At 31.7% G+C, this 102,012-nt stretch overlaps 13 protein-coding genes across 24 annotated transcripts; 9 read left to right on the forward strand and 4 right to left on the reverse strand.

The window, feature by feature from the left end:
• Positions 1-8,090: 8,090 nt before the first annotated feature.
• LOC106778094 (ribonuclease III domain-containing protein RNC1, chloroplastic) lies at positions 8,091-11,681 on the forward strand. 2 transcript variants are annotated; one of them, XM_014666006.2, is made up of 5 exons: positions 8,091-9,104; positions 9,966-10,167; positions 10,343-10,543; positions 11,054-11,140; positions 11,308-11,681. In XM_014666006.2, exons 1-5 carry the CDS (start codon positions 8,326-8,328, stop codon positions 11,626-11,628), a joined length of 1,590 nt encoding a protein of 529 aa, XP_014521492.1. In that variant the 5' UTR covers positions 8,091-8,325; the 3' UTR covers positions 11,629-11,681. The 2 variants fall into 2 exon arrangements, with proteins under 2 accessions (XP_014521492.1, XP_014521493.1); XM_014666007.2 differs by lacking the exon at positions 8,091-9,104 and having other exon boundaries at positions 10,056-10,167; positions 10,353-10,543.
• Positions 11,682-13,530: 1,849 nt separating this feature from the next.
• On the forward strand, positions 13,531-18,812 carry LOC106777936 (casein kinase II subunit alpha-2). The gene is made up of 10 exons (XM_014665765.2): positions 13,531-13,850; positions 14,393-14,522; positions 15,329-15,523; positions 15,794-15,951; positions 16,455-16,545; positions 16,687-16,752; positions 17,045-17,127; positions 17,325-17,388; positions 17,475-17,543; positions 18,526-18,812. Exons 1-10 carry the CDS (start codon positions 13,765-13,767, stop codon positions 18,580-18,582), a joined length of 999 nt encoding a protein of 332 aa, XP_014521251.1. The 5' UTR covers positions 13,531-13,764; the 3' UTR covers positions 18,583-18,812.
• Positions 18,813-20,143: 1,331 nt separating this feature from the next.
• LOC106776443 (uncharacterized protein At2g23090) lies at positions 20,144-22,182 on the reverse strand. Its single transcript, XM_014663900.2, has 3 exons — positions 21,971-22,182; positions 21,737-21,777; positions 20,144-20,567 (listed from the first exon to the last, which is right to left on the reverse strand). The coding sequence occupies exons 1-3, from the start codon at positions 22,044-22,046 to the stop codon at positions 20,448-20,450; spliced, it is 237 nt and encodes a 78-aa protein (XP_014519386.1). The 5' UTR covers positions 22,047-22,182; the 3' UTR covers positions 20,144-20,447.
• A 2,864-nt stretch (positions 22,183-25,046) lies between these two features.
• Positions 25,047-27,029, forward strand: LOC106777276 (acyl-CoA-binding domain-containing protein 3). The gene is made up of 3 exons (XM_014664845.2): positions 25,047-26,113; positions 26,246-26,351; positions 26,545-27,029. Exons 1-3 carry the CDS (start codon positions 25,386-25,388, stop codon positions 26,599-26,601), a joined length of 891 nt encoding a protein of 296 aa, XP_014520331.1. The 5' UTR covers positions 25,047-25,385; the 3' UTR covers positions 26,602-27,029.
• Positions 27,030-29,070: 2,041 nt separating this feature from the next.
• Positions 29,071-35,143, forward strand: LOC106778083 (molybdate-anion transporter). Its single transcript, XM_014665981.2, has 10 exons — positions 29,071-29,495; positions 29,832-29,976; positions 30,617-30,785; positions 31,056-31,311; positions 32,232-32,320; positions 32,672-32,854; positions 32,942-33,027; positions 33,105-33,189; positions 34,242-34,525; positions 34,679-35,143. Exons 1-9 carry the CDS (start codon positions 29,294-29,296, stop codon positions 34,374-34,376), a joined length of 1,350 nt encoding a protein of 449 aa, XP_014521467.1. The 5' UTR covers positions 29,071-29,293; the 3' UTR covers positions 34,377-34,525; positions 34,679-35,143.
• LOC106776947 (probable prolyl 4-hydroxylase 9) lies at positions 34,661-42,480 on the reverse strand. Of its 5 annotated transcripts, none has more exons than XR_002666050.1 (9): positions 42,102-42,479; positions 41,847-41,984; positions 41,386-41,543; positions 40,583-40,685; positions 38,513-38,608; positions 36,903-36,968; positions 36,696-36,815; positions 35,736-35,894; positions 34,661-34,795 (listed from the first exon to the last, which is right to left on the reverse strand). XR_002666050.1 is itself a non-coding variant. In XM_022775992.1 (9 exons), the coding sequence occupies exons 1-8, from the start codon at positions 42,237-42,239 to the stop codon at positions 35,773-35,775; spliced, it is 906 nt and encodes a 301-aa protein (XP_022631713.1). In that variant the 5' UTR covers positions 42,240-42,476; the 3' UTR covers positions 34,661-34,795; positions 35,736-35,772. The 5 variants fall into 5 exon arrangements, 4 of the variants coding, with proteins under 4 accessions (XP_022631713.1, XP_022631712.1, XP_022631714.1 ...); XM_022775992.1 differs by having other exon boundaries at positions 35,736-35,859; positions 42,102-42,476; XM_022775991.1 differs by lacking the exon at positions 35,736-35,894 and having other exon boundaries at positions 34,667-34,795; positions 42,102-42,480.
• Positions 42,481-47,065: 4,585 nt separating this feature from the next.
• On the forward strand, positions 47,066-49,545 carry LOC106777676 (uncharacterized protein ycf36). Its single transcript, XM_014665366.2, has 7 exons — positions 47,066-47,449; positions 47,688-47,840; positions 48,008-48,085; positions 48,377-48,472; positions 48,915-48,950; positions 49,063-49,238; positions 49,320-49,545. The coding sequence occupies exons 1-7, from the start codon at positions 47,219-47,221 to the stop codon at positions 49,480-49,482; spliced, it is 933 nt and encodes a 310-aa protein (XP_014520852.1). The 5' UTR covers positions 47,066-47,218; the 3' UTR covers positions 49,483-49,545.
• A 123-nt stretch (positions 49,546-49,668) lies between these two features.
• LOC106777675 lies at positions 49,669-54,879 on the reverse strand. 3 transcript variants are annotated; one of them, XM_014665364.2, is made up of 6 exons: positions 54,393-54,875; positions 52,723-53,652; positions 52,153-52,238; positions 51,435-51,575; positions 50,462-50,609; positions 50,106-50,171 (listed from the first exon to the last, which is right to left on the reverse strand). In XM_014665364.2, exons 1-5 carry the CDS (start codon positions 54,741-54,743, stop codon positions 50,462-50,464), a joined length of 1,656 nt encoding a protein of 551 aa, XP_014520850.1. In that variant the 5' UTR covers positions 54,744-54,875; the 3' UTR covers positions 50,106-50,171. The 3 variants fall into 3 exon arrangements, with proteins under 3 accessions (XP_022643132.1, XP_014520850.1, XP_022643133.1); XM_022787411.1 differs by having other exon boundaries at positions 49,669-50,609; positions 52,723-53,622; positions 54,393-54,873; XM_022787412.1 differs by lacking the exon at positions 50,106-50,171 and having other exon boundaries at positions 50,492-50,764; positions 54,393-54,879.
• A 1,856-nt stretch (positions 54,880-56,735) lies between these two features.
• LOC106776628 (subtilisin-like protease SBT1.7) lies at positions 56,736-59,267 on the reverse strand. Its single transcript, XM_014664111.1, has 2 exons — positions 59,258-59,267; positions 56,736-59,059 (listed from the first exon to the last, which is right to left on the reverse strand). The coding sequence occupies exons 1-2, from the start codon at positions 59,265-59,267 to the stop codon at positions 56,736-56,738; spliced, it is 2,334 nt and encodes a 777-aa protein (XP_014519597.1).
• Positions 59,268-63,298: 4,031 nt separating this feature from the next.
• Positions 63,299-64,994, forward strand: LOC106777250 (pinin). Its single transcript, XM_014664813.2, has one exon. The coding sequence runs from the start codon at positions 63,759-63,761 to the stop codon at positions 64,761-64,763; it is 1,005 nt and encodes a 334-aa protein (XP_014520299.1). The 5' UTR covers positions 63,299-63,758; the 3' UTR covers positions 64,764-64,994.
• Positions 64,995-70,029: 5,035 nt separating this feature from the next.
• Positions 70,030-72,639, forward strand: LOC106776960 (probable protein phosphatase 2C 78). The gene is made up of 4 exons (XM_014664444.2): positions 70,030-70,558; positions 70,924-71,303; positions 71,736-71,972; positions 72,108-72,639. Exons 1-4 carry the CDS (start codon positions 70,300-70,302, stop codon positions 72,357-72,359), a joined length of 1,128 nt encoding a protein of 375 aa, XP_014519930.1. The 5' UTR covers positions 70,030-70,299; the 3' UTR covers positions 72,360-72,639.
• Positions 72,640-77,678: 5,039 nt separating this feature from the next.
• On the forward strand, positions 77,679-80,466 carry LOC106776353 (probable esterase KAI2). 2 transcript variants are annotated; one of them, XM_022775671.1, is made up of 3 exons: positions 77,679-78,341; positions 78,439-78,885; positions 80,406-80,466. In XM_022775671.1, the coding sequence occupies exons 1-3, from the start codon at positions 77,974-77,976 to the stop codon at positions 80,449-80,451; spliced, it is 861 nt and encodes a 286-aa protein (XP_022631392.1). In that variant the 5' UTR covers positions 77,679-77,973; the 3' UTR covers positions 80,452-80,466. The 2 variants fall into 2 exon arrangements, with proteins under 2 accessions (XP_022631392.1, XP_014519270.1); XM_014663784.2 differs by lacking the exon at positions 80,406-80,466 and adding an exon at positions 79,007-79,206 and having other exon boundaries at positions 77,681-78,341.
• Positions 80,467-85,809: 5,343 nt separating this feature from the next.
• LOC106777671 (suppressor of RPS4-RLD 1) lies at positions 85,810-100,981 on the forward strand. Of its 4 annotated transcripts, XM_014665360.2 has the most exons (24): positions 85,810-86,279; positions 86,405-86,514; positions 86,796-87,460; positions 87,533-87,577; positions 87,735-87,836; positions 87,925-88,005; positions 88,517-88,583; positions 88,900-89,000; positions 89,122-89,229; positions 89,779-89,849; positions 89,980-90,036; positions 90,444-90,552; positions 90,630-90,710; positions 91,844-91,930; positions 92,217-92,423; positions 94,870-95,207; positions 95,297-95,383; positions 95,453-95,552; positions 98,258-98,349; positions 98,427-98,465; positions 98,577-98,667; positions 99,959-100,056; positions 100,175-100,484; positions 100,637-100,981. In XM_014665360.2, the coding sequence occupies exons 1-23, from the start codon at positions 86,158-86,160 to the stop codon at positions 100,461-100,463; spliced, it is 3,147 nt and encodes a 1,048-aa protein (XP_014520846.1). In that variant the 5' UTR covers positions 85,810-86,157; the 3' UTR covers positions 100,464-100,484; positions 100,637-100,981. The 4 variants fall into 4 exon arrangements, 2 of the variants coding, with proteins under 2 accessions (XP_014520846.1, XP_014520847.1); XM_014665361.2 differs by lacking the exon at positions 91,844-91,930; XR_002670026.1 differs by lacking the exons at positions 98,577-98,667; positions 99,959-100,056; positions 100,175-100,484; positions 100,637-100,981 and adding exons at positions 97,602-97,653; positions 97,808-97,896 and having other exon boundaries at positions 98,427-98,450.
• The last annotated feature ends 1,031 nt before the right edge of the window (positions 100,982-102,012 follow it).

Consider the following 102,012-nt stretch of genomic DNA (forward strand, 5'->3'; position numbering starts at 1 on the left):
TTTTTTTTTTTATTAAAGGCTAACCAATGACACACTGACACGTAGTGGGTGTCAAAAATTTATCAAATCTCGTTTGTCAAAATATCATTTTCCAAAAAATAATTAAAAAAGAGTTGTCAAAATATCATTATCCTTTATTATAAAATGTCATGTGTACCCTCGTCTCTTTATTAAATTCCATGACTGTACAGGAATTAAATATATATAATCGGTTCCACCACACAGTTTAACACAGAATCGATTCCATGCCAAATAAAAGCTGTGAAGAACAGTTTCATGGTCAGCCTTTTTCTACTGTAGATTCACGAGAGTGCACTGGCTTGGCGTGGTTACAGAAAGATTCGGGGCTTCGTAGGCATTACACTGGAAAGATTCCTGCACATAGTGATAGTGTATTGAAAGCGCTTTTGACCAAGAGAAGGAGTTTATATCTGGTAGGTAATGGGTAGCTTTGTATTTATTCAGGGTTCAGAAGGACAATATATTGGTGGCCTCAGGTGTGCGAAGAGAGTGTTGAAAGCTGTGTGCAAGTGTGCGACGAGAGTGTTGAAAGTTGTGTGCGAGAGTTGTTTGTTGTTCGCTGTTTTGCATTGAGGACGAAGCGAAGCTCGTGAGGTTGGTAAGACAGTGTGTTGTTTGTACAATGTTATTGTTGTTTTTCACTTGCAGGGTTGTAGATGGGGAGGAAGAAGGAGGTTGTGGAGGTTCATGGCATGAAGAAGAAGCTGGTTTCATAACGAAAGAAGACGATGAACAGTGATTGGATTGAAGTATGAGGGTGGCGTATTCGGTTCCACTCCTGCGACGTTTTTTGAGAAGCGCTGTATTCTGTTCGCACGAACGTATCCGGTTCCAGCGCAGCGAAAATGATGGCGAAGCACATGTATTCGGTTCCGAAACCGAACTTCGAACAGCTGCTGCAAGTCTTCGGCCGGCGATACTTGGACGCCATCAACGTTGTCGCCCTCTCCGGAGTCGAGACGTAGGGTAGGGGTGACTGCTCCTCTCTGGTGAACATAATAACCATTGGCGACAGGTGCTTGGTACCCAAATGTAGAAGGTTTCGTTGGAGGCTGTGGCGGAGGAAGTAGTGGAGCTGGCGGAGGCGATGTGAGAGAAGTTTTTATTGTCCAGTTTTGCTGACGAAGGTGGAGGATGCAGCTCCATCCCATGCTCCTTCAAGCAGCTTCGCACCAGAATGAAGAGAGGAGTGAAACATCTCCAGGGCATCCATTGGAGTCCATGGCAGTGGGTGAAAGATGAACACCTCTAACAGTTTGTTTGTGATGCAGGTGATCAGTGGTTGGAGTTATTGTGATCGTGGAGAGCTACGTACGTGTAGGTGGTGGAGATTGGCAATCTCGTGGAGCGGTGTGTGAGCTACGCAAGGCGGTGCGTGTTGGTTCTGTAAATCCTTCTTCTCCCAATTTCATTTGTTTTATAATAAAAACCTTGGGTTTTAGTCAACGTGAATGCCTCCTTTTCTATATCTAGTTCGTAAGTTGTGACTATATCCAACTTTATTTGTTTAGATTGATTCATTGAAAGCTGAATTGGAATCACGTCATAGCATTAACCAAACGGAGGAAGAATTACATTCTGGTAATTACTGATTTTTTTGACTTTAGATGTTTTCTATGTTCATCTTGTTTTTTATTTACTTTGTTATGCAAATAAGGATGCTTACATGCCTTTTGCACAATCGCAGTACAGAAGTTGTAAAAAAAGAGTTCTTGAAAGAAACTTTTTCTTATCTAATATAGTTATATGGTTTACTGTTTAACAACTTCTTAGCAGTTTGAATATTTGTATTCATTTTATCGTTTTTTATCATTTTTTTTTATATTTGGAGTGAAGATATTTGGAGAAAAATATATCGATGTCAATTAAAAATTCAAAATTGAAATTTAATTTTTTAAATCAAATATATATTTATACAATAAATTTTGAATTAATGATAATTTAATTATAATCCAATTTGTACTAATCATGCTTGTCTTAGATTGATTAATATTAAAAATAATTAATTTATAAATTGATTATTCAATTTCTTGGTCATAGTATAATGTGTAATTATATTTATGGTTTGATTAACTATTTGCACAGTTTAATGCAAAATTAATTACACGATCATACGGTATAATAATGATTTTTCAAAATAAAATAGGAAAGGAGTTGGTATTATTTGATGTTAGTGTTAATAAAAAATTGTTGAAATGTGACGTGTATAATTCAAATTGTATTAGTTTTTGCAGTTCAATAGTTTAGACAAGTAATATATTACATTCCTCGCTTGAGCACGATATGATCAATGTGGAATCTATCTAACAACAATGTGTGACACATGAAGGCCTTCCAACTCCATTTCACAGAATAGTAAAAACTATCAGGCTTACCACCTTCCTCTATCATGTCTTTTATATCAAATGCCAAACACGTCTTCAATACTCCTTAATAAATTGGTGTGGGAACAACAAGCGTGACCTCACTTTTCAGTTTTTGTTAGTTAATGATTATAATCACTATAATGTTTTTAGATATATTTTTTATTTCTTAAAAAGGTATTTTCCTGAGAACAAGAACAAAAAGAGCCCTATTTATCTTATTGTTCATTTGTTTAACTGCATTTATGCCAGGTCGATACATTCTTTGTCGTTGGATTTGCTCTTGGTGTGTTTCTTGCACTTCGTAATATTCGCATAGGCATTGGTAAGCAAGTCTTTCGTGTGAGTGTTCATATAAATCACAATATTTACTATATTTCACAACACTCTGAGAGGATGGAATATAGAGACCCAACTCCACCATCATCTCTTTCATCTATGGATGAATATAGTTCAGGGCAGTCTCAATCTGTGCTTTCCGTCCCATCCGGTGGAACTTCATTCTCACAAGATTCCAAAAGAAAGGCAACTATGATCGATGTCATTGATTCTCAATTTGATAAGTTGACGACTAGTCTGGATAGTTTCACAAATGTCCTTAACTCTATAAATGTTCATTTTGGTGTAATTTCTGATGCAATCGTGCGTCAAGTCTCGACAATGAAAGATAGAAATCAAATATTACGTTCCCAAACGGAGATTCTTCGTCGCACCTCGAATTATACATATACAGAGGCCGACATTTATGAAATGTTGAGTGCTATGAACATTGCTGATGAAAACTTGCTTGAGCAATGTTATGACTTCTTATGTGGAAACCCCACATGTACAAAGAGGTTGATGGGACTTCCACCATACAAACGGTGGAATAAATTATGTAAAATGATCTCGGGTGGTGACTGTTACCATGTGAAATAAATTATGTAAAATGATCTCGGGTGGTGACTGTTACGATGTGTTATCTGACTAGTTGTATTATTACTATATTAATTATAGATATATTTGTATGTTATTATGTTGACACTTTATGTTAGGTCATGTAATATTATAACTTCGTTTAATTATATGTTTGTTTAAAATTAATCAATCTCACTTCTGTAAAAAATAAATTAATACTATTTGATAGTAAATTATATTACAAACAAATGCTACATTTAAAAATAAATTCATTTTATTACATTATAATTTTTTTAATTTTTAAAAATTAATTTTAATAATTATTTATAATTTTGGTCTCTTTATAAACATTTTTACAATTAAATATAACATTAATAAATAACATTTTTTATTACTTTAATAACTAGGATCATTTTGATAATCTTTAATTTCTACCAATTAAACTAATTTTTTAAATCTGTCGCATCAATGAAACACGACATCAATTCTCACAAACTTTACTTCAAAATTCACTCTCAATTACCCACAAATCCACTAAAAAAACAATACAAAAATTACTCTCAAATCCATTCAAATCATCTCCCCAAATTACTACAAAAGAACAAAGTCTTAGACTTTTTTGTCATTTCATGTTTGTTTAGTTAATTACCATTATACCCATATGTTTGGTTTGGTTTGAATATCTCGCCTCTGCCCTGATTCCTTTTCTAAAACCAGTCACTCTTCCTTTCTTTTCTATTCATTTTGAACAAATTTCTTCTTTTCATTGTTAATTGCTTTTAAATCTGTTTTCTTTTTCTCCCGCAAGTCCAGTTAGAGTTTTTTTACCCATATTTCTGTTTCCCGCTAAAAGGTAGTTTTGGGTTTCCCTATATTTGGATTGTTTAAGTTTTTCATTTTTGCAGTTGGCATGGAATTTATAATCTGGGCCAGTACAATGTTGAACAGTAGAAGTTTTTCTTTTTCAAATATGATTTGCTGATATGTTTTATGTGCTTCATTTCGTGATGTTTTTATCATAGCATTCTTTCAGTCGATGGGCCAAAGCACACAAAAATCAATAACTCTAAAGATGGAACTTTCAACTCCCATTCCTTACTCCTATGGTGTTATTTTTTCAATCCTTTCTATTGTTTGTGGTTTTGGTTGAGTCGCTGAGCAAGTTGAGCATGTTTTATTTTTTCGTTGTGGTTGTGAAATTGGTATTGGTGTTTTTTATAATTTTGGTTTCTGTTGTTCTGATTCTGCTTTTTTGAATTAATGTTGTCTTTCTTTTGTTTGAACAGGTTAAGGGCACTATTAATTGTGGTAGATGTTTATTTATGGTTATAACTTGATATCTACATTATGATTCAACCTACGAAGTCCTATTTTAGTGTTAAATGAATATATATGGTAATTTTGTTGTCATATATGACTGCTGTAATTTAGAAACGAGAAATGTTTATGTGAGTATTCATTGAAGGAAAATGATATTTTGACATCAAAAATTGATCAATTTTTGATACTCTTTGGTGTCATCTTGTTAGTGGTCCGTCCGTTAAATAATAAGAAAAAACAAAATGACATGTAAATGAATTGAGACAGGGGTTGAAAGTTTCATTTTGGCATTCAAAATCAGATTTCACATTTGGGATTCAAAAAACCCTAGAGAGAGAAGAAGCTCAGGCCGTGGAGAAGAGATTTTTCACTTTGACGGAGTTTCCATTGTCACTTTTAAACCTGCGTCGTTTACCGTTCACCGGAGGACATTCTGGCGCTATACTGCCAATTGGAACGTGCCCAGGCCACCAAAAACTTAGTCGTTCTGTAGTCGTGCCCTACTTTTTGCGAGTCCAAAGCTTATGTTCGGTGTATATGAATTTTTTTTCTACATTTTTTCTATTTAGTTAATTTTGGTGTTCTATGGTTGTTTTTCTCATGTATTTGGGTTGAATGAACTGTTATAGGATATGAGAATTTTGTTCATTATTTCATTCCAAAAAAACTCTTTTTGGGTGGTTTTATTTTTTGAATATTGATTAAGATTTTTTTCTTGGGTCGTTTGAGTTCTGTGATTTTGGGATAGTTTACTTGATTGTGCGGTCTATTGGTATAAAAGTTATTTTAGGATAGTATAATGTTTTAACTATTCATTTCCCGAACTGTGAAGCCAACTAGTGTTGATATATTTCTTTAAATTTTAAAAAAGTTTGTTGAACTTTTTGTTGATGTTTTAAAAAGTTATTTTAAAAACTTTTTAAAATTTAAAGAAATATATCAACACTAATTGACTTCACAATTCGGGAAATCAATTATTAAAACATTGAACTATCCTAAAATAACTTTTATACCAACACACCTACACAAGTGAACTATCTTAAAATCAAGGAACCCATATGGCAAACGATCCCAAAAAAAAATCTTACTCAATATTCAAAAAATAAAGTCACCCAAAAAAAGTCTATGTAATGAAACAATGAACAAAGTTCTCATATCCTACAATGGTTCATTCAACCAAAATACATGAGAAAAACAATCATAGAACACAAAAAATAACCAAATCGAAAACAATGTAGGAAAAAAATTCATACTCATCGAACAAAAGCTTTGGACTCGCGAAATGCAGGGCATGACGGCGGAACGACTGAGTTTTCAATGGCCTAGGCACGTTCCAATAGGTGGTACAATACCGGAATGTCAAAAATCTCTTCTCCATGGCCCAGACTCTTTCTCTCTCTAGAGTTTTTTGAATCCCAAACGTGAAATCTGATTTTGAATGTCAAAATGAAACCGTCACTTTCAACCTTTGTCTCAATTTATTTACACGTCATTTTATTTTCTCTTATCATTTGAGAGATGGACCAATAACTAGATGATACATGACGGTGTAAAAAATTTGTCACTTTTTGAGCGTCAAAGTATCATTATCCTTTATTGAATTGTCTGTTGTAAGGATTGCTATGTATTTATGTTTTCAAATTCCTACAAATCATTGTTATGCAAAATAGAAAACGGGTGATGATACGTTATATTGTGAATTTCAATATATTTTGGAGGCGTACTAAAGGGCCAGCAAAGGTGACTGAGAACACAACTCTAACATGTCAGGAACATGTTAAGTTGAAGAAACCATAACATACAAAGCAAAATATTTACTACTTAAGTTACCTACATACCTGCGACATATTTGATTAATTTTGTTGACAGTGTGCTTATGGCGATGATACTTCTGTTATTTGTGCTTGGCCCTTACCTTGAACCGTCTGAGGTGATGGAGATGATAATCCCAAATATTCAAGCATGTATGTAAAAGAAAACATAAAATGTGAAATATATTTATGTAGATCAGTGTAACACTGTAATGCTTCTATCGAAGTTCCTTTTTGTACCTTCGGACAATTAGCTACTTTGACTTCCAGACATTGAGAAGAGCCACTAAGAATTTCCACCCTCGAAATTTGCTTGGAAGTGGTGGATTTATTTATTTATTTATCTTAGAAAAATAAGTGCACACTGATCTATATGTCATGCTCAAAAACCTAATTCATCTATTTCCATTAGAAATTCATCTACAATAGAATACTTTATTTTTAAATGATGAAATGATGTTGACTGTTCTTCATTCAGCCTCCTGCAGATACTCTCTTTGAACATCCAAGGCTATTTAGAGCTTGTGTTCCCCAGGATTGATGCAACTGCAGTTATGAATAGTAAAACCATGATAGTCAAATGAAATATTGAAGTATGTATGAGATAGATATGTAGGGATTATCGTTTCTTGAACCAGAAATCGTAGTTGTCTTCTTTGTGAATGATGCTCAAGAAGGGTCCGATTAATTTTAGTTCCACTTGCAAACAATAGGTAGATTTATGTTGTAATGCCTATGCAGTTCTTATTATTAGTTTAGTAATGTTGTAGAAATATCTTTTTACTTTGGATTTTCAGCATATTGGTAGTATGAGATTTGGTATGATGTTTTTACTCACAAATCTCGTTAAACTATAAACTAAATATTGCTGGTTTAGTATAACCTAAAGCAGTTTTGATTTATATGTCCCCAATACTATGCTTTATAATCAAGTAATAGAAAAAACATCCAAAGACTTCGATTTTTCAAAACCAAATAAAAATCCTTAAACAACTTTTTACTGTCAGCAAATATGCCTTCTAAAATATTTAAAAGTTTTCACTATAGATTTAAAATATTTAAGTTTTTATAAGTGACCATCTAACATTATTTACATCAAATGAAAAAAAATATTAAAATTCACTTTTGTACTACGTGATTTAAAATTAATAATGTAATTCCTTCTTGCACCAAATAATAGTTTGGAATTTAAAATACAAAATATTAAAAACAGAAAAAAGTTTAGTTTGTGTGGATATTTGCGAGTTTAAGTTTAAGAAACAGCACTCAATGTATGGTAAATATGAGTTTAAATTAGGTTTAAATTTATTTTAATTGTAATGTAATCTCAGAAAAAAAAAATATCCTATCAATTTTTGTAAAGTACAGCTTCATATCATTATATATTAATAACAAAAATAACTCAGAAAAAAATGTTATGGTCTTATATTTATATTGATATTATTTATTATATATAAAATAGTTTTAGATCTTGCAGCACGTTTTTTATTTATATACTTTAGTTACATATAATGTAAACAGATCAAATTAAGGTGATATAATCTATTTGTAGGTAGGTCTGTCTTAAATTTACAAAATCACCTTATCAAAATTCAATCGATGCACACAAACTCTGATAATAAACGACGTGTCGTTTAGAAATTAAAAGGCCATGCCCATATACCATACGGCAGCGTTTGGCTATCTAAACAAAATTGAAATCTGAGATATCCAAGAAAGTATCCGGCTAAACGAAGGGTGTGGGACGCGACGCTGCTGCTTCACCTTATCCAACACTGTAAGACTCCAACCCAACCCCTAAACCCTCTCATCTATGGTGTCAAAGGTTGTACACAAACCCAGAAACTAACCACCTTAATGTTCGCAACCTTCCTTTTCCAAACAACATTTCCCACTACCGTCACTCTCCGATAATGGAACTTTCTTCTTCTTTTCTACTCTCCCCAAAACCATGCAATTACTCTTTCTCCTCCTCCCTCTCTCCGTTCCCGATTCACCTTTTCATCAGAAACTCCAAATCCCGAACCTCCCCTTTCCGAATTCTGGCGGTGGCCGTAGAGCCACAACAGGGCTCCCCCGAGAGCAGTCCCCAGCGACTTCTCAAGGAGCTCGCGGCACGAAAAAAAGCAACTTCCACAAAGAAGGGACCCCCAAGAAGGTTCATTCTAAGGCCTCCAATAGACGATAACAAATTAGCTGAAAGGTTTCTCAACAGCCCGCAACTCTCTCTCAAGTCGTTCCCTTTGTTGAGTTCGTGCTTGCCCTCGTCGCGGCTCAACAATGCGGATTGGTTGTGGATTGACGAGTACTTGCTCGAAGCGAAGCAGGCTCTGGGGTATACTCTCGAGCCCTCGGAAACGCTCGGGGACGATAACCCCGCGAAACAGTTCGACACGTTGCTGTACTTGGCGTTTCAGCACCCTTCATGTGAGAGAACGAAGGCGCGGCACGTTCGGTCGGGGCATTCGAGGTTGTCTTTTCTGGGACAGTACGTGCTTGAGTTGGCGCTGGCTGAGTTTTTCTTGCAAAGGTATCCAAGGGAGTCGCCGGGTCCAATGAGGGAGAGAGTGTTTGGGTTGATAGGGAAAAGAAACTTGGATCAGTGGATTAAAGCCGCTAGCTTGCAGAATTTGATATTTACGTATGATGACATGGATAAGATAAGGAAGAGGGAAAGGGACGGTCCTGTGAAGTAAGTTATAACTTGTAGTCTCTTGTGATATGGTTTTGACTCACTGGATAACTTGGTTCTCATTAAGTTCGGGTTTTCTTTCAAATTATGGTAGTGCAATGGTGCTAGTAATAGTAAATACGGAAGAGTTTAAATCTGCACGAATCTCCAATTTTTATCTGTTAAGATAGTTATTAGACACTGTGGCTTGTCTGATCAGTTAAGGTAGTTATCAGAAAAGACATCGAACTTAGTATAACATGATTTGTGATTGGATCGCAATGTAAAAACTATTTATGCTGTCACTACGTATATGTTTACTTACTATATGTCCAAATTTGGCAATGAGATAAAAATTAAAAATGACCGAATGGTTGGTCTATGAGCATTTTCATGTGGCTGGTCAAACTGAATTGCTTTATTATGCTAAAGTTTGAGATGCGTGTTTCTTCTCAGATTTTATGGTTATACTGTTATCTGCTTTTACTTGGTTAATACAGCTCTCTGTTTTCTTCTCATGATATTCTTGAGTGATGTGTAAAAATCCAATGTTTGGTATCGTATATGTACTTGGGATGCTGAAGAATGGAGAATTTGAATGTGAAAAATTGATGTTGTATTGGCTTCAAATAGAATGACTGACTCAAATCTGGAGTGATGTAAATCCTGGTACACTTAGGTGCCATCTGGAATTTAAAAAACAACTTTTAAAACAATAAAAGTTGGAAAGGAATCAAATAGATCCTCACCTTTCTGGATGATTTAATTTTTACTGTTTTTCATGTATGACAGAACCATTTTAATCAATGAAGTTGGTATCTGTCCAATTTGTTTCTGAAGTGGATTGTTTATTGCATTTTCACATTTGTTATTCTATGGCAGGTCAGTATTTTGGGCTTTGTTTGGGGCTATCTATCTTTGTTTTGGTATGCCAGAAGTGTATCGTGTTCTTTTTGAAGTCTTTGGAATGGACCCAGATGCTGAGGACTGCCAGCCCAGATTGCGGAGACAACTTGCAGATGTGGATTATGTATCTGCTGAGTTTGAAGGCAAGCTAAGCTGGCAAGACATCGTTGCATATAAGGCAAGCAGCTCATATCTTCTGCTAAGTATTTATTTATTTTTCTTAGAAAAGTTAGTACACACTGATCTATATGTCATGCTCAAAAACCTAATTCATCTATTTCCATTAGAAACTCATCTACAATAGAATACTTTGTTTTTAAATGATGAAATGATGTTGACTGTTCTTCATTCAGCCTCCTGCAGATGCTCTGTTTGAACATCCAAGGCTATTTAGAGCTTGTGTTCCTCCAGGGATGCATCGTTTTAGGGGCAATATATGGGATTATGATACCAGACCCCATGTTATGAAAATACTTGGATATCCATTAGAAGTAACAGACAGAATCCCAGAAATTACTGAAGCCAGGAATATAGAGCTTGGACTTGGCTTGCAGGTAGGTCTTCTGTTGTCTCATTCTATTTTTCCTTTTGTTGTATCAACATATAAAAGCACATATCTGGCTTGACTTTCAAGGGTAGGGCATTAGGGCTTGCATGTGTCTATGCACAAGTCTGACCTTGAATATTTAGTGATACTTTCTAGTTTTTTATATGGAAATTAGGAAGGTAAAGTTAGAAGAAGCTGAAATGTTTTGACTGGCTGCACTTCTGATAGTTGATTATTCTTGCTCTAGACCATTTTTTTACCTGCTTTATGCATTGCTTTACTTTACTGTATTCTCATCACTGCATTGTTCACTTCATAGCAACAATGTGTTTCCTTAGAACCCCCCAAACACTACGAACATTAATAGTGGAGATAGGAAACTGTCGATGTATTTGGTTATTCAGTCAATTTGGTTCTTAGACTCTGGTGTGCAAAATGCAAAGTTGGTGGTCAGAGATTTGAAAGTTCCCTGGCTTTTGTTATAAGTTCTGATGATGATTGTCTTATTTAATTGCAGCTTTGCTACATGCATCCATCGAAGTACAAGTTTGAGCATCCTCGATTTTGCTACGAGAGATTAGAATACATTGGCCAAAAGATACAGGTACTACTATTCTGTCTGCTATCCAGATGATGATTTGACCGAAGTTGTGCAAAAACTAGTTTAATTTATACCATATTCTATTACAATTTCTATTTACAATCTAACAATTACTGATCATTGATTGGATAATGTATAATTTTGAAATTATTATTTCTGGTTTTCTTAAGGATTTGGTGATGGCTGAAAGATTATTGACGAAGCATTTAGATGCTCCGGGGTTGTGGCTGCAACAGAGACACCGTGGCCTTCTTATGAATAAGTATTGTGGAAGATATTTGAGAGCCAAACTTCTCCACCGGTATATTATATATGATGAAAAGATTCAAGACACTTATGAGAATAACCGGAGAAAAAGAAACCCAGCCACAACTGCTGTTCAACAAGCTCTTCATGGGCTTTCATATCTTGTTTATGGGAAACGTGACGTGAGACGTCTCATGTTTGAGTTTTTTGACTTTGAGCAGATTCAGCCTAAAGAAGTAGCCTAAATATGGAGACAATGTTGACAACAATTAAAAAACTCTTACCTTTTTCTTTTCTATCCCCGTTCTTCAAGTTTGTTTTTTTTTTTTTTTTTTTCATTTTATGATTTTATCCACCAGGTTGTTAGTCAATAGCAGATGCAGATTCTTTTTGGGGAAGATGAGCTTGTATATATAATCGCTGTATTTAGTTTTTGGGATCCTGCACATTCTTGACAAATGAGGATAAATGCAAGATGTTCCAACACTATAAATATCTAAGGAAAAAAGTTGTTCTAGTTTAGTTTTAAATGATGAAACTTAGAACTATGCATACTAACTAAAAAGTGTTATGACAGGGAGAACTGCATGTCTTCTATTTAAATTTGAAAAATCTTATCTTCAAATAAATAGGGAATGTTACACCCAATAATGTCTATATCTCTTTCATTAAAATTGTGATATGTATCTTCATGTTTTTTGGAATTATAAGTGTAAGCTGTTTATCATCAGTCCCAGATCTTTATCAGATTCAACTATCACACTAGGGTAGCACTCGCTCTAGAGGGCCCTATACCTATTATCTGGATAGAGCCCATTCATAATCGGAATTTGCAAACTGAGCTACTTAAAGGAAGAATTTTTTAAAAGTGGGGCTATTTGAATGAAGCTGATTAAAGGGGGCAGTGAGAAAGAACTGAAAAGTATGATTATTTATGTATGATTTTTGATGATTTGATATTGGTAAGCAGAGTCTTTGGTTACATAATTAAAATATGTTTAGTTTACTATAAACATTTTTAAAATATCTATATAGGTTTATTAGAAATGAAAAAAATAACACGAGATTTTCACCACAGATCTTTATTACTTATTATATTAAATAACTTAATAAAAGTAACAAGTTATTGTAGTAAAAAGCCTTTTTGAAGAAAAAAAAAGTCAGAATATAGCATTTTGCGCAAGAGCTATTTTATAGGAAATGTAACTAAAAAACACACACACACACACACATATATATATATATATATATATATATATATATATATATATATATATATATATATATTTTAAAAAAATGAGTAAAGGAAATATTCTGAACTTCAGATTACCTGAAAATTTAAAACTTTTCTTGTACTAAAGTTATGAAAAAATATACATAGTGAACATAAATATAAACATATATTAATTATTTTTATTTCATTCAATAATGTAATTCCAAAAATATATGCAAATTCACTGAGATGTTATACCAGATAATATTTTGTTATTCTTAATAGGTTTAAACCCTTTTTGGTCCCTAAGTTAAGTTTTGATGTTCAGTTTAATCACGGATTTTAAAAATGTCAACCTTTAGTCCCTATAATATGAAAAATTATCAAAACAGTCTTATTCGTTAACAAATCATAAGTTTTTCATCAAGTGATTTGTTGTTCATAACACCTCCCGTTAATAAATCACAAAATATTGGATACCTAGGTATGAAAACTTGTGATTTATTGTTCATTAAGTGTTGTCATGAGGATTGATTTAATACATTTTTCATATTATAGGGACTAAATGTGACATTTTTAAAAATGGAAACTAAACTGAACATCAGAACTTCAAAAAAGGGTTTAAACCTTCTTAATATTAAATAAATTCCATTGAAGTTGAACACGGGTATAGTTAGAGGGCCAGTTGACAAAAAACCGCAAGCATAAGCACGTTGAAGGATTTTGAAAAAAAATTCATCCTAAAAAGAGTAAAGAATCTTTGAGAGTGATTCTAATTGGGTTGCTAACAGATATTTTTTGGGACAAGTCAGTAATTGCCACGTGGATAGATTCTTATGCAGACCCACAAAGCAAGAATCCTTGGTTGGGGATATATTTTAAAAAGAGCATAGGACCAAACGCAGCTTTATTACCTTCGCTGCGAAGCGTTGATAGACAGACAGAGGATGAGATGGGCCCATGAGATGAGAGATATGCTCACGAATAATCAATCACGCTATTAAAACTACTGCTCCGCTACTTGCTGCCTAGGCTAAGCTACTGCGCACCCCTGTCTTCAATCTCTTACCCTGCGCATCTTCCAATCCTTTAAAACTAACACCATCGCCACTCTCGCACCAAAACCTTTCGCCAAAAACTCGGGATCTCAGATTCCACGCGCCAAACCATGTCCAAGGCGCGCGTCTACGCCGATGTCAATGCTCTTCGTCCCAAAGAGTATTGGGACTATGAGTCCCTCACCCTTCAGTGGGGGTAATGTTCCGAACCCTAATTTTTATGTTAATGCTTCTGATCTCAGAGGGAACATTCCACTATCAAGGGAATTTTATCGTATGATTGTAGACTGTGTAGGTGGTTTCTCAGCTGTTTTTTTTTTTTTTGTTTCATTGTTCCTCATACCAATGGCTTCGGCAATTGTGTCTGGTATTTTGTATTAACTGACTGATGGATGCGGAATTGAGCCGTTTGTGTTGCACTGATATGATTTTGATTGGATCTGATGCTCTTGCTTAGCTTTTGTATGGTAGGACCAGACACTTGAGCTGGTCCAGAATCACCTTGTACTTAAGAGTTGATTGATCAAGTTTGTTCTCTGTATCCAATATATCGTACATTTTTTTCTTTTTTTAATTTAACCGAGCGAGTGTTCCTTGCTTCCTTTTTAGTTTATTTCCCATTTAAATGGAATCGGTGATATTGGAACCCTTTGATGATTTCTTGCCCATCCTGGACCAATTTCTTTAATTTTTAGTTTCAAAAATATTTTTATTTATGTGCCATATTTTTTATTTCAGTGATCAAGATGATTATGAAGTTGTGCGAAAAGTGGGCAGAGGGAAATATAGTGAGGTTTTTGAAGGCATAAATGTTAATAGCAATGAGCGCTGTATAATCAAGATTCTGAAACCTGTCAAGAAAAAAAAGGTACTCCTTTATTAGTTTGTCATGCTTTTCTCCTTACTTGGGTACCTGCATACTATGAATTAAGCCAGCCAGTGGTGCTTTATGTGAACTATTCTCCTAATCTGCTGCATAGTGCACCTGTTTTTACTCTAAAAAAATTCACGCACACTCAAGCATTTTTATGAGGTCAGTGTTGTATTATAACCTTAAAATTCATGAGATGTTAAACATGACATAATATGATTAGTTTTTAACATAGTGACTATAATTGTAGAAACACTTCTATGCGCTATCAACAAATAAATAGAAGGCATAATGACATTATATGCAACATTGATATGATAATGGTTAGTTATATTGCAAGTCAGTGGACCCTCCGTATAGGGTTATAGGTGAATATTTGAGCTAAGCTTGATGAATTTTCTTGAAAACGGCTAGTGCCATTGTCAAATATCCAGAGGAGGGATTAAGGCAGGTCTCAAGTTATTCTATGGACAGTCACACACCCGACAATTGATTCCTCCTATATATATGAATGACGTGTCTGCTGCACCTGCAATGCGGTTTTGCAAATTCCATTTTTGTGAATCAGTAGGATTACGTTGTCCAAATCAGTAGTCCTTCTTATGATGCGTTGGAATTAATAATATATTTGTAAGCTCTTTTTCTTTGGATTGACAAATGTCAGTTGTTAATATTATTAGATTTTGTTAATATAATAGTAATTCATATTTTCTTAACTTTATTGTGTTTGATAATATGCCATTTCAAATTCTTTTGATTTTTTTTTTCTTACTTTGTGAGTTTTTCAACACCATTTTTCACAGATTAAAAGAGAGATAAAAATACTTCAGAATATTTGTGGAGGACCAAATATTGTCAAGCTTCTTGATATTGTCAGAGATCAGCATTCCAAAACTCCTAGTTTGATATTTGAGTATGTCAACAGCACGGATTTTAAAGTTCTGTACCCAACCTTGACTGATTATGACATACGCTATTACATATATGAGCTCCTTAAGGTGAGACATGTTCCTTCAATCTCCTGTATTATCATTGGTAGTTGATACTGCCATTCTTTATGTCCTCTCCATAAACAACATATTGTTTTTCCTTAAACAGTGTTTGAGTATCATATCATAAAGAAGGCTCCGTACATGAATACAATATGTTGATGTGTATAAGCCCTATAATAATTTTTTACGTACCCAATTTATTATTTTTAAATAATTGAGCAAATGTGTATTGAGAACCTTTTCTTGTTTTCTGAATGCTTTAGTGTTGAATTGCAGGCCCTTGATTACTGCCACTCTCAAGGCGTTATGCACAGGGATGTCAAGCCTCATAATGTTATGATTGATCATGAGTTACGAAAACTTCGTTTGATTGATTGGGGTCTTGCTGAATTTTATCATCCTGGAAAGGACTATAACGTTCGTGTAGCTTCAAGGTACTATCCTCTGAGCAATAAACCACAGTTTCAAAGAACAGATGCGACATAGGAATGAATAAAATGGAGTGTATTGGTATTTGACAAAAATTGAAACCAATATGGCCTGAGACAACATTTCTTTTTCAGAATGGACAAATTTATTGCTTTATGGTCTTTTTTTGCTTGGCTTTAATTCTGAAGTTTTCGGGTGTACATATTCTACCATGTTTTCTAAGTTAAATCTGCAAAGGGTTTAATGTTAGTCTACTGGTATTCTAGTTTACTCCTATAAGTACATTTCCAATGCTCTTCATATAAACACATCACGGCTCCCTTTATTCTTTTCACTTATAAGTTATTTTTGTATAATCAAACATTGTTATCATTAAAACTTGACAAGAAAAATGATTATCTAAATTTTCCTAGGCTTATATTTTATGAGTGCAGTGCAAGTATAACATGTGATTTCTTTTTAAGTGTCATTGACCAAACTTGTCATGTGTTATGTTTTTGCTTCTTAGATACTTCAAGGGTCCTGAACTTCTAGTTGATCTGCAAGAATATGACTACTCATTAGACATGTGGAGCCTTGGCTGTATGTTTGCTGGAATGGTAAGTATTATTTTTAACTACAAATAACTTGTCATATATGGGATACTCCTGACATCATTTATGCAGATAGTCTAAATTTGAACATACAAGATTAAAATTTTGTAATTCTAGTAATGATTTTTTTCGTTGTACTTTGTGCAGATATTTCGCAAAGAACCTTTCTTTTATGGCCATGACAACCAGGATCAGCTTGTAAAAATAGCTAAGGTTACATTTCTCGTGCTTTACAATTATTTATAAACTTTTGGTTACCTTGATGTCGTTGTTGTACACAGCAATTTCATTTTCCGTTCCAAGCTATGATATATTGTCCTCCATTTAATGTGGTTCACAAAGTATAAAATGATTGACCATTGTTTAGCATTATTAAAATATTAATATTAATTTTTAACTAAGTTTCCCGATTCTAACAAGCCATTGTGGATATATTTTTCTTTCTGTATTCAAGTTATCGTTATTATTTTTATTGTTACTGTTATTAATTATTAGTGATATGTAGGTGCTTGGGACTGATGAACTGAATGCGTATCTTAATAAGTATCATCTGGAACTTGATCCTCAACTTGATGCGCTTGTTGGAAGGTATCCCCAACTACATTTATTATTAACTGTTTATCATAAATAATTTCCACGGGACTTTGGCATTTTATCATTTTCCTCTTCAAGCTTTCCTTGGAAGCGTGCTGATTTTATTTTGACTTTATTTTCTCTAGGTAGATAAATGAAGCGGTATTACTGACTTGACACATTTTATCATGTAATGCAATTTTGTATTGCAGGCACAGTCGAAAGCCCTGGTCTAAATTTATCAATGCAGATAATCAGCATCTTGTGTCTCCTGAGGTGCGTCTTCAATTTTCCTATTTGACATTGTTAACCTTCTGATTTAGTATGTACTGCATTTTAATAAATTCTTGTATGGCATGTAGGCAATTGATTTTCTTGATAAGCTTCTTCGATATGATCACCAGGACAGGCTAACAGCTAAGGAAGCGATGGTAATGATAAACAGCTCCTTAGTTTATAATTTTTTTTTTTCAATTTGCAGTAGCATGTTCTTTCGTTGCATTAACTTTAAAATCATTCATTTGCTTTAACAAATATTTATATTTTTTGGAAATTTTTACAAGTTTTGTCATTTAAGTTCAATCTACGTTTTAGTTAGTCCTCTTTTGTTTTATTCAATTTCATCCTGTTTTTTTCCTTGCCAAAGTTTTTCTCCAAGTTTACGATTTGATGAGGCCATGCAAGTTATTTTTCACTGTCAACATTTTGGACAAAGATTTCATCATTTGTACTTAAATGTCAAATCGACATCCAAAGCTGTCAAATAAACACCAGAAACCTTTAAACTGTCCCCGTCGCTTCTTTGTTCACCATATAGACATCCAACCGCTACTGTGAAATTAATCATAATTGACCAAATATTTTACCAGTATCTCTCTCTATCGCATTCACCGTTATCATGAACCATATCCAAGCACCAAAACATCCTCTGAAAAGTTGGAAGACAAAGTGAGGTTCAAGCAAAACGTTGGCACGAAAACAAGTAGTGACAAAAAATAACTCAATACTGAATTGATTAAAAGATTCAGATCAAATTGAAAAACCCTCATTAAAGTAAGAGGACAAAAATTATGATTCCATTGTTTTTGGCATATTTCTGCTGAGAAAATATACTGACACAATTTTACACTCATTTCACGTATGTAGGTGTCATTCTACCATTGCCCATTTCTTATTAATGACACCCATTATTTCTTAATATTTCACCAACTTCTACCAATTTTCTCTTATCTCTGTCTGTCACACATCATAAACCTTGTACAAAAGTTCTTCTCTTTCTTTCTCCAGGTGTCATTTGAGTGTTATTTATTATTTTTAATGTCAATCTATCATTTTTCCTTATTAATTAGTTTATTTAATTTTAAGCTGCTTGCACTAACTTTTTTTCTGTCATTTTGTTGTTTGTCCCTGCAGGCACATCCATATTTCTCTCAGGTAAGGGCAGCAGAAAGTAGCAGAATGAGGACATAGTAACTATAGATCACTTATGGATCCATAAACTTGAGTTAATATATTTGGAATTGTTTTATGATATCCGAACGCCCATCTTCGTTACCTTCTTTTTATCACAGTAGTTTTCCCGTGGAGTGTATCCATAATATGTTCACATGAGGAATAATGTTATTGACAGTTGTTGAAAGTGAAAGGATCTTGAAAGTTATACAATGTTAAATAATCTTGGGTTGTTAGATTTGAAAAAACGTCTGCTTTTATTTTAATTATCTAAGCGTGTAATGTCATTAATTTTACTTTATTCTTTATTTTTTTTATATAAGGTGAAATAAATAATAAAAATATTTCTCAAGTCACTTTATTCTGGTAAGACTGTTGTTAGACTATGATAATATAAGATTGTTAACATTGAATAAAGGTGTGTATTTGGTTAAGAGTTCGATACGAGTTTTTAATTCATTAAACGATATCACAAGTTATGCATAAGTTCATATTGGACCATTTTGTTTTTATTTTTTATTTTTTGAGAGAAAATATCATTACAGCAAACTAATTTATATTATCACTTAATCATAAAGTTTAGTATATATATACTGTTAATTATGTAAAATATATATACTGTTAATTAGTCGAAACTACCATATATAAAAATCTATACATAATTATTTTGGCAATTATAGTGGTTTTTAATTAATTGTATAAAACATTACGCATATAATAGCTGTTAAATTCCCTTTTAAGAAAATGGTTGCTGTGAAAATTGATCTGTAGCTTCTGTTTTAAGTGACCAATTAAAACCGTTATATAGAATTCAGATCCACGATTTTTTTTTTTCAAATAACTTTTACAGGTCTTCTAATATAAGTTCTGTTGAAGTAAATGATTATAGATATTAGAATGTACTCGAGAGTACAAAACATAATCGTGGCCTGTATTTCCCTCCCGGCTGTAATGTTTAAAATTCTAGTGGTTAAATTAAAATATGTAAATGGAGGATAATTTTTACCTTAAATATTAATTTACAAATTTGTGTTATGGTTGAATTCAAATTCTAACTAGACTACTAATACAACAGTTAGGCAGTTAATTTATTTATCAGTTTTACTATATTATAATTTAATTCATCCTTTTTTCTTTATTGTACTTAAGATAACACAAGCAGCAAAATGTTGTTTCATGTGAACGTCAATGGAATGACTGCATAATTGAACCAAACACGCTATAAAGCTTCAGCTTGACACTCCTCCTATATAAGATTCCCACACTTTCAATCTTTGATTTTGAGTTAAGCTTGCAGAATATTAAGAAAAAGGCCAATTACAAGTCGAAAATTATTTGCACTGTTAGCTTGTAGAAATAAAGATAGATTAGATCTACTTGGCAGATAGGAAAAGACCAAGATATTATTGAGCTCAGGACAGACAACGATCCTCTAGAAATATAAAAACTGTAGTCCATATATTAAAATTATTATATACTAAAGGATGGGATAAGATTTCATCCAGTTGCGAAAAATAGTGAGGATCTATTTGGCCAAGAGATTCCATTTTGTTGTTCAAGACTCCGTATGCCAAAATGATTGATAGTCAAGTAGTTCTCTGATAATATTAGAACTTAAGTTTATGTAACAATTTAATATTAACACGAACGATCATTAAGAAGTTACAGATAGACAGAAAGTGAAAGCATCACAGTTTGTTGCCCTGTCATAAAGAGAAATTATAATAAAAACACCCTGCTCTCCCTATCTCTCATAATTCTCAAGGCACAAACACATAAAAGACATTTAATATAAAGAGAAAATGGAGGAAGATCTCGGTGAATAGGTTTAAGGAAGAGGCCATGATGATATAAGTTTTCTCCACTTCCAGTCTCCAATAAGTTCACTTTTTCAAATGAGGAAAACAGGCATAAACATCAGATTTAGGGTGTTTGGCTTCGGCGTGCTCCCTACACTTCACTTCCGAAGTGGTGCACATAAATGTTTGCATGCACACCTTGCACTGCATTATTCAATCAATATACATTATTGATGATCAGTAAAGAGTTCCGCTTTTGCAGCTATCACTAAAATTATGAGTATACTTCAATAGTATTACTAGATAATATAACAGAACACATCGCATGCATTTATAAAATGTGCATTATGACATACCAAATTTTTAAAATAAGTCAGCATGACAACTGACTAGATAATTTAGGGCAAGGTAATACTGATGACATCCCCCCCTGCCCAAAATAGCCCATTTCATACACATAAAATATGGCTCTTTACAAAAATTCCAATATAATGTTTCCTATAATTGTCTTTTCTTTGTTGCAATTTCAGTTTTGTTCCAATTATTTCAAATATACTCTGATAAAAGTAGTAATGCAAGTATACTATATTTTCCATGATCAGGGAACATAAATTCAGAAGATACCCGGGAACAAAGAATGAACGGCAAACAATAAGTAGAGAACTTTTCCAACCATAACAGAAATATGACGATATAAGCAAATTTATACTGCAATCTCCATCTGAAATAATTGAATAATCCATCAATTTAGTCCCTCATACAATACTCTATCTCCTTCGCATCTATATTAATAAAACTGTAAGTAATTCTTCAAGAACTTTTAGGTATTACTAGGCCTCGTATGGAACCTGAATTCCATTTTCAATATACCATCTTTTCCAAGAACAGGGAACGTAAATGCAGAAGATATCCCAGAACAAAGGGTGAATGGCAAACACCAAATAAAAAACTCTTTCGGCCGTAACAGAAATGCTGCTATTATTAGCAAATATATACAGAAATCCCCATCCAAAATAATGGAATAAACCATCACTTTGGTCCCCAAAATATTACTCTATCTCCTACGTTAGTCCCTACAGTAGTAAAACTCTATAAGTAACTCTCCGCATTGTATATAAATCGGTTAAGTATTTAAGTTGATATATTTCACTATTTGGCATAATTTTTAATAATTGATATTATACTTTACACATATAGTTGACTTTAGAGATCAATAAGGGAAAGAGGGCAATATTGCAAGGATGAAATTGATGGTATATTCACAATATTAACATCGAATTTCATTATTCTATACAACAAACCGTGCGAGAAATCAACTTATGCAGAGAAAAGACGAAAGGAATTGTTCGTGGAGATTAAAAACACGATACTACCTGAATGTTCATTGCTTTCTTGTTGGAATCCAGCTGGCTTCCTGCACAATTAAAAGAAAGTCAAGAACGAAGCCAGATCTAAAACGTATCGTCTCGATTTTCATAATTCATTTTCAAAAAAACGAATTTTTACAGATCATAGTATTGACTGGAATATGGATGATCCCTATTGAATTGAAGAGAGGACGAATGAGAAAATATGATTAGGTTGGAAAAAGGGGCAAGAAAAATTACCCTTTCCGGCGGCCTTCTGCTTCTCGAGATTCTTTTCACGAGCCATCTTCGACTTCTGCCCATTGCCTCCTCCCATGTCTGATACCGCAGGAAGGATGAAACCCTAAAGAACCTAATTTTTCTCTCAAGTTACAGAAGGAGGAACTCAAGGTTTACGCCAAAGGGGATATAAATGATCAAGGACCCGGATTCGACCCAACTTATTTTGTCCCACCAAACACGCTTATGCTTCTTTTTCTTTTTCTTTTTTTCTTAATGGGTACATATACATGTCTATTTCTTTGTATATTCTAATTTTAAATTTCATAAAGAATAATAATACACATAGAAGTCCATCTTATTTATTTAACATGTTAACTATGGAATAAAAAAATATTGTTTGTATGGCGATTCAATCAAAATCATAATTTCACCTCTGCATAAAATCAAAATCATAAAATTTAATTTATATTTTATTAAGTTTAATTTAGTTAAAATTAAAATTTAACATATAATTTTTTAGGTTAAATTTAATTTAATTTAATTTTAATTTATATTATATTTTTTATTTTTCATAATTTTATTTGTATTATTTTAAATTTTGTAACATATTTTTTTTAATATTCATGAATATCATTATATCTGTCAAAATTTAAAATCCGTGAATATATTTAAAATGAATATTCAACTGTACTAAAACAGTTAAGCTAGCAATAAGATTTTTTATGTGAATCAGATAATAATATAAATAATATAAATATTAAAATATTCTGTAATTGTATAATTTTTATTTTGTTTTTAGTTAATATAAATATTTTATATTATATTTTAGTCTTTGATGAATCATGAAGTCATCATTTTTAATAATTTTGTAAAGGAGATCAAACAAAGAAAACTAAACTAATATTTTTAAATTGTCAATAAAAAATCTTAAGAAAAAATTTTGGGAAAAAAAATCATATTTGAATTTTCTTTTACCGGTTAAATCTGTCTTTTCATAGGAAGAAACAGCATGCTGAAACGAGTGTCGGTTTGTTTCCAAATGCTTACAAAAAGTGAAAAATTGAGGAAAAGAAATTTCATATAAAAATTTAGAAAAAAAAATAAAATAAAGTGTCAAAACTCTGCAGTTGTGTTGCAAAGATTATTTGAAAAAAAAAATACACAATCTATTATAGGTGATAATAATAATAATAATAATAATAATAGTTAAACAACAACAATGTTAATAGATATGTAACAATAAAAAATTATTAACAATAAAATTTTATTGCTCTTTGTTTTTTTCTAATAATCTTCATTTAATTCTAAAGATCTCACTTTCTATTTTATTTTTCTTTTCATTTCTCATCTTATGACAAAAAAAAAATACTATCAAATACAAATTTTAAGAAAAAATAACTATGGATAATGTAAAAATAGTTTTACATTCTATTAACTAAATAAAATATACAGTTATAAAATAGAAGATTAGTAATTAGAAAATATCTGTCTTTTAGATAAAGAAAAGCTTGCAAGAAATTTCATAAGAGTGTTACATTTTCTGTTTTCCATTATTACGATAAATTGAAGAACTGAAGTTCTTTTAACATTGTTGTTCTTAATGTCTTCTATCAAACAAATTCAAGATTTAGTTTATAACTACAAGCTAACTTTAGTGTCCTTAATATTTTTCCGTTAGAATATAGTGTTTCAAAACAATATTTTATTGTTCAACTTAGGTAAAATCTAGGTTAAATCAAGGTATGTTTGATTAAATCAAGTTAGACTCATTAAGTAGAGACACTAAATTAGGATAATATTAAATAAAATTAGATATATCTCACACAAGCTTAGGTTAGATTAAATCGACCTATAAATTCAAACTATACAGACTAATATATAAAATTGAAAATGTGAAGAATTTTAAATTTTTTGATAATATCTTATGGTTATCGCTCGGTATCTTTATACAGCTATCGTCCGGTATATATACTTTATGGTTACCGCTCGGTATCTTTATAAAGCTACCGTCCGGTACACGTCCGGTACACCTTTTTATAACCACTCGGTTGGGCTACATGACCCACCTTTGTGGTTATCCTTTCCTTTATATATCTCACTCCCTTTCTGTACTTTTTGCTATCGATCAATCAATCTATAATACCTTCTTTTTCTCTGGCTTATCTTGCCTCTCTCTTCTCTTTCTTTATACTTTTCTCTTTACTGAGCTATGAATCTATGATTTATACTTTGTGAAAATTAAATCTTTGAACGTTGTTCAATTACTTCCAGTAAAATTTTACAATTTCAATTTTTTTTTTTCAAATTTTATTAGTCAAACAACATATTTTGTCATCTTACATTTCAGATTATTCTAAAAAATAACTATCCTCTTAAAAAGTCTTAAATAATATTAAAACATCAGACTAATAAAATAATATATATATATATATATATATATATATATATATATATATATATATATATTAATTTCAAAAAATTACATTTTTATATATTTTTAAGATGTCACTCGTCACGATTATATCGAATATAGTTACTTTTATGAAAAAAATACAATCGTTCTTTAAATGAAGAATAAAATCAATATATTTAAATTCTATACAAATTGTAAAAAATAAACAAGAAAAAAAAATTAAAATTAGTCAAATCAACCTGAATAATTTAGTTCACCATCAGTTGTTGACCGAAAAATAAACCCGAAAATTTTGAACACGGTTTTACTAACTACAAATTAATGAATCAGATAAAAATTTAAAATAGAAAAGCATAAAAATAAACAATATTTTCAAATTAATACTTTACTTATATAATATTGAAATATTCAAATAACGAATTAACATCAAAGGATTTAATTTCTTATATTCATATTTTATTTTTTATATATAACGGGTTAATCTATCTATAATTAACTCGATCCCACTTAAAATTAAATAAATTGGATTGGTTTTTCCCTACAGTAAACATATTCCTTCAACTTTTTTTAATCTAATAAAGGTAAATCAATTATGTATAATTTACGATGGAATGATAATACAGAAAAACTTAAGAACAGATTTGGATTAAATTCAAAAACAGAAGAAATTATTCAACTCAAACTGGAGACTGTTACATTGAAATAGAATCCCTTCAGCCAGGGATTCAGTTTTTCCTTTGAAACAATCTACCCACATACCACATTTTCCCTCAAAGCTCCTCACCAGTGGATATTCGAAGTGGTGGAAGTGTCATTTTCCAACACCGACATGTATTTTGATCGAGTAGAAACATGTTCATCTTCTATGCATTTAGTATCATATGCAGAGTAAAATATACCTTGCTCTTCTATGCTAAATCCACTTTCTTCGTATTGGTAACGTTATCATCAGAAAATAGTATCAGACTTGGCCCTTTCACACTAAGACAAACTCATAAATTTTCTTTCCATTAGCAAGCCATGGAATTTCTTATGTGGGAGATTGCCTTTGCCATAGTTCTTTCTCTTCTGCTTCCATCGGTTTTCCTCAAACTTCTCTCCGTTACCCCAAACTTCGAAGCTCATGAGAAAGTGGGTGTTATTGGGTGTGGTCATGATCGTGGAGTTAAATCTGATTCTAAGATCTGGGAAACGGATGAAGTTGTTCAAATTGTGGGGAAAGTTGATGAATTCGGAGACAAGTCCATACTGGGAAAAATAAGAGTCCCAGAAATTGTGGATGTGAATCGTGGATCGCCCAAGATACGCAATTCAAAGACGATTGATGAGGAGAGTAGTGTTTACAATGAAATTGAACTTGTGAATTTGGCTGACGATCATGTTGTGGATGAGAGCAATAAAGGGGTTGTGAATATGAACGAAATTGAGGTGGAACTGGTGGAGTGTGATTCTTCTAGAGTGCTCAACGCTGAAGAGGTTGAGATCTCGCAGTTCGAAAAAAATTATAATGAGATTGATGAAAACAAGGACTTGTTGGAGGATGAGGATGATTGGGAGGAAATAGAAAGAACTGAGTTGGAGAAGCGTTTTGGTGCGGCTGTTGTATTTGTCGGATCCAGGAGCAACGATAATAGTCTCGGTAATGAAGTGAAGATGAAGCTTCATGGTTATTACCGAATTGCTACACAGGGTCATTGCCACGAATCCCAGCCATTGACACTGAAGTTCTCTTCTGCTCGAGCAAAATGGTAGTTCTCTAATATATATGTTTATTTTTAAAAAATCATAATCTTTTCCCTCTAGCTCTGATTTTGAGTTGCTTACAGTTACGGGTACTCCATTAGTTTCTTTGTTACGTTTAACCGAGTTATTTCTGCAAGGATTGCATGGCGACAACTTGAGATTATGAGTCCAGAGCAGGCAATGGAGCATTATATCAGCCTTTTATCAGAAAGCATTCCCTATTGGATTGCAGAATATCCTTCTGTAAGTGTATTCTATTTGGTTTCTTTTTGTTCAGTTGGACTTAACGTGATGAACCAGAGTACTTCCATTTAACCCGTCAAATTGTGGTGGAAGAATGATATATTTATTTTTTAGATCTATCACAAATCACGAGACGAAATTCTGTGCTGCGGAGCCTACCGTGGTTGAACTTTTGTATTTCCTTTTGTAACAGGATAATGCTGAGCCGGCTTTGGAAGAGATCCATGCATCTGCAAAACTACCCTCATGAATTATGATTTGAAGGCATAGATACCACGAGAAATATATAAATAAGCGTGGATTCCATTTTGAATTCCGACGCATAGCAATTGAAAATATTTCCGAATGCAGAATTGATTGGTTTTCAAGAATGTCCCAAGCCATTGGATACTGATCGCATGATAATGGAGTTGGGATCCGAAGGTTTACCATATTTTGCCGTGCCATTCTTTTGTTACCTGCACATTGAACTTCATTCGCGTAGGTAAGATTTTTGTGCCTTGTGCGCTGCTGCGTAAGGAAGATTGTTTATAGAAGGAAATTATTTGGCAGAATATTTAGCTATAAGTAAACGTCAAGCACATAACCGTGACTATAATTTGGATGAAATTACTTGAGCCTTCACAACACTGTTTTTTTTTTTTCCGTCACGGAATCAGAAATTAATCTTTTTAGCCACACTTGCTGTCAACACTTGCGAGTTTTGCCAACGATTTCCGAAGACATAAATGGTCTCACAATGTATAAGTCAGGGTGTCTAATCACTTCACCTACCTGTTGATTGCGTGTCACTGGAAACAAGGTTAGATCGTACGTCATGTTCATTCATCAGTCTCTTTCCACAATTTCATATACATGAAAAAGAAAAAACAAAACTTACTGGTTGATGTGCATTTTCTCTTGCAACTGAAAACTACAGATATCGCATTACTGATCGTATAATTTCCTCAACGGGTTCATTTGTTGTTTGAACAGAAATTAGGAATTCAAAGTTTCGTAAATCAATAAATATAGTTATGTTAAGTTTTAAAAGGAAAATGTTAACTAACTTTTTAAAGCAATGCTTTAAGAAATAAGAATAAATTCAATATTAGAAATTGAATAGTTTTTTAATAGATTTGTAAGAAATAGTTGAATTTTCAAATAAGTAAACATTCTCATTGTTTAATTAAAAAAAAAAATACACTGATGACATTCTTTTTTATATTATCATGTACCATAAGTTTGATAGTTTAATAAGTTTGCTAGTTTTATAATAATTATTTAAAAAATCATTTTGAAATGTTTCTAATAACTATACTTTTTCTCATAATTATGCGGTAAACTCGTTACAATAATGAAACTGAAAGAGAAAATCATTTAGTTCATAAAACTTTTGAAATTAATCAGAAATTTAGAAAATTATGCATAGAAAGTCTTACCTGAAGACTTACTTAAATGATTAAAATTACAAATATTCGAAAGTTAAATGTCCAATTATGTAGGTTTAGGAAAGTTAAATTCTCTATTACTTAGGTCCAGTCTTTAGAGAATATATATAAGGTAGTAAAAGAGGCTAGTTCGGCTTCGGCCAGCTTCTGTTTTGTAAAAAAGAGTTCCCACAAAAAAAACTATAAATTGTAATTCGTCCGTTACTTTTTCTTTAATTTTATTTATTTTTCATAAATTTATTTTTAATATTTGTTAGTTTATACTTATCAATAAGTATTTAAAACATATTTAATTATATAAATATTTTGTTAAATTTTTAATGGATTAATTAATATTTTTAATTAAATAAATTAAAACAATTATTGTATTTATATGTTAAAAATTAAAAAACATGACCAGTAAGTCAGAAACAAACTAACCTACCTTTAACCCATCACATTTTGACGGATTAGCTCGTAAGTAACAGTCTTTCTTGACACTCCTACTATAGATCAAACTTTTTCTATTTACTAATATTTTGAACGTAAATTTTATTTTTTACTGCTATTTTAGTTTTTTTTTTAATAACAAACAAATCTCAGCCAATAGCATATGTTTAGATTTAATAATTAATACAAAGATAAGTGATTGAATTAAGGACTACAATAACAATAAGTAATTCAATTTAAAACCTATATAATAGCATGGAACAAAATTTTAGATTTAATTAATAAAGTTTAAAATTAAAAATATCAGCGAGTGTGATAGGTGGGAGAATTTTTTCAGTTATGATGTTTTCTTAAAGTAAAGTGCATTTTATTAAAAACAAGTGTTGTTTTTCTACAATTTTGTTGTTGTCCATATTTTGAAGTTAGAATTAGGAATAATAATAAGCATATTATATGCTAATATGAGATTAGAAATCTTATCCTTTTAATACTTATAATTTATTTATTTTTTAAATAAAAATAAATTTAAGTAAAATTTACTTATTTCCCAATCATATACTAATAGAACGTTGACAATAAAATGGTATTACAATTTATTTTATAACATTTGGAAGAGATTCATTGTATCATAATTATTGCAAAATTTATATCGAAATATTCTAAATGTTTAAACATTTTTTTTTTACAAATTTATATTATAAATACACGATTATTAATATTATAAGATTTTGGTCTTAAACACCAATTTTTATATTTTGAATATCTGGTCGTTAATACTATGTTTTTTTTTTGTCTTTCATGACCTATGTACTGAAGACGTTATTATTAGGCTTCCACCACATAGACAAAATGTAATCAGACGTAAGGAATGCGCTTCGATTTCTGTTAACTCCATCCGCGGTATAAGTTTCACTAATCGAATAACCACCCGTCGTCGATCAAATCCATCGTCTCCCTCAGTCTCACTCTCCATCTCTTCCCGTTCTCGAACCGCGACCTAGGGTTTGCCTCAGATTCCAAGGGAACGTGATTTTTCTTGCATTCTCCTTTCTTGCGTCTTCATACCGAGATTATAGAAAGCCGATGGGAGTGGTCATTGAGAGCTCCGTTTGGGAACTGAATCCATCCGTATACATCTTCATCTTCGTTTGTTGCTGCTTCTCGATCTTTCTTTTCCCTCACGTCTCTAACCTTAACAGAACCTCCACAATCTTCGACCATGGAACCTCTCACTCGTTTCTCCGTTTCCAGCGGAATTTCCTCTTCGTCTATTCTCTCGCATCAGGTTACTTTCACTACATTTTCTTATTCATTGTAGGATTGCTCGGTTTCTTTGACAATGTGCGGGATCAGCTTTCGAGACTTTAGAGTTCTTTTTGTTTATGGAGTAAGAATTGAAACCTAAAGAAAAACAAAATATCTTATTAGCTGTAGCTAAGCCGAACATCCATTTCTATGTTATTTTTGTTTCGAAAATTGATTTATATTTTTCTTATTTTTTTAATCATCTGTTCTGTTTCTGAATCAAAATTCCGAAACTCACCTGTATTAATTAGTTACTCAATTGAGATTTAGATCTGTAATGTGCAAGTGCGTTTGACGGTTTCGTTTCTCTTCTCAGTAATGGAAGGTCTATGGTCAGTGTTCGGGGAGTATGAATTTGCTTCGTATGGAATCGGCAGGGAAACTATGGTTAAGTCTCTGTGTTACGGATATACAACAGCTCTCTTCGCTGCTCCTTTCCTTGGCGTGTTTTCGGATATGATGTGAGGCTCTAGTTTTTAGTCGTTGACGTTACTGATCAATTAATATTAATAATTATGTTTAAGTAATTAAAAGTTGAGTTTAGTGTTTAAAGTCAGCCTTTGCAATTGTGTTGCTTAAGTACCGTCATATCATGGTGTCTGTTTCAGTAAAGATGATTTGGTTGTTTAATTATTTTAATTATGACAATGGACTTCATCCAAAATATAACATGGAATTCCTTCCGTGTGGAAGACTTACTGTCACTGTGAGTGATTGTTGATGTCTAATTTACTTAAGTGTTTTCTGTTGATTAGTGGCTCTTGAGATGATATTAGGAGTATTTTTTTAAACGCGTTTTTTCTAGACATTTACATTTCCAATTGTTGAGGAAGAATATGATCAATATTCCGATGTCAATCTCGTGTTCATGTGAATTGTTAGCACTTTTTCAATGTTTGTCATTTTTTTCATGACATCGTTCTATGTATGATTTCAACCCAGGGTTTGCTATGTTAGATGTCAATATATGAAGGCATCTTGGTTAATTCAGAAGCATTAATGCTAAATCGTGCATATTCAAGAAATTTATACATTTCTTTGTACAAATTTATGACGATTTGTCAGAAGATTATTCTAACCCACTCTTTAATTTTGATGTAGAGGTCACAAGAAAGCTAGTTTAATCTTTTGCATTCTACACTTCATTTTTGGCGTATGGAAGAGGATTTCAGAGCAGCCAAGTGTATTCATGAGTAGCATATGTCTCTCTCTGGCCAATACAATATTTTCACTCAGTTTTGAGAATTGGATGGTCACTCAACATGAAAAGGTAATCGGTTAATGTTATCCTTTTTATCTCGATTTCCAGATAGGCACAGATTTCAGTCTAAGCATCCATAACTTTGTCACTGGAAAAATGGCAAAGTAGGAGCTTACTTCTTCCTGGTTAAATAACTCGATCCATTCTATTTTTCTTTTCATCTTTACATGGAAAATCACTTTACGTGGAAAGTACACAGCTTCTAAGGAAAAGGACATAGGGTTGCTTAAAATATATAGAGTTTAACATCAGTTTGGAATATTGTGTTTTTGTTTGCAGCAAGGGCACAGACTTGATTCGCTTAATGATACATATTGGTTAATGTCTTTCTTTGAGTCTTCAAGTTTCATTGCCAGCCAAATGTTTGCAAATTGGCTTATTGGTAATAATACGGAAAAAAACACTGCTCCTTCATTTGTTGTTATTTTTTTTGCTGCCACATGCTTCACTTTTATCACCAGAGGATGGACAGAAACTTCTGGAACAGCATCTCTTAAGGAGTACAGTCGCTCCTTCTATGCCTACATTTTAGGTGGTAAGTTGCTTTTTTTGTTGTTTTTTTTTTTCTTTATTATTTTATGAACAAATATTTTGCTTTTCTTTTTATATAAAACAGTTCAATGCTCTTAAGAATGCCGTACTCAACATTTTGTTTAGCAATCTGATAACTTAGTAAAGTTTCTGGAAATTACCAAGGAAGCTCATCCCTTTTATTTATGTTCCTATAAAATAATAGCTGCTATTTTGTCTTCAGAATATGTGCATACTACGAGTTAGTGTTTAAGAGGAGCTATTTATAAGATTTTCTTTCTTTCCTTTAATTTTCTGCGCATATATCAAAATTTTGCTTTTCATGCTTGTTTTCCTTGCTTTCATGGCTGCTCCCTTCCCTTGCTTTGATCAATACTTATTTAATTTCTTTTCTAGGATTGTTTTTGCATTCTGAAATTTTTATTCAAAATAAATAATCCACTTTTATTCAATTATTGTTGCAACTTGTAAGAGAAGCTGCAATAGGAATCTTGCTAAAAATACGAGGAAATACGCATGCAGGGGCTCAATTCCACTAAACTTGGATCTCATGCTTTGAGATTTGACTTCTCTGCAACATGGAGATCTATAATGAAAGTCATGGATGCTTATATTAAGGGGCTATTTTTATTTTTAAAAGTTGCTAAGTTTCTGATGACTAACCGATCTCCTTGTAATATTTTTGTATATAATTTGCCATGCCAATGGTTTAATCTTGTTTTTATTTTAGTTTCACTCTCAAGCTGTATTCTGCCTGAGCTATGCATTACAGAGTGAATCTGTACGCTACGATGTATAATGATACTTTAGCTGGTTAGATGCAGAAAAGAGATGGCACTAGGAAACACTATCGTATACAACAATTTAATGAATAGATTAAGTCGTCTACTGATTATATACTGATTGTACTTTTATAATCCACAGATAAAAGGATATGGTTGTTGGCGTGGGCACAAGCTTGCCTTCACTTCTCTATAGGAATTTTTTGGATCATTTGGGCGCCTACAGTGGTGGTATGATATCAAATTTTAGAGCATATTTTGTGATATACTGAGGCATGAATATATGTAGAGTATATTTAAAATGCTAAGACAGTATTGCATTTATGGATGTTTTATGGGCTTTCTTTTCTTCTTATGGCTTCTTTGTATTAATGAATCTAGAACTGGGCTTAACTGAACAGATTTACAAGTAATTTTGCTTCTCTTCCCATTATTGTGGGAAAATCTCTTCTGTTGATTGGCTCATTATGACAAGAGGCTTAAGAAATTGAACCTGCTATTTTATCAGTCTAAGTCATAGGATGCTTTTGGTTTATGTGTGTGTGTGTGTGTGTATGTAAGACTTTATGACATTGGTTTTAGGCTGATGGGCGAGAAGTGCAACTAGGCTTGATATATCCATGCTTTCTGGGCTCAAGAATGATAGGAAGCACTGCATTTCCGTGTCTCACTAGTGGACCTTCATCGCTTAGAACTGAGGACTGCCTAGTTTTCGCTTACATTATACTGGCTCTTCTCCTGTCTATTGTGGCTTATGACTATCAGGTGCAGTTACTTATATATTTAGAAAGTATCAAATGCATTTTTGTCAGATTTCTGAGCTAGAAATCCTGAGCCCACTCTCATGTGCAGGAAATTGGGGTTCTGGTGACGCTATTTTGCTTGTTTCATGCATGTGTTGGGTTTGTTTTACCATCACTTGCTAGATTGAGGACCATGTAATCTCTTTAACTATATTTGTACTTTTTCATTTGCTCAGAATTGGATTTTTTAGTTTTATCTACTTTTTTTGCAGGTATGTTCCTAATGAATTGCGTGGAGGGATGATGGGCTTCTCTTTTGCCCCTGCAAATGGAGCGATTCTGCTTTCTGTGGTGCAGGTATGTATTTGTGCATAGTGTTATCTAAAGTTTTAGGAAGCATGTAATTTTAACCAATTGAGCATTATTAACACGAGTTCAATAAACCATGAGGCTACTTCGTTTGGAAAAATGTTCTGTTTTTATTTTCTATTCCTCTATTATTTTAAAAAATATCTCATTGATTTTACTTCCTTTTCTATTTTTATAGATTTGTGTAGAAAATAGTGAAAACAGTAAACAAGACATATTCACTGTTTTCTTTAGAAATATTTGAAAACAGAAAACAAAATGGAAATATGATGACATTTTTGTAACTTAAAGTGGACAGGAGTTATGAAAATAGTAGACATTTTTTTATAAACATTTACTGAAAAGACACGCTAATTTTTTATGAGGTTTTGAATATACAATCATACAATCGTGGAGGGTGGCATAGTATTCCTACACAGTCATTTCTACAGTAGTAGACACAAGTTAGCTTAAATTCCTAATTGTGCCTACATTTTTTTTCTGAAGCTTTGAAAATATACATTTTTGTTTTCTTTTGAGTTTGGGTCGAACTTCTTGATTGCCACAACTTGTTGATTAGCCAAGTAAGTGGACTGTGTGTGTTTGATTTGAATCACTCGTGAAGGAGGGTTAACTTATTGAAATACAATACTTTAGGTGTAATATTTTGAGGGAGTGACTATGGTAATCGTAAGGAGGTATTATGCCTTAGTTGAGTTTTTATTTTAGTTATAAATATTCTGTAATTTCATTAAATATAATCAACAAGCAATAAATGATTGACGATGCATGTTTGGTATTTGGTATCCTTGAAAAGAAGATGGTGATGAGGTAATTCACTACATTTAAATGTTTGATCAATGCATTAGCTTATTTTGAATGATTTGTGTATTTATTATACGTTTAAACTGGGTTATGTGTGTATTTGCTGTCATATATGTTGACTTTCTCGTTACGTTTGTAGCATGGCAAATGATTTGGTGAAAGACATCGGGTGTTTCAACTGGTTCATGTGTGTATGTGCTGTTGTATATATGTTGACTTCCTCTTTATGTTTGCAGGGTGGATATTATCGGAATGTAGGAAATGCGGCATTAATGGCATTTGGTGTGTGTGGGTTATTGCTAGCAGCTGGTTGCATGCATGCCCTAAAGCAATGGGGTAAGCAACCGTATAACAACTGGCATAAGCAGTGAATATATGCCCCTTTGGCAGGCTTTGGTAGTGGTGGATGACAGACTCTTTTATTGAATGCAATGAGGAAGGAGTAAAGAGATGAAGAACTTAGACGATGCCAATTCAGGCGGGTAATAAATTTCAAAAAGGATACAAACATCGACTACTAGTGAGTACTGAACTGAACTGACATTGGGATTCTTTCTGTAAGGATAGGGAGAGACTAAACAATGAAACTTTGTAGTTTAATTCTCCTTGAGTATGTCAGCATTTTAAGTTACTCTGGACCAACGGATTTCTAATTCTCAGTGATATATTGTAGCTTGCATACTTTGCTGCTTGGGTTTGCTTACGGAGGATATATTGAATTGCACAAGCTTTGGAAATTGCTTTCAGAATCTGTATCTCTTGATGAATGCGAGCTTCTCCAGAAGAGCACCTTAAAGATCACAAGGTGAAAATTGAATTATGGTTTGGTTATGTTATCATATCAAAGTAGTCATGTTATGAGCTGGGTTAGTTTATTCAACGTTTCTTAGCATAAACCATGACACTGACTAGCACGTTAAGAAAGAAGGTTTATATCAAGTCACAGTCAAAACATTTGAAGCTGTGATGTGATTTCATCAATTTGATCAAAGACAATTAAGCCGGTAACAATTTAGTTTACTTGTTTTTCTGCTATATATAGGACCTCTCTGTTTTTCTGTCATTTTGCCTTAGAAAAAACTAATTAATCATAAACTATGTGTGGAAAAGTTACGTAAACAAAGGTACTAATGGCTAAGTGTTGTTTAAGTTAGAAATAGTAGTTTCTTTAAAATAACAACTTTTAATTTTTTTTCGCTCTGAATCATAACAAAGTAGGCCTGTTATCATAGCCGAATAATTACTTCATTTCAGATGATAGAAATGCTTACATTTTTTTTTTTCGAATATGGGTCTTATTTTTATATATTAAGTCTTGTTATTTAGTGAAATAATGCTCATTTCTACGTAATTTATTCCTCTTCAGAGAAAATCATTGGTTTAATTGAAAATCTGTTTATCTTTGATTTTGCATTTTATTTAATAAATTTCAGTCATAATCAAAAGTGTTAAAAAAGATAGTATTGTTGAAAGAAAGCTTTCCTCACATATTTTCATTTGTGATATGCAAAGGTGTAAAGTTATAGCTTTTAATTTCGGGATATTTTTTAGCAATTGACTTCTGGATTACGTCCTTTATGTTTATTGACTATGAATCACGCATGCTATATCATGTGCATTGTCCAAATCTTCACAATTCTCATTAAATTTTGTCCTGGATTAGTCGTCATCAAAGCTATAAACATATTTTAGAACAAAATCTAAATTGCTGTTGACGTAAATATTGCTACCGGTGGAGTTTGAGAATCAATTGCAGGTAGCATTCATTTAATCGTCTTGTATTTGATCCCTTATCCACTTTGTTGCCACCCACTTCTCTCCTTTTATGACGGGACAGCTTCCGTGGAGTGATGTCTGCCAAAGTATACACAGAAAGCCCATGATAAAGCCTGTAAAATCTAATTCATTCATGTAAAGTCTAGTTTTATCCTCGTTATGCACATGATTAATGTCATTTTATTAATTAACAACAAAAACCAGTGATCTTAATTTAATAGGTTCTATTATTGAGTCCTTCCTTACACAATCCTCCTAAAAAAGGGTCTTTGCAAGTCAAGTGTTGACTTTCTTCCCTTCAAATTTCGAAGCTCCGTAGACTTTAGTTTGTTATACCTCGTCTTACCCTTGTGCTTCTTTCTCCTTCTCGAGAGGTACACACTTCCAACAGTACTTTGGACCTTTGTTCCCCTTTTCGACATCACAAGAACTTTGAAATTTAAGGTTTGTATTATCTATTTACGAGTTTGTGAAACTTCCAAGAACATTCATTTAGGAGCCTCTTTTTTTCTATACGACGGACACATTAAAGTATAAAGTATGTATTCTCTATCTGTTTCTGTACGAGAAAGAAATAATACATTTTAGAGCTGTTTTCTTTTCCACACAACTCTTTGAAGTATAAGGTGTGTATTCTCTATTTGTTTCTGTGCAAATAAGAAGTTCATCTTCAAAAATACCGAATAAATTATCAAAAGACCATAAATTTCAATTTGAAGAATAAAAGTTTAAATATTTGCTTCATTTAGAAGCTTTAAAAAAAAAAAAAAAACAGGCACCTTAAAAAACTATTATCCATTAGGGTTTAGGGTTTGTGATTTTAACACCCATTTCGTAACCCCACACCCCCTTTTCAGCCTTGCTAAACATGTTTAAAATGATGACAACGTTATCAGGAAAAAGAAAACACTAACCTGATCGATTGTACCATTAGGTAATAGTGAATAAAATAGAAGCCCATCTCCTTTGCGTGGCTTTACTTTTAAACCAATACAGTCCTCGAAATTATAGTTACCGTCCATGTTGAATCCGTTCTGCAGAATAATAATACGCTAATTACCTCCTAAGTAGATTAGTAAATGGGATGTGTGTGATTAAAGTAACGACAAACTTGATTTCACCTCAAACGGAAACATGGTCTCCCCGCCTTCTGGAACATCAGTCAAATACAGCAAAAAAGAAGCTACCTGCGTGGAACTTAGTTAAAGTCGAACTTATTAAACAAAAATCTGTAAGTTTAAGAGATAAAAAAACAATTTGATGTCAAAATGAGATGGCGATAAGTATATGCAATTTGAGTTGATCAGGTATCCTGAAAATAGAATTGGGGACAGCCCCAAGGGGTTTGAATAGGATACATCATTAATTGTTTCCACACCTTTTTAAAAAGAAAAATTGTTGTACATATAGTAACTCCAATATCGATTTCTTTTACTCGATTGATACTTTCATATTTTAATTATAAAAAATATAATATTGAATTGAACTCAAACATACTAAAATAATTAATTACAACAGCATATTTATCAAGACAGCCTCGCGTTATTTTTGTAAAAGGTATGCAAGCTCTGGAACTACGGTAGATATAAATGTTATGTAAGAAATCTCAACACGGCTAGAGGATAATGTTGAGAGAGGCCATGGAACTAAACAGATCCAAATACAACAATAAGAAATCTCAATGTAGATCCATATACTAGATCCGTCCAACTTCGCACCAATAAGATCATCTATATCAATTCAATCTTTTTATTCTATTTGAACTAAATAATTTTAGTATTTCATAATATACATAACAATATAATGTCACATCGTATAAATCATCAACTAAAAAATAATCTTATAATTTATCAACTTTTATCTTTATAATTTTTTTAAGATTATATTATTTTAATATGAATGCAGGTATACATACCCGAGAGGGGATGTTTTTCCGAGTAACCTAAAGTATTAGACTCCTCTATTTAAGAAATTAATATTCATTTTAAGGTGAAAAAGCTTTCCATCTATCACTTTCTTTTCCTCAACATAGGTGGAGTTCTAAAAATACTTGATGTTTTTTTTTTAAAAAAAAAAACATGCTATATTTTAGTGAACTGTTATTATTGGTGTATTTTTATTAAGAAACAGCTCTAAAAATTACCTATCAAACAACATGAGTCTTGTCCAATTTTAAAACTTGTCATAGTTTAAAAGAAATAACGAAAATTTCAAAAAAAAGAACATTACTGGGTGTATATGTATAAGATTTCATTTTGTTTTCCAAATCCCCAAAATGATGTTGAAAAATAGGTGTCACGACATAGACATGTTCTAAGAAAGGAAAAGGGATAAAGACCTCTCATGCTAAAAAAGAATAAGATAATATTGTATTTGAAAAATAGAGGGAAAAAAAACAAAATAAGGCTTACATTATAAGACACTCATCCTTTCACTTCTATAAATATTATTTATATGAATGACATGACATCCACAAATTTTTCTCTCCGCTATAAGTTCTCGGTTCACTTTACATACTTTCATCCTCTCTATTCTCTGTACATCTTTATTTTTTATTGCCATTGTTTATAAATTTTAAATTTAACACAAGCATTAATATTAATACTAAACTTTGATAAAATGACAAACCATGTGCCATGGTTGTCGGTGCTAGTACTGGTAGGCCAACAACCATCCTAAAAATTCACAGCAGCTTAAAAATGAGAATGTACGAGTTTTACTTTAGACGTACCCGTCGGCTCTTTTGTGGGCCATATTCAGCATAATCAAATGCATCATAATGAGAATTGTATTTCTGTCCAACCTCATAGCGTAGGATATTAAATGCCTGAAACATCATTATTGCTCAGATAATTTAGAATCACCCAAAAAATGAAACATTTACAAATTCAACAAAATCAAAGGCGAGGAAAGTCAATATTTATTGGCTAAATGTACATGAACATTGATTTTAAAGGTGTTTAATTTTTTCCCCTTTCTTTTAGTTACTATTTATTATGGCTGATTAAAGGCCAAGGCAACATGCCAACACCTCTAAACTATACTTTAAGCCTAGTTAAAAACTTCGATTTTACCCAATCAGATGAAAAATTGAATATTACAAATTTAAAAGAAAAAACCATAGTTGGTGGCATTATTTCTCAGCATCGTGACCCTATTATTTTATTTCACAGAAGACAACATAGAAAATTCAGTTCAAATTCACTAGCAACATGAGGACTATTACTTTGACAGAGAAGGAAAGAATAAAAAACTCTGCAGCTCGGCTTTTCAGTGGCAACAACACAAATGTGTCGTTGAACTACGGGAGATTCCTTTTGTACCAATGTACGAAATCAAACCTCAGGCATCAAACAAAAAAGTTTGCAGCCAACCGTGAGGAACAAATTTATAAAATGATTCTTTGAATTTCACTTCGCCCATCCCAGAAATATTTTAAGTTTAATATATGATCATCAGATTGGAGCTATGATAACAAAATGATCTTGATATTAGGATGATGGATATTAAAATTATCACAGGAAAAATGTGAATATTTGACCTTATGTTGAACGTTGATCATTGTTTACCGCTATTATAGTTAGTATACATCAACGTAGTCCTGCCTCTGCGATCCCTGCCTCCCCCGGCCCTCTCTCAATTCCCCTCTACTTGGCAGTTAAGAAGGCAGAAAAGGTGCTAACAGATTCCACGACACCAAAAATAAAAAACAATAAATTTTCTTAATTTTAATAAAATATTTTTAAATCTTTTTATTTCGCCCTTACTTATTTTTACATCAAAATAATAACACACATAAACTAATTAAAAATTAAGTAAGAAAAAGAGTATAAATAAAATAATAATAAGTAATATTATCATACATTCTCAGAAGAACACTTAGAAACAATTTTTTTTGCAAAGATTGGATTATCAAAAGAAAAAAAAGTATATAGAAAAGCATTATCTCTCCTCTACAACTTCAACACGACGAACCATCTATTAGAAGTGTGTTTGTTATTTAATTCCATTCAGTTGAACCTACTTCCAATTCAATTCAATCCAATCTAACACTTACTTTTCTTGGAAAGTGCAAAACTTCCATTCAACACCATTCTAACTAACACCCTAAAAACTGAAACGGGAAAGTATCAATCCAACTAAGCACCATAAATTCCCTCAGTAGTCTCAACTCTGCTTCATTTCCCACATTAAGTCTTAACATTTCTTTACTTCAATTAACTGAATTTTGAGCCAACAGAAGTACCCGATGTCAATTCATTTTGTGTTGGGGAGATGATAAAGCAGAAGTATGGCAAGCAATGTAGCATTCACGAAACATTATTCTAGAGCATTCAAAGATTAAATAAGGTTACGTCAAAGCACCAGCGTACACCTATTAAAGAAACAATTTGGTAACGTACCTGATGTATTTTCTTTGACTAAAGCCATTAAAGAGAAAGTTGAAACAAAGAACAGGTTTTGCAGAAAATATAGAAATTGATACCAAAAGGGAAAAAGTGGCTTATTTAAGAAGGAAAATCCAGATACCAAGTAATAAGGTTCGATTGGTTACTTGTGCAAAAAGCCTTTTTCTCTTCCCTAATAATTAGTGCTCTGGAGAAGTAATAGATTTGATGGATGGTACTAGTTTTACTAGAAATGAAAAGCTTCTGTAAATTAACAGTTTTTACTTCGTATTACAGATACAAGTTCAAACAATCGATTAACTGAAGTAAAAACCATAAGAGAATTCATTTAGTAAATCAGGTAAACGAGCATTTTCAAAATAGCGAGACAGCAAATTGAGTAGGGATGTTACCTCTCCGTGAGATCTAGGAAGTTTTGTTGCTCGGGCAATTTTCTCCTCAACGGCATATAAAGTCCCCGTTTCATCCTCGGAAGCACTCATAAAAACACCATAGCTGTTAAAAGAAGAATGTAGACATAACATAAGCTCACAATATGACTTCATATTGCATAATGTGCATCTTTGAATTTTAGGAGAAGAGGTCCTCGTAACCAAAATCGCCAATTCTCCCATGGACCAGATCATTTATCTTGAGTAGACTATATTTATACCACGGAGAGGCGTATAAAATATCAGCATGTTACCAAAAGTCTCACTAATTGAAACTCCTATGGATTACTTGAGGATACTTTTAAAGGAATTTAGTTTAAAGCACAATAAATTTATAAAACTTATCATCTAAGAACCACAATGAGGTTTTAAGTTATTCTGTCTTCAAGCAGATAAAAGGTCAAGATTCAGGAAACCAAAACAAGTTGCGTTGATATCTTGAACTTGGTTAGAGGCAAGGAATAGGAAGGAGAGCAAATATAAAGGAAACGAACAGATTCCGTCTAATTTCTCAGAACTTGAAAATCTGTCTGGTTCACCATAATCACAATTGGAACCAATCATGCATCTTAGTTTTGTTATCTTAGCAATTCCAGGACTAAATTCTTTCTTTTGATTTTTGGTATAAGCATTGCAAGGCTTGTTAACCTTGTGGAAGAATTTGTGATAAAATCGTAATCCTAGGTTTAAGATTCTACTTTATGCAGTTTATAATGAAGGCAGACAGTTAAGTATTCCACAGACACATACTAACTACACATTACCTTGTTCTGATTCCCTTTGTATTCTCCTCCGTTTCTCCCTTACGTAACGCCAATGTTGATGGCTTGAGTCCTACCCTTGCCTTTTTAACTATGCTTTCACATTGTTGTGCACTCGCAAAATTAGGAAAATACAGGGCGCGAGGGTACCAGCTCAAAACCTAAGGACCACAAATCAAGGACACGTTTATTTGAAACTCGAAGCTCAATTGCTCAAGTAAATCCTCCAACAGAATCGTATGTCCAACATTATCACATTCATACAACAATTGAAATTATAAATTTCAGAGATGCGATCATCTCATAAACGTTTATGAAATCAAAATATTAACGTAAATTCACCGTAATAAACTAATCAAAAGATATTGCTCTATTTCAAACAGATGAAAAGCAGATTTTATCTACCCTAGCAGAAGAACATTTCAGCAAAAAATTGCGAAGCATGAAGAAGCAAAATCGCGCACCTGAAAAGGAATCAATGTAATGGAATCATCTCCGGACTCTCCAGCTTTCAACAAATTATACTCCGTCTCCTCCTCCGTCGATTTTCCAGTTAACCTCGCTCTCGCTCTCGGCATCAGCCTCGCGTCATCTTCACGTTCCTAAATTCCAGTGATCTCTTATTTCGAATACTTTCCAGAAAAATAAAACAAAAATCGAAGAAAAAAGAGCTTAAAATACAGGAAAACAACGTGATTAGGATTGTTGTGAAGGAAAACCTGATAGTGAGAGAAAATACTGGAAGCAAAGAATCCAGCGAGAAAGAAGAATATGCATATAAGGAAGACGAAAGGCAAGCCGAGCCTGTTCGTCCTCCAATTCCATCTCCAATTTCCCTTAACCGTTTTGGTTTTCATGTGGATTGTGCGTAGCGTTACTACGGTTTACTTTGTTCGAAGTGCAAAACGAATGCTAACTTACTACCAGGAGCAGAGCAACTCTGAACAATATAGCGCTTGACAGATTCGAGTCCCAAGTTGACCATGCGCTTCTTGCAGCTGCTAACTACCCTTTTCCTAACGGATTTACAGCTGCTGCACCTTGTTTATGTCTACTGTTGATTGATTTGAATTTGCATTAAATCCAATCTTCAGTACCAAATATGAATTAATAATGCATTCAATAAATAGGTAATTAAAGTTTAATGTATAGCCGGACATGTGAGCCTAAAAAAACAAAACCTAAAACTCTTTAAGACGTGCACTAAAAATTCCGAATATTTATTTTCTAGAATTATTTTGTTTTTTATACTGATGAATTTAATATTAAATTATTTAATTTTAGTTAATTGATTAATAGAAGCACTTATTCGATTAAAAAAAATTATGGACAGATTTTTACCCATTCTTCCTTCCTTGATTAGTATAAATAATACCAAATCTGATTATGTGTATAAAAGGCAAAAAGTTAACACACTGAACAATAAAGGTATTTAAATAAGTTTTTTTTATTAGTACTGATAATGACAGGTTTGAATTCTATTTCAAATATGTATTTACTATTAACTGTACAGTGGTGAATCTGATAATAAATAAATATTTAATTAATAAACCTCACAGTAAATTCAACATATAACAACAATAAAAGTATAGCATCAATTATAAATAAAATAACAATATACGTTATTCTTTCTAAGAATAACAAAATAAATATTTTTCAAATAAGACAAAATAATCTAGAAATTATTTTTTATTCAAGTTAAACATGAATGTAAAAATGTTGCCAAATATATTTATAAAGCTTAATCATTTTATTAGTTAACAAAACTGATTTTATTTTAACTATATACAAATATTATTTAGCAACCTCTTTAGTAAGGCTTATATTTTCTTACAAATAAAGAAAGAGTTTAATGATTGTGTAAATATGTTTTACTAATTTCTTTAATGACGAAGTTTATACTTAAAGGAAATAAATAAAGAGTTTATAACATCTTCTAAGACATCGGTTTACAACGCTCTTTTAATAATTATTTCTTGTTTTATACATTAACGGTTTATTCTTTTTAAATGGATAATTTATCCTTCCACTCCACAGTTTTTGCTTTATGAGATTTTTTTTTTTAAAAGAAACATAATAAAGATTTGATATGGTAAACAAATTGATGTAAGAGATTAGGAAATTATTGTCAACCTAAACTTTTAAAATAGTAAATATATACTTTTTTTATTTGTACATTTATATCTATTATTTTTATTCAATATTAAACTTTCATATTAAATTTCTAAATTTCTAAAACATTTTTAGGATTTTTTTCATCCCTCATTCGGAATACCAACTGCAAGAAATCCCTCACCTATGCATTGATTCCTTTGTCGTCTTGTTATAAAAATGTTACAATATTGACTCTTACAAATTGTGTCATGTGGAGTTATTGGCGTGTTTGTCCCTGGCATTGATTCGCTTCACATACTGCACAAATATTATTGAGTTTATTTTACTGTTGGAACGTGAATTGCCTTAAAAACCATTTAGCATTTTAACCGAATCTAAATGTCAATCACTTTAGTAATAAATATGGAAAAATCAATGGTACTATATCTTACTTTTTATATTCATTTAACATATAATATAAAAATAAAATATATAAAAATATAAACTTTTATATTAAAAAAATAATAATATTACATGAATGTAAAAAAATTTATGTATGTCAGAAAAAATCTTCCTAAACAAAATTACTGTAACATTAATAACAAGTCTTCTCCATCAGATTTCAAATTATAAGTTGCGGTTCTACTGTGTGTTGTTTTTTCTTCGACTATCGTTAGAAGATAAGTAAGGTAGTAAGGATGATTACATTTATTTTTAATTGATTTTATATTTATATTACGGTGTTCGCATTAAATTAAGACAGAATTTGGTACTACTTAAATTAAAGATATTTTTATATAGTAAATTTCCATCTTATCTTATGTTTTCGACATGTAAATAAAATAATTAATAAACTAAATTGAATTCGACTTATCTACTACTTTACACCGAATAACAAAAATTCACATTTTATTTTCTTGGCGAAGAAACCGAAACATGGTTAAAGATATGGTTTTGTACAAGTTGATTTTTCATTAATGGAGAGGTTGTCGCTAATAGTAAAAGTAGTGCCTTGGTGGTTTTTTTTTTTAATTTTAATTAGAACTTTATCCACCTTAAATATAATAAAAAAATAGCTATCAAAGTTGAATATATATATATATATATATATATATATATATATATATATATATTTATGACAATTTTTTTTACGATGTGAGTAATGATGTCATAACTCAACATCAACATATTCACATTAAGACATTTTTATGATTATATGATTTTATTATTACATATAATTACATGGTTTGGTTTTTACGTAATTACATATGTATATTATAAAAGTTTTCAATAATTCTACAGTAACTTTAACTTTTGATTTTTAAAGAATTCGTTGTCTTTCTTAATACTCATTCTAAGATGAACAAGATTATAACACTTTGATATTTAAGATAGTCTTTCATAAAGTATTAAATATATAATTGATAAGAACATAAATAAAAATATCTCAATTGTGGTGCTATTAATAATATTACTTATGATGTTTGTGGGTTTTACCTAGATGGTTCTGGGCATAGGTCTAATGGCCCATTTATCTTATTAAAACAAATATTTGATCATTTTTTATAACAACTACAAGATACTTGATATGTCATTAGTTCTAGTAGATCAATAAGTAATCAATTATGTTGCTTGGTGGTAGTTACATACCATACAGACTATATATGTTTAGGTATAGGTACTTAGGACATATTCAATTGTAATTTGCACAAAATGGTCTAAGGCCAAAACCAATATTAATGTGGTTTAAGGGTACTCAACCATATACATTACACCAACTCCCTAGTCTTTTTATGACATGTTTAAGACATTTAAAGAACTCCTGAAAAATAATAGTAGTTGCCCTCAACTTCTAACTTATCAGCCATAATATCCATATTTGATAGTCGTCCTGCAGAGTTTTGCAAGAAAAATTGTATATTTGATTGTAACCTTATAGGTATAGTAGTCCATCGACCTTGAGAAGCATAACGACGAAGAAGTTGTAATGGTTAAGTATCAAGATTAACGTGGTGAAGGAGGTGTAGGGGCATGATTGACATGTTGTACATGAGATGATGCGTTGCTTGGAAAGAAAATAATCGCGACCTTTAACCCTTAAATTTGGAAAGATTTGCTAGTTGAAGGGAAAGGGTAGGGAGGAGAAGTGTTACAAAAATTGTTATAAAATAGATGTTTTACTTGACCTAATTCATCATCAAGTTCCAAAAAATTGCTCTAAAGTCACCATCTCTGTGAGGAGTTCATTCCTTCAAAAGTCACTTATAAGTCTAAGGATATGTCTTGTAGCAGTTTAAACACGAGTTCTAGAGAAGTGTTAGATAGTAACATTAGTGTTGGTAGTAAGGTGTCAAACTATCCCAAATCGATTGTCTGTGTTAGGAGAAAATCAATCAATGTTGATAAGATTAAAGATATGATTATTAAGACTTTTATATGATATATTTATTACAACATTAATTACTTAATCGATCGAATCTGAACTAACTTAATGATCAAAGTACTAAATATATCCCATCAGTTGAAGTATTCTAACAAGAAGAAAAATGAATTTCAAAGAATAAAAAAAATTATATAAACAAAAAAATAAGGTTAAATTTTTTATATTTTTAATTTTTCCTATGACAATTAATTAAGACGTGTGATGAAATTTAAATGTAATTAATCTAACATTAATATATATATATATATATATATATATATATATAATTCAAAACAAGATGTAATTCATTAATAAAATAGTAATAATAAAAACAAAGATATTAAGAATAAAATAATAATAATAATAATAGTAACAAATTAAAAAATTATAGAAATTATTCATATGATACTAAAAATAATAATAAAATTTATTATATCAATTAAATTACTCACAAATTTTTCTCTTCATTTATTTTCACTTGCCACACTCTTTTCTTTTATGAAAAGAATTTTACTTTCCAATTTCTTTCCTTAATTAAAATAACTGTTTTTCATTTTTAATTTTTTTTTATTTCTTTTGTTTTTCACTCTCTCAAATAATCCGAACATTAATGTATTGAGAATCTTAATCATCCAAGGATGTTCTATCTAATTAGTATTTCATTGTCTTCTAAGTGGTCAACATTAAGATCTCCTCATTCAACCCCTTTCAAATTCCTTGATACCCATACTCTCTTAATTTTGACCACTAAAAATAAAGACAGAAAACAAAATCCTTTCATGATAAATAAATAATTATAAGCCCACATAGACAGTGAAAAATATACAAATTTTTAAAACTCCCGCTTGATTTGGCCAGGCTGATGATACTGATGGTGGATGTGCCGTCGTTTTGCCAAATTGGTCATGCTTGTTCTCACTGCGTGCAGGCAACAGAAACAAATACGAATTTGCGTGCAAGGGAGCCGCAGCCACGTTGCTCCCTTGGCGTTTCTAGAGACCACAAAAATATAAATGCATTTGGTTCGGATAATCCAAGTCCCATGGGTGTTAACCGCATGAGATGGACGGTACCCAAGAAGCCCACGTGGACAAGAAGCTTGTCCACATAACAAAGAGGTTGGCTAGGGCCACATAGGGTCTTTCACTCATCTTTGAAAATCTGGAAAATACAGACTTTTATTTCTTGTTCTCCTCCTCCACGTAAATCAGTGACCATAATAGCTTATTCTTCTTCCTCCTCCTCCAAGTAGAAAATTAACTGGGATTTAAAACCAAACACTGTTCTGCAGCGCTGGTGATAGCTTACACTCAGCCAATAATGATTAGACTAAATCTCTACTGTTCATTAATTCCAAGTACAAGACAAGCCAGACCGGGCAGCAGCTATGGCTCGTTGATCATCCATAATCACAAAGCTTCAAAATTTCCTCATCGGATTTCAATCAAGGCTAAGGCCATCAAAGATGAGATGGATGGAGAAACAAGCGGTTCTTCAGGACGTAGCTGGGATCCTGGGTTGGAAATTGAGGTCCCTTTTGAGCAGAGACCGGTAGGTGTAAACTGCCCAATGATAGCAATGAGTGTTTTATTTAGATGATCTTCAAAATCAACAGATGTAGCAGGGTATAATGTTAGTTCATGAATTTTATGGCCGAATCTAGCTAGTGAGTTGGATAAGGTCATGGGATGGGATTAAAATTAATTATTAGTTAGCATTATTGTTTCAGTAAAGCTCATTTCATTTCTTCTGAGCTAAGTTTGCTAACCTTGACTTTGCTGTGTGATAGGTGAATGAGTACTCATCTCTGAAGGATGGAGTATTGTACTCTTGGGGGGAACTGGGTCCGGGGTCGTTCTTCCTTCGCCTGGGAGGTCTTTGGTTGGCAGTGTTTACAGTTCTTGGAGGGCCAATTGCGGCTGCAAGCTTTAATCCTTCTAGAGTAAGGAAGATAAAATATGTGCATGTAATAGGGTATCAAATCAAGTAAACACAAAAGATATTTTGATGTATGGACAAGGATACCTGCCAGCTGCACACAAACAAAAACATTTATAAAGTGGATAATAAAAGTTCCTCTGACTTGCATCAACTGTCAAAATCTTGCAGGAGCCTCTAAGATTTATACTAGCTGCTGGAACAGGAACGCTCTTCATTGTGTCTTTGATCGTCTTGAGGATTTATTTGGTGCGTTCTACTACTCTTTTTGTTTTTCATGTCACAATCACTTCAGTACTGGTGAACGGGGGATGATGGTGAGGCAGACAGAGATTTCAAAACGAATTTACTATTCTGTGTAGACTTCATGCATGGTGTTTGTATAGTTACCAAGTGCACAACATAATGAGGTTTTCAACTGAATGTAATCTGTTTGTCATTCACACTAACTATACCTTATGATTAAATGACTGGGATATGGCTGCAGCACCTTCACCGTTAAATAACTGTTGCAATTACGATAATTGAATAACAATGCAGGGTTGGAGTTATGTTGGTGATAGACTTCTATCAGCGGTCATCCCTTATGAAGAAAGTGGATGGTATGACGGACAGATGTGGGTCAAGCCGCCCGAGGTTAGCCTCTTTTACACATTCTTACTGTACCTAAGAACGGAACAAAAGTATCCTCGAAGACATCACTTGTGAAAATCGTATCAAAGGCTATAGAGTCAGTGCGCTATATACATTGAAACCGACAAATTGATGATTTTACTTACAGCAGGATTTGTCAGGTAGGCACAAGGATAAAATTTTATCAACTACTGGCCTTTTAAGAGAAAAAAAAGGTTGGGGGCATTGGTAAATTCGAATGACTAATAGGTTAGCAACTGTAATTGCCTCTCAAAATTGTAAGAGACACTTCCTGATGAAGCATTAAACAGAAAAAGGTTTGTTCACTAATAGTGAATATGAAGGATATAGAATAAAGCGTAGCTGAAATGTGCTAATAAGTATTACTACTACTCAGTGACATACTTATTTCAGGCTATAATCTGAAAACTGAGTTTATTTGCAGATCCTAGCTCGTGATAGATTGTTGGGCTCTTACAAGGTACAGAACATAGCATTGCTTGAATTCAGAACAATTTTGGATACAGACTAGAAGAGCAGTATGTTAGTTTCGATTTCTTGCAGCATAATTGACGTATATTTCATGTTTCCAGGTTAAACCAGTCGTTAAATTGCTGAAGCAAACTCTAGTTGGGACAGGAGCATTGCTTGTCACAGGAGTTATGCTATTTATATTTGCTACACCGGTGGAGAATTTTCTTCGAACTACCTTTTCCATGGAAGAAATTAAAGCAACCGTTCCCAAGGTTAACACAAAGCTCAACCTAAGGTAAGAGAAGACACAAAGATCCTTTACTATCTTCCAGAGTTTGTCCACAATGTGATTGCAATATTTTAATGCATATTGTAGAAAAGAGGAGTTGCTTAAGTTGCCAGTGGAGGTGATAACTGATGATGATCTAGCAGCAGCAGCTGCTGAGGCTGCTGATGGAAGACCTGTCTATTGTAGGGATAGGTATTATCGAGCATTAGCAGGAGGACAATATTGCAAATGGGATGATCTGCTCAAATAAAGGATAAAGAAAAGTGTATGTAGTCAATTTCATTTAGTAAAAGCAGTTTGCAATTTGTGGTGACTCAATGGTCCAAGGCGTATTCTATTAGTAGAGAAAACCGCTTAAGTCATTCAAAGCAAAGCCAAAGCCGGAAATAGAGAGTAAAGAAACGTACGATCAAACCTAACAATAACAAGACAATATAAACTACACGTCATGGCAGTCATTTTTTGCATATAAATCCAGAGGGAAGAGCAACAAATTTAAGAGGGCAGGAATATAAAGAAGAAAAACATTCTTAAAATATATAGATATATACAAGTAGACAGAGTAAGTTCCACATGCCTAGAGGGACAATTCTATGTAAGCAGAAATTGTATTTTATATTCCAGGAGAAATGATGGCGAAGTAAATTCCAGAAAACCGTCCGGCTTCATGACCTTTCCAATAAGGGGATGAAACTCATTGTGCAGTGAAACAACTAGCTTCCATAACACTGAGCAAGATAAAGAATCTTTGTCTAACAACGCATAAAGGCAACTACATATTTGTGTTGTACGCATAGAAATACACGAAGTATATCCGTGAACATTCGGATTGCATAACATTTCTGAGACAAGTAGCGCAAGAGAATATTTTTGCCAAAATCAATGTTGGTTTAAATAGCCTCAGACATGATAAAAAGTTGAAGTGACTCCATCCAATCCCTGACCAAGTGAATTGACTTCAGTATTTACCCAATATATCCATCACTATGCAAATGAAAAGTTGAATCTCCTCTAACCAAGTAATAGAACTACTTGAGGCTTGTAATGAGTTTTCCGTTCACTACTTACAGAGCATTTCACCCAAAAATCTTGTAAATATAAATTGACAGCAATATCTTCTTCCAAAATCACTAAATAGAGATTATTAAGTGCTTGCTGATCATTCAAAATTGTTCTAGCAAGGTCACAATCAATTTGTTAACATTGGCAAAAGCCCAACGGATACATACCTATTGAACAAGTTTCTTGCACCAATGAATAACTCGAAACATTTGTGCTCCAACAACATTCCTAAATGATTTCTTGCTTGCTTTAGCGTATTCAAGATCAAGTGTCCGATATGCAAGAGCAAACAAATACATTGCTGGATGAAGTCTTCTGCAGGTTGTAGTACTGGGACAGTCAGTAGTATACTTGACAGGCAAATACTTGGGTTGGTCTTGGGGAGATAGTTTCTAAAATGTTAATTACCTTCTACCACTTCTAAATGTCCAAAATGGAAGACACTAGTTTAAAAAGGAGATATTTGATTCCTACAGGCAGAAAAAGTTAACTAAAAGTTTTCAGAATTGATTAAGGGGAGCATAGCTGAAGTTGTTATATAACAGGTTTATACTTCTTAACAACTAGTCTTTTATATAAATGGTGACAAGATAATTCTTGAAGAAAAACATATATGAAATGTGATCGTGGTGTTGACCACTTTACCAAGCCAAAATGCATGTCAAACAGACTTCAATAAGTTCAAAATTAGTTTAAACAAAACACATGAAGTGCACATTCTAAAAAGCAAATGTCAACTTTTTGTCTGTGACCATTACAAATTTTCCCCAAGAACCATAGAATTATGTATCTGTATCCTATTCTATAATAATGATCTGGGATTTGTTTTGTAAACTTCTTCATAAACATTTCTAAAAAAATAAAAATGAGAAAAAAAGTGAAATGATTTTTTTCCATATGTTAAATATTATTTTATGCGTAAACTAATTGTTAAGAATTATTTTTAACTCTTATTTACTTATGGAAATGTTTGCTTTAGTTTTCCTTCTTATTTTCCTCTCCTAAAAGTGTTTATAAGGAAGTTTACTCAAATATATCCTTGATACCCTACGTTTTGTAAAGAAAAACTTCTGTTGCTAACATTAAATAAATTTTCATAAAGTTAAAATAGAAGAAATAACACCTAAATAGTTGACTTACCTGTCAGCTTGCATGTTATAGTCCAAGCCATCCCAAAACCTTTGTGATGGCTTTGTACGACCGTGCTTATCTTTGCCATATGTCTCAACGTACCAACCGCCTATGTCATGGAAACCACAGCGAGGCTCAAATAGCCAAAATCTGTATAATGATGGAATTACAATTATTAAAACGTATTATAAACAGTGATGAGAGAGCAGTAAACAATCTCCATCTTCACAAATAACAAGTTGAGGCATCACGGAAAGTTTACATAATTTTGGGACAGCAATTAATTTAACTTTGCAGTTAGAAGCAGTTCCGGTTATACAGAAAGACTTCTGAGTAATAAATCCACAAACCACTATTATTCCATCAATTCTGGTTTTTTTTTCCCGAGGAGGTGTACAAATACTATTTTTCTAGATAATTGGAAGTTAACTAACCCAATGGCCAGATGGCTTAGCTTAACACTTGGAGAACTGTGGGGGTGGGTGGGGGCGAGAGACATGGGAAGGGAAGACTGCTGAACATAAAAGACCATAAGTTCTGACAAAGAAATCAACACGGAATTTGTTTCCTTATTTACAAGGAAACAATCCAATGTTCACCAAACAAAAGACAAACAAATTATAAAATGATAAAAGAGCGCATCGGGGTATACGCATTAATGAGCCCCAAAGAGATTGTTGTGCCAAATTCAAACATCAATACAATTAGAGAGATGTCAGAGCTTTACTTGCTTGGTGGTAAATGTGCTCTAGTGCATCTACACTCGCAAACTGAGACTTTCTCACCCACCTGATACCAGTGCATATGCTTCACCTGAACAATTTATCATAACATGACATAATTGTAAGCATCTAGCTATGTAAAGTTATATGAATAAGTTTCTAGCAAGATCACGAAACACGAACCATGTTTCTTCTGATATTCGAAAATATTAGAAATAAAAACAAACAAGACTTAGTACTAATGCAAAAGTAAAATTTCCATCTAGATTGTAAGAATCAATCTATTATTATAATAGTCAGTAAATATTATGGATTTCATCATTGTAAGTATTCTGATTGATTAGATTAGACAGTAAATATTTTATAAATTGAGTAATCAACCTTTATTGTGTTTATATTGTGATGGGAACCTCTCCTGATTCCTTTTTGTAGTTCTAATCTGCCATAATGGCATACTATTTCTCTCTTTATATAAGACAAACTGTACTGTTTGACTGAAGTAAGATAGAAAGAAATATCTCCCCAAAGAAGCTAATGTTAAAGCATCAAGTCCATGGGTAAGCAACATTACATACCATCAATGTTCTATGCTTCATAATCGCATGGGTCTTTGTGCCCTTGTCATTGTAAACATAACAACAACCTTCATCTGGACTGCTCCCAAGTCCAGATATAGTTCCCAAATGAATTCTTCTTCCAACTGCACCATTTGCTAGGTAGCCTTTCCAAAAATCACTCATGATATGTTTGGGATCTTCATATAAGTTAAGGAACACTTGAATGTGATCTTCAGTATCTTCTGTCTGCATTACATCAGAACAGCATCTAGGTAGGGTCCTAGATGCTGTAGCAACAACTCTTCCTGAGATGTGCAATTCAAGATGTCTATATGCATCTGATACAATAGTTGAAGTTTTAGAGCCGAGACCTTGATAGGTTTCAAAATCATCTGATCTTTCTGCTTTCCTGTAGTCATTCACATTTGTTACAGATTGACATGGGCCTGAATGGAAGGATCTAAAAGATGTTAACATTTCATTGTTAATAGTTGATATCTCTGGAACCTTGTTGGCTAGGCAAACCATTCCGAAAAGATCACGACCTGAAACTAAGTGCAAAACCTCAGGAGTTTCATAAGAGGACCTCTCCTCAGCCTCAAAGCAGTCAGGAAGAAATTCCATGGGCATAGAATCAATTTCAGGACCATAGTATGCTGCATGAATAGCTGAATAAAAATCTCTCTCAAGTACATCAAAATAACCTGTTCCATCTACCACCCTCTTTTCTGACAAAATATTATTAATAGTTAATCTGTACCATTTTAACCATTCAACAACTTCCATCTCCTTGAACGTAGTAGCTTGAGATTTGTAAATATACAATTTTGAACCCTGTTCAGAATGCTTTTGCATAAGCTTTTTCTGAGACAACAGGTACATGTCATAATGGGCTCTCTTTTGCGAATCTGAAAGAATCTGCAATGCATCATGGACAATCAGTATTCCCTGTAATGTAACCAAGGAAAAACCTAATTCTAGACTCTAGTTACCCATAAACACAATATATATTCTGTAAAATTCCAGAACTTAAAATCATGAAGTACGTGGTCATCTTGCCAATAGGATGAACACATTGTAGGCAACAAATCAGCAAAAAGCACCAACAGAATATGCATTAGACCGTACAACATTTCCGAAATTAAAGAAAAGAATACACACAATCAGTTTGTCTCACTATTAACTTGGCCCGTGTTCCGGTCAAGCAGTCAATGCGTACAAGAACAACATAGTAAATTGAACACCAGAATGGCAGGAGCAGATCTATCAAATTGATGCTATTTATTCAAACATTGACCAACAAGACAGCCATTAAGCAACTTCCCGTCTGATTTTTCATTTGATTGAACTATTGGATGCAGAAAATCCTTCAAGAGCAAGCGACAGTTGTTCACATTATTCATAACTGTCAAAACGTTATTACGAGTATGTTATTTCTCAATTTCACATGTATTTAATTATCAACTTCGTACTCAGGATATTCAAACAACCAATTATTCAGTCCACTAAGCATCACCTTCAAGGAAATATCCCCTCAACATAATTATAGGGCCTTCTTCTATAAGCCAAGCATGGTTGATTCGTTTGTATTCAAGCTCTAATAAAATCACCTCTACACCTTTGATTGAGGCTATAGTCATGAAAGACGCTAATCATAATTCATATGCCTGAGCATGATTTGCACAAACCTCATAAGCAGCCAGAATTTGCACAAATCGTCGAGAGGCACTGGAATCACTGCTTGACTCAGCGAGGTCTGGGTGAGTTTCTTTGGCCAATTTTCGAAACGACGCTTTAATTTCGGTAAAAGAACTGGTCTCAGAAACTCCTAACAGCTCGTAGGCGTTCTCTACGGGGAAATCTGTCCAAGCTGATTCAGAAGTGCTACTGAAGTCATGTTCTCTGCAACACCGACACAGAAAAGCGACGTCGTATAGCGTTGAAATTATGCTGTTCGGTATAATTGACGTAAAGAATTTTGGCCTCCGATTATTCATTCCGACGACTGCGTTGTATCCGGCACCGGCGAGATAAACCATGATTGTCCCTGTTTTTTCTTTTATTATATTGTTATAATTATTATTGTAATTAAAAGAAAAGAAAACGAAAGTGTAATTCCAGAACTCCGCATGGCAACAGCTTCAGAAGCGAGTGGTGTGAAACCACCTAATTTATTGTAGTATTTTAACTCAAAAGTAAATTTCAAGATTTCTTATTTTCTTTTAAGAGGATACCACTGTATCATATATGTTAATTTAGGATGATGCGTTATATTTATAGTAGTTTTAACGTATAAATATCTTGAGGTCTTATATACCAAGGTGATCGTATTCATATTTGGTAAAGGTTCAGTCAATTTAAATTTGTTTAAGAAATTGCTCTTTATAATATTATTACTTATTTTTTTTAATGATTATTTCTCATATGAACTTAATAAGAAAACAATTAATTATTACGTATAATAGTTAATAAAAGTTAACTTTAAAATAATGAATAAGGTTTATTTGATTAAAAAATATATTAATTAATCAAATTAATCATTTTTTTTAGAAAAGATATTTAAAATTCCTCTTAGATTCTTGTAAGGAAAGTTTTTTAATGACATTTCAAAGGAGTTTTTTTTTTTTTTTATATAGTAAATATATTTTTTTATCATTTTTAATCTTTGGAATTCTATTACAATTGCTTTTATATATGAATGTTTAAAAAAAAAACTTGATGATGATTTGTTATTAAAACCGATTTAAATTAGTACGATGATATGGATGAAAAATCTTATATATAAAATTTCTTATATAAAAAACCTTTTAACACACGATTTTAGACAAGTTTATCTTGTAATAAAATATAGTATAAGAAAGTCATTGTTAAAATGCTCGTTGTTGAAAACGATTTCATTTAAAAGAGAATGTAGTAAGGGATTCACCTTAAGTTAAGATGAGAGGAATCTAAATCTGAATTTAAGCATATAGAAATAGAAAAGTTAACTAAAAAAACACTTATAAACTTTTTTGTTTTAAGATTTTTGATACATCATTCACTTATATAAATTGAACTCGTGACTTATTATACTTTTTGTCTTTCAATTAATTCCATTGAAGACACATAAAAGAGAGACTAGAAATTAAAATAAAAATCTAAATTTGAAATATCTATGTGGTAGCATACAAAAAATTATAACTAAATATTTTTTTATAGATTTAAAAAAATATATATATTTTTAAGCGCACTAGGCAATGTTTGTTAAGAAGATATAAATTATTTTCAAAAGTAGTAAAACAATTTATCGTAAATTAATTACATTAAATTATATATAAATTTAACGACAATAAAAATTGTATAAAAACTTTCGGATCATTATATATATATATAGAGGGTTTGTTAACACGCGTACACCTGTTTTTGAGTTGGTACATTTTGAGAATAAAAATTATTTAAATATTCTTGACCTTAAAACTTAGAAGGCGTGTTAACAAACCCCTCTATATATATATATATATATATATATATATATATATATATATATATATATATATATATATATATATATATATATATATATCTATCTTTTTAATTTATATTTCTTATTCAGATCCTAAAAATTGGTTCTAAAATACTATAATTGAATTATTTAAGAGAAACTAACAAAACGGAAATTGTTTTTGCCGACGTAACAAAACTAACAATTTACTTGTTTCTTTATAATTTCAATAACATAGTCTTATTATCTCTTATTATATACCCTTAGTCCTTACCATAAGATTAAAAGAGAAATGAGTAAAATACAAAACCGCATTGTTGTTTCATTAGAACTAAAAAATTCTTTTATTGATTTCTGAAAAGATAAGTTCAAAGAACATATCAAAAGAATGAAAGAGTAATATATATATATATATATATATAATGTGATTGCAGCATTCATATTTATAATGTAATATATAACGTTTTATGCTAATCAAGTCTAGACTATAGTTTTTATCAAAGTCAAGAAACTTTAATAAATATCTCTATAATTTTTATTTAGGTCATCTTTATTCCCAGATAATTGAAATAGGACTTCCGACTATAGTTTTTCCATTTGACCATTCTAAACGTCCAAAACCAACTTGCCTTCGTGTTGGCGGATTCGGAGTTGTAAATGTCATCTTGTATGATTTTTTCTCATTTTTGTTGAAACTCAACACGTTTGGCTCAACAGTGATATTCACAGATGGGATATCCAACGTAACCGATGCTTTGTATGTTCCTGCAACCCCCACATTGGTAAGAGTTCGCTCGTGAATAATGGTTGCAACGGAGCTTCCTGCTACTGGTTTAAACACCACTCCAAACGAAGGGTAATTTAAGCTTGTTACACTGTAGTGCGTCTGTGCATCACAGCTGAACTTTCTCCTTGCCACAGCTTCAATCCTATCTGGTGTGTAGTTTAATGCACAGAGAAAGTTCAGGTAATCATCCGCTGTTAAATCATAAACAAGTCCTGGATTAAGCGCGAGAATTGGGTTCACATGCCCGGCACCGACGGCAAACGGTGTTGAAGGAGCATTTGTGGCACTGTCTAATAGTTTTTCACCATTGTTGTAAGACGCATAAGCTGTGGTTACAAGCGCAGACCGAATTGCAGCAGGGCTCCAATTTGGATAAACCGATTTAATCAAAGCTCCTATACCACTGGCGTGAGGACATGACATGGATGTTCCTGTGATTATGTTAAAATCCACACGCCTATCATCCTGGTCGAGGTTTGTGGGACCTGCATATTGCGTAAATGCGGCTAATATGTTTGTACCAGGAGCAATGAAATCAGGTTTCAATATTTCTGGTGTGATTGGGTTTGGACCTCGAGCACTATATGCAGAAACAATTGGCGACGGCTGAATTCCAACCTCAGTTCCCTGGAACACAAGTGTAGCTGTTGGATTTTGTGTCTGTTGCAGGTACATCTTAATGGCTTTGGAGGTTTTGAAACCCACTGCAGCTGTTGGCAAAAGATGGACATCCGCCACTAATTCCTCTCCATCAATTTCTGCATTGGCTAACACCATGCCCACACCACCAGCAGATTTCACCACAAGCCCTTTCTCCACCCTTGAAATATTTCCACGATCACAGAACACAATTTTTCCCTTAACCTTTTCTGGATCCAAGCTATCTGTCAGACACAACTCTGCACCTACTTTTACGCTTGCATTTCCAGCGTATATGAGTGGCACCAATGTACGAGGTAGAAAACTGCCATCACTGATTGAAACTCCAGAGTAGTTCTGTCCATTCCCGAGTTTGACATATACCGGAAAATCACGATCTATTGTGCCAGCTCCCACAGTGATCATCCAAGGTGCTACATTTTGGAGAGTAGAGTTGGTAGGACCATCGTTTCCTGCAGCACATACAACTACAATCCCTTTCTCTATTGCTGCAAAGGCTCCAATGGCAAGGTTTTCTTCATCGTAATCAATTGCTTGTCCTCCGAGTGACGCTGAAATGACATTGACATTATCAGAGATGGCTGCGTCCATTGCCGCCAGTATATCAGAAGCAACACAATTATCTTGCCAACAAACCTTATAGATAGCAATTCTAGCGCGTGGGACCATTCCACGCGCGACCCCAGAAGCATAACCAAATAAGTTCGCATCTTTCACTGTAGAACCTGCAGCTGTGCTTGCAGTGTGGGTGCCATGGCCGTCAGAATCTCGTGGTGATCTAAACTGCGTTGCATTAAGGGGACCCACTGAGGCCTCGAAGCCTTTCAAGAAGAACCTAGCTCCTATTAGTTTTCTATTGCAATTGGCGGCACTGAAATTCTGACCTGATTCACATTTGCCTTTCCAACTCATAGGAACGGGTCCTAGTTCGACATCGTCAAAACTCTTGCTTTCAGGCCAAACACCAGTGTCGAGGAGTCCAATAATGATGTCACTCGTCGCGTTTGATTCAGGAAACATGTCTTTGATTTTATCAAGCCCAAGAAACTGCGGTGTTCGAGTTGTGAGTGGCTTGTATATTTTCTCCGGCAGCACCTTCAGAATCCCGATTTCACTCTTCAACAATCGGGCTTCTTCGGGAGTTAATCTCGTTGAAAATCCATGAATCGCATTGTCATAGTGGTAGAGCATTTCTGCTGAGTCAGATATCGATTTCAATATGGAGCGATACCAAATTGAATGATGATTTAATATTGTCGGCATTTCAGATTTGGCCACATGAACAATGTAAGTACTCTTTTCATTATCATTTTTTCTCTCAATTGTCGCTAGAGATACATCACAAAGGATCAAAAAGAAAACAAAAGTAGCTGCAGAAACTGGTTTATCAAACGTCTTCATGCTAAACTTACTTGTTTGTGGTGACGCTTTGAGGGGAATGTAAAAGAGAAATTGGCTTAAAAGATGACTCTGGAGTAAGAAAAGAGGAGATAATTGATTTTGGTTATTAGATCATTAAATTTATAAATTTGATGAGAAAATATAATAACAAGCATCTCAAGATAGAATGGGATACAAACTATTAATGCACGTAACACCTATTTTGTTTTCATTCAGTAACCTACGAACAAACATTTTCGTTACCTAATAAATGTGACGCGTTAACTTGGCCTCCTTATATAATGAATTTATTTTATAATTAAGAAAATAAAATAAACATGATAGTAATAATTCACATTTCAAGAGGAACTGATTATGTCTTAAAGGGATTAAAAAAGATGTGTAATATCTTTAAATTTATTTAATATTTAAGAGTTTTAATATTGTCCACGATAGATACTTATTGAGGAAACGAAATTAAAACTATTATATCAAAAGAATTATTGCACTAAAATAAGAGTTGCTGCCAGCTTTCTTTTTAAAGAGATGCATGTTTAAAATTTACATTATTAAAGATTAAATTTTATATTACTAAAAAATTAATTAAAACATAAATAAATATCATAAAAAGTTAATAATTTTAATTGAGTAAAGTAAGATTTTCATAAAAATGATTTTGTGTGTGGAATGTATCTCTTATTAAAGAAAATGTTCATTTCTTGTATTGAATAATTATTAAATACATATTAATGAACATGGAAGAGAGAGAAATTGCAAACGAAATAGTGCTGATTTCTGATAAAGAACTAAATATATTTATCATCCAATTAATTTCAATAATCAATTTAAAATAAAATAGAAAATTAATATAAAAAGTAATTAATCTTACTCTTGAAATAAAAAGATAAAAATATTTTATTCTTATGAAATAAAAAATATATATTTAATGGCTTTTTAAGCATTTTAATATTAAAAACCCAGATATTAATTATTCAAGACTTACATAATATTAAATAATACTCGCTGAGAAAACAGAATATTAAATAAAAAAGTTACCAGTTCTATTTCCAAAAAAGATGACCAACAATCATATTTGAGTTTAAATTTCCCGTCACAAAAATTTCCAAGATAAATATTTAGGACTTTTAAATCCAAATATTACTGTTGTTAACAAAAATATTAATTATCCAATAATTAAAAATATTAAATAAAAAAAAACCTCGTTTATTTTTTGAAAGTTGACCAATAATCCTAGTTGAACTTAAATTAAATGGAACCATTATTTTACATAAAACATTTAAGATTTTTAAATTCAAATATTCATGTTGTTAATATAATATATAATGACTAAGGAATTAGAAAATATTAAATAAAAAAGTTACCAGTTTACTATTCAAAGTAGACCAACAATTCTATTTAATTTAAATTGAGTGGAACTACAATTTTCATATTAAACGAAATTATTTTCAGGAGTTATGAATGACGGTATCAATCCTAAACCAAAATTTCGTTAGAATATTTTTTTATAAAATTTATCTTTTAAATACTGATTTAGTTTATATTTTCGTCCATTTTATTTAATATAAGATTTTTTTTTTAAATATATATGTAATTTTTATTTTGATAAATTATATTTATTTTAATTTTTTTTATACCATCGTCTAATTATCAACTGAATAATGTACAGGGTGATAATGTTTGAATAAATTGTGTGATTTTTGCTTACATAATTTATTATATAGTGGATGAGTTGAAATTAATTGAATTAATTAAAAATTATTTGAATAAAATCATTTGTTTATGTGATAATGAAAAACTTATGTTGATTTTGATATGTATAATTATTTTTCTTAATAATCTTTTGACAATAAATAATATATAATATGTTACTATTTTATTGGTTTACTAAAACTTATAAACATTGCATTTTAAGGTTTTCTTTTTTTATTAGATTGCACCACATGGAATGGAATGGAGTGGCACGTCACATCCCATTCAAAGATATATCAAAAGCTATAACAAATCTTGTTTTTACTGCATTAAGTTCAAACTTGCTCATAAAAACAGTACAAAAACTAAATGTATCATCACGAATTTAGACTAGTAGAGATTTATCTTTATTTATCAAACCTCACACGCAAACACATGCTCTTAGACATGAATCCAATTAGAAACCATCTCCAGAAAAATAGGTAAAGAGAAACTTTTACTAAATAGGAATTTGATGGACAAATTGTTTTTCTTCTATGTTAGCATCCTTGGGATTAGGACATTATAATTTTGAAAAGAATGAACAGAAACCACTAAAATCCATATAGTTTTTGGGAAATAAAGTTTTAATGTAAAGAAAGGAAAATTAATACAAAATCATTTAAAACTAATCATTATTTTAAAAAAACTTTGAAACTGAACAAAGCAACAAACACGCAGCCATGGATTTCCGACATCCCGAACAAAACGTTGACGATCACGCGTTTTTTCGACTTGAATCCGTCAATTTCCGACCTCGTTCTTCAATCCCATCCTAGAATTGATTCAATCCCATCCTAGAATTGATTCCTAAGTTACAGAATCGGTTTCTAGTCGCATAATCTATGGATATCACTCAGAACCAATTCTCATGAGCACAGTAACATTAAAAATAGGCCTTAATATCGTTTTTGATTCCTAGTTTGGGAAGATTTGTTCAATATGGTCCTACTTTTTTTTTTCATAACAATTGATCCCACCTTTTGAAAAAATGTGTTCAATTGAGTCCTTTTTGTTCATAGTGGTCTCATATTCAAGTTTAAATAGTTTATTATAATCCTTATTGTATATGATGATGACATGATTTTTAACATAACATTATCTCAGAATTGTTAAAATAACATTTGGATAGGTGAATACATGAAAGAACTTATTCACGTCGTAACAAAAAAGGAGTCAATTGAACAGTTTTTTTAAAAGTGGGATCAATTGTTACTAAAAAAAGGTAAGACCATATTGAACAAAATCTCCCAAACTAGGAACAAAAAACAGTATTAAGCTTTCAAAATAATAGTAGACATTTAAAAAAAAAAATCATTTATTTCTCCTAAAATCTTACGATCTTTGTACGGATCCATCTTTTATCTTATCTCATAAATCTTCTTTTTCAAATATGTGCAAATCACGTGAAACAAACAAACACAATTCTTTCATCATGCCATTCGCGTGAACAGTAGTAAACCAACAAAAACAACATAACCTAAAAACATCCACGAATCTCCCTAAATAAATACCAATGTTGCTCCAACGACAAAATACTAACGTTGGGTTTGATTTTTAGAATAAAAATTACCCAAATAGAAAAAAAAATGTGAAGAAAAAAGGAAACAAAATATATAAAAGATAAAATTAATTATTAATTTATCTTTAAAGTGAAAATTAACGAGAAACTGAATTTTCAAAGTTATGTAATTTAATTAATAAATAAATAAAAATAAAAAAGGGGTATAATTGTTTTCACTACTTTAAAATTATTTTTTCTTTCATTTATATCTTATATTCATCTTATTTTTCATTTTCACCATACTTTATTTTTAACGTACTTTATGGTTATGCAATCAATCATAGATATTTATGTGATAGACTGTATGATCATCAGTCGACGGGTCAAGTTATCACGAGATTAACATTAACATTAATTAGTTAACATAAAGATGATTACCAATGATCCTGATTAAACTCTTGTAATCCAAAATTTAATTTGAAAATTATAACTACTATAACTACCAAACAAACGCAAACTTTAATATTAAAGTAATAAATAACCTCTCAGTTTGATCAAATGGTAACAAGTTAGAGACCTAACAATCCTAAAACTTATAACATCCATCCACCAAAATATCATTAATCTTAAGTTTACATTTAATAAGTTTATATTTAATCTTATAAGAGAATTATACATAGACTTCAAGTCTAATTCAATGTAAATTTATACTTTTATATATATATATATATATATATATTCTTAAAAAGGCTTCCAACAGTAAATTTGAAAAGATTATTAAAAATTCAAAAAAGAATTAAATATCATATTAATTAAAAATAGAAAATTTAAATATTAAGAATAAAAAATTATTAACGATATAAATGTGAGTATAAATCTCACATTAAATAAAAAATAAATAAATAAAAAAATTATATTAAAGATTACGTGAGTTTCTTCCATATATACATGACATATGTATCATTAACGACTTAATCTAACACATTACATGTGAAAAAAAAAATGGCATACAAAGACAATCTTTTTAATAAAAAAAAACATAATGGATGAAAAAGTAGTGTATGAGAGAACAAGTATTTGAATATGATTTTGATTTTAAATAGCAGAAGGAGCCCACTCTGGAGGCATTTCCGGCTGGCGTTCATCCAGATGAATAACATCAAAAGCGACTGTAGAGAGGTACTGTCTCTGATAGTGGCTGGGCCAAATGATCAAACAGTTCCTTTCTTCACCCTCAAACAAGGAAAAGACATTATCTTAGGTCGCCTGCACTGCACTGCACCCATAACTTCGCTTATCCAATCTATTCTAATTCCTACTTTAGTCTTTGTCAATACTTCACTTTATTGCTCTTTATATTCCAAACTCTCTCTGTCACTCCATTCTGCCACACATCCACATTACCCTCGTAAAATAATTTCACTTACATTTTCCCTATAAATCCCATTCCTGTTACTCATAACTATTTAACCAAACCTTCTACCTTTCCTCAGATGGCTCAGCAGAAAAAACTGGAACAATTGAAAGAAGAGGAGGATCATGATGATGAAGAAGAAATTGAAGCATTGTCACTTTGCGATCTCCCCGTCAATCTCATCAACGATGAGACTCAACCAAAACCAGAACCAGATTCTCAGATCATAGAAACTCGAGAAGATTTTGATTTCCGCTTATGGGGTACCCCTTTTTCCTCAGAATCAGAAATGTGTGCTGCTGATGAAGTTTTCTTTCAAGGTCGGATTCTCCCCTTGCGTCTCTCATTAAAGCGATGTCAATCAAGGTCCGAGTCCTTGGGTCACGGTTCTCTGAGAGAGTTTCGTAGCAATAGCAGTAGAAGCAGCAGCATAAGAAGCCAGAACTCAACTAGTAGCAGCTCCTCCACCTCCACCACAACCCCAGGAATTTCCAAACCCAGACCTCAAAATCAAAATCATTTCCATGCTCATCCAAGTCCCCAACCTCAGTTGAAGGTAACCATTCCAAGACAAACAAGCTTCGGTAATCAAGGTAGAAAATCATCTGCATGGGACTTTTTCCGTTTGGGTGTGGTACCTGCACCCGAGATAGCATTGCAAGATCTCAAAGTTCGCAGCACCAACGGTATTAACAAAAATCAGATAGCTCGCAACAATAGCAACAGAAGCAACAATAGTAACCTCAACGCTAATGGCGCTGTAAAAAGGAGTTACAGCGCTAAGGGAAATCACGTTTTGAAACAATTTGTTGGTATAGGTGGTGGCTTTTGGAGTGGTTGCAGATGTTCAGTTGAAACAGTGCAATCGAACATTACCATGATTAAGGGTAGTACTAAAAGCGCCAACAAGACCGAAAGCGTAACGCACGCGATGAAAGAAAAAGCGGTCGAAAGGAAGAAACAGAAACAGAGACAAAAGCAAGGAAAGAGGACCATGTCGCGTCGTCGAACGTTTGAATGGATAAAGGAGCTTTCGCATGATGCAAGCTATGCCGATGATGAGACTTTGTTATCTAAATCTTAAACGCTTTAGCTCAGAGCATGCTTTTAAAATTTATATTATTATTGGGTTAGATTGCCTTTATAGCCGTTGGCTTTTGTTTTTGTTCTTAAATTTCATCATTGCGATCGAGAGTGGAGACTCTGTAATCAAAATTTCTTACCGTCGTGAGAATGATAGTTTTTCTTTTTCATTTCTCTTTTTGACTGATGTTGATTGAGTGCATGTTAAAGATTGAATGTGTTTCGTAAGATATTGTTGGTGAGATCTGTGTCCGAGGCGAGTGGCAATGGTGGATTATAGAATGATAAGGTCCTCTGTAAGTGGGAATAATTTGGTGCTTATGCTTGTCGTGACAGAAGGAACTTTCGATCCTTAATGATTGGATAATTGATTCCTTGGAGTATGTGAAATAATAATGATGCATGGACATCTAAGAAAATTATCCCCTTTTATATATATTTTAATAATAAAATATGATTCCTAAAAAAGGTTAAATATACGTTTCTTTTTAAAAAAAATCACAGAAATATATACATTCTTTTTAATTTACAATATTACAAGTATAATAGAAATATTTTAATGCGTTAATATAGTTTTCTCTATAAATTTTCACATGTATTTTTTATTTTACTTACACTCTCGGGGTAAATCTTTTTATATCTATAAATTAAATGATACTTACAAGACAGTGCTTCCAAAACTATTTTCTAAATAGAAATAAGTTTGATTTTTTATTGTTGGTTATATATTAACTCTTATTCATCTTTAACTTAGAGTATATATAACAAAAATGTTACTTATTTATTTTAAACAACTTTAGAAAATATAGATAATTACAAATAATAATAATTAAACTAGTTTAAATTACATTTTAAAAATTGTGGATAATTTAAAACACATTTAAAAATATGCATAGTTTATACCATATATTTAAAATTGTAGGTAATTTAACTTTAAATATTGCAATGATTAAGTGGGTCAGGTGACAATCAAATCATAATACTTAAATTAATTAGTAAGTAAAAAGTGTTATTCTTGATCTATAAGTTATATCTTTTGATCTAATAATGAATATTAAATATATAAATTGTCATCATATCTATATCACTATTGTCTTTGAATAACAACCACATCTATGTATTCCAGAAGTGCACTCAAACTAATGGCTAAACTTAAGCTATTAATTCATAATATTTATGTCTCATTAAATGGAAATATTGTGAAATAATTAAAGGTGTTCAGATAAAAAAAATGTAGGATATTATATGAAAGTTAAATCATAAATAGAAAAAATCTATAAATATGTAAATTAAGAGCTTAAAATATTAAATAAATAAATTTATAAAAGTGTACGCGAACTGTCACAAAAATCCATTTTAAAGGCAATGGTAATCGTTAGGATAGGTATTCCTAACATTCATAATAAACTTGTGATACCCCATCAGTTTTTATTTTATTTTGTTTGTTTGATTGTCAAATCTTGTTTTATTCATTTCACCCAACGGATATAAGACTAAGAAGTTATCAAGCCCAGGTATGAATTGTTAGGGATACTTTATTGGTGGCTGCTATTTACACCTTAACTTTAACTCTTCGCAGCACTTTTCTTTACGTTATTTTTGTCAAAAAAAAAATTAATACAAACTAATTATTTTCAGTAAGATTTGTGGAATAAAAAATCAATCTGGTCTGAGATAACTTTTAAAAGGAGAAATATTTTTTAAACTGAAATCGAGAAAAAATTATGTTAGTTAAAAATATTTATCAGGTTAATTGAGAGTAAAAAGAAATGTTCTAAATTAGTAATTATCAAGTTATGTTATTAAATAAAAATTTGATCAAGTTAACAATTAAATTAATTGATATATATATATATATATATATATATATGAGAAATTTATTTTATGGGATAATCATTTTTGTAATTATAATTTTAGATTTAAAATTGATTTTGAACTTTCATTGTAATTTTTAAAATATGAAATGTGTAATTAAAAAACAACAAAGTATACTGTCAATGGTATTTTTTTTTTCTTGGATATTTGTATGGTAAATAATAGAAAACTAAAAGCTAACATGGTTCTAGTCAAGTCAACGTCAATTTTAAGTCTTAAAAAAAGTGTGTGTGTTTTTATATATATATATATATATATATATATATATATATATATATATNTATATATATATATATATATATTGTTTAAAAAAAAAATACGCAATTCAAATTTGATATATTTCTAAATTCTTCAGATAAAGTAATTAACATTAATCACATGGAACTTTTATTTTATGTTATCTGAAATTCCTCAGTGTATTATTTGAAACTCCTTCATATTGGTTGAAAACAAATTTCGTATAAAATTTTCATCATTTAAAAAAAATTATATCTAATATCGAAATATATTATCTCTATATATTTTAAATTCTCTTTTCTCAAAATTTCCCGTCCAAAATTTCTATATATTCTTAAATCCAAGTCCTAAAGTTTGATGTTGCCTGGTCCAAGTCGTGGTCTTCTACTTTTACTTTACTTATTTTTTTTCTAATGTGTGGTCCCTGTATGTTAAGTATATCAAATGCATTTTCAGCCATTTCTTTCACTTCCTTTGTATACTTTAACTGAATTTGGAATTAGTAACTCAAGCTATGATATATTTTTTTTTACCTAAATTTTTAAAAGGAAAAAATATTTTGATATAATTTCTTTTATAATATTTTGATATATTATTTTTTATTGATTTATTATGACATTAATATATTTTAAATCTAATATAAAAATAATACGTGCGTTGTTGTATGAAAATGTTGTAAATTAATTTTGTTAATATATATTTTTTATATTCTTAACCAAAATGTAGGTGTGTATACAAATCCGAACTTGAAAAAATGGGCTAAGTGGTTATGTTGTATTCATGGAAAATCTTGAAGGGCACAGAATATACACGTAATTGACAAAGAGTGAATACCAAACCTTCTACTACACATATTAGATAATGATTTAGTGTTGAGGAATTTGATCCTCAAAGACGTGTATGTAAAGAGTGGAGACAGAACAAGACGTGTGTGACAAAGGAGTTCAATCATAAAAATTAAAAATCTTCTAATAATTATACAAAATATTCATAATCATTAAGTATTTTTAAATAGTTTAAGAACATATAGTAAAAACATATATGCACAAAAGATAAATTAAACATCTTTTATCCACTTAATATATTAGAAATACCAATGATTAAATTTACATGTTGCTAATCATTTTTGGTTTTATATTTAAAATAATATTCACGTTTGCCATATATTTTTACAAAATATATTGCTAATTGTATTTCAAAATTATGTGAATGTTGCGGCTGGTGTCAGTGCCTTTGTAATCCTATATTCAGTTTGTTCAAGTTTAGTTTTAAATGTGTGTGCCAAAACTACACTATAGGCTTGTGACAAATATTTGGATCAAAGGAAAAAATAAATTATATAGATATATAATATAATATAATTTGATGAGTTTTCATTTATTATTTAAAATAATGAATTTATAATATGATGTTTAAGTTTCTTATTTATATTCAATTACTTGTTAATAAAAAAATATTAATAAAAAAATTATTTTCAAATTAATATGAGAAAGACTGGTAGAATAATTTATAGCAACTAAAATTATTTATAACATTTATAAAAGAGATAAGAAAATATATATATATATATATATATATATATATATATATATATATATATATATATAATTATCAAATTCTAGAGTCTACGTAAATTCGAAAGAGTCGAATAAATTCGACTTATAAACTCAACTCTTAAACTCATAAGAGTTTACTTAAGATGAAAAAAAATTATACAAAAATATCTTAATTCAAACAAATTTACAAAACTATATAATTTTAAATAAATAAAATTAACACTTATATTGTTCATAAAAATAAATACTGTAAAACATAAATATTTGGATTATTATCATTAATTTTAATGTATTTCATTAAATATATAACTTTCAAAATCATAGAATCGTTTCAAACTCGCGATTTTACACGATCTTATCAATTTCAGAGTCCATTTTACCAAGTTTAACAACAAAAAAATTTATTTCCGAATTAATCGGAAACCATGTTCTCATATATATATATATATATGGGGTTTGCTAATTTACGTAAAGTGATTTTTCAGTTGGTATATTTTAAGAAAGTGTACCAAATTTTAGGTTACAAAAATATTCTTATTTAAAAAAAACATACTTTAAATATAAAGATACTTTAGTAATTTTAAAATTTAATTTAAATAAAAAAATATATAGTTATTCATTAATTGTTTTTTAAAATAAAAAATAAAAAGAAAGGTAGTTATTTTCCACTACTTAAGGAATATTTTTAATTATAATATTTTTAAATAGATATAATTTTTATAGTTAAGTTGTTTTTTAAAAATGGGTGATCACAACATATTTTCAATGACATAAAAGGAATAGCAATTTTTATTTCCATGACTTTATAGAACCTCTGGGTTTAAAGAATCCGGGTTAAAAAAACAACTACCTTTTATTTTACTTTTTTATTTTAAAAAATAACTACCTTTTAAAAAATATATAATAAAAACTAATAACTACCAATCAGGATTTTTAATAACTACCTTTTATTTTTTTTATTTTAAATTAAATTTTTAAATTATTTAAATACTCTTGGATTTAAAGTTGATTTTCTTTTTTAACAAAGACATTTTTGTAACATAAAACTTAATAGACTTTTCTAAAATATACTGACCGAAAAACCTTCATCTTTGTTAAAGTAAGTTTAGCGGAAGGATAATTGTTGGAAAAATAAAAAATAAACTCGCGATCTTCAATAATTAGTATTTCATTTTTGGAAAAGGTTGTCTAGATTACTAAACCATGTCTAGCATAAACTTAACAAATGCAAAATGTACTCAAATTATTTTAATAAATTCAAATCGTTTATTAGTGTCCGTCTTTTCTTTATTTGATATATTGAGAGAGAAACCAGCAGTATTTACATAACATAACATCAAACTAAGCTGACTTAATCATTAAGATTAGTAAATGCTTTTTCATTCTCTCTCTCTATATTATATTTTAAAAATATTATATGATAAAACTAAATTTTTACATTTTTTTGATATAAATATTCTTTATTTTTTTATTTTTTTGAAAAATATAAAATTTATATTTCTGTGATTATTTTATCTTTATACTATGCTTGAAAGTGCGTTCTGTAATCTGCCTCTGTTTTTTTATTTTATTATTTTTTAATCACCCCGTCCAATACTCTGCGAGGCTAATGAATCCGTGAGATTCTCATTCACTCCACAGTTTAATTTACTAGTTTATTGTTTTTTCTACGTTTAACGCGGAATCCACACGTTCCTCCTCATTCCCATTTTCTCCAGTGGTCAAGACCATATTAGTTACTTCAACAACCCAAAACACACTCACTCCCTCTTTTTTCCACTAACCGCGTATCAAACAGAACCAACCAACAGAACAGAACAGAGCAGAGCCGAGAAACAGAGCAGAGCCGAGAAACAGAGCGCGTTAAGGATGTTGGAGCGATGCCTGAGGCCACTGGAGATGTGTTTTGGTGGTGGAGGTGGCGACCAAAGCCTTCTCTGGGACACTGACCTTAAGCCACACGCTTCAGGGAACTACTCAATTGCAGTAGTACAAGCCAACTCCTCCTTGGAAGACCAAGCACAAGTCTTCACCTCTCCCTCCGCAACCTTTGTTGGCGTCTACGACGGCCACGGTGGACCCCAAGCTTCCCGTTTCATCACCAATCATCTCTTCTCCTTCCTCCTCAGTAAGAAGCCTAAATTCTTTTATTTCCTTTTCTATCATTACAATCCATAATCATCATTCTAATTTTTCAACTTGTAATAAATGACAATACTCCGTCCAAAAGTATGGAGATTATTTTCAATAATAATGGTGCAGCCCACATAATAATATATTTCTCCGCCGAGCTCTTTTAATTCTGCAAGCAGAAACATAGGAAAAAAAAAAAAACAAAACAGAGCTTGATACACTGGTAAGGTAAATACATCAGTTATATGATACACGTATTTCTGAAATTAGCAGTACTTTCTCCGTTGCAACTAAATATACGATATTGATTTATAATTAATGATGTAGAAAGTTGATGAAACTGAGTGTTCTGCGTTGCAGAATTCACAGAAGAGGAAGGTGGGTTGTCGGAGGAGGTGATAAAGAAGGCGTTCGCAGCGACAGAGGAGGAGTTTTTGCGTTTTGTGAAACAAACATGGATTGCGCGGCCACAGATGGCTTCAGTGGGTTCGTGCTGTATTCTGGGAGCGATTTCAAAGGACGTTCTTTATGTTGCTAATCTGGGGGATTCAAGGGCGGTTCTGGGTCGGAGAGCGTTGGAAGGAGAGGTGAATTGCGGTGGTGTGGTGGCGGAGCGTTTGTCCACTGACCATAATGTTGGAGTGGAGGAGGTCAGAAAGGAGGTGGAAGCTCTTCACCCTGATGACGCACACATTGTGGTCTGCACTCGTGGAGTTTGGCGAATCAAGGGCATTATTCAGGTATATTTGTAAATTGTATGACCTTCGTGTATTTGAGAATCTAAGTATGAGTTAAAATTCAGAAAATGAAACACTGTGAAAACCCATTAATTCATTATCTGATTAAGAGTAAATTCAATTCCTTATATTCCCTGGTTGGGCTGAACTGATGTCAGATACTTTGTGAATGAATTTACTTCCAATGTATTAGAGGTTATTAAAGTAGAGAGATGCAAATTCATCCTTAGTTGAACATTGTATGCATGGAAGAATAAGCATAAACATGCATCCATGAATATATTGTAGATTTGATAAGATTTGATAAAAAATAAGTAGGTACAAAATTTATTTTGCAAGTCAGGATTTGAGATTGAGTTAAACTTATTTAACAGTCTTATAAAACGAAAAGAAAATAAAAACTGGTAGTTTTTTTAACTATTTTTTGTCTTTCAGGTATCAAGATCAATTGGAGATGCTTACTTAAAGAAAGCAAATTTTGACGCAAACCCTTTGTTCCAACAATTTGCATGTCCATTGTACTTGAAGAGACCTGTAATGACAGCCGAACCATCAATACTGATGCGGAAATTGAAGGCGAATGATCTGTTTATAGTGTTTGCATCAGATGGACTTTGGGAGCATTTAACTGATGAAGAGGTTGTTCAAATTGTCTCCGGAAATCCCAGAACAGTAAGTCCACACCAGAAAAACATCCTAAAATAAACTACAAACACAAGTTGAACCATAAAAACATAATACTAAAACCAAACTTTAACTCAACTAAAAAATATTGAAATTACATAGGTAACTGGTTTTGTATTGCAGGGAATAGCAAAACGAGTGGTGACAGTTGCATTAGAAGAGGCAGCAAAGAAGAGAGATATGAGGTACGATGACTTAAAGAAAGTTGAGAAAGGTCAAAGGCGTCATTTTCATGATGATATTACAGTGATCGTTCTATATCTCGATCATTCGAAAGAATCTATAAATGGTAGGTCAAGATATAAAGGAGATTATGGCTGCATTAATACTCCCATTGATATCTTCTCTCAAAGTGCAAACGAAATTGATCTTTAAACTGAATAAGCTCATACTTTATTACTACTATATAGCGTCTTTTACACTCCCCACCACTTTTTAGCTCGAAATTGACCACATTTAAACAAGAAAAAACATTTCTAAAGAGGTAGCAAAAAGAAGGGATTGTAAATGTGATGATGTAAACTGGTTAAGTTGTAATTGTAGATTGACAAAACGTTTCAAACGAACAAGGATATATGCTTTATTTTCTTGTTGTTGTTTTATTTGTAGAAATTGAAAAAAATATATATATATATATAAAAAAAGATAATTTAAAACAATTCAGCACCCTGTTAAATCAAATGAATTAGACTCTCACGGTATTTTTTTGCTATTTTTATTGAATTTATCCTTTTTCATAATTGTTATAACACCTTTTAATAATGCTAAATTATTTTTCATAGTTGCTATAACTCCTTTTTAATAACTATAAAGATAAAAAGAAATAAAAAATTTATTTACTTAAAATACTATGAAATAGATTAGTCAAGTGGATAAGAAAGTTGAATTATAACAGTGATAGACAAACATCCCAATTTTTATTCAATGCCTCTCTAACACCAACAAAATAATGTTGTTGATTTAAAATATAAAATAATTTAGAATGAATTAACTTAAAGAATAAAAATAATATTTTTCTTTGTTAGGTGTGAAATAGGGATAGTAAAGTTAAGAGGTGTACATGAAACTTTTTACTTATAATAAAAAGACATTTATATCGATAATTTGTTCAATAATCATTATAATGTGATAAAATACAACACAGGAATAAAAAAGCGTGAAAAAGAGTAAAATAAGCATTAATTATATTCAATATTTGATATACACTAAAGATAAAATAATAATATAGTATATTGAAAGTAGTTAAAATAGTAGTAATATTGATTATATTTGTGTTGACAACAATCAAATAGTGATAAATGATGATGGTGATAATAACTATAAACAATTATAACAGTGAAATGAAATGACTATAATGATAATAACGATGATAATACTAGTATCAATTATATCATAAGTTGTGATAGTAGTTATAATGATCATAATAATAATAATAATAATAATAATAATAATAATAATAATAGTAATAAAAGTGATTATGTTAATAAAGATGATGATCTTGGGTGATCTGGTTACATTTTCTCTTACCTTAAAGAACAAAAATAAACATAAAAAAATAATTTGTGTATTTTTTTAAATTTAAGTAATAAACCTAGCTAATTTTAACAATGATATTATATATATATATATATATATATATATATATATATATATATATATATTATATATTAAAAATTTTAATTTAAAAATAATAATTATCATCTTATAAAAGAGATTATTTCCATCTAAATTATCATAAATCAAGGATTAAACCGTTAGACTCGGAATATAAGAAACACGTTTTATTTTAATTGGCCTATTTTGTGAGATTTTTAAGTTTATTTTTATGGTTAAATTTAATTTTTACAATTTAAAAATAGTGTTGAAAAATCACTAAAATAAGATTAAATTATAATATAGAATGAGATACATCTCACTTCATTGAATTATTTTTGGAGGTTGAGTAAAACTTAAATTTTATTATTTTAATTTGATATCATAGTCATTTGTAATTTATCTTAATCCAGATTTAGGTTGATTGTATTTAAAATCTTATCTCAATTATAAATAAAGTCAAATTATAGTATAAAAATTGAAATGAACATAATTTTGTTAAATTTATTTTTTGAAACTGAGTTTGACTTAAATAATTGATTATTTTATATTTTTTTAATTATTTTTTTTTGTGATAAAAAAGTGTAAAAGTGAAACAACAAGGATATATAATATAAAGTATATACTTCAAACTCCAATTACTCATTTGATGAAATAAAATTGATAAAGTTAAAAAATATGTTTAAAAAAAATCATAAAAGTAAAACAAATATTTAAGTTTAAAAATATTTGAAATGTTTCTTTACTCATTTTTCTAAATCATAATAAAATATATTTTTTAAAACATTAATATAAATTATAATACAAAATGAAATCCCATGGAAGAAAAAAAAAAACAAAAACGATTCAAATTTAAATATAAATATATTTTCTTTTTAATTTCACGTCAATGATATTAATTTATTATATTATAGTGAATAAAACATTTTTTACAATTACATGGATAAAACTATACTTATAATAATGAGTTGGAAAATAAAAATAATTATAAAAAATAATATTTTACATGATAAAAAACAAATTAAAATATTAAAAATATGTCAAATTTATATCATAAAAACTATTTGGTATATCATTTTCTGAAATTGTATAACAAAATATATAATTAATGGTACGATGAGATAAAAAAAATTTAAAGATTTGAGAAATTTTTTTAGAAATCAAACTAGTTAAGTAATTGAGAAATAATGAAAAATATACGAACAAGCAAAAGTTTTTTCAAAGTGAAACAAAAATTAAGTATAAAAAAGAAGGATAATGATATTTAGACAACATTTTTTGACAACATTTGAACATTCATTACGTGTCAATGTGTGATTGGTCAAAAATTGTTCTACAATAATGCTTATGATTATTATTATTTATTGTCGAGTAATTTTTGGCCAATCACATATTGACACGTAATCAATGTTGTGTTGTCTAAATATCATTATCCAAAAAAGAATACAAAACATAAGTTTTTTTTTTAATAACCATAATAAATGCAATGCTAAATAATTAAACACTTAATATTCTGAACCAAATGTTCTCATAAAAAAAAACGTCAAAATATTTAAAAAAATCATCAAATATGAAATCTAAAAACTATTTGATTAACTAAAATAATACATTTTAAACATAACCATGAAAAAAAAAAGTATAGTAATCAAGATTATGATAAAAGATAAAATATGTTGAAGATGTGAGTAAATTTTAACAATAAAAACCAAGACAATTATATATATATATATATATATATATATATATATATATATATATATATATATATATATATATACTGTATGTATGTGTATGTCTATTTAAATGAAGACTAAGACGAGTATAGAGACGTTCGTATTCAATTAGAAATGTCGAATATTACCTATACTTAAATGTACTCAATCAATAAGGAAATTTTTATCAAAATGACAATGAATTCAGACGATATCAAGGAGAACAAATTTATTTAACACCTTTAAATGTTTTATATTTATAATATCTATATATATATATATATATATATATATATATATATATTTGATCTTATCCAATTATTTATGTTTATACTATTTTTCTCATCTTTTCTAAAAGTAACCTAAAGAGCACGGCACTTTTTTAATAGAACCAAAATATCTATATTCTGATAAAGACATGAACTCTGCTGCCTAGTTTAGAATTAGGAACACTGGAGGGATGCCGTGATCTCTAGGTTATATAATATAACGTGGTTATATCATTTATAATTAATCATAATTTCAACAACGAAAAGTTTCTAATCTCAAGTAAATTCTATCATTCTTTTTCATTGCTATATAATGTAAACAAAGAAAAAGAGTTTAAAAAGTAAAGGCGACTACTCAAAATAAATGAAAAATATATTTTTCTTATTAATTTTTAATAGGTGAAATTAAATAAGAAGAACATTAATAGTAGTTGGCTTGGCTCCTTCTCTTTTCGTTTCCCTTACTATAAGGTTTCATTTTCTTCTTAGTCAGTTTGTCTTAACTTTTCCTTTCTGGTCGCAATCAGCTGGTCCAAAAGCACGAACAAGTTGGTCCTATGGATAGCTGTTAATTGGGCTTAGACAAGAAGATGCACTCGAGTCTCTGTCATGGGTTTGATGCCCATAATGTTTGCAAGGAAAATGTCAAGTTCCCATTAATTCGGACCATCCATAACGAAAATGAAGGAGTGAAATCAGAAAATGTATTTTGTTTTTATTTTTTTAGTAAAATCATGTATTTTTGTGTTTTATTGTTATGAAGTAAGTATCTATCTTTACCGAGTGGAAGCCCAGCTGTCTCAGCATATCTTTTAAATTAAACTTTTAAAAAAATGACAAAAAAAAAAACTGATTGTGAGACATCACAAAATTTGTATTTTTGTAATGTTTAGTCAGTATGAAACATCAGTGAAAAATGTGTCATTATTCTTTTTTAAAAGAATTTAATATAGAATATATATATATATAGTTAGAAATTGTTAATTAAATTGTAATAGCTCACATGGTTCCTTTTAAGAATGATTTGCTTAAGTAGATTATTTTTTAAAATAATAATATTTTTTTGAAAGATAAAAATTATTATTTTACATCAAATAGTTAATCTAGAAATTAATTTTCTTTTCGATAAAGAGTCGAAATAAAAAATATTTTAAATATATATTTTTAACGTATTTTTTTAAGAACCGAAACAAATTATTAAAATAATTTTAAGAATGCATATTTTATTTCTTATTCTTGAATTTATTTTTCAAAAGTCACCCAAAGAGAGTTGTTGTGATGGAGACTAAAATTTAGAACTTTTCTGAAATATGACCTGGAGTGACGAATTAAATGCATAACAATACGAACACACCATAATTGATGCTCATCCATAACAAATAACTAGAAATTCGACTATTTAATAAAACATCAAATCAATCCATCCATAAATAATTGGCGTGGATATCCTATCTACCACAAAATTTGATGGATTCTTTCGATAAAAATAATAACTAAAAAAAAAAAATATCTTCTATTTTTTTTAAAGACTTAAAAGTTTGTAAACAAGATAAACGTATATATTTTAAATTTTTAGAAAGGTAAAATTATGAAAAAACTTCACAGAATAATTTATTGGATTTTGGTAAATAATATATATATTATTAATTTAATTATATATATATATATATATATATATATATATATATATATATATATATATATTTACATCTTTGTAATAATAGATTAATGGGATGTTGATTCTTTAAAATTCAGATTGTACAGTTTGTTATTCCTTGCCTAGTTGGACCAGCATACTCATTTTAACATCTTGACTTGTTTGACTACTAGAGCTGTGCTTGTACAAACCACTTCTCTACATTTTAAAATTATTTATTTTGGTATTTATTATATATATTATCTGGAATTTTTCCAAGTCTCATTATTTAAGCTTAAAGTAACTAGAAAAAAAAGTCAAAATATCATGCATGTGACTAAAATAAATAATTTATAAATATAAGAATTAAAAAAGTTTGTTTAATATTTAAAATGATTATTTATCTATTTATGTTGAATTGAATTTGTTTTTTTCTCCCATTCCTAGTTTGTATTATCCTTTCCAAGGATAGGGTAGGAGTTATTTTTCCCTGTATTGGGGACAGAAAATACGTTGTCCACTTGATTTCTAATCTAGCGAACAACTAAAAATCCCGAATCTTCTTCTTTTCAGTGACCAATAAGATTGCACTGTACCTATTCCGGGTCAAGTTTTTGCGAGATATATTATTATTGTATATATATGCAGATGTGGTGAAATTGCTCCCAGTGGAAATCCGAATACATAAAGGGCGGCGAACCTTTGATCCCCAAAGTCGTGCTTTCACACGGTGGCCGGTAACTGAGCAAAACTGAAAACGGAGAGGAAGAAGTGACCGAATGGGGGTAGCGGCGGAAGCTCATAACGTTAAAATTTTGGGATCAGGCACCGAGTACATCGTTCTGGGTCATGGTTTCGGCACGGATCAATCTGTGTGGAAACACTTTGTACCTTATCTCGTCGACGATTACCGTGTCGTTCTCTACGATAACATGGGCGCCGGTACCACTAACCCTGAGTACTTCGATTTCGAGCGCTATTCCACCTTAGAAGGATACGCGTCTGATTTGCTTGCCATTTTAGAAGAGCTCCAAGTTGAATCTTGCATTTTCGTTGGCCACTCGGTTTCCGGAATGGTTGGTGCTATTGCTTCCATTGCTCGCCCCGATCTCTTCACCAAGCTCGTTATGGTCGGCGCTTCCCCAAGGTAATCGTGAATTAACAAACTCCACCCTTAAAAATACTAGTCACTGGACAAACAATAATTTATTCATACTGATTTTCAATTTCTCTCTCTTTTTCAGGTATTTGAACGACGTGGATTACTATGGAGGGTTTGAGCAGGAAGAGCTGAACCAGCTGTTCGATGCTATGGCGACGAATTACAAATCGTGGTGCAGCGGGTTCGCTCCGCTGGTTGTGGGCGGAGACTTGGAGTCCGTGGCGGTGCAGGAGTTTAGTCGAACGCTGTTCAACATGAGGCCGGACATAGGGCTGATGGTGTCGCGGACAATATTTCAAAGCGATATGAGACACATTCTGAATCTTGTGAGTGTCCCCTGCCACATCATCCAGGCGGAGAAAGACATGGCGGTTCCGGTGGTGATCTCGGAGTTCCTCCACCAAAACATCGGTGCTGAGTCCATCGTGGAAGTTATTCCCACCGAAGGCCATTTGCCGCAGTTAAGCTCGCCGGATATCGTTATTCCGGTGCTGCTCGAACACGTTCACCTTGAGATTGAGTCAAGAAGGTAAACACTTTGGTGATCCAGTTGATTCCGTTGGAAAGGAGAATCTGTGTGTGTATTTGTGCTTTGTTCTTTGTTCTTTGTGTCTTTTTTTTTTCACTTTGTTGTATATGCGAACCTACAGAGTTAGAGCGTAGAGGTAGCAACTCTGTAGTAGTGGGAATCAAATGTCCATTTCGCTGTGGTTCGTGGTGGGTTGACGATCTCTGAACAGCGAGAAAAAGAACAAGGGCAGTATGTCGTAAATGTCATTAGATGTTTTAAATCTAGGTTTAGTAACTCGTTTGTTTTTTTAATTATGAACAAATTCTGTTTTAGCTTTTATATTTAAAAGTATTTTCTTCATTGTTCATTTTATTTTATCTTTTCAATCTTTATTCGTGTTATTTTTATTTCGGTAAGTCCCTCAAAAATGTTTAGACATATATTGTAAAATAAAAATAAAAAATATTATAACTGTAATCAAATAGGCAGTTCAGTTTTTAATTTATGCATTTCCGATATATAGCTCGTAATTAGATAATGATATAAAAAGTCATACTAGCAGTGTTTTTTTTAACAGTGAAATTATTTAGATATTTAGACAGTTAAAAGAAAGAGGGAAGAAGCGAAAATATAAGAAAAGATAGAGAATATAAAAAAAAAAGAGTTAGTATTATATAAAATAATAAAACACGTGTAAATAAAATAACTCTTTCTATACAAAATAATTACGTTACCGAACAATTAAAACTTTAAATGGCAAGATAATCTGATTTTCTAAATAGAAGGACATATAAAGACAAAAGGAGCATTGACTAGCTGGGGTAACGTATTAAAGAAAAAGAAAAGAAACAAGATATTTTTTTTGTATGAACGCAAGTGACCCGTAATGATGACTATAGAAGAGGTTATAAGTCATACACGTGTACATAAATGAGATATAAAACTTTAGTAGCAATATAAAATAATGCTTTGCATGTGAAAAAAAGTCACGAGTTCTTACTTGACATCTTTTTAAACTCTTTTTTTTTCACTTTTTGGTAAGAGAAGTGTAAAGTCGCAATATTATCTTTTTGGAAGATCCACTTAATAAAATGTTGTCCAAAAGTTTTTAAATTGTTTAACTGTATCAATATTTCATATAGTTTTTATTATGTGTTAGGTGCTTTAATAACCTTTACAATCTTTTAGTATTTATTAAAATATATGTTATCTAGTGAAACTGTTTAACTAATTTTTTTTTTTTTTAATTTTACAATGAAAAATAATGTACATGTCTCTTTCGTTAGTTTAGGGATATTTCATAGGTATTAGTTATAGTGGTATTGTTGTATGTTTAATATTGAATTGTAGTAAATTTTTGAGTAAGAGTATATTGAAGTTTGGTAGTACTTAATTTATAGTGCACCATGTGTATCATATCTGCTGCGTAAACGAGCTCTTTATGATGATATGTCAAGGTAATAATTTATTCAGTTTAAATTTCCCTGACTTTCCAATCTGGATTATGTGGTTTTATGGTTTTGTTTTGCTTGCTCCAGATACACATGTTGTGCTGGTTACATGTGGAGAAAGCAAATTTCCTGAACTCTGCCTCGCTGCGGAGAGGTAGAATTGTCCAAACGGATAATCCGGCTCGATCCGGTCCGACCCATCACGGGTTAGTCATTTAGTGAGTCAACCCAATCCGACTCATTTATTAGTGAGTCAGAAAAACTTGAACCCGGCCCGACCCACTACGGGTTGGTGGGTAAACGGGTTGGCTCTGTGACACCCGGGCACTGACAAGGGCGGAGAGTGATCGCCGGTGCAAGAGGCATGGTGCAGGGGTACAGACAAGGAGCGGCTCCTGGCAGGCTTCCAGTGGAAGGAACACATGGACGAATCGAACATACACTGGAATTAGAGAGATCTAGAGACTGTATAGGTATGAGACTATACGGTTGAAGGATAGCTTAAAGGAATTGATTTGACTACTCATATCAACAAATGCATTTGTTTTTCGGTAGCCTAACCCATAAGAACTCCATGGTTAAGTTGTCGGAGCGTTACAAATGGTATCAGAGCCAAGTATCTCCCAGTACGGTGTGGTTCGAGGACGAACCAGACGGAAGCCGGTGGGCATGTGACACCCGGGCACTGACGAAGGCGGGGAGTGATCGCCGGTGCAAAAGTAAGTCCAATAGATAACAATTTTTTTATAGTGAATAACACAATAAGTCGAACAAACAATAAACTTCATTATAATATATTTTACCTGGTAAGTCTAATATTATATGAAAAAATAAATTTTAAGTCTAATTCAATCTTATAAAACTAACTTGTAATGTGAAATTTATATCTCTTTATACATTATAAACTCGTTTTATCTTTAAGTGATATGAGATTTCAAACATTCATGTTAAGCTATAGGCTATAGGGGATAGATACTTAATAACAGTAAAGAATTACTTAAATATATTAAAAATTTGTCTTTAGTGAATTTTAAGAGTTATAAGCGTATAATAAAAAACCAAAATTGATAAAATAATGAAAAGCCAAATTATAAATCTATATTTCATTATTATGATTTCTTCACATTTTATGTTTTCTTCTAAAATATTTAATTTTGTTTCTTCACCAATTCGTCCTCTACCCAACCAAGCATAGACATCAAATTGAATAAATTTTATTTTCATTATATTTTAAAAACAATTAACATAATTAAAATATTTGGTCAAATTAATTTCAATCATTATGTTTTCTCTTTGAAAAAAAGAATCCGAGTCAAATAGTTTTTAAAACAGACTCTTTAACATGAAATAACCTGTTTACTCAACAAGCAGAACTAACCAAGTAAGAAACTTTGTATTTTATATTTATTTATTTTAATAAATAACAATGAAACGTGGGTCCCTGAACTCGTGTCGTCTACACTTATAAATTTAAAATAAGATGGATCAAACAGACATAGATTATTAAATACACTTTCATCAAAGGATATAAATTAAGACAAGTCACTAACGTCAAAAAAGATGAATGTAATTAAAAGGGATTTTCAAAGCTAAGCCCTTAGCTTTATTTCAGTCGCTGTTGATGAATTGAAAATGACAAGAAAATTGGGCTTTGACATTAATGGTCTCAATAGTAATAGCCCGCAATTATGAAGTTTTTGCTATTAATGCACCTTCCTACTGCTACGTGTCTTACATTAACTGTCTCATAATTTTTTTATTTATTTTTTATTCCATGCGGGAACAAATACATTCGAGCTAAGAGTAGTTGGATTTGAATATATTTTAATTATTTTTTAAAATAGTTATTTCTTATTAATAATTTTCATTTAAATATTTTTAAGAATCAATTTTTCTAATTAAATTTAACAGTAGAATAATGACTTATAATGTGCATTTATAAAATCAAATTTATTCTTGACAAATAATTTTATTTAAATTTATAGTTTGTAGTAAAAAATATTTTTGAAAAAACTAATAGGATATATTTTAAGATTTTTTTTATTTGAGTCTATATTTTAAATAATAATAATTTTATTGTATAAAATAATTCATGAATATTTTTTAAATAAAATATCATATATTCATGAACCCAAACCCCTGTAGATAGAAGCAAGGGTAAAGAAAAAACACAAATTACAACTTAATAATTTTGTTGCAATAGTAAATTGTAGGTTTAATATCTATTTTGGTCTCTTGGTTGGTAGGATTTGTTCAAAGTTGTCCCATCTTTTTTCAATTGTTCAAAGTTATCTTATATTTTATAAAAAATGGTTTAAATTGATCCTTTTTGCGTATGGCGTTAGAAAACTAACGGAACTTGGTCAACCTGATCAATTTTTATTACGTGGCAACTGGTGTGACGTGTCTGATTTTTATTATGTGGCAACGTTACCAAGTTACTGGAAGATTCTACTTCAAACCAAGGAGGAGTACGACGCGAACCATCCTGCTAGCAAAATCAGGAAGAGTCTCATCTTCAAGGTCTTCCTCTTTCTTGTTGCTTGAATTTGCCCCCAAAATCCCATCCTTCAAACATTTGAAATGTCTTGACATGTGAAAACCAACATCGAGTACACCGTGGTGGCACCATTACCCGCCACTGCTTCAAACGACGACACCACGCTCTTCATCTGATTTCAGTAGTGCTTGTACCTTCTGTCGACCTTGGAGATAAATCAAAGCCAAAATAAAAATATGTAACAATTTAAATTTGAAAGTTACAGCTAGTTGGTTTCCATGGAATGAAATGATTCACCATGCATGCTGTAAGAATAAATGTTGCCAGGAAAAGGAAGATGGAAAAGGGGTTTGCATTGCAATGTAAATGAAAAGGAGTGAATATTGTCATGGGTTGAGAGCATAGCATTTAATGAAAGGGCTCATAGTGACTACTGAGTTAGTTTAGGAATCAAAATCGAAAGACCCTAATCCAATCAATCCACACACACCAACTCAAAAGTTAAGGAATTAGAACTACATACCCATTTCGTAATATCTGTTGCTGCTAAACACTCTCTGGTTTTCCAAAGAACCCTTCTGTGGGACCCGAGGGAACAAAATAAGGATGGTGGCTTATTTGTGAGGTGGCACAATTCTTATTCAAGATGCCATGGGTGAGAAGGTACCTATCATATGTTGTAACCTGCAAAAGATAATTAATTTTGTTGGCTTGAATGCAAATTAGGAGCATAAAGCCACTTTGCGTTCAAGCTACTTTGAATCTGCTGGACATTTGTGCCTTTGAACAGGTTGAGAAATTTCTGCAGCTAATAGCAACTTTCATTGGGGGATTGTGTCATGTAGGAAGAACGAGAGTGTCACCGACGGCGACACCAAACACAGTGCCGATGACTCTTCGATTGCACCGGGACGGCACGATGGCGGGTGTTGACGTCATTGGTTTTTGGGTGAAAAAGTAAACCCTAGATATTTTGAAATACTAGGTGCCACGTCAATCAGGCCACACAATTGCCACTTAATAAAAATTGGACAGGTTGGGCAAGTTTCGTTAGTTTTTTAACGTCGTAAGCAAAAAGGATCAATTTGAACTATTTTTTACAAAATATGGGATAACTTTGAACAACTAAAAAAGGGTAAGACAACTTTGAACAAACCCTACAAATCGAGAGACCAAAATACCTAAATTGTAGGTAAAATAGAGAAGATGGATGAGCAAAATAACCTAATATAAAGTATGATGTTAATGACGCTAAAACATGGGTTTTGTAAATGTGTTTGTTAGATTTGTGAATCATTTATGCGTATTTATTTGTTTTGATGTTTCTATATTATGTTTCACTCTTCAAAAAGCTAAACCTGACTTAAAAGAATTGTTTGAGTCCATATTTATTTGAAGAGCTTTGCAAACAGTATTTGATAATTAGTTTATTTATTTTTTTGTTAAAAATTTAATATTGACTAGATATAAAATTAATCTATAAATGTAAATTTCATTTTACAAATTAATTTTATGAGATTATATTAGTTTTAAAATTCACTTGTTAACAACTTTAACCATGAAAATATGATTTGGGTGTAAAAATGAAAATAATAATTAATTCAAGCTCATAAATAAATTAATTTAACTATATTTTTTTTAATATGTTATTTCAATATAAATTCAACACATAAGAAATTAATACTAACAATTTTTACTTGTATTATTGTTTATTATAAAATTAAATACTTATTAAAATTTCAATCAAGAAGTTTTCTTATGTAGGAATTATATCATATTCACTTGAGGAATTCATACAAACAAACAATAAGTTTTAATTGTTATTGACAGGCCTTTCAAATAGATTTATACACACCACAAATAAAATAAGAGTTCAATTAACACATAAAACTAACCAAAAACTAAAAAAAATGTTAAACTTTTCGATTCATATTCAAATTTAAATTTATACTTGTTATCACTATAAATATATTCATATATCAATTCTATTTTTTTTTTCAAATATTTAACATTTTTAATAACTTAACAACAATTATTTTCATCATTATATTTTATTTTGTTTCACCATTTTGTTTAATTTCACTTCATTTTTTAGAAGTTTTTTCTTTTAACAAACAACTTTCCATCCTAACTATCATTCAATTCGTTTCATATTCTCGTATTCATTTTATACTCAAATTACTTCATTTTTATCCCAACTTCAATTACAAATATTTTATTTTATCTATGTGCATTGTATACTTAACCTATAATCTAACACCATTTTAATTTCAAAATTAAAAATAATTTAAATATATATTTCTTTTTCAAGTTTTTGAAATGTGTTTTAAGAAACATAATTTCCATGATAAATATCTAACCATTTATACTTGTGTTTAACATTTTTATCTCCAGTTTATTTTGACATTTTATATAAGTCAACTATATAATTAAGAAAATACATCATTAGGTCTATTATTAATTTACCCACTTAACTTATTTGATATCTGTGCAAATTTAAGGTTTTTTTTTTTGTCATTTTAACTTTCGTAGCCAACGAACCATTTTAACCTCATTGTTATACTCCTTACCTTTTTTTTTTTCTGCGCCGATTTTTATGTAATTTTGGTATCGTATAATTATTTTGCTACTATCTATTGTAATAGAATTCAAAATTAAAATGACTTGAGATCTTTAAATTTTAATATATATTATTCACACTTATTGCATATATTTAATATATTTTACTGTTTAATATTGATTACATATATTAAATTTTAATATATTTCTCGTAATTAAATTTCAATTGCACATAATTACTGTTTAATATTGTGTTTTTGCTATGATTTTCTATAAAAATATAATCATTAATATTCAAATAACGAGTGAATATGATTATAGAACATTTTTATACACAATGTTAAAATAATATTCAAATTCCATCAAACTTATCCTGTGCCCTGCTTCCATGAACAGTCATAGAATCCGAATCCTAATAAACTTGGAAGTAATTAAAGCATCTAAAATTAGAATATTTTTTCCTAATCCTAAACCGCAAGCCCAGGCTAACAACTACAGGGCCGTGCTAGTGCCCGTGGCTTTGGACATCCTACACCTTTGGACATTCGTGCACCTCACGCGCCATGCACTTCGTCGGGTCATTCGAAATCCACTCCTATTGCTCCCTTTCTTCCTTGCCTCCTTGTTCCTCCAAATTTCTAAAGCTTCACATAGACCATTTTACCCTTGCGTGCTGCGTCTCCCACGCCAAGTTTATTTTTCATTGCAACCTGAAAGGAGAAACAACACACACAGGTTTCTTCTGTTTCTGATCTGAGTCATCGTTTCTCTTCTTTATCCATGACTTCTGCTACCTCTCAGCGAGTTCAGCTAGCTAGGCTCTGCAGCTCCAAGGACTGGTCTAGGGCCATTCGGATCCTCGATTCGATCGTTTCTCAGTCTGGTGCAATCCAAGACATTTGGTGCGTATACATACTCTTCTTCGCACCTCTCCGATTCTGTTTTTTTTTTCTTATCGCAATTACGATTAATTCTCCGTCGTGAATGATAATGTGAGATTCATTCCTGCTCTGGTGCTTGCTTTCAGTAACAGAGCCTTCTGTTACAGCCAACTGGAGCTGCACAAGCACGTAATTAAGGATTGCGACCGAGCGCTTCAGCTTGACCCTGCGCGTCTTCAAGCTTACATTCTCAAAGGTCTCCTGCTTATTAAATTCATTCAACATTTGATGCTTCTTTTAACTTTTTGTACCTTGGGAAGTTATTTGAATGCTTGTCAGAATAACAGAGTTAGTTGATGAATAAAATGTTAAGAACCACGTTGGAATTTGGAATTTTATTTTCACGGATTTATCATTTATTCGCGGTGCTTATGGATTATCATCAGGCGACCGTTTTGTTTGAATTTTACTAGAAAAGAGTCAAAGTGACCAATGCTTTTTCTTTTGAACTTAGCACCGGCTTATTCTGTCAACTAGGTCGTGCGGTTTCTGCTTTGGGAAGGAGAGCAGATGCTCTGTTAGTATGGGAGCAAGGTTATGAACACGCGCAGCATCAGTCTGCAGATTTGAAGCTGGTGCTAGAACTCGAAGAGCTTTTGACAACAGCAAAGCAAGGCAACAATGCATTGTGTGAAACCAATGGATCGCCCACGCCGCAATCCGAATCAGATGCTATGAGTAATGGGAACTTGACTGAATTTGGTGAGAATCAAGATAGGTTGAGTGCTCAAGCTGAATTACGTGATAATACAAGTGATAAATCTGCAATCTTGCCGAAGTCTGCTGATGATTTTGACTTAAGAAATGAATTTTGTAGTAAAGATAGAGAGTCTAATAAATCTGACAGCCAAGTAAATGGAAGCCCTGACATTATTGATAAATTGAGTTATAATTCTGAATCGTGCAATGACTCAAGTGACACATCAGAATCATGTGATAAAGATAAAGTACTTACCAGTAGGGGTGAGTCTAGTAGTGATTCGAGTGAAATTGCGGAAATTCTTAGAAAGCCAAGTAGTAAGTTTATTTTTCCCCATGAAAAAAATGGTGATGCAAGGAAGCATAAGAAGTTCTGTGTTGCTCGGATTTCAAGGACTAAGTCTATAAGTGTAGATTTTGGGCTCTCACGAGGAATAGCGGAGGTTTGTTTACACAACTGCTGTGTTGCTGTATTTATTTGTTTGATAGCATATTGATTTTGTGATCTTTTGCAGGTTAATGAAGGAAAATATGCTCATGCCATAACCATTTTTGATCAGGTTAGTGCTTCCATTGGGATATTGGTGGTGTTTCCTTTTATGATATTTACTTGTTAGAGATACTCGTGTTTCCTTTTCTGATGTCTAGTTGTTATCTTATCCTCCTTTTCCTGTATTATCAATGACAAACTCTGTCTTGTCTTCATCATGTACTCAGATTCTGAAAGAGGAACCGGCATATCCTGAAGCACTGATAGGTAGAGGGACGGCATACGCATTCAAGAGAGAACTTGATGCTGCTATTGATGATTTTTCAAAGGTATTTAAATTTGAACTAACTTTCTGAAAGGTGCATTGAGATGTGGGTATCTCCTCTATTTATAAGTAGTTCCACATGTATGTCTTAGGCTATACAATTCAATCCATCAGCGGGTGAGGCATGGAAGAGGAGAGGTCAAGCTCGGGCAGCCTTGGGGGAGTTTGTTGAGGTGGGGTGGCTTACTCGATCTTTGTATTTGTTAATTTTTTGAAGTTTACCCAATTCGCATTGCTGATTGGAATTCATTTATTTATTTTTTAACCTGGGTATTTTAGTTAATCAATGCTTCATGTTAGGTATGGCCCATTGACACCCACCCTTAATGAAATGGATCTCTTCTGGTACAGAAAATTAAATGATCTTGAAATCTGGTTTTTACTTATGTTTGATTTAACTTATTTTAACTAAGGAGTAGAAACTTGATTTGGTTTAGGCATTAACACTTGGGTCAAATATTTATTTGTTAAGCTAAACTAGTGCAGTTGTCAAGACTTATGTAGAGTCATGTTAAGGCACTGTTTGACTAGTGATCTTATTATATATATCTTTGAAAAGAAGGTGATTGAAATTTTCAGTTACTTAAGTAAGATCTCGCTTGAATCACTTTTTATTATAAATGATTTTCTTGCACAGATAACAATTCATAATGTGACATTGACTACTGCTTCTGGACATCTCAGGCTATTGAAGATTTGACTAAGGCATTAGAGTTTGAAACCAATTCAGCAGATATTTTACATGAGAGAGGTATCTTTTTTTTACAGTCTTTTTCATTTTGTTATTTGGCTAACTGGTTGATTCTGGAATAATTATTTGTGCTTCCTTCTATAATGATGGTTCATTTGTGCATCTTGTGGTAGCTCCTTGAAGTCTAGACAGAGATTTCGTTAGTTTCATGTGAAATGAATATATTATTCCTTTGTAATAATTATGTCCTGTCTACTGTTAATTTCAAGTTGAAGTTTGATTATAAATTATTGCTGTGATAATGTTGATTTTTATTTCTGTTGAGTAATGCTACTTATATATGTCTCATGTAAGTTTTTCATAAAATTCAATGTAGGAATTGTCAATTTCAAATTTAAAGAGTTTAATGCTGCTGTTGAAGACCTTTCAGCCTGTGTGGAACTAGACAGGGATAATAAGTCTGCCTACACATATTTGGTGGGTCCCAAGTCTTAGCATTTTAGTCCTCATTGATTATGAGCCCTTTATGTTGGGTTTCTCACATGTCACATGAAAATATATCTTTATTATTTTTCTGAGTAAACACTTTCTTTTACAGGGTTTAGCATTATCTTCAATTGGTGAATATAAGAAAGCTGAGGATGCACATCTAAAATCACTTCAAATTGATAGAAATTTTCTTGAAGCATGGGCACACCTGACTCAGGTATCTATCAACCTTATTGTAATGATAGATTGTTGGAACATTTAGTTATTAACTTAGCTGAAAGCTTTTTCTGAAAATCCTGAGTCATCTGTGTGCATATTATTTTTTGGTTTGAAATGTAATCTATTGCATCAATGGATGCTCTCTGTTCTCTAATAGTATCTTTCCTCACTTCTTTCATTCATAACATTTCTGTCTCGTATACTACTAACTCATTCTACTTGAATTAAAGTTTCCATTTAATGTCAGCTAAGTAACTTAGTTTACATTTGCATTTTTCCTTTAGTAACTTATAGGTTTAACTCTACAAAATACGTTTCGTCTTTCATGCCTTTTAATGGTGGCTTTTCTGTTTGATGACTTTGTTACTAACCCTGTTCTGAATGTGTGATTTTGGTAGTTGATTAGGATCTATCAGTGTGTGATTTCTAAAATTATCTATTAACTATGGGACACAGATTTTGGCCTTTCATTTTATGTCATAGGAAAAGCTTTTATTTTAAATTATTTTGGCTGCTAGATTTATTCTGAAAATGAGGTTTTTGGCAGTTCTATCAAGATATATCGAAGCCAACAAAAGCTCAAGAATGTCTAAGTCAGATGTTGCAAATTGATGGAAGGTAATTTTTGTTAATGAAATTGTATCATTGGCATCACAGGCATTTTAGCTGGTAACTGGTTTATAAAGTTTGAAGTACTTTATGCCTGTTTGCTCTTTATCTGCAGCTGATTACTTGTGTTGTATGTTAGGTTCTCCAGAGCTCATCATTTGCGTGGCCTGTTGTTCCATGCAATGGGACAACATAGGTATGTAAACAACCTTAACTGCTGTTTAATTGGAGATTGAATATTTAATTGAGATAACTGTACCTTGTAAGCTTTCGATAGTATTACGATTGGGGCCATGAATTCAAGTAACACACTTTGAGATATAGTGGCAGACCTACAGGTAGTTATTGAAGAAAATATGGTGGTAGAAGTTGGAAATATGATGAAATCTGATAGGAAGAACTAAACTACTCAAAAATACATAAAATCTATAACTAAAAGACAATAAAAGATAACATTGATATTTTTTTCTCCCCTCTCTATTGGTAAGAAGACTACCTTTGTATAACCTAAAAGCATGCCATCCATCAATTAAATTATGACCCTACAAGTGTCATCATTTAATTTATCTTATTTCTGACTTAAATTGGGTTTGATTGTGACAGGAAGGCGATCAATGATTTGTCAATGGGTTTGAGCGTTGATGGTGCCAATGTTGAGTGTTTATATTTGCGAGCTTCATGCTATCATGCTCTTGGACAATACAAAGAGGCGGTAAAGTTTTACTCTTAATTTTTTGGGAGAAATACTGATTCACATTTGTCACTCGGCAACTTCATTTATGATCCCAGGTCAAGGATTATGATGCTGCTCTGGATTTGGAATTGGACTCAATGGATAAGTTTGTGCTTCAGTGCCTTGCCTTCTACCAGGTTTGTATATTGTAAAATATTATATTTGTACACCTTCTGTTTTTCCCCTTAATTCTATTTTATTTATGAAAAGGAAAACTAGTTCATTTCTTCTTCGCGAAAATGTCATCTGACAAAGCTGGAGCTGTTAGAAATAAAAGATAAAACAAAATCTGATTAAATACAAAGGCAGAATATTAGTGTTTAGCATAAAATACACAATATTTATAAAAAAAATAACGCATGATAGAAAAATATTAGAGTAAGAGATTAAAAACAACCTAGGTAGAATACTGTACTTAGAGAAAAAGTGTACCCCTGGTTGAAAGGCCTATATGTGCACCTCTCTTTAGATATAACAAACTGTTAGATTATTTGAGTACAATGAAGGATCTTCTAACCTCACGAACACCAATGTTCTTTGAAAGAGTATAAAATATCTAAATAATTTAGAAGAAAAAACTGGCAATGATTTTTTAAGTGAATGAATATGTTGTATGCGCCTTTTCTCCTTAATGGAATGCGTTTTATATAGGCAAAGGAAGTGCACCGGTAAAACTGCAGGTGCGGCACTAAAAAATAAAATATATTGTTCCGATTCTAAAGCTTATAATGTTAAAAAGAATAACAAAATGTCCATTAACTTTTTTTTTAAACGTTTAAATTGTAACAATCTAACAACGTGCTGGGAATAACTATCCTATATATTTTGAGTTAAAGAGTTACATATTAAGAAACTGTTTTAATATAATATAGTTAATTAATACTTTAATTTTTATCATTAAAATGAAAATATTTTACCAACAATTAATGGAGTGGTAAATTTTCAAAGTGAGGGACCCATGCCTTTCAACATACAAACTGAGAGCTTACTAACGTCAACTTACAAAGTTGCTTTAACATTTTTTTACATGCTTCCTCTTTTGCTTTAGTTCTTGTTGCTTAGATTTCATGTGAAGCCTTCATTGAGAAACACTTGCCAGACTTGCTTTCTTGTAATTATTATGATACATTTATTGACTAATTTTTACATTCGTTTTGGGCATTATGGGAATGAACTTATGTACTGATTATTTAATGTTAACATCTTCCTTTAATTTTTATTTGAGGCTTAGTGGTATAATGAGCATCAAACTCTTTTTTCCCTTTCGCAGAAAGAGATTGCTCTTTACACTGCTTCAAAATTTAACGGTGAGTTTTGCTGGTTTGACATTGATGGGGATATTGATCCTCTTTTTAAGGTAAAGTTATGGAAGTTATTCCTCCTTTGATAATTTTCATCTCTTAATTTGGCTGAAATAAATTTTTTATGGGATAGGATTACTATTTTGAACTAAATAATTACAAATAATGTTACTATCGTCATGCTCGTCAAATGTCAGAAAACTTGTAAATCTTACTTATTTGCACATAAATAAGTTTCTGTGTTGGTGTCAAAAGTGTATGAACTTTTACTTCTATGTTGTAGATGTGTTTCGTATTGCTTAGATTCTAATTTCTATGATATTATGTCTTTGTTATATTCAGGAGTACTGGTGCAAGAGGTTACATCCCAAGAATGTATGTGAAAAGGTTTACCGCCAACCTCCTTTGCGCGAGTCTTTAAGAAAGGGAAAGCTTAGAAAGCAAGAATTAGTTCTTACAAAGCAGAAGGGTGCTCTTATACAGGCTGCAGACTTCATTGGCAAGAAAATCCAATATGATTGTCCTGGTTTCCTACCTAACAGGCGTCAGGTAGAGTGACTTTTTTATATGTTAATGTCTCTATATCGGGGCTTATTAATTTTACACATTTTGTACTGTGGGTGGTACTTATACTTTTGCAGCCCTTTTTTTGAACAAATAGATTTGTACTTTTTGTCTGTGTCTGAATGTAGTTAGGATGGACCTTTGGTTTTAGTAGATAACTTCTCTTTGATTCGATAGTTGCTGCAGAGAGGTGCATGTGACAAATCCAGTAATCATTGAGTATATCATGTAATGGAATTGTCTGTTATTGTAGATACTATTCTTTTATCTTTTCCTTACTTTAGGACTAATCTTTTATTTGGGATTTGAGTCGTGGTCAGGTTTGAATATAAATTCATGGGGTTGAGCACAAAATTTTTCAGGCAATTACAGATATTCTGAGAGTTCAAGTGATATCAAATTATAGAAGAAAATAATGAAAATTTGTAAAATGGATTTTCTATGTTAATTTTTCATTTACGTAATTTTTACAGCTTCTTGTGGCCTTTTTCTTTGATGTCGATCTCTGTATTATTATACACAAGTAAAGACATTCTGAGAAAACTGAGGATCGAACAAAAGTAATAACATATTACAATGACTTCCCTTAAGTGGGTGCATGATAAAAGAGAGCAAACATGTATTAGAAACTTATAATATCAAAAAGCAATCAAATTCAAGAAACAAGTATGAATCTCATCTTCACTTTTTTCTGTGCAATTAAATGTCGCAAGAAGTTTGAACGAATGATTCTATGCACCGTAGAACTTCAAAGACAAACACAAGAATATAACAATTGAACTAAAACAATTAACAAAAGACAATGCTGAGTTAGAATAAGAAACAAAATGGCAGAAGTTTAGAAGAACTAGAAGAAGAAATGAAATTGACAAAAAGTAGTAAAAGGAAAGGGTGGAGAAGACTTAAGGAGATGGAGAAGAGTTGAGTGCCATTTGAAGGAAGAGAGTTCTTCATCTCCATAATAAGTTTCACATAGAATCGCCGTTTGACTCCTAGGAGGTCAAAGATAAGACTCAAAGTACAAGATCACTGTTACAAGTATCTCACAAATTCAATATCTCATATATGACTAAAGTTTCTATGTAGGAGGGACTGATTGTTTATAGTCATCCATGGCCAAGACTTGGCCAAATATTTCAAAGAATTAAGGAGGGAAAACTCATTTTTAATTTTAAATCTAGATCTAGATAAGGGTAGGATTAACTTCATATTTTGTGTGTCTGTGTCGCACTTTCTGTGCTAGTGTCATACCTGCCATGCTTAGCTCACTGCTTTCTTGCAATGTATTCTTTTTTGCCGAGAATTTCATGGGCTCATATTGGGCATGATTGTTGCTATTTGTTCCTTGCGTGGCTTTCTTCAAAATGCCGCAACCCCAGTACATTTTGGGCTTGATAGGCTCAGTTACAACATAAGCTAAAAAAAAAAAAATACTATTTGCACCTATTTACCAATGAAAGAAAATACAATGAAAGTAAATTCTACTCTAGAACTACAATTTACAAACAAACATTATTATTTATTAAAGCTAGTAAAGATCATTCTCATCTAGGCATTCATTAGTACATTTGTAATGTAACAAGGAGGATAATGTCATGTTTTTAAAATAAAGGAGAGGGTTGTTTGGAATTTAAAAACAAAAACTCGGGTGACAGTGCATTAGAAGAAAACCTTGGGGGTGTTAGTATAATTTACTCCTAGAATTAAGATTTAGACTGCACGATGGAGAGCACAAATCTGGTTTGATGAAAAATTATTGTTTCAGATTTTCATACTATACAAGCATCTGGATAAGAAATCATGACAACCAGTGTCTTGATTTTCTTTCCGGTGGTTACTACCACTTGCATTTTACTATCTATAATTCTTTATTGAAATTGACATGGTTAAAGGATGCTACTTTCTAGTTGAAAGACAATAACTGACTTCAAAACAGGTTTTTTTTCACCCAATAAATTGCTAAAAAGGTAAACGAAATTTATACTTTTTCATGAAGTAAAAGATCATGTGATTGTCCTGTAGCTATTTTTTGTTGGCCGTCAATGCCAAATGATCCCAGAACTATGGATTATATAATATCTTTGTAGAGTATATTTTTAGGTTTTTATTGCCGAAGGATCACTTACATTAGGATTAGTAAACAATTTATAAAAAAGAAAAATTGGTAGGAATCATACTTATGAATGCTGCTGTTGTGTCTTCAACTTAACACATTCTCCATTTCTGCTTCTTTAGGTTTTTTAATATGTATAATATTTTCAGTACTGCAGGAAATTTCAGTACTTGATTCTAAGTATCCATACCTTATTACTTTTCATGTCTGAACTTAAAGGCAACTTGTAGCCAATCCCTGTTGTCATTATATTCATATTTTTAACCTTTCTATCTTATGTCTTTATCTCTAATTCTGTTATATTTCCTTATTTATCAGCATCGTATGGCAGGATTTGCTGCTATTGAAATTGCTCAGAAGGTCTCTAAGGCTTGGCGTGCCCTTCAAACGGAATGGAAATATTCTAATAAAAACAACTCAAACTCAAAGAATGGCAGAAGGGCAAGGAGAAGGGAAAGAATTAATATGCCCAGTCAGAATAGGGGAGGTGCGGGTTGTAGCACAAGTAGTACCTCCGAAACATCTCCTTCACATGGCATTGTAGATGATAGATCATCCAGCTGTTCAATATCATGGCAAGATATTTATTCAATAGCTGTTAGATGGAGACAAATTTCTGAGCCTTGTGACCCTGTTGTGTGGGTGAACAAGCTAAGGTATTTCATCTTTGGGCTATAAGTATTCTTGCAGACCATGTTGTTAATGCTTCCCACGTTTTGGGTTTTACGGTTTCTGTGCACTGCAGTGAAGAGTTTAATTCTGGGTTTGGTTCTCACACACCCATGATCCTGGGACAAGCCAAAGTTGTGCGTTACTTTCCTAACTGTGAAAGGTAAATAGACCCTGCTTAAGTTCAGTATTGGCAGACTGGGTTTTGGCTCATTCTTTTTATACATCACAGGACTTTAAATATTGCGAAGACTGTCATAAAAGAGAAATCACATGTCTACAGCAAGACAGATCATATCATTCGTCTCTCCAAAGATGGGAAATTGGATGAGGTGACTTGTGTATTGTTGATTTAGATCTGATGCTTGTTTCTTGTTACTTGATTTACTACGCAAGAGGCCTCAGCCTTGACTTGTAACCCAATTGGTTGCTTTGGAAAACTGTTGCTTTCTTTGCTCAAGTTAGTAAGGGCTGTAATGTGCTTCTTATGCTATTTGTTTTGCCTAGTCATACTTTAAAGTTCACACTTGTAGGTTGTATGTTATTTTTTGTGTATTTTTGTTGTATATTAAAGAACATGGAATGCAGGAGAATAATTTATTATCAATCAACAGCATAATTTATACAGTGAGGGAATAAAGGAAAATAACTCCTATTTAGTGCCTAAAAATCTGCTATACGTACAGCATATCAGACAGTTTCCAGCAGATATCATAAAACATTCGAGTCCAAAAAACTAGCAACAACTTCAAAATTCAGCTTCAAGAGTCGTCCAGTCAATGTTCCTCCTGACTCTGAAACTGCATAGACTAAGCCTCTGCCTCAAGAATTCATACCTAGCTTTAGGAAGTACCCTTGTTAGGATATAAGTACTTTATTTTTTCCTGTTTTGCAGTAAATTAATTTCATTTCTCCTTCCCTCTGGCTCCCCAATAGAAAATAGAGTTTTTTATGGTGTTTTGTTTTGCCATGGAAAACTGGATTACTAGCAGTTGAACTTGCAGCTTAATTATCCACAAATATCTCTGTGCTGTCCTTTTGTTTCATACGCAAATCTGTCATGAGCTTTTTGATCTGAAGAGCATGACTAACAGCAGCAGCATCCACATATTCTGCTTCTCTTGTGAATTGAACTATGATTTCTGTCCTCTTTGAATGCCATGAAAAAACCCTTAACCAAAACTAAAATGATAACCTAAAGTACTTTTCATATTATCAGCACATCCAACACAATCACTATCAAAGTAGCCAAGAAGACTGAAATTTTCAAAACAATGATATCTTGTTCCAAAAATATGAAGTGAGACTATAGGTGGTCTAATAGCGACCAAATAGTGAGTAACATAATAAGTCCAATAAATTTCGCTAGGATATGTTTTAATACTATCTTAGAAGCAGACTATAATCATAATTCAACCTTACAAAACCAACTATTATAACTTAATCATATCTCTAGTCAATATGGAATATCCAACAATAACAAGCTTATTGTATGCAAGATGTTAGGCTTTCTTGTGCTTAAATGCATTAGGTGGTTTATAAGGCTCCTGTGTAGCTTTTCATCCACATTTTCAGCTTCGTCTTCCTTGCAAAAAGCGCTCCTTTTGATTTATTGGAGTTGCAGCTAGTTTGCTCCCTTCCATGTTAAACTTTTTGAAAACTTCAGTTGCACATTTTTCTTTGATAAAAGGTTATTTTATTCTGTTTTTGATTGACCTGCATACCAAGATAAAATGTCATCCTTAAGATCTCTCATTTTAAAAACTCCTTTCACTTCTTCCTTGAAGTTATTGATATGCTCATTGCTACTCTCTGAAACTAAAGATCTTCAACATATAGAGATACTTCAAGTACTTCACCATCAATTTGACATATACAGTTGATTCACTCAAACTTTTTTAAAGCCTAAGTTCACCAAGTGAGCATGAATTCAGCTATACCATGATGACAATGTCTGTTTTAAACCATACAAAGCTTTCTTTAGTCTATACACTTTCTCCTCTTGCCCTTGAACAACAAACCCTTCAGGTTGCTAAACAAAAATTTCTTCCTCCAAGTATCATTCGAAAGTTGATTTCACATTTATTTCATGCATAATCCAGCACTTTTGAGCAGCAATAGAAAACTACATTCTCACGGCTTCCAGCCTGGAAACTGGGGCAAAAGTATCAGAAAAATCAACTCTAAACACCTTATATCTATTGACAACAAGTCTTTTCATTTGTTTGCCTATAGAATCATCTGGATTGAGTTTTGTTCCATAAACTCATTTAACACCAATAGCTTTCTTGTGGTGAGGTCTGCCCACCAGCACCCCTGTTTGATTTCTTGGAACATTTTGAGCTCCTTCTTCATTATATTTATCCTTTTCCGGTGTTCAGCTGCAGCTTTTTTATATCCGTCAGGCTCCTTGACATCAACATTGCACCTTCGGTAGGTGCCTCAAAGTGATCTAGTTTCTTATGAGTTCTTCGTCAACATCTTCATTCTCCTCCTGAAGTTCAAGCTCCTTGGCATCTTCCTAGTTCCAACTCTCTGATTCCAAAAATTTCACATCCTTAACATCTACTTTGTTGCTTTGTCGTAGGTAGATTCTATAGGCCTTGGAAGTTGAGCTAAAGCCTTCAAAAATTTCAGGATCTGCGTTCTTATCCAATTTGCCCCTCTTTATTGGAGGTATGTAAGGCAACCAAATGTCTTCAGTTTTGTTAGCCTTGGCTTGTAGTTGTGCCATGCTTCAAATGGAGTCTTCTCTGGCAAAGCTTTTGCTGGCACTCCAAGTCTTCTTAATTAACTGATAGAATTGGACTTCCCTTCTAATTTTTTAAAGCTTAAGGATTTCTAAATATTTATTAATCTTTGAAGATAAATGCTTCATAACTCTCTTTCTTGTGACTTGTGATTGTTACCAATTATTAAATCTTAATGACTGTCTGTGGTTGATGTTAGATGTTCCTTTTATTAAATGTAGTTTGAATAATAATAAAGTAGTTTAGCCTTTTTGATGAAAATGGAGACTTCAATATTTGATTTGCAGGTCACGCATGCCAATTCTATCTCTGATCTTTATAATGCTATTGGTGAGGATTTCTGGTCATCTACGTGGTGTAACAGTGCTGCATTTGAAGGGTAAGTGTGCAAGGTGCAGATGGTACCTGGGAACATATAATTTATAGAATACTTATTTCTGGATGTTAATGCTTCAGGAAACAACTTGAGGGAACAAGAATAACACTTGTTAAAACGTAAGCTTGATACAGTTAAAATTTTAGTTATTTTCTTTCCCATTTTCCTTTCTTTTTTTGTTTCTTAACTGTTCATATCTACTTTATTGCGGGAATGGTGAATATTTTCAGGGGGGAGCATGGTTTTGACTTTGCAATTAGAACACCTTGTACACCCGCTAGATGGGAGGATTATGATGCAGAAATGGCAATGGCATGGGAAGTACGTTATAGTTATAACTATACCAAACAACTTTGATTATATTTTATTTAGCCAATATATATATATATATATATATATGGGGCTTCTTTATGTGGATTGTTTCTAATACCGGTCGTGGAAGAAATCCAGTTATTCAATTCCAAAATCAATGTTTGTCAAAAAAAATTGTTTGGTAAAGACAATTTTTTGTTGGGGTGTTGTTTGGTCAGTCTTGGACGGGGGCATCCTTGGCTTAGATTCGGCCTAGGTGTCCTCAGCTCAACTTTGGTTGGAGCATCTGGTTGGGACATCTTCAGCCTGGGCCTGTACATCATTGGCCTTAGTTACCTATTACAGGTCCCTTTTTAAGCTTAAGTATGGCCTATTTAAAAGTCTGATATGACCTAAAATCCTGTTTACGTGGCCTAATTTATAGGAAGACCTACAAACAAGTCAATAAACCTAACTAGGTCAGCGAGCCTTAAAAGGGCAATGGGTCTTGTTTATCACCAATTGTTTTTGTTTTTGGAAGACTAATATTTATAGAAAAGAAAAAATTTCAGCAAGTAATAAGACAGTATATTACAAATACGTAGGTGTTCATATTGCCATATGATAAAAAAAAAGTCAGGAAAATATTTATAAGTAAAAACAATTTTGCAGTAAGAAAAAATAATACAAAAAAAGGGAAAAACTTCAATTAGTCCACTGTTATTAGACACTGTAAATGCTCACTCCCTCAAAATCAATAATTTAATTTTGAGAGATATCTTAATTATTTAGTAAATAAAAATAACAACTAAATTTGTTCAAATAAAACAAAATTTATTATATAAATAGCCTTGGTTTTAATGCCAATTGTATCCAAATTAAATGGGTGTGGATTTAATCAAATATAAATTCATGCACACCCCTAGCTCCTGTAAAGGATGTCTGTTTTAGTCTTTACCAAGGATTCATGTTTCTTTTATCATTAAAAGGTGGTTCCAAAAGGCTACTTTAACACATATAGATCTCCACATTGGAGAGATGTTGTCCACTTTGTGTCAAGCCTTCACGGATTAGTACTGTCTCAAAAGGCCTTTTATCAATAAAAGTATCTTATATCTACATCAACTCATGTCCATTTCTTGTTTTATCTTATATAGGACTTTTTTTGTATCCTAAAAGATGCTTTCACTGGAATTGTTTATAAATCTGCTGACACTATGTTTCATTATTTAAAGTCTTACATGAATACCTGTTTATTTATTTTTCAAGTTACTAGATGAATTCTGACAATTTACCTTGTATCCATCTCGATATCTTTCAGGCTCTCTGCAATGCTTACTGTGGTGAACATTATGGGTCTATTGATTTTGATGCGCTCGCAAATGTGAGAGATGCAATTTTAAGGATGACATATTATTGGTAGGGCCTTGTAGAAATACATAGCTTGTCTAGCCTCTTGTCACGTTTGAAGCCACAATGTAAATCTTTTTCTTCTATCTTTGGTCCAAGTCATTCCGTAAATTTATTCCTCTTTCAGGTATAACTTTATGCCACTGTCCAGAGGATCTGCCGTAGTCGGATTCGCAGTCATGCTGGGTTTGTTCCTTGCTGCTAATATGGAGTTCACAGGAAGCATCCCACAAGGTTTTCAGGTTGATTGGGAAGCCATTTTGAGCTTGGATCCAAATTCCTTTGTGGATTCTGTCAAAAGTTGGCTATACCCATCTCTGAAGGTAACTACCTCATGGAAAGACTATCATGACGTAGCATCAACGTTTGCAACAACAGGGTCGGTTGTTGCTGCCTTGAGCTCTTCTGATGATTGAACTCCTTGAAATAACGGCCAGGTGAGTGAATGGCTCTGTTTTTCAATTTCTTTTTTTCTTAAATTTCTGGTCTTGTCCTGTAGTGTTTATAAACAATTACCCAATATACAGTATAGTCTATTCAGTATCTCTGTAAAAGCAAATTCAATACAGTATTACGTGTTTTTTTGTAGGTTTCTGCATGTTTCGCCTATCTACTACATTGCTGCTGGTTTTTCACAAGCTTCTGAAAATGCAGCATAACTATTGATTAAAAGCTGACCCTTACTAACTGATCTTCCTGTTGAGGCTCAATCTTTGTGCCGCATTTTAAATTGTAATAATATATGTTAGCCTTTGTACAATCTTGTAAATTATGGCATTGGATGATTAAATCACCATTTATCTTTTCATTCTAATATCCACTATGTGGCTGCCCAGCCCATATAAGAAAACAGATTCGAGACGAAAAGTTTGCTTATACGTTCGTTATTAAATTGGTCTACGGAGAATGAGGTAATATTAAACAATTTAAGCGAGAATGGAGTATTACATTCTTATCATTTTCTAAACACTCCTAGTCATAACTTCATTTCCTGATTTATTGTTAATGTTAAGGCATGGTTCGGTGGAAAGACTTGATTCCCTGGTAGATTACTTATGACAACATGGCCAAGAAATATTTATAGCTATTTACCATGCTTTATATTTTTAAAAATTGTAAGGACGAGAGTGTCTATGTTTGTGTTTCTATAAGGTGGAGGTAGAATAGAGAGTAAAAGAGATGAGAAATATAAATAAAGTGGTTCGGTTGGCGTGGCTAACATTGATAAAAGGTTTTGTGCTAGTAGCTACTGAGCTCTTATGCAAAACATTAGCATAATTTTATTGATATAATGCGGTATTATTCTTGTGAGTTATGGGGTTGTATAAAAATTAGTGGTTTGATTTTTTTTTAAGAATATAAATTCTCTTCATGATTAAGAAAATACAAAAAAGAAAAATAAAATGATGAGATAGACTAAATGAGGTCCACATTCTGAACCATCGATGAGTGTTTTTAGTTTCTTTAGTCCAGAACTTAATACATAATAATGTTCAATAAAAATTTAAATTCTACTGCAAAAAAAATATATTTAAAAAAGGTAAAGCATGCCTGTAACTGAATGATGGGTAAATTAAAGTATGATGTGAATTGACAATCTTCTAAATAAATGAAACGAGAAAAGATAATAAATCAAAAAGAAATATTTAATAATAAATCCAAAATAAATGCCAAATAATACATGTTTTTCTAAAAAAATGAATTTTTTATGAATATATATTTTATATTAAAAAGTTGAAAATTCTAACATGTAACAACATTAAAAAAATGGTTATAGAAAAAAAAAAGAGAGTTATATGCAAACACCTGACTCCAACGTATTTGGAGATAGAGTTGAACTTAATAAATATTTTTTTTAGAGAAAAAGTGCAGCACGAAAATTTACCATGAGGTCAGAATTTTAACATTTTATAAAAAGAAAAAAAAAAGTTGCATGCAAACCTGACTTAAATAGAGAAGAAAATG

The sequence above is a fragment of the Vigna radiata genome, chromosome 11 (assembly GCF_000741045.1).
Source record: "Vigna radiata var. radiata cultivar VC1973A chromosome 11, Vradiata_ver6, whole genome shotgun sequence".
NCBI lineage: Eukaryota > Viridiplantae > Streptophyta > Magnoliopsida > Fabales > Fabaceae > Vigna > Vigna radiata.

Excerpts from the sequence above, each read along its gene's own strand:
- LOC106777276 (XM_014664845.2), top strand. The coding sequence starts at position 25,386 with ATGGAATTTCTTATGTGGGAGATTGCCTTTGCCATAGTTCTTTCTCTT. Across the intron at positions 26,114-26,245 it reads TCTTCTGCTCGAGCAAAATG|GATTGCATGGCGACAACTTG; the intron begins GTAGTTCTCTAA and ends TATTTCTGCAAG. Across the intron at positions 26,352-26,544 it reads GGATTGCAGAATATCCTTCT|GATAATGCTGAGCCGGCTTT; the intron begins GTAAGTGTATTC and ends CTTTTGTAACAG.
- LOC106778083 (XM_014665981.2), top strand. The coding sequence starts at position 29,294 with ATGGGAGTGGTCATTGAGAGCTCCGTTTGGGAACTGAATCCATCCGTA. Across the intron at positions 29,496-29,831 it reads CGTCTATTCTCTCGCATCAG|TAATGGAAGGTCTATGGTCA; the intron begins GTTACTTTCACT and ends TTCTCTTCTCAG. Across the intron at positions 33,028-33,104 it reads CTTGCTAGATTGAGGACCAT|GTATGTTCCTAATGAATTGC; the intron begins GTAATCTCTTTA and ends CTTTTTTTGCAG.
- LOC106777675 (XM_014665364.2), bottom strand. The coding sequence starts at position 54,743 with ATGGTTTATCTCGCCGGTGCCGGATACAACGCAGTCGTCGGAATGAAT. Across the intron at positions 53,653-54,392 it reads AAATTCTGGCTGCTTATGAG|GGAATACTGATTGTCCATGA; the intron begins GTTTGTGCAAAT and ends GTTACATTACAG. Across the intron at positions 51,576-52,152 it reads GCACATTTACCACCAAGCAA|ATTTTGGCTATTTGAGCCTC; the intron begins GTAAAGCTCTGA and ends ATCATTATACAG.
- LOC106776353 (XM_022775671.1), top strand. The coding sequence starts at position 77,974 with ATGGGGGTAGCGGCGGAAGCTCATAACGTTAAAATTTTGGGATCAGGC. Across the intron at positions 78,342-78,438 it reads ATGGTCGGCGCTTCCCCAAG|GTATTTGAACGACGTGGATT; the intron begins GTAATCGTGAAT and ends TCTCTTTTTCAG. Across the intron at positions 78,886-80,405 it reads CTTGAGATTGAGTCAAGAAG|ATACACATGTTGTGCTGGTT; the intron begins GTAAACACTTTG and ends TGCTTGCTCCAG.
- LOC106777936 (XM_014665765.2), top strand. The coding sequence starts at position 13,765 with ATGTCCAAGGCGCGCGTCTACGCCGATGTCAATGCTCTTCGTCCCAAA. Across the intron at positions 16,546-16,686 it reads GCTGTATGTTTGCTGGAATG|ATATTTCGCAAAGAACCTTT; the intron begins GTAAGTATTATT and ends TACTTTGTGCAG. Across the intron at positions 16,753-17,044 it reads AGCTTGTAAAAATAGCTAAG|GTGCTTGGGACTGATGAACT; the intron begins GTTACATTTCTC and ends AGTGATATGTAG.
- LOC106777676 (XM_014665366.2), top strand. The coding sequence starts at position 47,219 with ATGATTAGACTAAATCTCTACTGTTCATTAATTCCAAGTACAAGACAA. Across the intron at positions 48,086-48,376 it reads TCGTCTTGAGGATTTATTTG|GGTTGGAGTTATGTTGGTGA; the intron begins GTGCGTTCTACT and ends ATAACAATGCAG. Across the intron at positions 48,951-49,062 it reads GATTGTTGGGCTCTTACAAG|GTTAAACCAGTCGTTAAATT; the intron begins GTACAGAACATA and ends TCATGTTTCCAG.
- LOC106777250 (XM_014664813.2), top strand. The coding sequence starts at position 63,759 with ATGGCTCAGCAGAAAAAACTGGAACAATTGAAAGAAGAGGAGGATCAT.
- LOC106777671 (XM_014665360.2), top strand. The coding sequence starts at position 86,158 with ATGACTTCTGCTACCTCTCAGCGAGTTCAGCTAGCTAGGCTCTGCAGC. Across the intron at positions 86,515-86,795 it reads TCAAGCTTACATTCTCAAAG|GTCGTGCGGTTTCTGCTTTG; the intron begins GTCTCCTGCTTA and ends TCTGTCAACTAG. Across the intron at positions 89,230-89,778 it reads CATGGGCACACCTGACTCAG|TTCTATCAAGATATATCGAA; the intron begins GTATCTATCAAC and ends GGTTTTTGGCAG.
- LOC106778094 (XM_014666006.2), top strand. The coding sequence starts at position 8,326 with ATGGAACTTTCTTCTTCTTTTCTACTCTCCCCAAAACCATGCAATTAC. Across the intron at positions 9,105-9,965 it reads GAAAGGGACGGTCCTGTGAA|GTCAGTATTTTGGGCTTTGT; the intron begins GTAAGTTATAAC and ends ATTCTATGGCAG. Across the intron at positions 10,544-11,053 it reads AGCTTGGACTTGGCTTGCAG|CTTTGCTACATGCATCCATC; the intron begins GTAGGTCTTCTG and ends ATTTAATTGCAG.
- LOC106776443 (XM_014663900.2), bottom strand. The coding sequence starts at position 22,046 with ATGGGAGGAGGCAATGGGCAGAAGTCGAAGATGGCTCGTGAAAAGAAT. Across the intron at positions 21,778-21,970 it reads GCAGAAGGCCGCCGGAAAGG|GAAGCCAGCTGGATTCCAAC; the intron begins GTAATTTTTCTT and ends TTAATTGTGCAG. Across the intron at positions 20,568-21,736 it reads AGAAAGCAATGAACATTCAG|TGCAAGGTGTGCATGCAAAC; the intron begins GTAGTATCGTGT and ends TGAATAATGCAG.
- LOC106776960 (XM_014664444.2), top strand. The coding sequence starts at position 70,300 with ATGTTGGAGCGATGCCTGAGGCCACTGGAGATGTGTTTTGGTGGTGGA. Across the intron at positions 70,559-70,923 it reads TCTCTTCTCCTTCCTCCTCA|AATTCACAGAAGAGGAAGGT; the intron begins GTAAGAAGCCTA and ends TCTGCGTTGCAG. Across the intron at positions 71,973-72,107 it reads TCTCCGGAAATCCCAGAACA|GGAATAGCAAAACGAGTGGT; the intron begins GTAAGTCCACAC and ends TTTGTATTGCAG.
- LOC106776947 (XM_022775991.1), bottom strand. The coding sequence starts at position 42,239 with ATGAAAACCAAAACGGTTAAGGGAAATTGGAGATGGAATTGGAGGACG. Across the intron at positions 41,985-42,101 it reads GTATTTTCTCTCACTATCAG|GAACGTGAAGATGACGCGAG; the intron begins GTTTTCCTTCAC and ends ACTGGAATTTAG. Across the intron at positions 34,796-36,695 it reads CTAATGGTACAATCGATCAG|GTGCTCTTCTGGAGAAGCTC; the intron begins GTTAGTGTTTTC and ends GTGATCTTTAAG.